Source organism: Anoplopoma fimbria, chromosome 14 (genome assembly GCF_027596085.1).
Source record: "Anoplopoma fimbria isolate UVic2021 breed Golden Eagle Sablefish chromosome 14, Afim_UVic_2022, whole genome shotgun sequence".
Classification (NCBI taxonomy): Eukaryota; Metazoa; Chordata; class Actinopteri; order Perciformes; family Anoplopomatidae; genus Anoplopoma; species Anoplopoma fimbria.
In genome coordinates, this window is record NC_072462.1 from 10,034,753 (window position 1) to 10,178,931 (window position 144,179).

At 39.9% G+C, this 144,179-nt stretch overlaps 6 protein-coding genes across 10 annotated transcripts in view; 2 read left to right on the forward strand and 4 right to left on the reverse strand.

The window, feature by feature from the left end:
• The window catches only part of reep5 (receptor accessory protein 5), an 8,553-nt gene extending 1,080 nt beyond the window's left edge, over window positions 1-7,473 (forward strand). Inside the window, exons 3-5 of the mRNA XM_054612136.1 lie at window positions 3,906-4,044; window positions 6,386-6,554; window positions 7,237-7,473. Of these exons, the coding sequence (XP_054468111.1) occupies window positions 3,906-4,044; window positions 6,386-6,554; window positions 7,237-7,286 (358 nt within the window). The 3' untranslated portion in view covers window positions 7,287-7,473. The remainder of the gene's footprint in view (window positions 1-3,905; window positions 4,045-6,385; window positions 6,555-7,236) is intronic.
• Window positions 7,474-13,425: 5,952 nt separating this feature from the next.
• chd1 (chromodomain helicase DNA binding protein 1) lies at window positions 13,426-35,970 on the reverse strand. Its single transcript, XM_054612119.1, has 36 exons — window positions 35,570-35,970; window positions 33,957-34,071; window positions 33,118-33,325; window positions 32,277-32,402; window positions 31,914-32,110; window positions 30,126-30,400; window positions 29,695-29,920; window positions 28,792-28,892; window positions 28,511-28,689; window positions 28,286-28,410; window positions 27,889-28,105; window positions 27,620-27,709; window positions 27,270-27,460; window positions 26,878-27,066; window positions 25,888-26,050; window positions 24,847-24,999; window positions 24,620-24,691; window positions 24,372-24,521; window positions 23,305-23,453; window positions 22,959-23,055; window positions 22,768-22,863; window positions 22,503-22,679; window positions 22,219-22,379; window positions 22,088-22,129; window positions 21,861-21,994; window positions 20,608-20,746; window positions 20,276-20,426; window positions 19,803-19,925; window positions 19,525-19,668; window positions 19,157-19,438; window positions 18,861-18,992; window positions 18,402-18,580; window positions 18,160-18,259; window positions 18,012-18,063; window positions 17,652-17,922; window positions 13,426-15,028 (listed from the first exon to the last, which is right to left on the reverse strand). Exons 2-36 carry the CDS (start codon window positions 34,007-34,009, stop codon window positions 14,746-14,748), a joined length of 5,427 nt encoding a protein of 1,808 aa, XP_054468094.1. The 5' UTR covers window positions 34,010-34,071; window positions 35,570-35,970; the 3' UTR covers window positions 13,426-14,745.
• A 13,168-nt stretch (window positions 35,971-49,138) lies between these two features.
• Window positions 49,139-68,274, forward strand: syk (spleen tyrosine kinase). The gene is made up of 14 exons (XM_054612442.1): window positions 49,139-49,402; window positions 52,172-52,632; window positions 53,502-53,662; window positions 57,875-58,013; window positions 59,032-59,113; window positions 59,255-59,310; window positions 60,994-61,056; window positions 62,327-62,405; window positions 64,074-64,233; window positions 65,015-65,224; window positions 66,412-66,601; window positions 67,033-67,173; window positions 67,396-67,508; window positions 67,606-68,274. Exons 2-14 carry the CDS (start codon window positions 52,231-52,233, stop codon window positions 67,676-67,678), a joined length of 1,869 nt encoding a protein of 622 aa, XP_054468417.1. The 5' UTR covers window positions 49,139-49,402; window positions 52,172-52,230; the 3' UTR covers window positions 67,679-68,274.
• A 10,000-nt stretch (window positions 68,275-78,274) lies between these two features.
• Window positions 78,275-88,941, reverse strand: auh (AU RNA binding protein/enoyl-CoA hydratase). Its single transcript, XM_054612263.1, has 10 exons — window positions 88,675-88,941; window positions 87,803-87,870; window positions 86,437-86,524; window positions 86,151-86,237; window positions 85,649-85,741; window positions 84,961-85,017; window positions 81,799-81,986; window positions 81,572-81,622; window positions 79,932-79,979; window positions 78,275-78,886 (listed from the first exon to the last, which is right to left on the reverse strand). The coding sequence occupies exons 1-10, from the start codon at window positions 88,898-88,900 to the stop codon at window positions 78,809-78,811; spliced, it is 984 nt and encodes a 327-aa protein (XP_054468238.1). The 5' UTR covers window positions 88,901-88,941; the 3' UTR covers window positions 78,275-78,808.
• A 3,523-nt stretch (window positions 88,942-92,464) lies between these two features.
• Window positions 92,465-97,226, reverse strand: nfil3 (nuclear factor, interleukin 3 regulated). 5 transcript variants are annotated; one of them, XM_054612260.1, is made up of 3 exons: window positions 97,043-97,226; window positions 94,511-94,647; window positions 92,465-94,329 (listed from the first exon to the last, which is right to left on the reverse strand). In XM_054612260.1, the coding sequence occupies exon 3, from the start codon at window positions 94,245-94,247 to the stop codon at window positions 92,871-92,873; it is 1,377 nt and encodes a 458-aa protein (XP_054468235.1). In that variant the 5' UTR covers window positions 94,248-94,329; window positions 94,511-94,647; window positions 97,043-97,226; the 3' UTR covers window positions 92,465-92,870. The 5 variants fall into 5 exon arrangements, with proteins under 5 accessions (XP_054468235.1, XP_054468234.1, XP_054468233.1 ...); XM_054612259.1 differs by having other exon boundaries at window positions 94,464-94,647; XM_054612258.1 differs by lacking the exon at window positions 94,511-94,647 and having other exon boundaries at window positions 97,043-97,225.
• A 10,922-nt stretch (window positions 97,227-108,148) lies between these two features.
• On the reverse strand, window positions 108,149-136,903 carry ror2 (receptor tyrosine kinase-like orphan receptor 2). Its single transcript, XM_054613046.1, has 9 exons — window positions 136,816-136,903; window positions 132,047-132,118; window positions 124,619-124,915; window positions 123,398-123,428; window positions 115,611-115,732; window positions 115,150-115,464; window positions 114,392-114,646; window positions 111,370-111,575; window positions 108,149-110,814 (listed from the first exon to the last, which is right to left on the reverse strand). Exons 1-9 carry the CDS (start codon window positions 136,901-136,903, stop codon window positions 109,357-109,359), a joined length of 2,844 nt encoding a protein of 947 aa, XP_054469021.1. The 3' UTR covers window positions 108,149-109,356.
• Between the last annotated feature and the right edge of the window lie 7,276 nt (window positions 136,904-144,179).

Consider the following 144,179-nt stretch of genomic DNA (forward strand, 5'->3'; position numbering starts at 1 on the left):
CTTCATAACCACTTACCAGTTGAGCTCCTTAACAACAGTTGAGGTATGCTTTATGTTTTTGCTGATCGTTTTTCAAGGAAATGCTGTTTTTGATTTTTGGAGTCTTTGATTGTGTTCCAACCAGTGCAGCTAGCTGTTATAAGGGATATTTCATCAGACCTGACGAAGCTCCTCCAGAGCCACAGTAGACATTCTACATCTGTTTTTACAGGCTCAGTACTTATCGCTGTTAAGCTGAACCTCATCTATAAAATCAGTAGAGTTTCCTTCTGATGTTATTTTATAATGCTCTCATTGTTTTTGTGGTTCTCATTCATTTTAAGACGTATACAGATATATATATATATATATATATATATATATATATATATATATATATACGTATATTTTCCCCACTCTCTTTTTTATTTTTGAAATACTACTTCTACTGATAATAATATTAAAAACTGTATTCAATTAAATTATATGAAAAAATTAATTCTAATAAAACAAAACAAATGTTAATATAAAACAGTTATCATGGTGTTATTGTCTGAGCTGCTGGTGCTCCATGTAGTCAGCACAGTGTCACGTGCAGGCTCTGCCACTCTGGCTCTGTTCTTGGACGCCTCTTTGTCTCATGGCTGCGAGGAATGACTCCATGATGAGACCGATATAGAGTGACCAGGATTATCTACAGCTAACGACACTTAGTTTGATACTGTGAATGTAAAAAATAAAATGTTTGCTATCTTTAGTTAATGTTATAATCAGATCATCAGATCAGGATGTTGGGTTTAAAATGTTAATATGAGCACCATTTTTTGTCTTCAGAAAATGATGGTTGAGTTATGATCAGAAATTAGTGTTGTTTATGTGATCAGTTAGTCACATGACTGGATTGCAGCGCATGTTTCACCGGAGCAGTAGCATTAAGTTCTTAACAACAAAAAATGGTTTCAAATGTTACCTTCTTCACTTTTGTAATACATTTTGAATTGATTAACATGTTTTATCAGTCACGCACAAGGTACTTGCCCTAGACTCATCTCCTACCATGTCCTTTGATAAGTAGGGGGTTGGAAAGAACAGGTTGTATAGCTTTATTTCACCTTATTCCTTGATCTATGCTGAGGTAAAAACTAAAGTCTGTCTCTGAGTAGAGCATATACCACCGCCTGGAAGACACCGACATTTAGATAACATAAGAACAAAATCAAAATAAGTAAGCCGTCTCAAATATAAATAAAGTGGTAGTGGTAGACTGTCTGAAATACATCCAGTTTTTAGTTTGGCTAATATATATAGGACTGTTTGAATCCTCCATGAAGGTTCTAACGTATTTGTTCAAACTATTTTCATTTGGTGTGATGTTGAGCTGTATAGTGTTATACTGAGAGGTGTTTCTAATATTTTATCTACCAATCTGTATCAATGGGCGTATAGTTTGATGGCAGGAAACTCATTGTGAAGGTTGATACTAACTGGTTCCTGTTTTTTTCTTCCTGCAGTCCTGCTGAATAATAAATCACATGCCCTGCAGCCTTCATACTAAATATTTGGCATAATCAATAACAAGTGGTACATTTATGCTTGTAATTTGTACGCACACAGAGCTGGAAGTAGTTACATGATCAACTTAATTAACTGAGACACTGTGTCGTAAACACATTTGCTCATTGTCAGCTGATGAAGCGACGACCTGTCCTCAGAGTTCTGTCCTGGAGGAGAATGTTAGCGGATGGATGTCTGACTGTTAACTTCTGTTAGACTGTGATGAGGTTCATGGTAGATGGCCGGTAGAGGGACGACCTTGTTACCGCCAGCTTTACACTTCCTGCTTCAACCGCCTTGCTGTTAATCTAGAGGCCTTAGTATGTGTTCACTGTTCACATGTTCCAACACTTTTCCAGCTTTATTTACTTTGCTATTTAACCAGCAGCACCCAGACAGCCCAACGTTTCCTCCCAGTAAATTGAGGTGTTTGTCATCACTGGTAGTTGGACTTTTAAAGCTGCTGTACTTAAACAGCAGGGTCACGTGTGACTGAAACACAGAGGAGCTGTTATGTTGAGAGGAAACAGGCCTCAGGGAGAATAAATTCTATTACTGCTCACCGATCCTTTTTTTTCCAAGGCTGTTGCACACCCTTAATGCGTCTGTGTGTTTGACAAGAGCAAAGATTAACCAAGCTGAATGGGAACAAGAGAACAGGCAACCAGCGTGTGTCTCTGTAACCCTACACATTAAGGCAAATAATCTTTGTCTGTGTCTGTCTGTCTGTGTGTCCTTTCAGCCGAGTATCATGGCAGTTTCTGAAATAGTCACAAAATGCAGTCGATCAGCACGAAAATAACGGCAAAGGAAAGTCAATCAGGACCTTTATTCGTGGTGGACACACAAATTAAATACATCCATGTGACTAAACAAAAGTCAGAGCAAGTGACATACTTTATAATATCCAAAAAGACGAATATTAGCGGGCGAGGCTTGATGGGAGGTAGACGTTTCCAACAAACAGGTCTTTCAACCAGCAGACCGATATTCATCCCCTGTTGTGGTTTTCCAAAGTGTTTGTGACAGTTTTCCTAAATATATTTTGTGGTTTTATTGCCTAAACTTAACTAATCGTTGTTTATTTCCTAAACCTAACTGGTAGTGCTTTTGTTGCCTAAATCTAACCTGATTTTAATGTAATGTCGTCCTGAAAAGAAATTGTGACGAGGGACACAAAAAAGCTGACTATTTGTGTCCCTGTATATAAAACCAATAGATTGCATTTCGTGTCTTTTGCATATCTTTAGAACTGTTCATCGGATGCTAGTCAAACTAGGTGGGTGTATTGCTGGGGACCTCATGGAGTACCATGTCTAATCGGTGCAATGTGCACACGAGACACGTTCAATATTAATTCAATTGTAATAAACAAGCAGACAGCGCTCTGTGGCAGCTGGAGCAGAGCTTCGAGGGTCTAGAGACTGAGTCGAGCATTCGAGTTGCAAGCAGCATTTCCGGGGTGGCTAAGGGAAACGGACTGCCCCAAACGGGCAATGCATTAATGTACCATAAAGAGGGAGTGTAGAGAGGCTGGAAGCTGCTCTAGTTGTTTAGAGGATCGGTGTCAAATGCCGCTGTTTGGACCCAGCAGTGACCGTAGTGAGTTGTTTAGGAGGGTAGGTCAATCGGCAGCTGAATGTTCACTGCATGAAAGTCATAGTTTGTCTAGATGTCATTGGCTCGCAGAATCAGTAATCCCTTTTAAATCACTTCTGAAAACCCATATTTACAGATTGGCTTTTATGTGATGTTTTGCTTTACTGCTTTATTTTATTATTTATAATATTATTTTATTTTACTAAATTATTTTATTTTACTAAAATATATTTTTTATTTTATTTTAAGTTTCTTTTTATTGTATCGATTGGTTTAATTGTTTCATCTATTGTTTTATCAGGGTTTACATTTGGCCTTAGATTGTCCTGCTCTGTTGGTCTCACTGTTGAGCTTTCTGTTGATTTATTGCCTTGCTATTGCTGCTTTGTCTTTCGAAGCACTTTGTTTTTAAATGTGCCATATAAAGAAAGTTATTATTTTATTTTTTATTGTGTGCCTGAGTATAGACAGGCAGCTGACTAGAGCCTAATGCTCACTTTATCTGGTATTCAAACCTTTAAAATGGTAGACGGATCAATACAGCCGCATTTTGCAGATGTTGGAAAATCAGTGAAATTTTACCATAATCAACTTGTTGCAGTAGTCAGTGAGGAGAAAGGACAACGATGCAAGGTAAGGCTTAAAGAAGAGAACAAAGGGGGAAAAAGAGAGAAGACGAAAGACGGAAGAGATGGGATGAGTAATGTTAACCAATATATATATCTTTTTTTTTTTTTTTTTTTCTCTTACATGTTGGTCCTCTCTCTTTACAGGATTAAGGCCATTGAAAGTGCCACCAAGGACGATGATACTAAATGGCTCACCTACTGGGTAGTGTATGGACTCTTCAGTGTGGCTGAGTTTTTTGCCGATATCTTCCTCTCCTGGTTCCCATTCTACTATATCGGAAAGGTAATCCAGCTGGGGTCTGTTGTGCTTCTTTGTTTGTTAATCAATGTTTTGTGCTGAAAAATGAATTCACTTATTAAACTAAGAATAAGCTTCTTCTGACGTTTGTGCAGCTTTCCCTTCTTGGTTTTGGTATTTTACCAGTGAGCCAGCACCTCACTAGAGTCAAACAGCACTCACTGCAGTGGGCGATAAAGAGAGTTGTTCAGTCTGGGTCTCTGGACTTTGTCCACATAGAGCAGCTCTCGTCCTGCCCCTTCCTGTCCCAGAGATATTTTTCACCCTACTATGGCGAAGGCATGACCCACCTTACTCTGCCTCCGATCCCCCCTAAACTGCCTTAGATTGGTTTACCCCGATATTCTCAACCCCACCAATCTCACAAAGGGAAAAAAAAATCTGCTGACTGCAGAAGATTTAAAAACGAATCAGCTGGGAACGCTGTGTGTTCAGTTCAGTTTGGTTCTCCATGCTGTCCAGACAGAATGTAACAAGAAGAAAACAAGAAGTAACCTCACCTACTTCTTACAATATGGGAGTCCAGAGTAGTCCCGAACCTCCGGTTCTGAAATGTGAAGCCAATGCAGAAGTGCCTTAAACTTGCAGTCTTTATAATGGCACTTCAGGGGGCGACTCCTTTGGTTTGGAAAAGAAGTCAGATTGTTGATGAGAAAATGACCCTACTTCTAACTTAACTTATTTCCTCAGGAAAACACTGTAAACATGAGTTTATAATGTCATTCACTAGTTTCAAGTCTTCTTCAATTCCAAACCATGGTCCCGTTTAGAGAAAAAGCATTTCAAATAGTACGTAAACCAGGGTATGCTTAAGGGCGGCGCTACCTTGTGATTGACAGGTCCCTACCACAGAGTTTCCATGTTTTTAGAACCCTTTCACAGTGTTTATTAGTACACAGTTATTTGTAACATAATCGTGGCCTTAAAAATGGCTTGTTCAGCACAATTCTGGATCCAAAAAAAACAAGACGTGACAACCAATAACCAGATACCCAGGGCCAAAATGGTGATCTATAGGCCTCAAAACCATAGTCCACAAACCAATGGGTGTCGTCACAGTGACTCTGTCCCCCTCTTATATAGTATACAGTCTATGGCTGGGGGAGCGGCTAAATGTGCAGAGAGTCAAACAATGGACTCTGTCCACATTGAGCAGTGCTTTTCCCTAGAATGGGTGTGTCCTCTCAGCTCTTCTTAGCAGAGTAAACAAATCAACATGTAGAGACCGATGATAAAGACAATCTGATTTCTAACAGCTGTGTCAGCAAGTCCACCAGCAGACAGGACTGATGCAGAGACGGTGTTTGCTTTAAGGGACGTGTCATATATGTGATAATGTTCTCCCTCACACTAGACTGACAGGCAAGGAGAGAGTGAGCGGGAAAAGAAGCTGCCTGAAAGACACAAAATGTGTTTATTTTAATTTAGTCAAATATAGAAAAAACGAGAATATGATATGGTAATCATTTATAATGTAGTACCATGGTTTCTGTAACACAGGTGATAATCTGACTGTAAACCAGCTGCTGGTCCACCACAGGTACACTGTCCCCCAAACAGCTATAACTGGAATCAAGAAAAAAACTATTTGATTGTAGAAGATAAATTGTGATAGCTGATAATGTATGTGCACAAATTCATAGATCATAACATTTAACATACATTTTAGATGTTTTATTGTTATTTGTTCACATTCACATTGTGTTGATAAATTACAGCACATCATATTTTTTCATGTCATCTGTCCCTGCACACGCATCTGTTACTTTTACCAGCTAATTATCTCGACCAGGAGGCAGAAGAGATTTTTTATCTTAGGGTTAGGGTTACGCCTATGAATCCTCTGGCCCTTTATGGGATACCAGGGCACTTTTTGTTCACGATTCAGTCCCATTTTTCTCTGATGCATGCTGTTTGAATTGACGTGGACATGTTGGTGAATTGTCTACTCATCTGTGTAAAGGGGCAACAACAGCAGCTACACAACTTCTGTGGACATATGTGTACTTATGTGTACTTATACATACATTTTAATAAGGGCAGAGATAGAACTAATTACAGTTGCACAAGCTATTAAATAAAAAACCTTCATAAGTAGTTTCATAATAGCAGCTTCATTCAGAATCATTTTTTTTTTTTTATGTTAAAGGTTTTAAATTTTACGATTTGAGGAACGGATGAGATTTGTGGTATATTTTGGGCTATACAAATAAAAATAATAAATAAGACTTAACAGAATTATTTATTTGGAGCTTTTGACCGCTTTAAAATGAGACAGTCTGTGATGTAGCTGTGATGCATGTTCTCTTTTCTTTTTTCCCCCCAGTGTGCCTTCTTGGTGTGGTGCATGGCTCCCACTTCTTCCAACGGATCGATCCAGATTTATAACCGCATCATTCGACCATTTTTCCTCAAGAATCAAACCAGGATCGACGATGCAGTGAAGACAATCCAGGATAAGGCGTCAGAAGCTGCTGACAAGTTCAAAGATGAGGGTGAGTGGATCAACACGTTTGTGTCGTTCACTGCAAATAGAGTGAACGTTTTTAGTAAAAGGGAACAAATATTGATAATCATATATCAGCCTATATTCCTAAATAAACTATATATACTGTAAACCCTTGTACCATTCAAGTAAATTTGTGACTTACTGTACACTTTGCACAGAACCCAGTCTTTGGCTGGTCAGAGGGCCCTAGCTTAACCCGGTTTTGTATTAGAGACAAGACAAGCTTTTATAATAACTACAAAGTTATAATAACTTTTATACATAATTCTATTAAAATATGTTTTATTAAGAAGCTTCCCTGTTTTCTGTTATAATTGGCTATAAAACATACTTCCTCCAAGTGCTGTTCTTATTCACTTAAGACTTCCATTGGCCTCTACTTTGCCTTTCATTTATGCATCTATTCATTTTATTTAGAGTTTAGCTCATGTCTAAGAAACATTTCCAGCCCTGACATTTCACTTGAAAAGTCTCCCAGTGGACAAACGCCATTAACCTCCCTTTTCTAGTGAGCTTTTAATGTCAAACATCTGCAGGAAGTGTTAACATTTCAGAAAGTAACTTAGCATTGAACAAAAAACTCCCTCAAAGTAGAAGATCGGGGAGTTCGTAGCTGTTAGACTCTAGATGAACAAGAGATGTGACGTTTGTGTGTCATTTGTCCACAGCCAAGAGAGCCACAGCAAACATCATGTTTGAGGAGAAGAAGAGCTCTTAAGGAGGCTTACTGTCCACAGCCTCACTCTGGAGATGACTCTGTACTAGAGGAAACTTTGCCTTGAAAATGTTTGTTTTAAAGAGATCCTGTTAAGTCCCTAATCTTCATCCAACCTGTATTAGATGTTACATGTGTCATGCATCAATAAAAGCAGTTATGAACCAAATAAAAAAACAAACCTCCTGAAGTGGATCTCTGACTCTCTTTATTTACGTCTCTTGTGTGCTTAAACTGTTAACTTCAAAAAGAAAAGCAAAATATGTGCTGAATTGCTGAGAATAATAGTGTGATAGACATATTTTCTCCAAAGCCTCTTATGTTAGATGGACTCTTTGTTTCACAGATAATCTGAAGTCTTAATTTAATACAATAAGAAACAGGTAAAGTAGGTTTGTTTAAAGGAACCTTCAGAGGAGCATTTCCCACTGTTAGAGTTGGGTTTGACTGTAAGAAGCCGTTTCAATTGAAAGCCATGTTCGTAAACGATTTCTAGACTTTATCATCATAACACACATTTTAGAGAACAGCCTGTCAACCATATCAAGAGGAATAGAGGTACTGAAACACTATACCCTCTAAGGTGGGTCCTGAATTATTACCTCATCTTGTCACCATGACTTGTTTAGGGGTCCCACTACCAAATCTAGTTTCATCACCATAATTGTGTAAATATTTGTATTGGATTTCCAAAATTAACCCAGGGGGTGAAGATACAGTATAAAAAACACACCACATACACACGTGCATACTGTATATACAACTATATATAGAAATCCATAGGTATATCCCAAGGTATATATGAGTTGATTTACAAGTAAATATTGCATTTAAATATATATATATATATATACACACACAGACACACTCACCAGGTACAGCAAAACTGCTAAGCAAACCTTTCTGTTAATCTCAGTATAATTCTAACCTTTCCGCCAAAAGTTGTTACTTTCCCCATAAATTTAAATTTTCCAGCTTATTAAGTATTTTATGTTTTTACATGTCAGTGCTGTGATCCTGAGGATTTAAAAAAAAATGTAACTACTTTATAAATTTGCATTCAGGTATTCGTTAATCTTTTTCTATGTCATTTTTTTATTTATTGTTTTATGTTGTTTTTATTAACCCTTTTTTGAATTTGTTGTATTTCTCAATTATTTAATACATTCATTTGTAAATTATGTTAATAATACCCCTTTATTGTCCATTTAAATTGAACTTAAATCAGTCAATGCCATACTCATTTGCATTGCGGGTGACTGAATATGATGTTGGAGATGGTTTACCGCCGTCTTAAGTAATAAAGTTTATTTTGAGTGTAAACTCAATTCACTCTCAATACACTTTACACTGTATGCACTTAACATTAAATAAAGAAGGCCTTCTAAATGCGTTGTATCTGAAAATATCTAAAAACATGCAACACTAAACTCAAATAGTCATTATTATTAACTCATCTGCCTTTTCTGCCTTTGATTGCATTTTTGTTAAGAAGCACAGTGATCTAGATTGTGAAAGGTGCTGTATAACTAAGTATGGATTCATAATATAGAATGAAACCCTGCGTCTCTTTGCTTCATGCCGTCCCCTGTCTCTCTCTCTTCACAGTCTAGCTCTGACCGTATAATAAAGGCTAAAAAGTCCCCAAAGATAATCTTGAAAACAAAAACATTGTTGAAGCTCCATGTTAGCTTTGGCTCAGCTGCGTTTCTATGTTTTTGCACAAAAAGAGGACTGTGGATTTTGATGGACCATTTCTTTAGCACATTAGGAACATCTGCATGCACAACCAAGGAATTATTATTACTATTATTATTATCCATCCATGTTTTTGCACAAAAGAGGACTGTGGATTTTGATGGACCATTTCTTTAGCACATTAGGAACATCTGCATGCACAACCAAGGAATTATTATTACTATTATTATTATTATCCATCCATCCATCCATTTTCCGTAACCTGCTTATCCAGTTAAGGGTCGCAGGGGTGCTGGGGCCGATCTCAGATGTCAAGGGGCGAAGGCAGGGTACACCCTGGACAGGTCGCCAGTCTGTCACAGGGCATTATTATTATTATTATTTTTATTATTATTATTGTAGTCCTTCTCCTTCTCTTACCTGACGAAGGAATCCATGAAGCTCTGATCTTCTTCTAGAATATATGAAATCTAATGGCTAACTCTTCTTTATTTTGAAGCCCTAAGAGGGTTATGAAATGTTCAAAGACAATGTGACTGAAAAAGTGCACCACGATTTCATTATTTTACATTCATAACACTTCATAAAAACACATTTTCTGCAGGGTTTCACTTTGCTATAAAAACCAAAGCAAAGAGTCATTAGAACTGATCCCTGATCTTGTTATAGGGGACAGATTCTGCTAATTTTCTACTAGAAAACGTCAACAGGCTGTTCCAAAAACACTTTATTTTCGCACAGCTTCTGTCTGAAACGCTCCGTTCTGTCTGTTTAAGCTCCCCTCCTGAAAGAAGAGGGATCCTTGATGTGTTTTGTGATCGAGGACACAATAAACTGACCGAGTTGTCTTATTTCACAGTTTGTGGGTTCTCTCCAGATAATCAAATGTGCACAAGCACTGAAAAAGTGAGTTATCATTATATATCCCCTTTAATTTGGATGACCATCTGACTCCTCTGAGACACATCATGTATAAAAGTGAGACTGTAGAGTGGGTTACTGAACAGTTATTGAAATGAAACCATCTGAGATGTTTAGAGGGGAAATGTCTGCTAACTTCTCATTAACATCAGAAACGACGCTAAGGGCCCTGAATTCTCTACACTTGAGAATTCCGGCCGTAGAGACTTGAGTCTCGTTGTGATCATGAGGTTGCTGGGCAACTAGCAGGGAGACTTCAGGAATACTGATTCTCTCATCTCACTCTTGATAATAAAGTGATTAAGCATTTTTCCAAAATATCCAACTTTTCCATTATTGATGGCTTTGTTACAGCAGTTACTGCACTGCAATGTAGTTGATAGAGATTTAATGAGATACTCCTGATTTTGTAGTTTGCTTTAAATGTCATGTTTTCTGATTGTAATCTATTCTATTACATGCTCGTAGTAAATCAAACTTAATTCGAATTGGCATCTTAAGTGCAATTTTAATTTTACTTTTATGGTATTTAGCGTTATCAGTCCATTCCCTGCTGCTTATCTGTAGTTAAATGGTTAAAATATTTGTATTTAAAGTGAATTGTTGTAATTTAGATGATTTCTCAAATACCTACTTCTTCTAAAATCATAACTATATCAGTATTTCTGTTGGTGCCTGTGACAAAGGGGGTGAGAACACACCATTTGTCCCCATATTTCACTGCGATGTTACCAATACATCCATTCTTGTCAATTGTTTGTTTAGCCATAATCATCATGATCTGTAATTGCAGACACCAACTATCCCGGGTTTGTTTGTGTTTTGAATTTTATTTAATTACAGATTATATTGCAACATCACTGGTTAAAGTGAGGTGAGGTGAGGTGAGGTGAGGTTTAATTAACCTTTTCTTATGAGTTGAGTTTTATTTGGTTACGCCAAGTTAACTGTTTCTTTGTTTTATTTTTGTAAATATTTTTGGTTACTCGTGTATCAGGGTCACATTGTAAATAAACACTTTTTGTTCTCTGAACAAAGTTTCCCGTGTCTGCCTCCTACCACTTCACTAGCCACTCTGGTCAGGCTTCCTCACAGTGCCTCTTAGGACAGGAAGTTCTGCTTTGACTGTATGAATGAGGTTCACTCTGAAAAGTCTAGTTAACCCAGGAGAGGTTTTAGAAAGCAGCTAGTTTAAGTCTTGAAAAGGTGAAACTACACATGTAAACACTGTTTGGGTCATAAATAGTGAATGGGTTTCTACAAATATGCTAACTGGACCAAAACAGCTTTCAGCTGAGTGACATGATTGGCGATGTTTCTATTCTTTTTAAAGTTCCCTGCCCATCAGAAGCATTGATAAAGACCAATAAATCAGATGACAAATAAGAACACAAGCACATTGTAGTTATTCCTCAGTTGCTATGGCACCCTCTGCAAATGGAATAGTGTTTTCCCCAAAATTTTGAAATTCCCCTATTCCTCATTTTCTCCCAAAACATGCATCTCCTGTCACTTCCACACAGATTTCAAAGGTCTAATACAATTATCTTTCATTTCCGTTTGAACTGCATTAGTCTCAGACACGTTCTTCAACATGCTCCATCTGTGTAAATCCTCGCATGCAAAAATTGCAGCTGTCATAACTTTGCAAACACAAATGTTGAAATCAGCGCAACTTTTCATACATTTTACAATTTAGAACAGAAGTGCAGGTGCAAGTCTTGCAGGTGTTCTAGGCCGGTACTGCATATACTGGAGTGCATCATAGCAGAGAGACAGCAGTGTTGAAAATTACTAATGACCTTCTATTTGCATCAGACTAAGGATTTGATTGGCACCTCACTCTGCAGCTGGATACTGTATTTCCTAACTAACAGACCCCAGTATGTTAGATTAGGCAATCACACCTCCTCTACCCTCACCCTGAACAGTGGCATTCCACAGGGCTGCGTGCTGAGTCCTCTCCTCTTCTCCCTGTTCACCTATGACTGCACGCCTGTACATGGTTCCAATACCATTATCAAATTTGCAGATGACACAACGGTGGTGGGCCTCATCAACAACAACGATGAGTCAGCCTATAGGGAGGAGGTCCGGCACCTGGCGGCGTGGTGCGCCAACAACAACCTGGCCCTCAACACCAAAAAGACCAAGGAGCTTATTGTGGACTTCAGAAAGACCAAAGGCTGCACACACACCCCCATCCATATCAATGGAACGGAGGTTGAGCGTGTCACCAGCTTTAGGTTTCTGGGTGTCCACATCTCAGAGGACCTCTCTTGGACCCTCAACACCTCAACCCTGGTCAAGAAGGCACACCAGCGTCTCTTCTTCCTGAGGAGACTGAAGAAAATACACATCTCATCTGATCCTGGTGAACTTCTACCGCTGCACCATCGAGAGCATCCTTACAAGCTGCATCACAGTTTGGTATGGCAACTGCTCTGTCTCAGACCGGAAAGCACTGCAGAGGGTGGTAAAAACTGCCCAACGCATCACCGGTACTCCACTCCCTGCCATCGAGACGTCCACCTCAAGCGCTGCCTGCGGAGGGCGCGCAGCATCATCAGGGACACCTCACACCCCGGCCATAGTTTGCCCTCCTCCCCTCTGGGAGGCGCTATAGGAGTCTCCGTTCCAGGACCAGCAGGCTCAGGAACAGCTTCTTCCCCTCAGTTGTCACCGTACTAAACTCTGCACCACGGTGATAGCCCATATCCCCGGTTACCCCCCTACAACCCTCCCCTCACACACACACACACACACACACACCAGACACCTTCCTCCAGTGAGTATACATACTTACATCTTACTGTTTAGACTATATATATACTGTATTTTATATCCATTGTTCATACTGTCTATACCATTTATACTGTCTATATTGTTATACTACTCATACTGTTATTTTTCTTTTTTTTTATTATTTATCTGTTATTTATCCAGCACATTGCACTGCACCTTTACTGCTTCTTTTTGCACTTCTGGTTAGATGCTAAAACTGCATTTCGTTGTCCTAGTACTTGTAATCTGTGCAATGACAATAAAGTTGAATCTAATCTAATCTAATTAAAGGAAACACACTAAAGTGGCTTAAGTCCTAATAATCAGATCGATCTCAGTTTGTAAATGAAAACATGTGTAATCCTCCATGCACACCAAAGTTATAGTCACGGAGCTCCACATGTTTTGACCAATTATTTTCACCTTATATATGCTTCCGTTAGGCAATATTCCAAAAACACTCACTAAACTTTCTTTGTTATGCAGATGATGACCTATTAAGTATCAATCAAGCCAGATGAAACCATGCGGTCAGCTTAACTCCAGGCATGTCTTAAGGACATAAAAACCTGGATGACCTGCTACTTCCTGAAGTTATTGTACTCTGCTCTGATCACCTCCATTTGTATCTTCACAGATATTGACTAGGCCTTCGCTTGTGATAATGAAACAAAAATCAACCGAACTGTAGTCCTCCAAACTGGCAGAAGCAAGAACTTGACTCAGTGTTTAACAGAGTTGGTACGAGTGAGTACAGTGATTGATTTTAATGGCTTCATAAACAACTATATAAAACAGTTCATAAAAATTCATGCACTTTCAGTGTAAATTCATTTTGAAATATAGAGGAAATTTATGTACAACAGTGTGAACCATAACAGTGACTTCATTCAGTTGGGTGGTTCACCTCAAATATACTTGGCTGCATAGAAACATTTGACATTATTGCCTACGTAGAAAAGAAAACTGAAAGGTAAAGAAAAAAATATGTAAAAAGTAGAGTTTAAGATCCAACAGGTGCTTCTATTGAAAGACAACCGTCTTTTTTTTCAGACTGTCATTTCAAAAGTCAGTTCCTTCCAACTTGCTGATTTCAACACACTGAGGTCAAAGAGCTAAGCACTACAGGATAAAACCGAGCATCATTAAAGAACTTTCCCTTTACCAAACGTGATATTCTGAAAGCATTATCATGAAAGAACTATTATACAGAAATTCACTCATAGAACGACAAAAAAGCCTGAGTTGATGGGGGAAAGTAGAGTCATAATAAATCCAAAAAAGCCTGAGGAAAAAAGACCACTGATTTACTATTTTACAAAATTTACAACAGTGTAACTTAAGGAAAAAAAGACATGATACACCTCGCTCTCCAAAAAAAACAATCAATCCAGGTTATTTTCTTACAGCTAAGATATGTTATTAAATAATTCACACCTGGTGGAAAATAGAAACCTGCTGAGGAAAATGAGAAACGCTGTAAATGAGGTACTTCAGGTGGTGAGCCTGAGCCCGACTGGATTCAACCAGACACCTTTACGTTGACTCCTAATGCGATTCACGCGACAACCGACTTCTCGTCGAGTCAACACTTAAATAAGGTAGATAATTACATTAAGCATGATAGGGAGACAGAGACAGACGGACAAACATAGAGAACAGTCATTTACAGGATCCAGTGTCATTGGTTGGTGGGAATATGAGGCAGCACTCAGGGTCAATTGAGTTTCCAGAGTTAAAAAAAAAAGTTTATAAAAATAACAGAAAAATTACTGCTCGCTGTTGAACGCAACGATGCAGCTTTAAACTCTTTGATACAAAAATATGCTTTGATTTTTTTTTTTTCATTATTTTCTGCTGCCTGGCTGGAGCCACTCCATGGCATTCATCTCCCGGGTTACGGGATGAGCTGCAGCTGAAGCGAGGAGAGGACAGCCATGCTGAACTGACTGGTACACGGCGCTTCAGACAGCTTCCGGTCCGGAGTCCACGGTCCCTGTAAGGCATCTGCTGTGTCGATGAGTCTATGGCTGCTACTGGCAGACCCGGGCAGCTCCTGTTATGTCTTGCGGCTGCTCCAGATCTGCTCCGGTGTGCTCTTGTGGTCCGACGAGTAGTCGAAAGGCGAGCGGTGGCCCATGGGCGAGCGGGAGTCGTAGGGCGAGCGCTGGTCCCGGGGGGAGCGGGGCCCACTGGCCGACGCCCGCTGCTCGTTCTGCCAGTCGGAGTGGTAGCGGTAGGAAGAGCGGTGCTCCGAGTGGGAGTGGTCCTTGGCGTCCAGCCGGTGGTCTCTGCTGGAGCGGAACTCCTCCAGCTTCCTGTGCTTACTGTCGTTATAGTATCTGCAGACACACACAAAGTACCAGCATGACTCAGCAGTGCGGCAGAGATGACACCCAGGCAACAAATAACGATTTCAATGCTAGTCTACACTGTACTCATATTCTGTACAAACCTCCTGTACAAAGTACTTTTGAGTGGCAGGAAATGGAGAGATGAGTATGTACACTAACCATCACCTTAGCCAAACTTCAAACTACATAACATACCTTAATACTGTTAAATAATTCACAATACGACCTAAAATCTGTATAAAAGACAAATGGCTTTATACTTTGGCACCTTGGTCTGACTACTTTAATTACCATGTGACCATTAAAGATACTGGCCGGTTGGTTTTTGTAGCTCATGTTACTTTAATGTCTTTGCCTGCAAATTGTGATATGAATGATTGAAGTATGTAAGTGATTAATTTAATGTAATACATTTCATTGAGAGAACATCCACTTATGTTACATGATTAGAGATGGAGAGAGAGATGTATCTCTCCATCTCTTCATGTCTCTGTCCATCTCTCCATCTTTACCTTGCTCTCTCATCTTTCCATCCAGATAGATGGATAGATAGAATATCTCGCTTGACCATGCAAGAGGGAGAGCCTCTTGCTCGCTCGCTCACTCACTCACTGAGCGGGAGGGGAGTGGGGATTTTAAATGCTGTTTTTACAAACTGCAACCGATAACGTGGCTTCATCATACCTCTAATCAGCAAGTGGACAGCAACACATGGGAACATGGCTTTGGTCTTGAGGAGTTGAAGCATTTTTACACAAACTACACACATGGAAGCTGAAGCTGGAGATAAATGGTGGATTAAACCTGTTTGTGCATCGGTTATCGTTGCAGCTGGGCTGCTTGTTAGCACTTCAACCACAGCAACCCTGCATGCAAGGCACACATCTTATAGGTTAACGGTTTGATCGTACAACCAGGGTCTGCTATTGGTCAAAAAAAAGAAAGAAATCCCTGCTCACTAGAAGAAAAAAAAATGTTTTCCTCCTGATGAAGTACCACTTGCAAAAAACTACAGTGCCCATCTGCTCCAGGAAATTAATGATCCTTTTGAGAAAAAAAACTTAGCACTCTGGGCATCTGTTCACGCTATACACCCACAACTGCTACCCCAAACATGGAGAACTCTGTTGTCAGTTTGCAGATGACACCACCGTCATCGGCCGGATTTCAAACAACAATGAGACTTCATATAGAGGAAGTCAACAATCTTCAGAGTGGTGCTCAGAGAACAACCTACTGCTCAACGTCAGTAAAACCAAGGAGATGAATGTTGATTTTAGAATAAAGGAGGCGAAGACACACTACGGTCCCTCATAATTATAATTCTACTATAATAATTGCTGCTGTTATTATAAGTAGTCTTATTTTTTTTTTCTTTCTTCGTTACTCTGCTTACTACTCTTATTATATGAATCATTTATGTCATATACATTGAATGTGTTGTATCTCTGTTATGTTGTTCATTCTGTACACATGACATCTATTGCATTCTGTCCATCCTGGGAGAAGGATCCCTCCTCTGTCGTTCTCCCATAGGTTTCTTCCTTTTTTCTCCCTGTTGAAGGTTTTTTTTAGGGGACTTTTTCCTGTGCCGATGTGAGGGAAGGACAGAGGATGTCGCATGTGTACAGATTGTAAAGCCCTCTGAGGCAAATTTGTAATTTGTGATTCTGGGCTATACAAAATAAACTGAATTGAATTGAATTGAATGAATGGAGCTGAGGTGGAGCAAGTTAACAGCTTGAAGTTCCTGGGAATCATCACAAACAACCTGACATGGTCCTCACACATCTCCATCCTGGTGAAGAAAGCTCATAAAGGACTGTATTTCTTAAGGAAACTTAAGAATGCTAAATTCCTCTGCCCAGTTCTTGTAAACTTTTACAGAAGAGCATTAGAAAGCATCCTGACTGGAAACATTACAAACTGGTATGGGATGTGTAAGGCCCAGGACAGGAGGGCTCTACAGTGGGTGATTAAAACCGCCCCAAACCTCGTTGGCACCATCTACTGAGCATCTGTGATATTGTTGACAAGAGGAGCCTGAGAAGCGCTGAAAGGATATAAAAAGACAAAACCCACCCAGCTACTACCTGTTCACCCTGCTGCTATCTGGAAAGAGATACAGACATATCAGCTGCTGAACCACCAGACTTAGCTTCAGATTCTTTCCTCTGGCTGTGAGACTCCTTAGCTCATCCTACACACACTATATTATACATATATAATATAGTTTTTGTGTGTGTTTTTAGTGTTGCAAAATGGGTGTGCAATCTGCATTTTGTTGTGCCACCCTGTTGTACAATGACAACAAAATAACATTGTAACCTTGTAATTAAACTATATATTTGTGAGGTGTTTTTAAATATTAAGGTCTGTGGTAGGAACCAACAGGCTTTTGGCACAGACAGTATTAAGAGAAAGTATAATACATTATTTGAGTCTTTTCATGGGATTTGTTGATAAGAAGATTAATATGAAGTAATACATTTTTTTTCTTTTAAAGGCAATGGTCTTAAAAATCTTGAATTTGGTAGGCTGAAATCAGAGGATATAAAATGTGACAATCACAAAGTCTATTTTGTTTCTAGAAGAGGCACTGGTCCCTCACCTGTCCTGTCTGTCTCTGTCTCTGTCTCTGTCCCTGCTGTCTGGTCTGTAGTGGTCTCGGTCTCTGTCTCTGTGGTCTTTGCCGTTGCTGAAGGATGAGTACGGCCTTTTCCTGGACTCCCCTGCTGTGGTTTTCCGGTGGGACTCGGACCCGTGCCTCTCTTTACTGCTGCTGCTCTCGTGGAATCGACCCGACGGCGGATGCCTGTCTGAGCTGTAGCTGTCCCTGCTGCTGTCGTCCTGGTGTGAGTTGTCCTTCAGCCTTTCTATATCTGAGGACGAAGACCACAAAGCAAATGAGTACACAGTGTAAACTTGCTCATTATATTACCTGTGTACAACAGAGGGAAACGGAGTGTACCTGCATGCTTATAGCCGTGGGCATTTATGCTTCTAGTGTTCTGCTCCATCGCCTGTAGAAAGAATTGTCATCATGATGAATTTCTAATGTCGGTAAAGGATGTCACACTGTAATCCAAATTAAGAATCACTACAGGGCCTTCACATACCTGGGCATTCTCTTGTCGTTTCTTGATTGCGTGCTTATACAGTTTATGTAGTTTCCTGGCGTCAAACTCAGTGAATTTGGAAACGAATATCCACAGGTTTCTGTAAAAGACAAACACCATCGGCTTAACATATGGAACATGTGAACAAAGATGCAAGTCTTACACCGCATTTACTACATTGACTCATGTTTAATCTCCGCTGATGGTCAGGTAACTGTGTGCGTGTGTGTGATTTTACTAACTTTCTCCACTGCTTGATCTGGTCAGGATTGGAGTACTCCTTCAGACACTCCGTGATGTGGTCTCCGATCTTAATGAGGCACTGTCTTGTATGTTCAAGCTGCTCGCGCTCCGACAGCCCTTTCTCCGGTCGGTCGAGCTGCTTCAGGGCCGCTTTCACTGGCCGCATCCTCTCTTTACACTGCAACGTTCACACTAAAGTTAACTCCAGCAACATTGGTGAGCCTGGCTGGATCTTATCTCAGTCAATTAAGTCTGTTTTAATCACGCTGCTAATCCACTAGTCAATGACAAAAATCATACATTGAGACAATTTTAGCCAAGTAAGTCAGTGTATAAATCTACTTTAGAACATACAACACACACATACATACATGCAAGAGGAGGCTGCATTTGCCATAAATTGAATGTTTAACAAAATAGAATTTCTATCTGAAGATTTGGTTATCAATGGAACATACCACACTGAAGGTCCTCTGGTCCAGTTCCTCAGACTCCTCAGATACTGGCACATTCTCCCCACTTGCTGTAATATGGACCTGCACATCGGAGGCTTTCTTCGTTCGTTCTCGTACCTCAGTCTTTACTTCGATCTGATGAAAAGCATAGAGCATAAATTTGGAACCAATCCACTGTCCTTTGTCTTTAACTTATTTAAACTGACAGACTTCCACATAATTATAGCTTACTTAAATGAATTAAGACCATGGTCAATAGTTGTAAAAGGAATATATCACATATAGAATTAATATTTCACCTTTTCCATGCTCTCCTCCTGTTTATGTACCGCTTCCAGAGGCTTTGTTTCTTTTTTCTCTTTTTGCTCCTTTGTCTCTTTAATGTCCCAACTGTCCTCCTTCTTCTCCTTTTTGCTCTCTTTTTTTATTTCTTTTTCTATGACCTCCCTCTCCCCTGATGAAGAAACATCCTCCTGTTCAGGCTCCTCATCCTCGTCGTCCTCGTCCTCTTCCTCCTCCTTCACCACCACCACCCTGTCTGCTCGGCTCCGTCTGCCAGGTGCCTTCAGTGGTACCATCTCCTGAAAAGGTTCGAAATGTATTAGACTACAAACTGAAAACAGGAATTATCCATTAGTGATAAGTGCAAGGTGGTGTGAAAATGTACCTTTTCCTCCTCAATTTCGTCCTCATCGTCTGACCTCTTGTCCGATGGGGGATCTGAGGACGTGCTCTTCAGCACCTCGTCAACCTTACTTGGCTTCAGAGTTTTGTTCTTTTTACTTCTCGGTTTCCTCTTCCGTGAATTAGCCTATGTACATACAGAGCGTTATGGTAGATTCTGGTAGACAAACATTTGAAACTATCCATATTGTATTTGAAAATGAGAATATATCAGCATCCTAGTTTGTTATAACAGATGAATCTTCACTATAATAGACTTACTGTCCCTGCTTGTTTCTGTGCTTCTCTTTTGGCCAGGTCCTTGCTTAGCAACTTGATGAGGTAGTCGGCTCTGGTCTGGAGCTGTTTGGCCTGTGGCTTCTTGTCAGGGTCGTCTGGAAGGAGCTGAGCAATAACGGACACAGTAAAAAAAGAAAAAAATCTGAAAGGGCTGAACGCAAATTCATCACATTCTTAAATTGATTTGCACTTGCTTCTGTACTGACATTTGAAGGGGAAATAATGAATCGGAAAAAATATTAAACAAATATTATTTGGCTGGCCCACCAAAATAAACAGGTGAATATGGGGAAACACTTATAACTCTGAACACAATTTTTTTTTTTAATAAAACTGAAGAAGTTTAGGCCTCACATAAAAGTCATCCACAGTATATGAAATATTAAAAACAAGACAATATACATAACCTCCATGATCACACAAAGAGATTAGATATGTATTGTGCCTGAACTCACCTTGTGTGTGAGATTGAGGTCCGGATCCATCTTGATCATCTCCCAGCTGCCGTAGCCGTACTCATAGATTCCTATGAGGAGGCTGGAGTCGTCCTCCTTCCCCCACTCAATGTCAAAGTGTGCTGCCTTTGAGTGGCATGGAATCATATACCTATTCAAACACACATAATTAAGATTTAGATATTAAAATATATTTGGTCATTTTAGCAACACGGTGGCTTGATATACGAGTATGTGTCATTAACTTATTGAATATTACATTGACCAATAACAATAAGCTGCGGTGACCAATCCCGTCTAACAGAAATCATCTCATTTATCAGGAACCTTACTTCTTTCTCTCCTCGGGGTCAGCAGGAATGGCCTTGTGGAGTGGAGCCAACTCTTCCTCGTGGGAGATAACGAGCTTGGCATTCACCTGGACTCCAGAGATCCTGAATGTAGGGCCCTTCACCTTCCCCCTTCTGCCTCCTGGTGGTCAAACACAATGGACAACAACAAAGCACGTTAAGTGTCATGCCATTTAATCATGTGAAAGACAACGAGTTTAAGGAATGATTCACTGTACCATGCGTATTGAAAGCATGGCCTATAGCCCTATCAGTATTGAGTATTTGCTGTCTGGAAAATTGCAACCCTGCACTGTGATCAGCTGATGATAAAATGGATTCTTATTCACCTAAAGCATAGAAAACTGTGTTAGGGAAGGAATTGTCTTTTCCAAAGCAGTATTTAATCAAGACATTTACATTTAAAAAGCTTCGTCAATGTGACACACTAGAGGCTTTTTGTGTTTTATATCATTGTCAGTTGAATACTTGGGGGTTTCAGACTGTTGATTCAGCAAATTTGAAGAATTCACCTTGGGCTAGGATAAATTATTATTATTATTATGAACATTTTCAGTGAGACGCAGTACAGCACTGTTACATGACCAAAACTCAAATGTACTCAAAGCGCCTACCTCTTGAAAGGTTGCTCCCCAATATGTTAGCAAAATGTAAAAAAAACTAAAGCGATATTAAAAAATGTTATTTCTTTCCTCAAATTCTTATAGTGACAAAGAAGGAGGGAGACATAACAGACTTCAATACAATCAGAATTCTTGCTGCGACCAGAGACGCCCCCTGATGGCCAGTAGAGAGAATGCAAGTTTAAGGCACTTGCGCACTGGCTTCACTTTTTCAGAACCTGATAGTAATTCAGAACAACATGACAGGCTTTTATTTTTACATGATGGGTCTTGTCTCAAAACTACCTAACTACAGAACTGTGACCGAAACTGAGCGGCAGAACAGTTTTTTGTTGGCAGCTTCCAACGCTCTACTTTTGAGCAGGATGCTGGTACAACCTCCATTACTGTTAAGTGTGATTGACTCTTCAGCTAACAAAGGTTTCAGAAATCTATTTTCATAGGTAATGAACAAAGGCATTAAAACACATTACACTGATGATAAATTCACTAATTGTTGCAGCTCTGATGTTTATCAGAGCTGCAACAATTAGTGAATTTATCATCAGTGCAATGTATACAAAACCTTCCTATCATGGGTTGATTAATCAGAAAAATGATCTGCTATGTTACCTGAAGTCTTCTCTGGTCCACATGGGTTTTCTCGCAGCGTTCTCACACAGCCATTGTGAACGGTCTCTGCTAAGCGTTTCAGATCATGTTCAGACTTATCCACAAGTTCAGCATCACGAGCAATAGCATCCAACCTGAGGGACCAACACACTTGTTGAGCAGACTGTGTGGGATGTTGCTTTTTAATTGTTAAAACATTATTTCTTTTTTAATCTGACGCAGCTTACCTTTCCAGTGGTCCTCCAAATTTTTTGTAACTCTTGACAAACCTGTAAGAAGTCACAGAGATGTAAATAGGGGTGTGTGAGGAGGAGTGGATTAATAGCCACACAGAGAACTGTGGAGTTAACATAATCACCTCCGGATCTCAGCATCGCTGAAGCCCTTGATATTTTCTCGTGGAATGGTCCGAGGTCGCCCTCGTTTCTTTGGCCTTTTCCGGTCTGAGGGGGAGTCACTGTCAGACCCAGAGTACCGCCTGTTCCTGCTCTGCCGGCCTGAACTGGCGTTAAAGCTTATCTGTTAATACAAACCAAGAAAAACACCTGGAAGTTTAATAGGAACCCAAAACGCACAATACCACTGAGTAGCACTCAAATTATCATAAGTTCTTATTATTTTTTAGCAAGACTGCTTGTGTACCTGTTTGGCACAATTCCTCATGCGTGGCAGCAAGTAGATCTCCTCTAGTTCCTTCTGTCTCTCCTCCTCCTCCATCCTCCTCCTTTGTTCCTCAGGAATGATGTCGTCCCAACTCCGGTGACTACGCTCAGAGTCTATGTCTATTTCCTCCTCGTCCATCATGGAGAAGTTGGCCACCTGAGCAGGTCAAGTCACAACTGTAAATGTTAAATTGCTGAAGAACAAAACATAACAATGTAATGCATTACCATTTTTTTTTCCAAACCTTGAACTGAGACAGCAGTTCTTCTCCCACAGTGGAGGGTCCAGGATCATTTTCCCTGGTCTCAGCTCTTTTGAGGATCTCGTCGATGTCCATTTCCTACACAGCAGAAAAGGCCATGACGTGCAACTCCAATATATTTCAGAGAAAAGCTGGGATTATGCATATACATCATTCAGTATATAACTACATACCTGAGGTTCCTGCTCCTCACCCTCTGGCTCTTTGAAAAGCTCTTCAGCACCAAACTTCAGGATGGAAGACAGCTCCTCCTTGTTGAATGGTGCTGAACTGTATGTAATAAAACAAACTAAAGTCAGATAACAGCAAAGTGTAGCAGTAACTTTTGAGAGGCTTACAAACACTACAGATGAAATCAATTGACTTGATTTTCTGGGTGAAAAAAAAGGCTGAACTCGTTAATGACATGCCTTCTCGATAAAAAGTTTGTCAAAAAGCAAAGAAATTTGAGTTCAAGAGGGAATGTGGGCAAAAGAAGGAAAGGCAGTCGAGCAGCAGAATGTGATATGCGTTGCTTGCCTGGAGGGAGCAGCACCGGTATGCAGGACAGTTTTCCCTGTAGTGTCCATCCTCTGGATGACAAGGTGATCCAGAACCATTTTCTTCTTCGCCCTCTCAATGATTTCCTCCTCCACTGAGCTCTTCGTCACCAGACGGTAGATATTCACCTGCCAGTCCACAAGCAGACAAAAAGCAAAAACAAAATAAAAAAAAAAATATATATATTTAAACACATTGTAGCAGAGAATTTGGTAAAGGTAGATAATTAATGTCTATGTATACCAGGGATTGTCGGAGTAGGGCCAGACAGGTCAATTATAGTGATGAATGTAAATAAAAACATTTACTGAAATACTGTTCATAAAACTACTATGAGGAACTTTCAATTTTTCGTGTGGATTTTGGCAGGTCCTTGTGTAAATATTTGGGTACTTGTGTTATGGCTACTTTATACTCCAATACATTTGGAAATACTGTACATTATATTCTACTAGTTACTAAAGGTTTTATTTTCAAATAAAACATAAATGTGATGCATTATTATAGAATAAAAATGCCCATCAAGTAGGGATGATATAATATGTGTCTAATAAAATATACCTCTCAAATCTGCCATTTCTGCATAATGAGTACTTTTTATGCTAGTACATTTTGTACTCGGGCATGTGTGTGATTTGGGGTTTACAAACAAAAGGAATTCAATCGAATTGAATTAAAAAGGCAGAAATTGTAAATAAGTATTTTTAAATTGTGTCATTGCTACTTTTGCTTTATTAAGCATCTAAAGACTTCTTCCAACCCTGGATTTTTCTTATTGCTGCCATTAACACGTTTTTCGCTGTAATCTTGACCAAACATTACCTTCCATCAGTTAAGAAGTAACACTAGTTATCTTGATCTCATTCGTTTTCGAGCTGTAGTTTTTGTTGATGCCAACATAACATTTCCTTTCGGTGTTCCTCTGGCATGAGGCTTTGACTGTGAAGCAGCTACAGCTTCCTGAAGCCACAGTGAACGTAGTGTTACTGTGACTACCAACTGCACGGTCTGTAAATGTAGGCGAGTTTATGGCAGCTGTTACTTACCTGTCTTTTCTGTCCAATCCTGTGGGCTCTGGCCTGGGCCTGGAGATCATTCTGGGGGTTCCAGTCCGAGTCAAAGATGACTACTGTGTCAGCTGATGCCAGATTGATACCCAGACCACCGGCACGCGTTGATAACAAGAAGCAAAAATCCTGGGCACACAAATGGAGGTTCATTATACATGTTACGGTCCTGGTTTATTCAAATGAAGCACAAAGTACACTTACTGGATACAGTACATAGAACTTACCTCTGAGCCCTCAGCATTAAAATGATCCAACGCCTGCTTCCTCATCTCCCCTTTGATGGAACCATCCAATCTCTACACAAATTTACAACATTGAACATTCAGAAATCTCTTACAGAAATATGTAGATGGCATCTCATATTTCTGCTTAGCTGGTCTGCTTTTGTGTAGCATATCTGTGTATGTATGCACACTATGTCTGATTGTTATGTGCCAGGGTAAGTAATTACCTGAAAGAGGAACTGTCGGCTCTTCAGGTAATCAGCCAGGATATCCAGCATCCGTACCATCTGGGAGAAGATGAGGACTCTGTGGCCTCGCTCCTTCAAACGCACCAGCAGTTTGTCCAACAGAACCAGCTTCCCACTGCTGCGGATCAGTTGCTGTCGGAGGAAGAGGGGGCAAAAAATGACTGGTCTATCCTCTTCAATTAATATTAGAAATCAATTCACCTTCAACTGTGTTCATTTGGTATGAAATCTGCGCAAGCAACAATACAACAGAGTATAAGCATAAAGCTTGAGCAGGAACAGAGCCAATCCGAGCGCAAGCAGTGGTTATTTGAGTGGGAGGACAGGGATTTGGGCGAAAGCATTACAAAATCAGAAAGTTAAACACCTGATCAAAAAGCTGATTGGCGCTTAGTTTTGACCATACACCACCTTTTGCAGAAAACCTTAATTTTCGGTGCAATTTTGATACTTAATGCTCGATTATAGGCTATTATTCTCATGTTGTGCAACAAAGTATTAAATCCGTTAAACAGCTAATGTGGTTACTAACAAAAATACATTTTATAGAACTTTAAAATCAATTTAAATGATTTAATTGAACTTCATTTAATTCAATTATAAATTGCTTTACAAAGCAGACAAACATAATATAGGATAGAATACAATGCTTAATACACACACATTTCTACAAATATATATAAATATTTTGGTCTACAAACAGGTAGCCTAGAGATGGATCTTACAGTACATTATAATTTCTTTAACTTCCTGTATATTATTGAAGGGGGCTGAAAGCTGTCTGACTTGATGGCAGCTTTTTTGTCCCCGCCCCCTGCTGCTGCTGCCTGATCTATTCCACATTCCAGCTGAGGAGCAGTTCATCTTGAACAAGCTCATGTTTAAATTTGAAAAACACTGTTCATATTCTTTTTTAAATAAAACCTATTTCCTTCAATAAAACATTTTTTTTTTTTTTTTATTATGGCAGAACTTACAGAAACCCTGATGTTGCAACTAAGTAAGATCAAATAAACAGACCTGTAGGGCTTCAGCTCTGGTGAGGAACTCGTTGTCCTCTGGAGGCTTGATAAGGTAACAGTGGTTACAACACTTCTTCAGCTCCATCATGATGTTCAGGAAGCCCGACGTGCTGCCTTTGGTACCTTTGCTCAGAGCCTTATAGTTCCTGGTCAGGATCCATCTGATCACAAACACATACAGTACTATACTATAAATGATAGTGATGCACTGATTGGTCAGCAGCCAATCAAAACCAGCCTCATATTTTTGACAGTCACATTTACATACATAAGCCACATGATAGTTCGGTCAAAGCTACACACACTCAACATCACGTTGTTGGTGTGGAAGTTCTTCAGCGCGAGTAAAAAAGACATAAACCTTGCAATTTAGTCCAAAATAAGCGATGGAGGATCAACTAAAATCATTGGAGAGTTATTATATTGTAATTATTTCCCATGCATGCTGCACAGAGTTACTGCAGTGACTTGGCTCTTACAGCCAAACAGCTAATTTAAACTGAGATTGCATTGACTTGCTAAAAATTTGTATTGGGTGAAGGTAACTTATAACGCTATCACGATGTGTTCAAATGTAGTCTTGTAAAATATCAATTCTGGTGAGAAACTTAAATAAAACTGTTCTTTGAGGCAGATGTTTTCACATCAGGATAAAATAGATTTCAGATAGAGAATAGATTAGAGGAGGAACTATGACCTGTTTACCTTCCAACACTAGCTCTAAGCAACTTATAATATACAATTAGAATTTCTAATGCCAAGATTTTTTTAATGCAAATTAACTGTAGATGACTCACATAGTACAAATCGGAATCGGCCAAGAAAATTGCAAACAGTGCATCTCTATCTAGCAGCAAAATTAAATTTACTAGAAATCATAATCCTTAATGACTAACTCTTCTCTGAATCACTCCAGCAGGAGGTGAACACAGATCAATTGAATTTAAGCAGATGTAGTCATATCTACATCTTTTAGTCCAGCTCTTACTTGTAATACTGTTTCTGGATAGCACTCATCTCCACTCGGAGGATCTGTTCCACTTTGGCAGGAAGAGATTTCTCCACATCCTTCTTGACTCGGCGCAGTAAAAATGGTTCGAGCTCTTTGTGCAGACTGGCGTAGCCCGAATCCCTGCCTTTACCGTGCGCCTCCTCAAACAGCTCCCAAGAGTGAAACCTTGAGAAACAAGACATATAACACACATCAGTGGTGGTGTGGCAAGTCAACTCAGCGACAAGATAGAGAATCAAATTGATTTGATGGATTCAGTCCTCCAGAGAACTGCAGGGGAAAACGAAATATGGACAAAGTACCTGGTTCTAAAAGCGAGGTTAGTCTAATTCGGTTAGTATCTAAGCATAACAATTGACGTGGCCTACTTCTCGGGCATAATGAAGTGCAGCAGGGACCAGAGCTCTTTCAGGGAGTTCTGCAGTGGCGTTCCTGTGATCAGAAGCCTGTGATTGGACTTGAAGTCCATCATGGTTTTGTAGAGGAGGGAGTCGTCATTCTTCAGTCGGTGCGCCTCATCCACACCAATGAAGGCCCAGTTAACATTGCCCAAAAATGACTGGGGAAGCACAAATGTTACAGGTTTTACATAAACTAATATCATGCTGCACAGCTTTAGAACTGACCTTTACCATTTAAGGGGTTTCATAAATAAAGGCAATTAAGTGATAAACAACAGCTAGCCCATATTCCATGATTAAGTAAAGTAGCTGCTGACCTTGTCTTTGAGAAGAATCTCATATGTTGTGAGAAGGATGTTAAATTTCAGCCTCTTGCTATGGACATGGATCCACTCATGTGTCCTGATCTATTAAATGAAAACACAAGGAAACATGAAAAACGTGAAGACAGTCATTAACAAACAGATGCCTTTGCTCCTTGTATCAATTTATCTTAACCTTCAATTCCTGGAGAGTGGGATTAGAAAACTGTATAAATACAGATGAAGAAAGTGTGTTTGTGTAACAGGCGTTTGAACCATCATACCATATTCCTGCTGCTGATGTCTCCCAGATAGACCACAACATTTATCTGAGGGGCCCAGAGCAGGATTTCTCTCTGCCAGGAGGTAAGTGTAGAGAGAGGCACAACCAGCAAGAAGGGTCCATACAGTTGGTGATCGTTTAACATGTAGTTGAGGAAGGAGATTGTCTGGATGGTCTTCCCTAAACCCATCTCATCAGCAAGGATGCAACTATTGCCTCTATGAATGAAGACACAGCAGAGGAGAGAAACAGTATAAGCTCGTATTGTGGACCTGCTACACACTGCTGAGGGATAGTGCATAGGACTGTGGGATATATTATATGTATAGGTCCCCCCCCATAATTACAGAATGGACATTCAGATGATGCAGTGAGAACTAAGGATCTTAAAATCTTACTTGCACCAGGAGTGGGCCATCCAGTTCAAACTGTCCAACTGGTAGTCTCGGAGCTCCAGTCCATCACCTCCTATGTAAAGTGGCTGCTTCTTCATAGGTATAAACCTGGGTCTCTGTTTGAGCACCTACAGGAAAGAACAACAGTTAGCGATAGTCAGAGTTTCGCAATCTCAACATGTAATGCTTTAACAATATACTGCCAATGGAGACTTGGCAGTGCATTACCTTGCAATCTCTGGATGGAATGGACTTGGACTGGTTTCTGGTCATGTAGTCGTCAATACATTTCTGGAACTTTCTGCCGATCAGAGCGCCGTCTTCCCAGCTACACTCGGAGTACGGTAAACCCTGCCACTTGCACAGGTAGTCTGGGTAACCAGCCGCTGACTTCTGGTTTGAATGTCCTGCTCAAAAGGAATTTAGAGACCTATTTAGTTTACAAATCCAATGGCATCAAATGTATTCAGAGGAAATGTTTCAAGCAACAAGTGAGGCAGAAAGTGCACCTATGATTCGCTCTACAATCTGGTACTGAGAGTGAAGGTCATCCATCAATTCCTCCTGACAATTGAAGTACTCTATATCCTCTGGCGAAGCTGCCTTTAGCCTGGGGAGAGGACAAAAAGCATTAGAAAAATAAGCAATGGCCGTGTATTCCATTTCTTGTCTGCTCCAAACCAACAATTTTTTCAGAGGGTACTAAATAAAATTCTAATTTTCATCAGCAAAAATGGACAAGCTTGTAACCAAAAGATGACACTTTGAATCCCCCAAAGAGACTAGGAAATTGAAGAAGCTGACAGCGCAGCATCAAAAGACGAACCAAGGTGACCCACTAATGTTTCTATATCAACAAAATTGTGTCCGTTTTTTTAAATCCTTCAGGAGATACTACAGGTACAAATGTGGAGATGGCCAAAATGGTCACGTGGAGCAGATAGTGTCATGGGGTCTTGTGGCATTACAGACATGTCAGTAGATTATATGTCAGTCACACTGAACATGGGTTCAACGGCATAAAATGAGATTTTATGTACCGTTGGCCATTTTGAGACATTGCTTTAAGAATTGTTATGATGATCATGTTTAGGTTTAAATGAACACATTTTTCAAGAACAGTTAGATAGGACAAAGCTAGAGATGGTGACATTTGTTTTAATGCCTTGTTTCTTTTATTTAAAATGTATGCATTAAGATGGAAATGGTTAAGTTGGCCACTGAGACTTTGATTACTTTTGTCATGTGGTTGTCATCATATTTATCCTAGTAGTCTTTCCTGCTGCTCAGTGGGTAGTAGAAGATTGTTCAGCTTTCCCTGGTGGTGTGTAAAACTGTTTACTGTTTGTAAGATTGTACTAAAGTTGAATGGTGTGTGATGCTCTTGGTTTATCAAATAAATAGACTCTCACCATCTCTTTTTCTCCTGGTCCTTCTTCTTGAAATTTTCCAGTTTCTTCATGCCCTTGACGTTCTGTAACTTGAGTGTCTCTTCTGTCTCCCAAGTGTTGTGGATGTGGGCCCAGTTCTTCCACTTTATCAAGTACTGGATCTCACCAGGCTCTTTGTTGGCATTGAAGTTGGTATTGGGGTCCCCGTCTGCTTCTACAGCGTATACAGTGGTTACACTTCCTGTTGCTGTTAAAAAAGAAAAAGAAAAAAAGAATACTGTGAAACATATTTCTATATTCATCTTTAGAACTGGGCTAAACGCTTTTTTTTCTTTTTCTTTACAGAGAAAAGGTTCAAGCTGTTTTGTCACACTGAAGCTGTTTTCCTGTTATCTCCTAAATTCCTCTAAATAAAATGTCAAATTTACTCCATACAACTCCGTGTCCTTTACCTCTTTTCCTTCCTATCCTGCTTTCCATCACTTTTTCCAGTGTTTCAAACTCGTCTTCCTCAGGTTGCGGGACATCTTCACCCAGAACTTCCACCAGGTCGTCTGAATCAGTCTTCAGCTCCTCGTCCTCTTTGTAGCTGACGTTGACTGTGGCTTGCCGCCGTTGCCCCGCAGACGCTGCCTTCTTGTAGTTATCATCCTCGTCCTCAGAGGAAGAACACTTCCCGGATTTCTTCTTCTGGTTGCTGCTTTTTTTCCCATTCCGATAATTCATCCTTAGACGTAAGGAAAGATGAAAAAAATACATGTGCATATGTTAAACTCAAACAACTCCTGAGTTGAGTGACTACTACAAAGGGAAAGAGTTAAGAGAATATGTAACCCTGTGTACAAGACAGTCGGGTTGTACCTGAATGAGATTTTCACAGTACAATAACCATCACATAAAATATCACGGTTTCATAGTATTGTTATTATTATAATCATTATTATTATCAGTTACAATGATGCTTAAAGGAACAGTGTGTGAGATTTAGTGGCATTGAGTGGTGTGTTGCATATTGCAACCAACTAAATAACCCTACACTCACCACTCCCTTTCCAGGCGTGTTGGAGAACTACGGTGGCCTACAGGTAGTGAGAGTTATCTTTAGGATGTTATTACTACTAGGAAAAACTCTTATTGATACTGGACTAATTCTTTTCATTTAGGGAATAATTGCTTTTAAAAACATATTTATAATTTTAAAAACAAATAACAGGATTAGTTTAGTTTATATTTAAAATATAACTTAATATTGTTTCTAGAGCAGCAATAGTAATGTTTACAACAGCAAAGTCACTATAGAAAGTCATTAATATCTCACTGGAAACAAATGTAAAACATTTATGAGTTAAGTGTATAAAGAATGAAGAACACAGAAGTTTACAAGAACAAAATAAGCTTAACAGTTCGACTACAGACAGACAGCTTCCGTTTTAGCTTGTTAATAAAAAAGAAAAAGGAATGCTTTTGGCTGACCGTACGTGCGGACAGAGGCGATTAGATGCGTTTTCGCTTTTGTTCACAAAGTAATGCTTGATAACAGATTTGTGTTGCTCGTACATTACAATTTTGTCGTCAACTCGAGTAAACTTCACTTCACCTGGTCCACTTCAGTGTCTACACCACAGCCTCTCTGAATTCACTCTGTGTGTGTTTGTGTAGTTGGAGGAGCTCAGCCCAGAGATAGAGAGTGGACCAGATGTGTGCTGCAGTTTGATATTAAATTACACCAAAACATTCAAACTTACAGACAAAAAAGCACCACTATCGTCGGGGCTTATTAGTACACTGGTCTTCGATAATTTAGCACTTGGGACCATTTGATACGGAAAATCGCAAAAAGCTCTCATAAAGAACAAGTGTGTGGTTTGTCCATTCTGGGCTGCTGTAGAAACATGCCGGGGCAAGATGGCATACTCCATGGAAGAGGCCCTGCTCCTTATGTAAATATAAACGGCCGTTTCTAAGCTAACATAAAACACAGCGATTCTTAGTGTCAGATACACTGCTGAAAATATAATTAGGAATATAATATTCCATTTCTGCCAATAAATCCCCCTAAATCTTCCTTTAAAGGATAGAAAACAGAGCCTGTTCAATATTTTTTACATTTCAGCCGCACTACAGCATGTAAAATAAAACACTAAATAAGATAATGTACAAAGTATTATAATTGCCAATTAAAATACCAGTATAGTGTTACAACCCTACCGGAAGCCATTAAAGGGCAAATGTCCACTTACTTTGTTGGAGGCTTTCTGCTTTTGATTTTGTGACTGGGCTCATAGTCTGATGCCGTTTCTTCACTCTTGTCCTCCGCTGATGAGTCTGATCCAGAACCACTCCCAGATCCAGAACCCGACCCAGAGACAGAGGAGGCTGAATTTCTTCTCCTCTTGGATCCACTTGAAGAGTCAGATCCATCGCTACTTGACGAGTCCTAGAAGAGATAATCATTTAAAAGACAGAAAGTTCATGTAAATGTATTGTGCACCTCCAGTTACAGGAATCCAAGCTAAGCAAACGAATGATACCTCCAAATGATGTTAGTTAGTTCCCAGTCGAGCAGCACAGAAAAAGTGGATTGGTGATAGATGTAAACAAACCTCATCAGATCCACTATTCGAGGAGCTTTGTCTCTTCTGCTGCTGCTGCTGCTGCTGCTGCTGCTGCTGTTTTCTGAGCATTGCAGATCTTTGCACTGCTAGGATACTTGGGTTGGACTTCCAGAACTGCAATCAATGAGTTTAGTGTAAAGTTACCAAATATATGTGAACAGGTTAACAAGTTTCGACATGACATGAACCAAGCACTGTGTTAAACACCCAAAAAGGAAATGGTGCTCTGAAAATGTGTCATGTGACTAGAGCTCCTTTCACACAGCCTGTTGAAGGCGGGACTGTTGCGCCGTTATTCTGCCTCGCCTTCTGTGTGAAATATAAGAGGACAGAATTGTTCCACCGCTGAGCCAGGCAGCCGAGGAAGTCATAGAGCCATCCGGCAGCTCTGTGAAAAAAGGGACAGTGACAGCGCAAGCCGCAGACACTGTTTTGTTAGACTTCACGCCTCTTTTGCTCCTGTGACGTCGGCTTGCTACCTGAAATTGCACGCTGAGCAGTATTATGCTGCCGTTGCTTGGTTCCGTGTGAAAAAGCAAAGCCAGCGTAACAGCAGAGCATTTTTATGGCAGTAATGCGGATTCTCTGTGTGAAAGGGGCTTAGGTCGAAGGTCAAACCATCTAAATTCTTGAGTATTGTAACTCTGCATGATTTAAGCTATTCCCTGCATAAGACGTAATGTTTCAAAAGAGATGCAAGAAAATGCTACGACCATTTGACAAAAAGTTATTACGTAATGATCAATTCATTACATTTTGTCCACATGTCCAGTTGAGTAAGAAATAGGAGTCCATCTTTGCTCATTTCATTGCAATCACATATATTTACCTCAGCTCCATCAATGTTTGACTTATTTGGCGGTTCCATCTTCTCCTTGGATTTCTCTGTGTCAGAATCTGACTGGCTGCCGGAGCCTGAGCCACTCCCTGAGCCACTGCTCCCTGATCGGCTGCTGCTGCTGGAGGAGCTGGAACTGGAGCCTGAGACAGAGCCTGACGCCGAGCCCGATCCAGAACCGGATTCATCATCAGAATTACTGTCACATTTAAAGATAAAACAATTCAACACGTGTGTGCATTAGTAATTAGTAGTAAAAGATGAATCATTCACAAGGAAATCGGTTTCTCATGCTGGACCTATGAAAAATATTTTAATAACGGTGTAAATCTAATACCTGGTACAACAAAATAATACTTTCCATACCCGTTTGACCTTGTTAAACGTGATTGCCATAAATTCTGGGCACTGATTAACGTTTCAAGCTTGCAGCTTATTTATTTTGACAATGACTTTAATTTGTTAAAGTTTCAATCCTTAAGATCAGGAGCTACTTATTGGTATAAACAACAGACTTGTGCCAAACAACAATACTGTTAACAATAGTGGCATTCTATTAGCCCTTCAGTCTATAACTTTATAAAAGACACAATCCAATGGAAACAAACTAAAGAGGGCAGTGTCTCAGACAGAGAAATGGGAGACAAGAGGTATGAAAGTATTCTGATCCAGTCTAATGTGCAAAAATAAGAGACAGATACACAGTTAATAAAGTTAATGTGTTATCAGCTGTGTCATCTGAGATGACACTGCCATTAAAACAAAATATTTGTATCACTATTGTCAAACTACTCTGATGTCCTTTCGTGAAATTTGTCCAGTTCATTTACCTTGATTCTCCACTGCTGTTGCTTACACTTTCATCCTCACTGCGTCCAGCCATGTTGAAGTCCAAAATATAGACTCCCCCTGACGACCTGTAGTATTGTGTTCCACGTGTTTAACCTGTAAGTGAAGATAGCATGAACAACGTTAGAAATACTGTCTTGGAAAGGCAATGACTGTGCCTTCATCAAAACTGACTAATTTCAGTAACGTTATGCTTTCCCTGCCTTGTGTTTTAACAATCTGAGGAAGCTGTCAGTGTGCGTGTTCATAACACACTGCACGAGTCACCTATGCTTACACAGTCAAATGCATCTGCGGCTCAGTACACCATCTCTGAGCAGCTATTTGCCCCGTCCTACTGGAGCTGTCAATACACTTGCGCACGAGATATTTAAAACAATTTGAGAAGTAGTGCATGTTTTCCGCTTGAGTTCCGATAGACGCCAAATGTCTCCGTAGCTCACAAAACACTAGTTTTTTGTTTTTTTAAATAAAGTTAATAGCAGAGGATGCGCGAATTGCAGCAGCTTCATGTTAAGTTAACTTAACGTTAGCTTTATTGGTTTCCTCACTGCAGAGGCCTATCAGGCCTACGCAGCAGCAGCGTGTTTTCACATCCACACGAAGCTCCATGGGCACTCTAAACACTAAATAACAACATAAACCTTAGAGAAGCCCAGAACATATCACAGCAAACGAGCTTATGCCAGCCGGTGTGGCACTAGTCATAGTGTGGCTACAACTTAGCTTGTGGCTAACTAGCTAATACCGGCTAATGACGCCAGTACTAGCTATTGGCGGGTACGTTGGCAGTAATGTATGCAGACACCACCAACGCGCCTTACACTATTTTATCGAAGAAGACCAGTATCCCGCAAAAACCCGAGACTATCGTGTTTCTACCAGCGGTTTAGTTAATAAGGGTCACTGTATTGCTGCATGATTGTGACTCTCCCGTCTGTATAACGACCACTAGTTACTGTTTGCTAACGCTAGCTCGTAGGGGTTGTGCTTGTACGGTGAGTCTCTGCGTTACACAATCATAACACTTGTAAAACCAGAAAAGCAACAGTTGGCGTTTTAATTCCACAACATGTGCCGCCACCACGAGGGTCTCGTGATAAACGGGGTGCAGTCTGTTTATACGTAACTCTAACGTGGGTTCAGTGAACGTGAAGTGAGAGGGACGATAGCCCAGCGTTTACTGAGGTTGCCAAGGAAAGTAGCGTGAGCTAACGTTGTGAAGCACGAGGCTAGCACGGAAGCTAACAAAATGACAAAACTTTGCGCTAGTTCATTTTAGCAGGGACCCGCTGCCAGGTTCACCCTCCGGGTACAGCCCAAACCCAGCGTTTAGCAGCAAACGCTGTTTAACTATGCAAATGTCTGGGCAAGTACTGGACCAGAGGGGAGTACTGCACTTATTTAGTATTCATTATTAAGACCACAAACCCAAATGAGCTAACCTAACTTCATCCTCTTCCATCTTGTTTTCATTCGCCGCTCACTTCTCGCGGCTTTTACCACATCAACATGCAACGTTAGCTTACTTTCTCACTGAACTAGGGGATAAGTAACTCCACCTGTGTGCTACCTGCTGTTGTTTTTATGTTACCTGGCAAACTCCAATGAAAGTGTTGTTTAAAACCGTCTTTCCACTTCAGAGGTCCTTTCTTCTCTTATTTAACAAGCGAGCTAGCAGCTGCGATAGCTACCGCTACCTTACGCTAGCTAGCTATCCCCCAGTCAGGGAGATCAGCCCCGAACGATTCAGTCCGTAAGAACCGGTGCAGTGTTGTTTTTCCTCTCCTTCCAAAAAAACGAATAAGTCCCCCTTCCCGATTTGGATGTAAGCAAAGTCTAGTGCTCGCTGGTCAACCGCGATTGTAGAAAGCTGGCATTTCAATCCAGGGTCCTCCGACAACCGGCCTCCGCCATGACGCCGTAGGGTTCACTTCACTAGGAAACCCCGGATAGTGACGTAACGACTGTGCGCCTCGCTACAATGCATCAGCAGCGAACATCTGGCAGAGAATGTTTTTAGACAAGAAATACTTCTACAGAACAAATGGAACTAACTGATATGTGAGCCGAAATGGCTGCGAATGCGGGTATTGCATGAGGCAGGTGAATGGTGAATGGCGTCTTTGAGTCCCGGAGCGGTGAATATTGAAAATGTTTAAAAGTGAATCTGAAAAAAAACAAAAACGTAACTGACTGAAGTTATTTCCAAGAATGCATGAAAGAAAAAGTCAGTATAAAGTGACAGTGAGACCAAATATGAATTTAAAAAGCAAAGGAAGTGAATGAGAGAGAAGAGTGGAAAGGCATCATACTTTAAATGTCAAAGGATAGAGCATATGGCAGATAAGTCCAAGGTGTGGTGAATGTGCTGGGCAACATAAACAGGTAGGTGTGCAGCAGATGCAAAGTTTAAATGATGTAATTACAAAAAAGCAAAAGAAAATTGAAAGACAGGCTGAAGAAGGACTCTGTGTTTACATTATGATGCTTGGTACTCAAACACAGTCAAAGTTGATGGACAATGTTTTCCTCATGTTACATTTTTTATGTGAAGATGTCAGCCATATTATCTGATCCATGAACGTACTCAACAATTTGTTTTATTTGTCATGTGTTTGTTGTGTTGAAAGTGGGCAACTACAAAAATTCGTTGTGCATCCCTGGGTCGCATAATGACAATTAATGATCCTTGAATGATCTGCATTAATCTACCTCAACATTGATTCTAGAGGAGATTACCCTACATTAGGTCTACTGCATTAGCAGAATTTCAGTTAAAGTAAATGTAAATTAATTTAAATTGATAAATTATTATGTTTTAAATACAACTATGCAACAGACTTAAAAGGTCAAGGCTTGGTTGAAGCAGCAGATGAGCAGGCCTTCTTAGGTAGATAGGATTCGACTGTAGAAATGTTACATGAGCTGTTTAGACAATGATGGCGTATGTCAGTGTAGTGATAAGTTGGCTATCATGGTTTTTCTTATTCTACAATGGAGTTCCATAAGCCAATTAACAATGGTCAAACATTTCAGAATTATAAACAACAGTTAAATGATGAACCAGGTATTATTGCATCCAATAGGCCTGGCCGAAACCACATTTTGACTTTAAAATATTAGGGCCAACAAGACAAGATAGAGATGGTGGTCAGAGAGGGGGTATGCCAATACAAGAGTGAATATCTCATGGTGGGGTATATATTAATCACTATATGATCTATAAGAAGTAGCTGTTGAGATTTGGGTGAATAAAATAAAGGTTATTGGCTTCAACAAGGAAATAAGTAACATGTTGTGGTGATTTTAATACTCACAATACATTATGGGGAGGAAGGACTACAGGCTCCAATGGGCAAACTGTAGAGGACATAATGGAGTTAAATGGATTCTTTTGTTTTCAATAAAATGTTTAAGTTAACTTAGACTTGCACCTCAAAGTCTTGGACTTGCGAAAAAGTTATTACATAAAAAATGCTTATTATTGTGAATCATGGTTTGGTTAGATAGACATGTCAGGACAAATAGCCTATGAAAACACTACTGCAGCTTTAATAAAGGGGGAATGCCAAACAAATGGGAGACATTTTTTTTAGAGAGTTTGAAAGAAGTAATTTGCTCCAGAATTTATTAGATTGTAAAAGACTCAAGCAGAATTAAGCAGAACAATCCAAACAGCAAAAAGGTCATGTTGGACAGAATTCTGCTCAAGTATCAATATCATTAGGTAAAGTATGGGGAATGATGAGCACAATCAATCAGGAAATGAATCTTCCGGTGTTACCAAAAGGGGGAGAACTTGCTTTTGAGAAGCCGTTACTGTTATAAATGAACCTGTATATATTATTATAGGCTTATTCTTATCGTATCAGAGTAAAATAAGTTATTTGTAGCAGTAAGAAGTGGGAATGCAGGGAAGAACATTGTTGGATTAGTACGGTTAGACTGGAACATACTTCACTAAATTAATCTCTACCCAGGTTTCAAGAAAGTACAATGAATGAGACCTAAATTAAATATCCTCAGTATACTCATGATTAATGTACTAAAAGTGTGCTATTTTTGATGTACTAACAATGTATACCTAGTATACTAATTATATAACATAAGTGCTACTAAAAATACACATAAGTACATTCAAGTGTACTTGAATGTGCTATTTGGAGATACCATTAAAATGCACTAAAATATACTTATCAACATTAAAAAGAGATACACTTTATTCCAATTTTGTTTCAACTTGAAGTGTATTTTAATTATATTTTAGGTGAAACTGAAAGTGATTCCAGATATTAATATTGATTTAGGATGATTATCTTCACATTCTGATTACTATGTGTATCTTAATGGTGTCTCAAAATAGTAAAGTCAGGTACACTTGTGTATTTCAATATATCTTTTGTAGCACTTATGATAAAATAATAAGTATACTAAGTACATTGTTAGTACATCTAAAATAAGAGTATACTAAGTATACTTAGTAAGTGAACTTCAGTGTCCTTTTTCTTTACCTGGGCACACCTTATTGTTAAGCATCCAGGCACAAAGTGTTGTGCCTGGATCAAATGGAGACTGTGCATCATGTTTTATTACTGTAAGTAACAAACTGGAGTGTAGCAGATTAAACACATGGACAATACAACATTCTTTTTAAACAGTCCTACCTACTGACACAGGACTGAAAACAAGGGTATAATTATGCTGTAACACCACAGTTAGCAGCGATAATGTTCCACCCGGTTGCAGTTCGCCCGAAGAAGAAGCAGAACAACAGGTATATAACATTGGAGACCCTGCTTTTTAAATTTTATTTAGGATGATTGTCTGATTTAGACGGAAACAGACCATCTATTGATGTTTTATAAAGGCGATCACTAATATCAAATTATAATATTACAAACATAAGTTTTTTCCACTACCAATGTGTTTCCTAAGGCCTTGTATGACCCCAGTCCTGCCTGTTATGTGATGTTCACTCGCATGTTTGGGTGGTGATCATGAATAGTATTGTATATTTGTATTGTCTGCTGATGATTTAGTACTGTATGGCATCAGTATTAATCTTGTTTTGCAAAACAAAATGAAGGAACTATTGATATGTATAACCACACTCATACACACCTCATTTAACACAAAATCACACGTATAAAGTCACCAAACCTCAGCACTTTCAGTAGCAATATATAGGTTTTTGTTGTAATTATTATCTTACTCAGGACAATGTGCACTTTGTCGAATTCAAATTTTAAGTAAAGACAGTTCACTCAAAAGTCAAACTTTTTTTCCCCCTCTTACCTGTAGTGCTATTTATCAATCTAGATAGTTTTGGTTTGAGTTGCCTAGTTTTGGAGATATTCATCGCAGAGATGTCAGCCTTCTCTCCAATATAGTGGGACTATATGGCACTTGGCTTGTGGTCAAAGCACCAAACGATTTTTTTAAACTAAACTGCATGGCTCTTTCCAGATATCATGACCCGGATACTAAAGATAATCCTCAGAACTTGTCAGTATTTGCATGGAACAATTTTCTTACAACCAAAGTTCCTACAAAACTGTTCACAACAGGTCCTGTTGTATTGGAGAGAAGGCATACATCTCCAGCGCCGATAGCTCCAAAACGAAAGGTAACACACAAAAAGATTCTATTTGATAAATAGCACTACAGGTAAGAGGAAAAGTATGTTTTTTTCATGATTTACAACCAAAGAGAGAGAACTATCCCTTTTAAAGCTTTTATTGCCCTCAGTTTTGATGGACCTTTTAATGTTTGCATGTTTTTTTTGTGCCCTGATCCTGAAAAAATAAAGTTACATCTCAGCTGTTATTCATGGTTGAATGGGCATTTAAATTAAACTCGAAAGGTTACAATGTGTGTGGAGATTTGTGGTCGGTTTGACGTGTGCGATCTGGAACGAAGTGAAGGAAAATCAAAGCCTACAGCAGGGGTCTCAAACTCGCGGCCCGCGGGCCAATTGCGGCCCGCTAGACGATATTTTGTGGCCCCCACCTTAATATGAAAGTTTAATGTTAGTGCGGCCCGCGAGTTTTATATGAATGGCACTTTACAGTGTTGTGTGCGGAGCTGAACGAACCTACCAATCACGGTGGGGTATATGGCTCTCGGGGGCGGGACATCGACCGGGCTTGATGCAAGCAGAGAAACATTCTCAATGAGTGACAGTTACAGCAGCGTTGCCATGGAGAGTTACAGCAGCGTTGCCATGGAGAGTTCTCTCCGTGCTGCCTGGCTGCCTCGTTTCTATTAAACGCGGACATTCGTCCCAGCGCTGCGTTCACAAGACCTCCAAAAAAAAGTTTTTTAAGTTGCTGCCCAGCGGGACATTATACGTGTATTTATATGTCTCTCTCTGACAAAATACATCAAAGTGATGCGTACGCGGCGAGATAAAAGAAAAGTAAGAAAATAATGTAGCCTAATGTGGTCTGCAGTCACATACCGACACCTGTCCGTCGGCAGTAACAGTCCCCGATAAAGCAGAAGAGCTGCTGAGTTTGTGTCCAATGCACGGCCGCACCACAGACAGGATATATTTCAGGAGCTGTGAACAGACTGGTGGGCATTACCACGGATGGAGCCCCGTCTATGACCGACTGGTAGCGCTGGTTCAGAGACAGTTAGAGGAAAATGCAGATCCAGCAGTCGTTCTGCACTGCATCGTACACCAACAGGCACTGTGCAGCAGGTCATGTCTGCTGTCCTGAGATGTATCAGTTACATCAGGTCCAGGAGTTTACAGCACCGCCAGTTCAGGGCCTTTTTACAACATATGGTGATGTACTTTACTTTAGTAAAAGTACATCATTTAGTAGTGTCCTGAAGAGATTTTTTGACTTAAGAGCAGAAGTGAAGAAATTCATGGAAGATGACAGAATGGATGTTCCTGAACCTGATGATCCAGGGTGGGTTATGGACCTTGCATTCCTAGTGGACTTAACACAGGAGCTGAACATCCTTAACCTGAAGCTCCAGGGCCCTGGTCAGCTTATCACTGCAGCTTATGAAAATGTGAAAGCCTTCTCCGCTAAACTGAAATTGTGGAAAACTCAGCTTTCTGTAAAATATCTCAGCCATTTCACAACATGCAGGTCTCTTGTGGAGGAGGGCACAGCCTTCAGTGGTGGTGAATATGCCTGTGCTAGTGAAAACCTTCTGCAGGAGTTTGATCAACGTTTTGCTGACTTCAAGGCATGCTGTGACACTTTCCAGCTGTTTGCTGACCCCTTCTCAGCTGATGTGGAGAGTGTCCCAAGTATGTTGCAAATGGAACTTATTGACTTGCAGTGCAACAGCGATCTAAAAGCTAAATTCAGAGAGGCACAGGGAAAAGCAGACATGACTGGACAATTCATGAGAGAATTACTTCCATCCTTCCCTGAGCTGTCAAAAATGTTCAGTCGGGTAATGTGCCTTTTTGGAAGCACGTATCTGTGTGAAAAACTTTTCTTGACTATGAACTTTAATAAATGCAAGTACTTAGTGATGCCCATGTTGAAGCTGTACTCAGAGTTTCTACTGTAACCTTGATCAGGGCAAATGTTGCTCAGCTGTGTGAGCAGAAGCGCTGCCAGGTCTCTGGCAAGAAATAGAATAAAGCACAAATGTATTCAGGGATTGTATGTGTTGGTTCAGTGCAATGTTTCAATAAGTTATTAAAAACATGGAAATAAAAAAGTAAATTTTCAAAAATATTGCGCTTTCTTGTAGTGCTTGAACGTTGAAGTGGCCCTCCTATGAGACGACAATACCAGCAGTGGCCCCAAGCCAAATTGAGTTTGAGACCCCTGGCCTACAGAGTGGAGCCCAGCTGCCTCTGTTTGTAGGAATTAACTGCTTAAGTAGCAGCAGCACCACCTGCTGGTGATATGTGTTTAATGCATAATGAATTAGGCTACGTTCATGTTCAATTTGATATTTTATAATACGTTTGCTACTTATCTTTTTTGACCAAGTTATAATTAATGCATAATCACAATTTTTTTTAATATAATAATGAAAAGAGACAGTACTTGGGCCTAATTTAAAATTGAAACCATTGATGATATATTTCAAAGAGCTGCAACATATTACATTACCATGACAACGTCAAAAATTATTATGGAACATTGTGGGAATTTATTTTATAATTTTTTCTCCCTGATTTGAACGTCTTCCAGGCTCTTTCCTCACAAGATGAGAGAACCTCGTTTTTTACTCTAATATTTACTTATTACGTTTGTTACGGTTATGGAGCAATAGGAAGTGACCCAAGGATCCAGCAGCTATGGAACGGAAGCACCCACTCTCTGTTCTGTGTAAACATGTCACCTGAGAGATGATGGGACGCTACTGCTGAGCCGATTAGAAGACCACAGTTAGACTCTTAAATGCTGTTCAAGTTCTGAGGCGACAGGATACCAACAATGGGATGACAGACAGCGACTGGCTGGAATAAATAGACCCGCAGTGAAGAGGGTGAGTGTATGACCGAGTCATTTAACCACGGCATGCTGACAGAGTCATTCTGACAACATCCACCAGATCTCATTTATTTAACAGTGACGGCGGAGATGGAGAGTAGAAACGAGTCCACCTCTGCTCTGCAGTTGGGCCAATGCGGTGGAGGAATTAAAAGGAAGGCGGGGGTAATGCGGCGGAAATAATGAGTATATAGCCGGACATCCGTGTCCACAATGATCATCACCTGAAGGGAGACCTGCAAACGCATGTCGCACAAACAAGCTATATATATATATATATATATATATATATATATATATATATATATATATATATATATATATATATATATATATATATATATATATATATATATATATATATATAGCACATGGGAGGTTCTTCTTATTATTCTCTATTAGAGACAATTTGCGTGTTTTTTTTTTTTTTTTTTTTTTTTTTTTTATCATTTTACCCTTTTAATTCTTTACTCACTTGTGTTCTCTTTTTTTTGCTTTTTCACATTAATCACCCTAATTATATATATATATAAATTGACCTTGGTGTGTCAACATTTAAGAGGGCTTCAACAAAGAGGATAAATGGTGCTTTTAATCAGAGGTACATGTTTAGCATTTTTAATTGTGAAACCATTCAGTGCAATGTATGGTCATTAATATCAGCCATCCTGTAGGTATTTACTACATTCATTGATCCTTTTGCACATGCCCGATGACATCAGTGCAGTTATTGTCAAGAACTGTCTGTAAAACGAAAGAGTGAATGCAATAAAATATTAAAAGTCAAACTGATCTTTTTTGTCATTTGTCCATTTTAATTTTCTCATACATATTACCATTTTGTTTGAGTCTCTTTTCATTCAAATGTTTTATAAGCCCCAGCAGGGGGGGCAACTTGTCAACTTTTATGTTCTCTGCTTCATGTTTTATGATTACATGGAAATTAATTGGTAAACTGACTTTTTAAGTTTTAGAGTGAAAGTGTTAAAGTCAGATTATGAAATAAAAAATGGGTTGAGAATAAACGACCCTGTCCTCAAAATGACGTTCCCATACGACTAAACTGCACTCTAAATTATGTTTTGAGGGAAACGTAATTTCTTCTGGATGGAAAGTTCACAGTTTTAAACAGTTTGAAAACATGCTTGGTTATGTTTAGGCAACATGAGTACGTGGTTCAAACGGTACATGCAGTCTCTGTGGTAAAAGTCCTGTGTGCCCTGTGTTCTTTAAACCCATCCACCACATGACCTCTTCCCTTTGCAGACTCATCAGAAACTCCTTTTTTCAAAGCAAAAGTAATCCCCAATGAACTATGTTTACCTCTTATCATAATCCACAATGCAGTTTTGCCATTTTTTTTAATGGTCATTTTTTGGAATGACTTAAAAAGTTTTTCTCTTCTTATTTATTTATTTATATATATATTTTTGTAACATTAAAGTCACACGACTTTGACGACATAGAAAACAGGAACTTGGAAGAAAAGAAATAGAGAACTGGGACTCGCACAGACGGATATAGTTTGAACCTAATTGAAAGAACAAATGTTCTCTTTGCATAACCGTTCTGCTCTAGCTAAACTCTGTTAAGCATGCTTATATCTGTTTTATCAAATTAAAATATTTCACTACAAATTGGCTGCATGGTTATTTATTTTTTTCTTTATAGCAGCACAAGACTGGCTCTGGCTCACAACACAAGTATCCATAACGTTTTTTTTCCATACCAGGTTGATTGATTGAAGATAGTTTTCCTATTGAATGAGAAAGTTGTGTTGTTCCATTAGGTGGAGCCATATGGATTAAAAGTTAAGGGTTAATCTTCCAGCAGAATAATTTCTCTTAATACAATTCTAACAAAAATTACATCTGAACAAAAACTCATCAGTCCAACTTTTGCTAAGTAAAACTAGCCAAGATGGATTTTGCATGTGATGGGGATCCAATGTTCATCATATTATACTATACTCTCTATGCTGCTGTAATCCTGTAAATTTCCCGGCTGTGGGACTAATAAAGGATTATCTTATTTTATCTTATCTTATCTTATTTAACATACGTATAAACTGCAGGTCTAAACAAGTTTTTTTGACCCCTTATATATATATATATATATATATATATATATATATATATATATATATATATATATATATAATATATATATTATATATATAAATACCACAAATTTTTTTCAAAAGACACTCATGAAGGTGTCATTTCAATTGACAACAGGCGAGGAAGTGAACCTTCATTGTGAAGACATGCGTGAGGGGAACCTAGAGTGTCAAAATGTGAAGCTCAGTATCACTGACCAAGTGTCAGGGCTGGAAGTGAGAATGTGTCGGTGTGTGTGCCTAAGTAAGTATACATGAGTATATGAGCGTGTATACACATTCATGCATATAGAATGTACTTGAATGTGTCTGTATATAGTAAATACTGTCCATATATATATATATATATATATATATATATAAAATACTACAAATTTTTTTTCAAAAGACACTCATGAAGGTGTCATTTCAATTGACAACAGGCGAGGAAGTGAACCTTCATTGTGAAGACATGCATGAGCAGTGAGGTTTCAGTACAGAGACCACAAAGTGTAAAGTACACATATGGTGAGATTTTCCATTCCTCAGTGCATCAACTCCAAAAAAACCTGAACCGCCTCACCTTGAAGATGAGCTACAATCTCTACGTCGCCTGTTTAACTCCAAATGTCACAACATTGCACAATCTGTGCCATGCTGTGTTGTAGACGGGCTGCTGTCTCTCTTTCCACTTTGACTCTGACACTGTGATGCAGATCGCTGACGTAAGCTCAAGGAAATGATACTTGATCAATTTTTTTAAATAATTCTTTACGTTATGTTTTATTATTTTCTTTAAATATAATAGTAGAGATGATTAAAATACTAAAACATGGAGGTTTTGCTGTCAGATAAAAAAAATTCTGAAGCATTTGAAAACTACAAAGCCTTTTTGTAATTTGAACGGGCTTTGTATTGTATACAATATCTGAGTCAATTACAGTGTCTCAGCCATTATGTATGGGATTGTTTTTATAACTTTAAAGACAATACCAAACCCATTCACAGCCTGTTTCCCCTGCACATAGATATACATATATACAGTGGGTACGGAAAGTATTCAGACCCCTTTAAATTTTTCACCCTTTGTTTCATTGCAGCCATTTGCTAAAATTGACGAATTTCATTTTTTTTTCTCATTAATGTACACTCAGCAACCCATCTTGACAGAAAAAAACAGAAATGTAGAAATTTTTGCAAATTTATAAAAAAAACAAAAAACTGAAATATCACATGGTCATAAGTATTCAGACCCTTTGCTCAGTATTGAGTAGAAGCACCCTTTTGAGCTAGTACAGCCATGAGTCTTCTTGGGAATGATGCAACAAGTTTCTCACACCTGGATTTGGGGATCCTCTGCCATTCTTCCTTGCAGATCCTCTCCAGTTCTGTCAGGTTGGATGGTGAACGTTGGTGGACAGCCATTTTCAGGTCTCTCCAGAGATGCTCAATTGGGTTTAGGTCAGGGCTCTGGCTGGGCCAGTCAAGAATGGTCATAGACTTGTTCCGAAGCCACTCCTTTGTTATTTTAGCTGTGTGCTTCGGGTCATTGTCTTGTTGGAAGGTGAACCTTCGGCCCAGTCTGAGGTCCTGAGCACTCTGGAGGAGGTTTTCTTCCAGGATATCTCTGTACTTGGCCGCATTCATCTTTCCTTCAATTGCAACCAGTCGTCCTGTCCCTGCAGCTGAAAAACACCCCCATAGCATGATGCTGCCACCACCATGTTTCACTGTTGGGATTGTATTGGGCAGTGCCTGGTTTTCTCCACACATACCGCTTAGAATTAACGCCAAAAAGTTCAATCTTGGTCTCACCAGACCAGAGAATCTTATTTCTCATAGTTTGGGAGTCCTCCATGTGTTTTTTGGCAAACTCTATGCGGGCTTTCATATGTCTTGCACTGAGGAGAGGCTTCCGTCGGGCCACTCTGCCATAAAGCCCCGACTGGTGGAGGGATGCAGTGATAGTTGACTTTGTGGAACTTTCTCCCATCTCCCTACTGCATCTCTGGAGCTCAGCCACAGTGATCTTTGGGTTCTTCTTTACCTCTCTCACCAAGGCTCTTCTCCCACGATTGCTCAGTTTGGCTGGACGGCCAGGTCTAGGAAGAGTTCTGGTCATCCCATACTTCTTCCATTTAAGGATTATGGAGGCCACTGTGCTCTTAGGAACCTTGAGTGCTGCAGACATTCTTTTGTAACCTTGGCCAGATCTGTGCCTTGCCACAATTCTGTCTCTGAGCTCCTTGGGCAGTTCCTTCGACCTCATGATTCTCGTTTGTTCACTGTGAGCTGTAAGGTCTTATATAGACAGGTGTGTGCCTTTCCTAATCAAGTCCAATCAGTTTAATTAAACACAGCTGGACTCCAATGAAGGAGTAGAACCATCTCAAGGAGGATCAGAAGAAATGGACAGCATGTGAGTTAAATATGAGTGTCACAGCAAAGGGTCTGAATACTTATGACCATGTGATATTTCAGTTTTTCTTTTTTAATAAATTAATAATTTTTTTCTGTCAAGATGGGTTGCTGAGTGTACATTAATGCGAAAAAAAATGAACTTTTTCGATTTTAGCAAATGGCTGCAATGAAACAAAGAGTGAAAAATTTAAAGGGGTCTGAATACTTTCCGTACCCACTGTACATGTGTGTGTATATATATATATATATATATATATATATATATATATATATATATATATATATATATACATACATACATACATACATAAACCCCTAAATGACCAGTGGATGAATGAAAAACTATGGTGTGTCTTGCCTCAAACAGCCCTTGAAGAAGCGACCAGATGAAATGCCCTCACTTCCCTAAAACTAATTTGTCCTCATAAAGTAACACATTCACATGTCATCTCTCCCATTTCATATTCAATATTGCATTTAGAAAAACACTTTTTAAAATGTAATGAAAGTATATTTTGGGACATGACTGCCAATAAGCAAAAGGCTGTGGTGGTGTGTGCGTTTTACTGAAAGGGTGTTGTGGTGTGAAAAGCATGCAAGCCAGCTGGCACTTCCTGATTGGTGAACACGCACACACAAGTGAAAGTGGGATGACAGAGTGCTGGACTATAAAGAAGCATTATTAAATGCAGAAACAAAAAAGAAAAAATACTTTTTTGTTATAAATCAATTGAATTCATTATTATATCCATAATTTAAAAAACAAATTAAGTCAAAGCAAATAAATGCTTTTGTATAGCCTTGTCACTCAACATTTGACCAGCAGCAGCCAAAAATACATAATTTCATAATTTATCACATCATTTCCCTGTGTCTGTTCAAGATGACAGATCTGTTCCTCCTCCAGAAAACACTCAAGCACAACTTTGAGGTTTCTTAAATGTAACTCCAGTATATACTCTTTATACTTATACTCTACCTCATTTTTGAGGTAACTCTTGTACTTTTACGGCACTACATTTGCACAACAGGTTCTTATTGATTCTGAACATATGCCAATAAAGCTTATGATGTATGCAGATAACCCCACAGTATATATACAAAATTAATATTACCACCACCTGTAACGTAGCATTGCTGCTTATTGATGCATCAGTAAGAAAGATAATCATTTACAAAGTAAAATATAATACTATGTATATGAACACATTGAAAGTACTTTAGTTTTTTATACATGAACATATTTTGCTGATAATACTTTTACTTAAGATCTCGATCCAAGCACCTATTTTCATCACTGAACAAAATAAGGTTACAGCAGAGCAGAAAGTAGAGCAACACAAAGAAATGGTACTTTCATTTTGTTGTTGGTGTAAATTAAAATAAATTGCCACATCTATGTACATTATTATTATTACACTATTTGTCACTAAAATATAAATTTTATGTTGCAACATTTAAATGTTAATCTTTTTAATAACGTAATAAATTGCTTAATTCATGTAGCAATAACTGAAAGTTGTAATGTTGTAATTTATAATTACACTATTGCATGATGGAGTACAAAACAGACAAACCTAATCATGATCCCCATGGATAGACCAGCGCCTTGCATGACAACTCTGTATTATTATTATTAGTATTGTACTATGTCAATGTGTGTGTGAATGGGTGATGAGACAAAATATAATGAAACAGAAAAAGCTACAAACACACTGAACATTGAAAAGCTGCTTTTAAGGTTTCAACTGCATCTCACAGTCTTCCTCACCAGATGAAGTTACTTTTTGTTAAGATACAGTACCACTGCGAAGGTCAACAATGAAGTTTCTCTCTTAGTTTAGGGGAGTTTTTCCTGTGCCGATGTGAGGGAAGGACAGAGGATGTCGCATGTGCACAGATTGTAAAGCCCTCTGAGGCAAATTTGTAATTTGTGATTCTGGGCTATACAAAATAAACTGAATTGAATTGAATTGAATTAGTAAAAATACATTTTATAAAATAAAACACAAGAAACGCATCTAAATTAAGTTATTTGTGCTTCAGTTATCACATCATTTCCTGGGTGCAGCTGACGTGTTGGTCAGTGTTGATAAAAAAAAGGAAGTAAAATAAATAAATTGGCAAGGAAGTCGTTGAAATGAGGAAGCATCAGCTTCAGCGCTCCACCACCTCAGCATGTATAAGTACACAGACTGACTGTGAATGTGGTGCAGCTGGAAAACACAGTGGATAAACTGTGAGTGACTGTTTTCATGTGGTTTTGACAGCATGTTTTTATTTTTTGTTGGTCAGGAGCTGGCTGAATTTAGGATGATCTATTCACATCTTGCTCAGACTGCTGGCAGCTGATATGCTAAAGGAGTGAAAGAACCATACAAGGGAGGGATTCACACTCTGGAACTACTTCTCCACATCGTGTACAGTAAGTGCAGTATTTGTGTTTCCTTAAGATAGGCTTTTTGGACTTCACTACACAGTTCCTTATTTCCAAATGTTCAATGTTTTTGTGTAGTCCAAGAATTACCCCTCTGACAGAGTTTTCTTTCAAATTAAATTGATGTATTGGGACTCAGCAAACGATTTGTAACATGCTGGGTGTGGACTTCAAAAAAAGACAGGTTGTCCAGGTCTTTAGATGTGCTGGCAAGTAATAGATAACTGTACTTAAGACCAATTTGAGGAACTTTACTTTAGTATTTCCTTCCATGTCACTGCATTTCAGACGGAAGTATTTTACCTTTATCTTTTGTAACAGCTGTCGTTACTTTGCAGATTACAATCTAAGATGAAAAACACATGAGAAGCTTATGAAATAAACTGTTAAAGAACCAGGGGTTTAACCGCTTACAAAAAAGTGTCGACATTTGATATGCTCTTGAGTTCTAAGCAGTTCCCCTTCTAAACATATCAGATGGTTTCATTTAAATAAATGTTTGAAACCAAAGGGAATAAAGGTATGCATTATTTCACAAAAAAATATTATATAATGATGTGTGTAAAACAACTTTGTCTTATCTTCTTGCCAACCACATTAATCATTTTACAACCCCCCAGATTTCTGTTTCGACAATTCAGAGGGTTCCAAGCCTGATTGGGGAACAATTAATTAAGCTACTTAACTGTAATGGATGAAATTGAATAGATAGAACCAATATTTGCCTAGGGTCCTAGTTAAAAGTATCACACACCATCAGGGGGGTAGGGCATTCTGTCATTTGATCACGATCATCATCATGTTCTCTGTCTATTTTAATTGAACACAATATGCAAATTAACTGTGACTACCATGGCCGTTTCGTACAGTAGTTTATTCTTGGGATCCCAAGGGATGTTAAATATGTTGATAGGATGAGGGTAAGTAAAGCAACAAAATAGACATTTAATACAGTATATAATGTAGTAGGACATTATAGCATCAACATAATATACTATGTTATAGTACAGCATGGTACAGTGTGGGATATCAGATAAGATATTAGTATAAGCTGCAATAATAATAATAATAATAATAATAATAATAATAATAATAATAATAATAATAATAATAATAATAATAGAAGTGTAACATAGAATATCTATTGTAATGTGGTATAGTAAGGTCCAGTATAGTAATCAAATATGATATGGTAATGCTTTTTATTAAGATAATTGTAATAAGCATTAGTCAATAGATAATGAGGGCCTTATAAGTCCCAATAAGACACATATTAACATGATTATACATTAATCAGACTATAAAAGTGTAAATAATAGCATCATAAATACTTTTATTGTTTTTATGTTTGATTATAAGGCATTTATAGGCACTTGTTAACAGTTCTTTCTGCTTTATAAAATTGATAAAAGCCTTGTGAGTTTATTATACATGTTTATAATAGCATTATGAACACATTTATAGAGTTTAACTAAGTTATCTATTATGGCATTTTAAAACCTTTGCTGAATTTCTTGTTGCTAAACTAAGATTAATACATATTCAAATTATGCATGTATTAAAAGTTAACTATGCTTTTTGCAGCTACCAGATTTTAAGATTGAACAATGCCTTGTTATAAATCCTTTATTATGCACTTATTAACAGTTAACTTTGCTGTTTACAGCTTCCCCATCTGGAGTGAGAAATGTGTATTGTCAAGGTCGTTAAAATGTGAATACATAATTATATACAGATGTGTTTAGAAGTGTTTAGAAGTGTCAGAAGTGTTTTTGTTGTGAAGCACCAAAACAAACTCTTTAATTATTGTTGTTTAAACTTTCCATAATTTGTGTGGGGCACACGCTTAAAAAAGAAAATGTTCTAAAAAAACTAGGCCTCTGAAAAAAGTTGTACAATTATTAGTAAAATTACAGTATCTTTCAAAATTTAGGTAAGTCTGGCATCAAGGTCGTCTGTGTTACTTGACCGTTTTGCCCTGCTAGTAGTCTGCCCAACAGTTGCTAATAAACCAGAATATCTGACCATCTAGTGGCCACAATGTCTTGAAATTTGGTCTTGACATCCATGGTCTGTAGAAAATGAAACCAAATGATTTTAGTAACCATGCCTGCGACGTGACTTTATGGATGGCAATGTCAGTCTGTCGGTCGACCACTTTGCTCCTGGCTGAAATATCTCAGCAACTATTGGATGGAATTCTATAAAGTGATGGACAAACATCCATGTTCCCCAAAGGATGAAGCCTTTTAACTACCTTTACCTGGTCATTATCAGAGCCTTATACCACAGAACAAAAAACACCGGAAACATAAATAGAAGCACACAACATTTTGATTTGATGCAAATGAAGAAAACCTTAACCCGGTGTTTGGGAAGAATTTCTGACCAACTTGACTTCTTAAAAATGGAACAGCAGTAATGTGTCCAAAAAAAAACAAGAAGGCGACGGCAAAAAAGAAAATGGTGTGGTCTGAATGCCAAACTAATGGCTTCAAATCCGTAACCCACAAAACAATGGGTGATGGCAGGGTGACCAAGTCCACTTCTTATCTATTGACTCATTTGAAGTTGATCAACTGATGATCATTTGGTCTGGGCCATTTTCATCGTACACTGGGGAGCATACAAGTTAAACATCACTCATGCAGAAATACTGTACTCTGCTCACCAATTTTTATTCATTAGACTACATATTACATATTTCTGATTTCAGAGTAAATTAATCTAGATTGTTATTCTACTTTTTGTTTTTAGAGTTAATTGCATCCTTTGCAAGAGGACTTCCGTAAGGGAGCCACCATCCAGAAGACAATATGGCTGACACGGTTAACACATTGCCATTCTTCTATGGCAACATCACCAGGGAGGAGGCGGAGGACTATCTGCAGCATGTGGGCATGGGTAACGGCATATACCTGCTAAGACAGAGCCGAAACTATCTCGGAGGCTTTGCACTGTCTGTGTTGCATTCAGGCCGCTGCTACCACTACACCATTGAAAGAGAACCCAATGAAACGTTTGCTATTGCTGGTGGGAAGAGCCACAGGACCCCCGTGGATGTGATTGACTACCACTCGCAGGAGAAGGATGGCCTTGTGTGTCTGCTGAAGAAGCCCTGCAACAGGCCCAAGAACATGCAGCCAAAAGTTGGGCCGTTTGAGGACCTGAAGGAAAAACTAATCCGGGAATATGTAAAGCAGACATGGAATTTGCAGGTGAGTTTCAACTCTATCCTGTAAGTAGGCTGGAAGGTCATGGAGAACTGTGGTGGACAACGGTTTTCATGTCAAAGACCCCTCAATTTATAGACATTAGGTCACAGAACCACATTTGATAAGATTTAATTTTAGGGACCTCCATCTTAAAGTATTTGTCTGTTAGATATGATTAAGACCAGGATTATATAGTTGTCAACTACAGCTGAGGAGATTACCATGGAACAAGTAAAACCTGTGATCCAAATAGTCACTTTTGTGTCTCTTTCTCCCATTGGGCTCACTTCTGTAGTGAATTAAATAGTGAAGATAGTCTATTTATGATATTCCTTGAGACCCCCGGACCCCTGGTTTAGATGCGCTGATTTAGAATATGTACAATGTGAAGATGGATGTTTACTACAATTTGGGTAAATGTTTAATTGTTGTGTTTCTTGACCCATCTCATTTCTTTCCAGTAAAGCCACTGTGCTCCCAGGTGTCACTAATTACTTGAATACAATGTTATCATCGCAACAGATCGATTAGAAGATTTCCACAAAATTCTAAAATAGCTTGCTATGTAAACAATTTGCTAGATCACCTCTAAGGATAGTGAAATACTTTTTTTTAACAACACGTGTGCAAAGACAAGTGACTACAACGCGTTTACATAACTGCCTCATACTTACCATGAACCTGGAGGATTTCAAAAGTGTATCCCCTAGGAAGCAGATTGTTCACTGATAACTTCCATTTTGCAAACCTAAGTAAAGACGGACAGATTTCTCGAGGTTCCTATAATATTATTCTTGGGAACACATCAGAAAAAGCTTACCCTGCATATTCTTCTTATTAAGCGCCTACTCATAGCTCATGTGTGTGTACAGGGAGCAGCTCTGGAGCAGGCCATCATCAGCCAGAGGCCTCAGCTGGAAAAGCTCATTTCCACCACTGCACACGAAAAAATGCCCTGGTTCCATGGATCAATAACACGAGAAGACTCTGAGCCCAGGCTTCAAAATGGCCCCCGTACAAATGGAAAATTCCTGTAAGTATTTTACATGTGTCTTTGTACAGCTGTTTGCTGTGTTTATAGTGAATGGTGAAGAATGTATAATATCATATCCATCCAAATTTGACAATTTTGACACTATTTGTGAAAATATTCAAATTTCTCCAGATCTCACAATATCCTAAACACCACCATTCTTTAGCTTTATTAGTTTTATGGAGATGAGAACAAGACATGGCTTCTGACTGGATTGTTATACTTTGCAGAGAGGAGGAAGTCTTTTTTTGTGGTTCATCCCCCAAATGTTACCGGATGAATTGAATCACTGGTTATTTGAAAAGAACATCTGTGGTTGGGAAACCTGCCACTTAATGAGATTAACGCAGCTGTATAGGGAGTATCTCAACAGAAACCAATTTATTGTATTTTTTTATTGTCCTAGCAACTGTTACCGCAGCTTCCATGTCGACTGAAAAAGATATTGGCAGGAGAAATAAGTCTCCCATTTCTAATTGGTCAGGGCGGACTAAGACAAAATAGATCCACCTCTTAAACCAATGTGACCGGGCCCAGCCTTTTGCATAGTATCTTACTGCTGACGGTTCTCATTTTGTTAACATTGTGCAACGGTCATGTTTAGTGTTGCGTGGTGTGTTTAACGTCAAATGGTGACGGTTTGGTTCAGGCAACAAAACAACTTAGTTGGGGTTAAAAAACATCATGGTTTGGCTTAAAATAAGTACGTTTGTAAAATAACCTAATCTTGTTATAATGTCATGTGGCTCAATGGTGTAGCATCATGGGACATAACAACGTCAAAAAAACACTCAACAATGCTTGGTAGATTGTTGTTATTCATTTATTTTCAAATTGACCTGGAATATGCGTTTTAAAGCAGAGTGAGAGAACAGTGGAAGATAGGCAGAACCCACGGCAATGGAAACACTTTATGATATGTTTTGTCACAATCAGCCCAGCTCTAATTGTTTTTTTCTTTTAAATTGTGATACATTTTGTCAGATTTCAACTGACGTAGAGTTTACAAGTACACAGTCAGAGTGACGGTTCCACAAGCAAGTCACCTAAACATCTGTTTTTTAGTTTTATTGAGCTTGTAGTTAATTAATCCTTATTGGCAGACTTTATTGTTGGTCTTGACTGTTTCAGCTTCTGCCGTATTTCACGGAAGCATCTGAGAAATGTGAAATAATGTGTCTATAGGAAAACATCTTAGTAAAACGTCATTTTGTACTGTTTGCTGAGGGCAGCAATACCCTGTCTAGGGCTACAACAACTAGTTATCTTATCATTATCGCTATAATGATTTACTGTAGTGACTCGCTGAAGTCCAATGGAGACAGTACACTTAAAGATACAACACTACCAGTGCAGTGTACCAGTGCTGTTATATACTGTAGTTGAAATGAAAATGAATGCTGCAAAATCCAACATCCTAAATCAACAACTACAACAATCGCTTCACATTCTATTAAATTCATTACTCTGTCAGTGGTTCAATAGTGAATAGTGAAAAATAATAATAGTGAAAAAGTAAACAGTAAACAGTAAAGAGTATCTGAACAAGTAAAGAGTATCTGTCAGCTGAAACTTTGGTTGAGACACAGTGGTCTGGGCTGAAGAAACAGAAGACACACACGCACACACACACACACACACACACACACACACACACACACACACACACACACACACACACACACACACACACACACACACACACACACACACACACACACACACACACAGTGTGGTTTCCGCTCTGGCAGTTTGCAAAGGACTTCCTGAAGTAGCCAAACAAGAGGAAGAATGACAGCAGGGCCAAATGTGACTGTTCTGTCCCTTTTCTAAACATAGACAGAAACTGTGTTTCCACTGAAACACAGCCTGACGTTATGAGCTTAGCTTTCAATACATTTTTTACGAGAGTGCTCCAAATACTGAACCCATGGCTAGAATATTCTGGAGTTACTTGCAAGGTTTTGGCTCCGGCCTCAAAGAGGGGCCAACAAAAGCAAGCAAAACCACTATTATAATTAAAAAGTTATAGTTCAATTTCTATAATATTTTAGCATTTTCTCTCGTTTTAGATTATAATTCAGTCCACAAAAGAGACCAGCGTAGTTATAAAAATGGCACACAGGCCATCTATTTAAGTTCCTGTTTAGTGTGTGAAACTGGGCTCTTTTTTATAACTTTTCTGTTGGTGCGGCTGTTTCTTCTGATCCTTATGTTTGAACAAACTTACACCCATTTATCAACCAGCAAGGTGCAGCTGATGTACTATGTGGTACCAGGTGGGGTTAAATACTATTAAAACTTTACCTGGTGGCAAATATCAAAAAGTAGCATAGAATAATATGATTAAGATGTGTTTCAAAACGAGGTTTCAAGGTGCTCTAAAGGATAATTATGAAGATTAAAATATTTTAAGACTAAAACCCAAATAGCATAAAAGTTTTGAATCGTTACATTGTACTCTATTACTATTTCAGAAACAAACACATGCACATTTAGTCTTTCCCTAAAAATATCCTTTAAAAAAAGCACTTGTAAAATTCCCTTTTTAACATTTCAAATATAAATAAATAATAAATATGATATGTCACATGTGAAATGTCTGGAAACCACATTACAGTATGTTACATCTTAGTGTGTGATAAACCACTTGTACTGGATTTGTTTCGTGTAGTATGTATTTGTACATGTCATGTCTTTTTTTTTTTACGTGTGCTTATAAAGTGAATGTATCAAATGAGTATTATTATTATTACTTAGAATCAATTTTTTTCTGTAAACTCCTTTCTGCTTTATAATTTCCCTCTTGGTAAAGCTGCAATATGAGTAAATTTTATTTTAAGCTTAAAATCTGCTCTTGCAGCAGGTTCAGGCCAATCATGTCAACAAATGAGAGTAATCCATAACAATATGAGAAATAACTTTTTTTGAAAGCTGTCATTCAAAGTTTAACATTTTTAAAGAGGTGCATCCACAAAACTCTAAAACCATGAACTTTGATGCCTATCAAACAGAGGTAGTTTAGTCACAAAGAGGAAGTATAAATAGTCTTCAACATTTCTACCCGACAGACCCCGCTATTCATGTCAAGCTTTTCTTGTAACCTCATTGCATTTCCTGTATGCTTTATTCTTGATCTTTGTACTGATAGAATTGTCGTGATGAAGGACTGTCTATTTTTGAGGCATTTGTTGCCATGGATAGATGGATAGATTGATAGACCTGATCACTATAAATGCTGCATGAGTCAGTGCTTTCAATGATTGTACCATCATTTACCACACACAGTAGCTGTAACTCAGTGGATGGCGTAAGACTGTTGAAACCTCGCTGTGGGCTGGCTCTGTTGCTATGATTCAGTAAGAACTGTGGATGTGAGTTGGTGTTGAGCATCACTCTTGAAATACAGTGACCTAGAACTCATGGTGATGTGAGTATGAAGACAACTACATCATGAGTGGAGGCCCGTCCATGCTCATTTCTTTGAAACTTTGAAAGTTTGACTTCCGAGTAAAAGATTTGGATGTTATTACTTTGATCCTCTTCGCTCTTCAGCATCCATGGTCCCATAGAGCGAGCTCATTAGTGCTTTCTTTACCCCGGCCTCCCTACCCTCGGTCCAGCCTCGGTATTGTGCTCTTTCTCATGAATGGAGCAAGGAAATAACTGTGGATTCGGCTATTAGGGCATTTTACAATTTTTAGGACCTAATGATGTAAATAAAGGCTTTTAAAGTAGGCCACTTGTACTGGGAAGTTAATTTACCTTGAAAAAAACCCAACCACTGATACAGACATCTCTTTCCCAGTGTAAGGCTGTGGGGAAAAAACTCTTTTGGCCCAATGGAGTCATGTGACGGACCCAGAAATTGTAATTCCACTATTTGGCCACTATGTAAAGTTTGCTTCAAAGTCTGGTGCTCTTCCTGGGCGCTTGGTATGACTGCACTGGCTCTGTGTGCTACTGACACAACCTACTGTGTTATGGACGGACTCCAGGTACCATTAACCTGTTCGAGGGCCACAAAAATGTACTGTTCAGAAGAAACACAAATCTCTCACTCATAGTTTGCATTTCTGATTATTGTGAGACACAAATGGCACTTTTTGCATCTATAAAGGAAGTATATGAATGATATTTGTATACTATATTCACTCAAGAGAAGGAATTTCACACCTACTTGAATTAATTTTCTTCTTCTTGTGAGTGCAGGATCCGACAGAGAGATTCGAACGGGTCCTATGCTCTGTGTTTACTCCACGAAGGACAAGTCATGCATTATCGCATTGACAGGGACAGGACTGCCAAGCTCTCCATCCCAGACGGCAAGAAGTTTGACACCCTGTGGCAGGTAAACCAATGGATTTCATCTTTCTGGTTATTTTCATGTGGATATTTAACTACCACGCCCTGGTTTAGGTTTACGGTTCCCCCAGCAGCTGTCTGAAGTGTTGCTCAGTGTTCTGTCGGAAATTAAACGGTTTACTTCATGCTTGTTGCAGTTTTGTTATAGTTCATAATTTCTCCAGATTGCCAGGAATATGCAGTATATCTTCTGGAGAAATACCAACTACATTATTTCATTAACCTATACCTATCCCAGCTATGCAAAACATTATATGTTGTGTGTAATTGTAGAACAAGAAACAAAAGGAAGAAACCTATGTGAGAGTGACAGAGGAGGGATCCTTCTCCCAGGATGGACAGAAATGTGATGTCATGTGTACAGAATGAACAACATTACAGAGTTAAAAACATTCAATGCATATGACATAAATTATTCATATAATAAGAGTAGTAAGCAGATTAATGATGTAAAAATTACGACTAATAATAATTACAGCAGCAATGAATGTAGCAGAATAATATGATAAGAGCAGTAATGGTATCGCTAATAGTCATATTAATATGACTAATTATAATAATAATAGTAGCAGTGGGTGTCAGGACCACGGCAGGAGGTATGACTAATGTCGAGCTGTAACCACGATCCATGGAGACCTGCAACATGAGGTTGATATCCATCTTAACATCTCACTCTTAGAAAGAAACAAATAGGTGCATAGACCAAACCAAACGATTTCTTTAGAACCCCCACATTCCTCGAAACAATACCGACAACAGTGAATTGACCGGACAACCAGAGGAGGCGTCCTGTAGCTTTTCCCTCAGGACAAAGGTTTTCATGTTAGCCTAGCTACGAGGACGTCTCTCAGGGTAACAATGCTGTCTACGCTTGTCTTCTGGGGTATAATGAACATTTTGATTTCTGAAGAATGTAACTTTTGCAGACTTTTCGTCTTGTTTCGTTTTTGATGCATGTATTGAGTCCAGTGTCTGATACATAAACTTCTCTCTCTCTGCCACAGCTGGTGGAGCACTACTCATACAAACCAGACGGTCTGCTGCGAGTTCTAACAGAGCCCTGTCCAAGACCCGACGGAGACATTGGTAAGAATACTCACCACCAAACAAACGTGTCTACAGTAAGACTGTCATACAAACAGAAGTGTGTTGCATATGAATTCATATCTGACAACTGAAAGGGTAGCAATACATCCAGTTCTCATTTAAGACATGCTGTGTTCATAGGGAGGATAGGACGGCCTCTACTCCCACGGGACCATCCTGGGTTATCTTCTGCCTTGGTAAGTTGTGTTTGTGTGCTGTCATTAATGCATTTACATATTCTCATGTTTCTGTATGTCTAAAAAACAGGAAGTAAGGTTATCCACTCCTTTATTTGTCTCACATAGGACTCTCAGGACTAAGAGAATGTTGACATAAATATAGATATTGACTATTGAATAACAATTTAATAGTTAGATTGAAAAATGTCTGTTCACCCTATTTGCATGTGGACGGCGAGTTGGTTCACCAAATCACAAAAAAACCCTAAACTTTCTCACTTCCCCTTTCGTGTTTTTGGTTCATGCAGATAGTTTTGGTTTTGTTTGTAGGCATCGTGTTTTTAGAGTTCATTAGCCTCACCCCAACACCACATACTAATATACTAACCTACAATCACAGGTTGTACAAACAGAGGACTAATTTGAGCTCTAAAAATACTTAATTTGACCTTTTACCCATAGGCTACGTTTGAAATATTTGTTTATACAAATCAACAGAATGTAATGTTTAACAATAGTTTAGCATTTTAACACACATTTAATATCACAGCGAAAGTAGGGAGTTATTAAAGTTACTGTGAGGAACTTTTAACTTGTTATGAAACAGTTTCAAACGAATACACAAATAATGATGTATTCATGACTTATGACCTTCACATGTAGATTGGCTATTTCTCTATAAGCATTTTTAATGCTTGTCATCGATGGCACCTGCTGAGGTAAAATGAGAGGTTGTCTGTAGGGACTCTGATGCTTGAAAACACCTCAACATTCGTCCACGTGGCCGCAAAAATCAACACAAGATGAAAGTTTCTTGTATAAACTTTAAATAATGAAATAAAATAAAATAAAATCTATTGATAAAATCTATTGATTTGTCTACAGCTACTTAAGAGCATGTGCCATAGACAGTTTTAACTCAATGTAACACAGAGATGATCATCAATAACTAATATAAGTTTTGATGTTATGGTGTTTTAATTTTGTCTAACTTTAGCAATTATGGGCTACTTGTAATTAGGCTACAGTGTAAATCCATCAAGATTGAAGATATTTACTGTCAGTCTGGTTATACAAGTACAAATGTGTGAAATGCTTTTTTTCTTCAAAGAAATAAAAGAAATAGGGAATATAAAGGCACATAAAAAACAATACAATAAATATAATAACAAGAAATAGTTGTAAAGAGGTTGCATTTTGCCCAGGGGTGGGGTTACAACTTGAACTTGAACTTAAACGTGTACACTTCCCTGAACTGGTAAACAATTTCTGCAAAGAATTTCCAATATATTTGTGTAATAGTGAGTACCCACTTATTTCCACTTATTTGGATCGGGGCACAAATCTCAAATAAAAAAAGATACTTCCAAACCTGGGCCAATAATCTGTCTACATTGATAGACACCACTATAGGGGATCGAAAAATGTTTTGTTGTTTTAAATTTGGGTGAACCAACTCCTCACATGAATACTGTACAGTAAAATTAACATGGGCATGTTGCATACTGTATGACCAGAGTCTCTGTTCTTTTTATAGTTTGCAATAGAATGAGTCAGTGAGCTGAGACATAACGTTGACACATCCCTGTTTGGAGCTAACCTTTCCCCAGAATCTGTGTCCACTGTAATGATCACATGCCTTGATGACCTTAACATCACCAGGTCGCCCTCTGATAACCTCTCTGACATTTTGGTTTTTAGCAAAGTGCGGCAGGTGGAATTCTCTCCAAACTCAGAACTGTTCCTATACCCGGCATAACAAAGGTGCACTAATACTCCTCATCAACGTATTGATCACAGCAACCCCCTCCCCCTTAACCCTCCCCGTGTGTTGTTTGGCTTTAGTGTGGATTGCTTCTTACTAACTAACATGTCATGTTTTCCTTTCGCTCTTTGGGCTTTTCTTTTTCAGAGCAGATAGTTTCACAACTGCAGCGGACCACAATTCAATTTGCCCTCGTAATAGTTGGCCTACTTATGATTACAATCTAACACCATCCAGAGGTCATTCACTGCAATTACATTCTGAGCAGCCTTGTGCTGTTTCCTACTCAATAGTCCCTCCTTCTGTATGAGTATGTCATAATGGGTCAACATGTCCTATTCCAAAAATTTAAGAGACGCAATGTCCTTTTAAGAATCATACATCCCAATATTCACTATACACTAGGTTTAGTTAAGATTGTTGGGAAATCATTATTTTATGGCTTTTGAACAGCTTTGTCAGCCTTTTATGATCTATTGGATCTTGAAGTATGGAACTGAAGGAAAGGGCCCCTGCCATGAATTCTCCTTGACACTTTTCCTGCCTTGCTTTGTTTTTTGAGTTGCAATTGCAGAAATGTACAATAGATTCATCTTTTATATATTTTTCAACCTAGTCACTGATGCTAGAGATTCAAAAATACTTTGTTGGATGTCAACATGCTTTGGTATGTTCACATATTTTTTAAAGCAGGGGTGTGGGACCTACTGTATGTTTCAAAGTGAACAGATCATTGACATCAAGCTGTTATCACGTGGTCCCAGGGAACATTTGGACAGTAAATCAATAATATAACTTCCACACCCCTTCTTCTGAATGCATATTAATGCAGATGTTAATCCCATGCATTTATTCTCTTCCACTAAACCCTTTTGTATGAACAATCATACAATGCTCCATTTTATTGACACAATGTATTACAGTGATACTGACTGATGGTTGAAAGACTGCTGAAGAATGAAAACATATTCCACAAACTGTTTGCCAATGTGTAGACTTTTTCAGATTCAGAAAATAAACTTTTTCTTCCCTTAAGTCATGGATGAATGAATTCTGAACTTTACATCAACTTCTAATGTTTATAAGAATCCCTCTTTATTGAACCTAATCATTCAATATCACTATAATACAAGTTCCATATAAGGCGTGGTACCCTGCTAAATTCATTCGTTGCATATTGCATTTCAGCAGTGCACCATGTAAATGCCATATGTGTTTTGACTCTGTGTGGTCTCTAAAACATTGTCTTCTCTGATAAATTGATACCAGAACCGGGGATCTCGCCATAACACCACAGATCTCAATCCTTATGAAACCAGGGTGCCCAATAATCAAGCAGGCGGCAAAGGTAAATTGTTTAAAACATACACTTTACATTCAAAGTTATATGCTGTTGTTCAGTTGAAATTGCTAACTTGCTAATATATTAGTACTAGCACCCCTGAAACTCTTTTGATTGTCTGCCTGCTGTTACTTAAATTCAGTAGAAATGTACAAATACAAACAATTAGGCTACACTTAATCTGCCATCCAGCATATTTAACAGTGAATGAGTCAGGGAAGACTCAGATACATCTTCATTCCTCTGAGGATGGGGATAAAGCTCTTGTGGAGGGCGCCTTGACGCTCTGTGATGGCTGCACTCCTGCTGCACTATAGGTTTGCATGACTGCTTCAAACTGGCAGTGAGACAAACGCTGTTTTGACAGATTCAAGTCTTGTGAGTGCCCTCTGTAATGAACGAATGGCTGCTGACCGCCTTTTGTTTATCCCACTGTGGTGCTAGAGAACACAAGACATTCTGAAACCCTTCAAAAAGCGCTTCACAAAAAGATGTGCATAAAAACTATCTCTCTTCATAGCCTTTGTGGCAGGACAATGGCTACATCGTGTAGACAGGGTCAAATTGTTATCTACCAGCATTCTAGGTTAACACAAGAGGCATGGGACATGTCGTGGGATCTGGGCCTCTGGGCCATGGTTGGTGAGAGAATGCATCCCCTCCTAATGGAGGGTGTACGTGAGTAAGTTCTTTCGTGCAGCCAGCTTGTAGCCTTCTCTGTCGCGTTGTGAGACGAGTGTTCGTTCCCTACAGCACATGGGAAGACTGCCTCGGAAAGTCTGATGCTGACTGTGGTGCTGAAAACACATAACAGCTTCAGATTTCAACTCTGTGTGACTGAAACCTGAGTCTGACACAGGTGGTGCTGGGATACCTCTACTAACTGGCCCTGATGAGTGGGAGGTGTTTGATAATTATTTAAGGTCAGTGATGCACATTTTAAAAGAGGATTTGTTTCTCATGGAAAAGTGACTGGGCTGTGAATGCTGCACTGCTTCGTGCAGTTGAGCCCTGGTGCTCTGGAGAAGTGGTCCAAACAGGCAATCGGGGTATATGGGACCTTTCAGCAACTCCCGTCTGATCTGGGGGGGAAACTCCACATGTGGAGCCACATGTTAAGCTCGGCATTGTATGCCATAATTCTGGACACCACCACACTCGTAGAAGCCGTGGGGAGATTCAGCACAGCCGTCAGAGCCTTCACGATGTCCATGGCTAGCTCTGGGTAGACCTGGGCTTAGTGGCCATGGCAAAGACAATGGACAGCAGCGAGCTATTCTGAGCTGCCAGACACCTGAGAGGCACACTGGTGAGAGCGGTCAGTGAGGTGAGCATAAACCTGGTCCTGAGGACATGGCGGTGTGGGTTTAAGCCTTCTGCAGAACGTGGTGGTCGGTAGCAGGATGGATGCCAGCAGAAGAGAGTAAGAGTCCAGCTCCTCATAACTGGCGAGCCACCTGCGGGGTAAGGAGCATGTACTAAAAAACCATGCTGTCCTGCCAGTAGGGGCACCACATCAGAAAGTTTCAGGTTTGAAAACCTGTTAGAAATAAACATCTACCGATATTTATGTCTCAATTTCACTTCACATATATGTTTGCATACTCTACATGACTGATGTGTCAATCACTCCGTCACCATTCCTCTAATGGGACTTTGTCATTTATCCATCAGAGGCCATGCCAATGGACACAGCGGTATATGAGAGTCCATACGCAGACCCAGATGAACTGAGGACCTCTACAGTGAATCGCGACCAGCTGATCTTGGAGGATGGAGAACTGGGCTCTGGGAACTTTGGTACAGTCATGAGGGGCATCTACAAGATGAAAAAGTATGCTTTATCACATAAAATCAAATTACATCTATGCATACAATCCAACACCTCCACTTTAATCGCCAAATATGTCGTGTTACCATGATTATGGAATGTCAGACCTAAGCAGCCTTTACTATTCTTATGAAGATGCAACTGTCAAAGTCTCCTGAGATCCTAAAATAAATCCCATTTCAAGCTATCCAAAGACAAATCTCAAAATGCATGACAAATGTTGTGTGGAGATGCTGAAGGTGCAAAACAAAAAGAAGGTGATGCAGGGTGGATATCAGCTATAGGAGGGGAGAGCCTGAGTTACCACATAAGAGAGGTTTCAGAGGCTGGAAGGCCCAGGTGAGCTTACCGACAGTTCTCTTTGGTCGGCTGATCGCCTACTGAGGTTGTGGGGGACAGCATTGAAGACAGTGGACAGTACCTACCTAGACTCTAATATTTATTATCCTGATAGCTGATTTCTCTTCCTGTTGCATCTATCGTATCGCTCACGTTTCACTCTTAAGTACTCCAAAATGTAAAGGCTGTAAATGACTCCAAAATATAAATCTGTTTGAATCTTGGCCCAACCTTTATGATTAATAGACTCAGTCTGTGTACTTGTCTTATTCTATTCTAAACTTTATGTTTTTATATATTATATGTTGGTGATCATTTTTTGTGTTGTCTAAAATATTAGATTTACTGGGCTAGAGCCAAGGTTTCTTGAAAGTGCATATGTGGTCAGTGTCAATACAAACCAAGAGCCACAGTCATCCTAACACTCACCCTCCCTATTTATTAGGACACAGAAGCAAGTTGCAGTCAAAATCCTGAAGAATGATGATAACAACCAGTCGGTACATGAGGAAATGCTGCGAGAAGCCAATGTTATGCAGCAGCTGGACAACCCTTACATCGTCCGGATGATCGGTATCTGTGATGCAGAGAGCCTCATGCTGGTCATGGAGCTGGCCGAGCTGGGACCACTCAACAAGTTCCTGCAGAAAAACAAGTATGAACTCCATCTGGATCTCCATCATTCTCTGTAACGAGATATTGTACTGACATTGCTTACCTCAGAGCGAGAGAGAGAGAGAGCACAGTGGGGGTTGAGTGAGCTAGAAAGTAAATTAAATGATAGTTTGGTTACATTCTAAAGCACAAATAAACACACCCACGCCTCCTCATAAAACCTGGGCCCGGATGCAGAAAGCAGGTTTAACAAACTCTGAGCCTAACCCTGAACTCTGAGTTTGCTCACTCTGAGACCAGCTTGTGCGTGGTTAAATGAAAATAGAGCTCTGATACCACAATTCACCATGGCAACAGGTAAATAAAAGCCAGAGCCTCCATTTAAATCAAGTGGACAAAGAGATATTAATGCATATAGGCTACGACTGTCATCATATAGGCTACGACTGTCATCTTTAAAAAAGACCCTGAGGGGAGGAAGATGTCAGTTGTTTAACACAATTAAGTTAAATTCAGTTCCTTAATGAATGATAAAGTGGACAAATTTGACAGTGTATTAGACTGTAGCCTACGTCACATTTTAAATATTTGTTCAGCTTTAATTTGACCAACTGAAGATGGAATCTATATTTTAAGATTTAACTAAACCAATCAATAGACATAAGAGACATAATTGTAAGCTGGCAATCTGATTGAGTAATAATGTGTTTGGTGATTTAAAGGTTAAAATACAGAGGATTTTAAATGTTAGACATCTATTTGGATCTTGGATAAACATCATGTGGTGGCTTTATTTCAGCTACTTCAACAAATGCAGTACATTTAAACACAAGTAACACCGCTGACATCAACTGTGTGCACAGAGTCACAGGTTTTATATTTTAAAGAACTTCCATTAGCAAAAAGAGGAGCATGCAGAGGTTTATTCTGAGCTGGGCACGCTAACATGCACGAGCGTGTTATGAAAGCACAGAGAAGCTCGGATATCAACAAACACACAGGTAGAGTGACGTTATTCTCTGCCCAGGTAGACATTACTCCTCTAGATCTTTACATTTCAAATTATTTTTAGCAGCTATATTAATGCTTACTTAGATTGAACCTTTTAATTCTATTTTCCTTATGCTCAGAATTTAAAGCATCTCAAAAGTGAACGTTCTATATATCATTTTGAGGTTTACAGTGGAAATAATTTGAGTAACAGTCTGTGTTATTGATCATCTACAGGCAAACCAACATAAAGAACATCACTGAGCTGGTCCACCAGGTGTCCATGGGGATGAAGTACCTGGAGGAGCATAACTTCGTCCACAGGGACCTCGCTGCCAGGAACGTGCTGCTGGTCACGCAGCACTACGCCAAGATCAGCGACTTCGGCCTCTCCAAAGCTGTGGCTGAGGAGCAGAACTACTACAAGGTAACTGCAAACAGTGATGCTTCAGTGACTTTGCTGTTGCTTTTCCTTTTGCTTATTTGGAGGTTTTTTTGTTTGTTTTTTCTCAAATGGTAGAGTGGGGCAATATGGCTTAAGCTATCCCCATAGCCTTGATGAAATGTTTTTTAAAGTATTTTATTTATTTAATTAATGTGAACCAGTTTTTAGTGTTTTAAAGATGTCTGTGTACCACTGCGACATACTGCTCTTTGTGACCAAAACTGAAATCATCAAAGCATATTGCTGCAAAATTAGCAATAAAACATAAATTCATAGCCTGTGTGTGTGTGTGTGTGTGTGTGTGTGTGTGTGTGTGTGTGTGTGTGTGTGTGTGTGTGTGTGTGTGTGTGTGTGTGTGTGTGTGTGTGTGTGTGTGTGTGTGTGTGTGTGTGTGCGCGCATCTCCTCCTCCAGGCCAAGGGTCATGGGAAGTGGCCAGTGAAATGGTACGCTCCTGAGTGTATAAACTACTTCAAGTTTTCATCCAAAAGCGATGTGTGGAGCTTCGGGGTGCTCATGTGGGAAGCCTTCTCATATGGACAGAAGCCATACAAGGTATTATTATATATTATGCTAATCTAATTAACCTATTGTGTTGCAATGCTGTAACTTTAAGGTATTCTAATAAGCACTATAATTACTAGTTTTCTCAAAGAGCAATAAAAAATAAAAATAAAAATCAGTAGTTATATAACTGATACTTTTTTAGTATCAGCTCAACCGTTTTGCATTCCTTAAAGAGGTCCCCTTCTAATCAGAATGTTTGACTCTCCACAGGGATTGAAGGGAAATGATGTCATGCAGATGATTGAAGGTGGGAAACGTATGGATGCACCAGTGAACTGTCCACCAGAGATGTATGACCTCATGAGGACGTGCTGGACGTACAAGTAAGTCTTCTCACCGTGATGGTTGGATTAAAAACACACTCTTACACCAGATGGGAGTAATGGTTTGGTAACTACTTTCTGTTTCCATGTGTTACAGGCTGGATGAAAGGCCTGGATTCAAAGTTGTTGAGCCGAGACTACGAGAGTATTATTACGACATTGCACAGTGATTCTTCCCATGGCTGTTATGAGGTTGTTGAAATAACCATTGGTTGATGAGGAACAACTGCATTTAATCATGTATGAATGACTGGAAATGGTTATGAATTATAAATGCTGTTGTAAAATATTTACTTCAACTGGAGGATGACTTTTAAACATTGACCAAAATTATGCAAATGCCATATATTTTATTACTTTTTACTTTTCTTGTTCCATCCTGAATGTAAACAATATGGAAGTTGTAATAAACATACAAGTCTAGCTTATTTTATGAACAAACATTCATGTCACAGCTTACAAACTACACAGCTGATTGAGTTGGTAGATGTGTTTTCCACCATTGAAACGTCATTATAGATCAACCTACAATCCTGGAATCCCTGAATGATGGTGATAAGAAAAGAGGATGTTTCTGTACTCACAAATGAATAAATTCCATCACTGTGACTGATCATTTATGCTCAACCTGCCAGTTACAATATATGGATAAAGGTGTGGACAAAATCCATTGATATTTAAAACATATAGAGTTACTCCAAAAAAGGACAGAGGCATTGTAACACTTTAAAGCTTTTGGTTTTACTTCACAACCTTTGTCAGTAGCAGATAGATGTGTCAGGAAACATCAGTTTATAAAATGGATTAAAGAAAAATTCACGATAAAAGTGTGTTCAGAACAAGCTTCTAGAAATACCAAGATGGAGCGTTGTCCTAATAATAAGGAGAAAGTGGGGAAAACTGCCCAACAAAACCCTAAAAAGATCTCTGTAAAAAATGTGGTCTTCAAAAGTGATCTTCAAAAATATTCAAACAGTTTTCCCAATACTGTTGTATATAACTTCATGGTGGTCTCTAAGGACGAAACACATACAAATGCAAAATAAAAAGCAACAAAGGAGTAAAACACAGAAGTGAAAACAAGAAATAATGTATTTCTCTTAATTTTGTTTGACATCAAATTAGTGTAGTACCCCTTTAACAGCTTTTTATCATCAAACGTTAAACCCCGCTATATAGAACTGAAACAGGATATAAAAAAATATTTTTACCCCAAGAACTCCTAAATCTAAAAAGTATTGGAATAGATGTTTCTTGGCTCTTAAAATAGTGTTTGCTGATAGAACTGAATCAGTTTGCTAAGTAAACCAGAACTGCATTTTATATTTGAGACCGTAGCTTAATGTGAATATTTCAGAAGTTTTTGATGAGTTGTGAAAAACTGCAGGTGGCAGCAGAGTCAAAGAGATGATAGTTGCACTAACAGAGGGGCTGCTTAAACCAAAGGTTTAGTCTTTTTTTCTGGGTGCTTTCAGTTCCCCTGGCTCAATTCTGGATATTTTCTCTGCTTGACGCAATACACCCCAAAGTTTTCACAAAATGAATGGAAAGGGAAAGTTAAATAACAGATATAACATTCAGGTTTAATCGTCAACATAAAGATAAAGTTCACACCAGCAGACAGGTATTAGATGATATTATAAAAATAATAATGTCCCAGCACCACAAGTTGTGCATTGAGGACTATCTAATGTTCCATTGACATCCCTTTTTTTAATCTACTGAAACCAATAGCTACAGCGAAATGCCATGATGAGTGTGACATGTGTTTTTAGAGATCCAACATGAAAAGCCACAGAGCTTTCCTGCATCAACCTTCTTCCTGGTGTGGTCGGTTAGATACCTAAAGCAGTTTCTGCTGAAGAGGGAAATTCTAACCTAACTGTTATGGCTAAATTGACACTTGGCTTTTGTCTCCATTGTCCAATTTGTTGCCTTTATTTTTGATAGAGGAATAATTGGAGCTCTCTTTAATCGATTTGGGAATCTAAAAATCTCTGAGGAACCAGGCTGGACTATTGTCTTATAAGTAAAGAAGCCATTTGAATTCTATAGGCAATGATTCTCTGCACTGGACTTTCATTATAAAACCAGGCATTACGAGGAGGTTGTTCAACCACAGTATTGCCAACTGTGATAATAATGGAATTGCAGTATTCCCGTAAATACCTGCTGTATATCACAAAGTACAGGAGACCAAAACATTTTTGCTACTCGAAATGTGACAAAACAAATTCAGATGTTTTTGTTTCTGTATTGTTTATTATGAATATCGCTATCTGCAATAACAATGCTGGTAGAGTCAACCCATTCGTTTTCATGATCGTGAGATTCAATTCCTTAAGGGGCTGTATTTAATATTCTGAACATTAATATAGCAAGAAACAACTGTGTACTATGTAAAGATATAGAGGAGTGATGTCTTCCTAGGTAAAGAATGAAGTTGTGAGTTAGCTGTGAGATGCCAGCTCACCTTCGCCATGTTGAGAGCCGTTGAGAAACAATCGAAACGCTCCCAATCTTGTATCTTCCACCTTTAAAAACTGAAAAGAGGGAGCTGCATCAGAGGTAGTCAATTATTATTATGTAACTGCAGCCTACATTTTTTTAAGGTATTCTGAATATGACAATAATGTCACCAGATGACTTCCCAACAAAATTCTTCCTTCAAACTATGAGCGGTAACAGTGGTGTTTGCTTTTGAATATCCTTGTTATTCCAGATGTGCAGATTGCAATTATATTCATAAACTAATTTCTAACTAACCTCAAATTTATGAAGAAGACCAATTTGCAAATTTCCCCGCTGCGGGACTAATAAAGGATTATCTTATCTTAATTTGGAATCTTAACTCAATGCCCGCATGCTTTTTTTTCTGGAGCTTTCAACTGTATCTTACTGTCTTCCTCAGTGGATAGAGTTTGTTCAGCTTCGTTAAGATTTGTTGTCTTTTGTTAAATCATTTATAAATTTCAACTTTTTATTTTGTCATGTCAGGAGACATCCCTTTTCAAGAATATTCAAGGATTCAAGGATCAGTTATTGTCATTATGCAACACAGGGATGCATAATGGAATTCAGTTGTAGCTCATTTGTAACACAAACAACAAACACACGACAAACAACAAAAACAACAGTACATTCCTTTGTGCACAGTGCATTTTTGGAATTTGCATCTCTCTGAGCAGATAATAGGGCTGACATCTTCTTCACAACATGAGGAAAACATTGTCCATCAACTTTGACTGTGTTTGAGCACCAAGCATCATGGTGTAAACACAGAGTCCACCTCCTCTGGTCCCACCGGAGTCCTGCTCTCTGTCCTGCTGTCTGTCCGTCAAGTGCAGCTTGATCCGGGATGAACTATGGATCCAGGTCTCTGTGAGGATGTGGACTCAACAGTCACTGACCTCCCTCTGCTTTCATCCATCAGACAGCCAGGAGCATGCTGGGTAGTGGAGTAGCCTCAGGTCCTAGCTGGGTTAGCTTAGCTTCCATCTCGGCTCTCCTCCCTCTCCTCTCTGGGGCAGTTTGGGGGCGTTTGGTTCGGCTGGTCTGGCTGGTTGGTCGGCCGTGGACGGTGATCGTCTCAGAGTCTACACTTAATCCAATCCCCATGTTTCATTTTTAGATGTTATAGATGTTGATGAATGTATTCTGTCATAGGCAATTAGTGATAAACAACAAATAAACAACAAATAAAGACAAAACTGTAGCGAAATTCATGGGAGCTGCAGCATTTGTACATGCGTTGATGCAAACAATGTTCACTTGTTATTGGAATGATGGCTTGGCATGTTTCTTTATTTTTGCCTTTGATAATGTAAAAGTTAGCTAATTGAGAAAGGAGAAAAGAGGTGCTTTTGTTATAGGATATATGTACCTATGTTTGTATGGGAAACCACCAACATTAGAACTGCTAGACATGTTTGTTGACCTGTTGTTGACAGTGAAAAGAGGGTTCTGCTGAAGGACCAGGATGGGAAGGAGGCCCTTGTATAAGGCAGCAGTTGCTGATGCTATTTTCTTAATATTTCACTAAACAGAATTTGTCTGATTACCACAACAAGGTGCTATGCCCTGACAAATGATTCTTAGATGCGCTGATACAATGAGAGACACAGGCTAAATATAATTTTTGCCATAACTGACCAAACGATCAAATGTTAGTTGATAAAGCCTATGAAGTGCCAATTGGATCACTGTCCCATTCACTGTGTTTACCTTCATTTCATCAGCTGGAAATGACACAGGATTACCATGCAGACCTTTACACATCAGACTGGTCGGTTATAACACATTAAGAAGTGTCAGTCTGGGATGCCCCGGTCCCTCTGAGCTGGTCACTGCCTTGCTACTCCGTATCCTTGTGGAAATTCCACTTTAATACCATACACAGCCTGCCTGAGCTCGTTGGGAGATAGCTTTAGATAAAACAGTCATAACTTACAGTTCTAAGGGTCACTAATATTAACACTATATTGGTGACCAACTCACATCTCTTACTGCCCTCCCGGTCAAAGCAGTGTAGAACCGAGCCCCATTCTTTGATTACATAGACCGGCCTTGAATGCTTCCAGTGCAAGTGAGTACCTCTGTTGTGACACACTGGCTAGCTAACGGCCAACACCACTGCTTTATACGATGGTTATAGGTGCCGTCCTGACCGTTAATGTCACCGCGGAAGAGTAGCGTCCAGTTTCTGGTTACCCCTCAGGTTAACTCTGTTAGCACCATTAGCTGCTAGCAGCTGGCTCAGCTGTCACCATGAGAGTTTCCCGCTAACGGTATCTATCAATACAGATGGTTTTATTTGTCCAATTTTTTACATACTTGTCTCTGATATTTCGGCCTCCAACCGAAAGGCATTTCGACTTGTCACAGTTGAAAAAAATATATATCATAAAATGCATGACGGCTGAATTTTATTCAGCTACTTCAGTTTCAGGGTCCTGGTATTGTGCACGTTGACACACTATCCCGACTTTCTTGGACACTTGAATAGAGCAAAGCCATCGTTAATGATATTAGTGACATCTGTGAAAGAATGTTTGTGGTATTGATTGTGGCATCTAAACAGTATGTATATATATGAAATACTGTGAAACTGGTAAAACAGAAACAGCCCATCTGCACAGGCGGAGCTGCCCTGCGGTAACATAAACCGTTCCTAAAAACAACACCTGTAAAAAGATGAACTGAACGCTGTAAAGGATGCCGTTACAGTTACAGCCTCGACGTTTCCCATGAGAAGCGGCTGGGCTGCAGGCCTCCAGTATTGAGGAACGGGTCTTTCTTGACGCAACCTTGACTTGTGGTGGGATTCCCCCCGGCTCATTGCTGGGACATCTGCCGGAAGGAGGCCAGCCACAGTGGGGATGTCAGGCTCTGTGCAGCAGCAGTATGAAGCCACAGGGCATGTCTGCACGCAACTGCTGGCCAGGGCCTCAACAGTCTGTTCATAGGCCTCGCACACGCACCTCTTATTTCTCTTATATCCTTATGATAACCCTGACCCTACCATCAGCACTGCATGTCTAACTTCAGCCCGACAGTAGCCAGATCCTACTCTGAACGATAAATCCTAATCAGAGTGTAGGAGAACATGGCTGCAGCCTCTGCAATCTCCCCGACAGGTAGACTGGTGATTGGGTTTACCACTCAACGCCATCTTTCATCCTATATGCGATGGACTAGTCAACAGATTTTTATTTCAACCTTGAGGTTAAAATAAACAATAGGAAAAATTATAAATAGTACCTTACACAGAGGCAAAAATATGAATCGATGTAAAAACGAAAGCAGTAACTGTGAAGGTGTAGGCTAAAGCCAGAAGATATTACTCTAACTCACAATACAAACATCACATCAATCCTTACAATGAAGAACTGTTAGATATGCATATACATACGTAGTACACAAATACATAAATCACATATATATATATATATATATATATATATATATATATATATATATATATATATATATATATATATATATATATATATATATATATATATATATATATATATATATATATATATATATATATATATATATATATATATATATATATATATGGACAGTATTTACTATATACAGACACATTCAAGTACATTCTATATGCATGAATGTGTCTACACGCTCATATACTCATGTATACTTACTTAGGCACACACACCGACACATTCTCACTTCCAGCCCTGACACTTGGTCAGTGATACTGAGCTTCACATTTTGACACTCTAGGTTCCCCTAGCGTCAAAGTTTGAAGCAGATGTATGGCCAGCTAACAGTGCTAGCGTATAAGAAATTAATTTCTGAATGTTTTTGGAAGCTGTGAGAAACGTAAACTGGGCTGATGTGTATGCTACACAGGAGCCTGAGGCTTCTTTACATATTTTTTATGAACATCTTTATGAGGATTGTTGGTAAATACTCTCCCATGAAGAAGTGTACTACCAAATACAGACCAGCTCCATGTGTGCACAAAGAGTCTTTAATAGACCTTATGAAAAAGACAGAAGAAGCAACAAGTGACAAAATGGAATAAAAGAATGAAAAGTGATATTATTAAAAAAAGGAATAAATACTGTGAAACAAGATGGTAAAGAGGTCTGGAGAAGTCAAATGCAATAATGGGGAGATGGCAGGTTTTTAACCAAACCATTTGATATAGCCAATTATTTCCTGCGTTGAATGCAACAATATAATGCTTTGTAAAAGTTGAACAATTCAATTTATCATTGTTGCGATGCTATCGCGAGGACAAAATCTGTCCACAGAACTACAAACACCTGGGCCCTTTTCAGAAAGCAGGTTTAGAGAAGACTCTGAGTTAGTTAACTCTGAGATGAAGGAAACTCTGGGTTTTCAGTTCCAGAAAAAAAAAAAAAAATTCTCCTACGGCCATATCTAATATTTAATATTGTTACAACTGTGTTTTACTATATTTTAATTCATTATCTCTTTATACAGAAGCCTCCACTTCTGGGAGTCCACAGGACGAGTTCTAGTAAACAAATACACCAATAACACCTAAATTGGCTTTTAGTAAATTATAAACTATTTATTACATATTTAAACTGCTTGTACAAGCTACATAGGGGTCTTAACGTAAAGTGTTACCACTTTGTTTGTTTGTTCACTGTTCCCCAATTGGTTCCCAACCTTTTTTGTACTGCAGAGTTTTTATATATTGACGTCATTGCAGGCATGACCTAAAAAAAGCTTTTCATAAAATCACTTTGGGAGTGATGAGGAACGATGCAGCACAGACTTCAAGATAACTGCTGCAGAGATAAACTTGTATCCTATGTATAAAGTTGTCTAATTATTATGGAGCATTTTATAGACTGAATGGAATAGTTTCCTCAACACCCGGTAGCAATATGTGCTACACTAATCCTTAGCCCGAGGTTTTGGAACCCATTGGTTTAAGGGGTCAAGCTGTTGTTACCATGAGTTTTAATCTCTGATGCATGAGTGAAAACTGAAAGAACAGTTTCTATTTCAGACAGAGATGGTACAGACATTGGTGAGGATCAGACACACACTCGTTCTGTTTACAGGTTGATTACAGAGTAGGACTGAAGAACATGTCACATTCCCCGAGTAAGTTAAAATATTGTACTCTGTCTCTATTACATCATCTAATGGCTGTAGTTTATTAGTGGTTAACCCAGAATTGGCTCATGACATACTGCTACTGACTAAATTAACCGAGAGTTCAGTAACCATGAATGTACGTATTTTACGTGGACCAGATAGTATTGAAATACTTCTTACAAATAACCATTTACTTGTGATGATGCCTTTTTACACTCTCTATATATTTATACATAACAGTGGTTATGACTAAAATCCAAGAGACTAAAAATATACATTAATATGCAAAAAGGTTCACAGTATAGTTTTCCCTATTTCACAGGGAAAATCAAACAAATATATCACCATTACACTTGTTGGTTACTTTCATTAAGGTAATTATCATTTGCAATACAAGTTTTCTGATAATGTATGTTTAAACATGCAAATGATGCATTATCTCATAAAAAAAAAGCTAATTTGCATACATTTCCACAACAAAAATCTGAACATTGAGTAAAGCCAGGTTCAAAAACTTGTTTCATTATGTTGACCTATTAGAGTTGAAGGTTTGTACTGATCTCTGGATATGTCTTTATCACCCCATGAATTGGAAAATACCATCATTCATAATAAGAATACATTTTCCCAATATTTTTAGGATTAAAAGGTTTTATAAATCAGGCTATGAGTTTATGAAAATTCCTCAGTAAAACTTTCAGAATATAAAAAGGAATGAAACTGGAATATTTAGCAGTTTTTTTAAGCCTTATTAAAAAAATCTTTTTTAACTAATATAAATCCCTATGGGCTAATAACCCAGTTGATATCTAAGATTAGGACAGTTCGTTTTAATTTCGCAAGTTTTTTTTAAATGATATGTTTAAATATGCAAATTAGGCATTATCTAACACCAACTAAGAGCCCAATTACTATTCCATCGTTTAGTGTCTTAAGTGAATAAAGAGAAGTAAAAAATGGAGACCATATGAGTTTTACTTAAATGTTTAACGGAAAGTCAAAAAAGAAGCCAAACTGAGGCTGAAGGTGTACAATTAAATCGTTTTTAACTGCATGTTCACAGACCATGTTCAAACCGCTGACTAAGCAGATACCATAGTATCAGACCGTTAGATACCTCGTTAAATCGACAGAGCTGCTCCTTGGGTCCTGCGTACATGTTGTATGCACTGTCTGCCAATCCAAGCAAAGGTCAGCATACACACTCAGAATGAATGGTGGTTTGTGTGTGTGTCCTGATCTCAGGTTGATGATGGTGTTGTGAACCGGTGAAAGATTTACATTTTGTGTTTGGGACATTTTTAATCAGTGTTTAGGAAACGTCAGTTGTGGTTTCAAGCATACAAAAATAATACTTTTTCTTCTGACCTACGTGTTCAGAATTGTGTTTGTTATTCCATTTCGTGACGGCCACCACCACTGTGTTTCTTTTCGTGATACACTTAGATCTGATGAAGGGGGAGCGATAATGTTTGCAGTCTGAGCCGACAGACAATTCCAGTATTCTTAAGTTTGAATTTAGAACCGCTTTAATAAAATTTCTTTAGTAATTTTCATTACTCAAAAAAAGTTACTTTTGTTACACCTCAATATTTAATTTCACAGAATGTCACTATAGAGCGCTGTAGCCCATTTCCAGCAATGCGAGCACAGTGCTGTTTCCACCAGTGTTGAGCTTACTGCATGTGAGGGATTCCAATCCCATTTATGAATGTGATATAGTATCCTGTGATATAGCATCATGCACTGGGGACTGTCCCACTTTGAAGGAGACTCACAGGCTCACAGCACTTACTAAACAACATATAATCTTCAAGTCATTCATTCATCAAACAGTTTCATGAAAGCAGTTGTCTTTAAAAAAAATAATTAAAGTCCTCTTACACCCTTTTTTCCAGAACTTTCAACTAAATGTAATGTTCTCTACCAGCAGATGAAGTTCTGTTATTATGAACAAACACCCTCAACTAATTTAAACTGTGAGATAGTAAGTGAATCTGAAGTTTTCTTGTTTGACTACTTTTTCCAAAGTTGATCAAAATCTTCAATCAGGAGCTAGAGCGGGTCTTCCCTCAGACTCGCTGGAGTTCGGCAGTTCGATCCCCAACTCCTCTATTCCATGTTGATGTGGCAAGACACTGAACCATAAAGTTCTCCTGAAGGCTGTGCCATCAGTGTGTGAATGGGTGTGAATGCTAGATAGTCCTGATGGGTGGCCCCTGTCAATCAGTGTATGAATGGATGTGAATGGGTGTGAATGACGACATGCAGTGTTAAAGCGCTTTGAGTGGTGTAAAGACTAGAAAGACTACAAGTACAAGTCCATTATCCATTTACTCTACACGACTTCAGCCCCAAATTTTCACTTGCAACGTTGGCAGTGCCCCCGTAAATGTTCACTCCAGTGCTATGTGAGATCTGTTCAAAGATTTGAGCCAAGAAGCTGGTTGAGGCATTGCAGACACACTACAGGCTAAATATGTGGACCTGTCAGGAGTCTGTCAGGGAGCTACAGCCCAACACCAGAGTGATACATGGGTGGAGGGGGAAACTGGAGGAGGGCTCGCATGTACCCGTGTGTTACGTGTTGCATTTGTGTTCTGATGACAAAACGTAAGTTTGAAGACCAGACATACTCCTGGTGATCGATCATGTAGTGTGTGAACCCCTGTTGTCGGTCAGCCATGTCGTGGGAAGACCAAGACTTCAAGACTGTAGAGAACAAGACAGCAAGATGTGTGGTGTAAACACTGAAGCCATCCGACCCCTTTGACAGTCACAGAGTGTGAACTTGCCTTGAGGCAGCCCTCACACCAAAGCAGGCGTTGTGCTGCGTTGGTGAAGTGACACTTTTGAACGGCTCATTTATACCAGGCGACTGTGATCGTCTTTCGTTCTCTCGAGGCTGGGTTTTCCAGCTCTGGATCGTCGGTGAAATGATTGGCCATCGCAGCGCGATGTTGGGGTGATGTTCCTCAAAAAGTTGATTCTGATTTGAATTTTTCGCCGCAGGCTGCGTTATGTTTTATTTTTTCCCCAACATTCCCTTTGTGCATGCCGCCGCTTAATCGCACTACCATAACCAAATGAATGGGAAGACTGGCATGTACACCAAACGCCTGATTTGGTGTACATAAGTCTCAAATTCAAAATTCCATCCTGTGGACATTGTTCAAGTGAGAGAAAATCTAGTCTTTATTTTATTTCATGCAGACACCTCTGCTGGTATTGTAGTGTTACACAGTGGCACATTTCTACCAAAGTAAAAAAAGCAATAAACCTTCTCATGAATCATTCATGTGAAGCTTTCACTGAAATGTTTATGGCTCTAGGTTCATTAGTCAAAAAGGTTAGTAACTAACTGCCAATCATACAGCAAAGAGCAATAACGATTTGAAGAAAGTCATGTCTAAGATTTTAACTTAGTTTAGTAAGTTTTGAGTATTGTAGGAGCGTCCAATGACTGGTTAGTTTGCTTGGTGGTGGTTGTTTTACCCAGCAAGTGCATTACACCTGAACATTCCAGTCACTGGTAAAACACCAGCCAGGAGCGACCCTGATGTTCTGCAGTCAAACAGACGTCCTCTGGGTGCTGTATAGGTTTTCACCCATAAAAATGTTGGAAGCAGTGGAGTGGTAGGAGAGCTGGAGGCAGAACCCTGTGTTTGGTTTCTGGAAGGAGTGTGGCTTCACTCCCCCTTGAATTGAGGACGCCTCTTCTCCTTGAAGGCAGACAAACCCTCCAATCGATCCTTTGTTGGTATCACCTGAAAAACAACACAAAAGTCTCAGTATGAAAAAAAGGGAGATCCTGCACTCCGATGTGTTCCCAATATTTTGTCCAGTCATTTTATACTGATAAGTAGAAACTTAGTAGAAAAAGGACACGCGTGAGCAGGGGCAGGGGCAGCAGCAGCCTCAGTCCTCCATGTCTACACAGGATGCATTCAGGTACAGCATTGAGTGTAGGTCACCTCTTTTATATCTTTTCTAACTTATTTGATGCCTCCACTCCGTTCTACCGAGCACACATTGTTACTTTGTGAAATAAAAAAGTCTTCACCCAACTCCCTGCATATCAGCACCAGAGAATCTGGTTTCAATAATCTGGTTTCATGCAGCGTTATCAGCCCTACGGAGCAGACGTCTGAAGTCACCGTTTGCGGCTTTGAGGAGGTCGATGGACCCAGATAGGAGGACTCTCCTTTCCTTATCAGTGCTAATTGTGTTCTACACAACTATTGTGAATGAATATTGTAAATGCTCTCCAGTGGGACAGTAAACTAAATAAAACCCTTCTGAGTATATAGATGAAGGTTATTATTATAATATTCATACCAAAGATATGAAGATGACACTCAGCTGATTCTGTCTTTTCCCTGGTCTGAAACCCAGGTGGCAGCACAAATCTCTGCGTATCTGGCTGACATCTCTCAGTAGATTTCTGCAAACCACCTCATGCTAAACTTTGATAAGTCCGAGCTTCTGTCCCTCCAGCATAATTGTTTAAGTTGATGTACTTACATGATTTCTTGCAATTTTGGGGGTTGTTTCCACATGGTTGAATGCGGTAACTGTAATTTGCTTTGGATTAGAGCATCAGCTAAATAAACGTGTTCAATCTAAATCATGTGACTAAGACTTCAACACTCTGGAAATAATATATGTTAACATTCAAAAGTTGGAATCATTTGGATCATCTCTTTCCATTCTTCTGACATGTCAGGAATGCAGCACAAGTCTTAGCTAGGCTGACCTGATAAACTGCCAACCGTACCATAGAGCGGGGGACATTATTTTCTAATTACTCACCTGGGCATAACATGCTTCTTCTATTGCCAGACCTGTAGATAAATCCACCTGAAAGACAATGTGGCATCTCTTAGTGAATCATCACACTGCAGCTGAAAATGTCTTATTTTCTTCCCATGTGACTCAAGTCCTGATGCTTTCTAGTTAGCAACCATGAGATATGTGCTGCTGCAGTTTATTGTTTCTCTGCCACACAACATGACGGATATCCAGCCTGAATGCAACTGGATTGATATGCTCCGATAAGAAGTTCTCACCATTGCCATCTCTAACCTGAGACAGCTCTCTTCATCATCAACATACGTTTCTTACTCTATTTTTTCCTCATTCCGTTTAACTTTTGACATTTATATTCGTTATGATAACACAATCTAACTGCTCGTGATTATTGAACAGTAGGACTTCCAGATCCAAGCTATTAACTTTGTGTGTACAATGTTATCAGAGTTATGGATGAAACTACAAAATAAGAGCAAAGGTGTGATAAACTGGAATGATCATTTAACTGTCAGCCAAAAGTTTCTGTACTCCCGGCCCTGACTTTTTTCTCTTTAATTCATGTTTTAATCCTGACTCCAGGTTAAAAAAAGACATTCTAAGGAATATTGAATGCAAAAAAAAAAGTAATTTCAGTTGGAATAAAAATAAATCCATAAAGACTGGAGGTGTTTCATAGGGTGGGGCAACAGTGTTGTAGGAGTAAGTGATCTGATTATCTGCAGGGGAAAGTGGGAGTAACATGGAACATCTGTGGGAGAAGGTAGGGAAGGTCCAAACTCCTGCTGGATTTACAGTAATTTCCAAGTTTTCACAACAAGAGCTTCACTTTGCATAACTGTCCAGCCAAACTGCCTCCCTCTTACCTTTAATCACAAAGGGATATACTTAAATAAGTGCTTAGCCATTGATCACATGCTCAACTCACTTAATACAGCCACATTTTAGCACTGTGTTTCATTATACAGAACGCAAGCAGGGGGCTCCATCTCTCCCTGCAGGGAGAGAGGGCACAGTGGCGAGGACCAAGCAAGGCTACTGTGGCCACCTTCACCCCCAGGACTCCAAGCCAACCAAGCCAACCTAGAGCTGATCATGGCGGACCACCAGGGAGGAAATACGCCTGGGGAGGGCCAGCCAGCCCCAGGGGAGTTATCGCAAAGGGGGATCCTCCCAAACCAGGCGGCCGTCCCTGACCTGCCCGAGCACTGTGAAAGTTAACTAATGTGAAGGACAGGGGTGCGCTGGATAAAATAGAGCGTCATTGCAAAATTAAATTATGCGAAATTATCTTTTTATGTTGATTATCTTTTTCTATTAGTTTTTCACTCTAGAAAAAAAAGTAGGTTTCCATCGTGCTTTGGCTATGCTCAACTGGTTTGCAGTTCATACAGAATTAAATAACCAATCAAATAAATCTTTTCAGCATGGAGGTGGAAGGTGAATGACAGTAGTCCGTGTGAAAGAGCAACCCTGGAGGACGCATGTGATGACTGACCAGCAGTGCCAGGGGTGAAGAAGACACTCACAAAAGACTCAACATATGTTAAGAAATTTGCCAATTGAAACACTGTTGTGAAAACTGAGCCAAAGCAAACATAAAATACAGTAAAAGCAATCCTGCTGTGACCAACAACACTCACCTCTATGCCCTGGTTGATAGCCAGTTTTGCCATCCTTATTGCAATTGGACCCTGTGGAGCCAAAAATCAAAGACTGTTGGCCTTTTTAAAATGTTACAAGGTTAAACTTTGCTTTTGTGAATTGCTTTGAATTAGTAAAATATTATATTATTATAATATTTTCCCTCAGTGTTTAAATTTATATCATTCATAAAGACGTCTGCTTGTCAGGGAAAGGATCTTGTTACCTGAGGGTTGATTTCACGAGCGAGCTCCAGAGCCCGCAGGTAGGCAGCATCTCCACTCTTATTCTGCTCAACGGAATGACTGGCAAGACCCAGGCGACACGCCTCTGTTCCATCTATCACCCGGGCAGCAAAGATGAGCTCCTTAGCAAGAGAGACACCAATCACCCTGGGGAGACGCTGTGTACCACCTGCACAGAAGTGAAGAGAAACCAGGATGGAACATGGCTTCTACAGAAGACACTGGGTTCTTCTCAATGTGAAGGATGCTTTCTTGTTAGGACAGGTCCTTCCAAGCCAGGTCCTACAGAGGCAACAAGACTTCTTCCTAGCATGCAGTCTAGCGAGTGTCACGGTGTGCAGAAGTAATAGACGTGTTAACTTATTTAGAATAATAAACAATATACACAGATTCAAAAGATACAAAAATGTCCTCTGACAGAGATTGCAGTCCACTGTACAGCCTGGACTGAGTGTGTTTGAACACCTGCATGGCCAAAGGTAATGGTAACTTTATTACCTCTGACATTGTATGTAATGAGCTATGTAAGGAGGAACACGCCTCCTGTAGCTGAGGTACGGTTTTCAGATGGTGGTTTAACTGCCAACCGTTGGGATTAGTTCAACTCTTTTTTTCACATTGCGCCCACTCTGATATTAAGGACGGCCGCTGATAACTTGAGTCGGTGAATAGTTCCAGCCCTCAGTGGTGTCACTCTGGCTTTACCGAGCAGAAAGGAGACCTGGATGTGTTTTTCCTGATTTAACATCCTGATGTATGTTACAACTCCATACCCACCTTTGCTGGCATCCGCATAGGGATGTAGTTGGCCTGTCTGACCTCTCCAAAGTCAACTGGCTTGATGCAACTGTCCACTTTGAATGCAGATCCAAGTCTTCCAACCACTTTTTCCATTAGTGTAAGATGTCTTGTGGCAAAGCATCATCCCATGTGAAACCTCCTTCTTACACAGAGCGCTGAGATATTTTATCATCTGGATAGCTTCTCCTTCAAAGGCTGAGCTCATCATCCAAATAAAAATTCTGCTTCAGAGATTGTGAAACTTCAGCCGTAAATCTCTGTCCTCCTCAGCCTGGTGGAACATGGCTTAAATGTCCCCCATGAATCCACAGGTGCCTGTCTGAAGCGCAGAAGAATGAGGAACGTGAGGTTAGGACCTTGCAAGAGTTCGCTGTTCAACCCTGCTCCTTGAAATGTGGCTCCACAGTCGAACACCACACGAAATGACCCCATCCTTGGATGGTGGATACAATGGTGATGGATGTACCACACCTTCCAATTCCCACAATGCAGTTGTTGCTGAGGTACTTGCTTTGCGTAGGCCTTACTAATGAGCTTGTTCGTGTACTCTGCATACTCCTGGTGCAAACAATTGTTGCTAAGGAACCTTTTCCTCAAACCCTAATTCCTTTGTCTAGCCAAAGCAAAGTTATTGGATAGTCAGACCTCTTGGTTCCTGACGGGAACTTCTCACAATACTTCCCATCCCGAAGTACTGCTGAGCCCTCAATGGCTTCCAGAAACTTAAGGTTTTCTCTGGATATTGAATTCATGATTGTACTGATTGGTCAGTATTTCTTCCAGTTTGCTCACAGAGATCCTGTTCACCATAGCAGAGAGAATCTCTGCCCCTAGAGCAGTCTGTTAACGACCTATCCCAGCAATGTCCTTAAAGTATAAGGGCCATTCCCACAGCGGTTGATGACCAACCAAGGTTCCAATATCTTGGGAGCGTCGGTTACGATCAACAGGTCGACGCAAGAATAAAGCGTATGCTTGGAGTGCTTCATTGCTTGCAATACCAAAGCCCTTTACACGTAAGCAGTTGCAATCTTTTTTCCTGTAGAAGACCTTTAGCCACTGCATTGCAACATTCCGGAGCCACATGTTTACAGCTAAGCACTTGTTCTCGCGGTGGTCCTCTAGTGAACTGTTCCAGATAGCACAAACAATCTGCTCTTCCTGCCCTCTTCTCCACTCCTTGGTAAAAGGCTTTGATAAATGCTCTATACTGGAGAGGATCCCCTTCAAATGTGGGACTATCTTGTGGTGGCAGAGATGATGAATGCTGCTGGTGCACCACAGCAGCTGTCATTTCATTTTGCCCATGCATGACTAGTGGATTCAGACTGATTTGATGGTGTGTAGAATTACTTTCTTCATCCTATAACTGGGCAGTTTTTAAATATGAATTGAAAATGACACATTCCCAATATATTGTTTTCCTGATGTTGTTCATTGGGGCTGCATTGATGTTTTGATGCAGTTTTGAACCATTGCTCAGTTTCCTTTGGTCACACATCTGTTGACAGTGGTTTATCAGGTGGTAATGACCATTTTGTCAGGTCTATTTTCATGATTCCTTTTTTTCTTTTTCCCCCGTTCAAAATAGGATGCCAAGCCATCTGAGGAACCTTGAGAAGAACTTTTCAGATCAGAGAACTGTAATTATGCCAGCATAGCAGTGGACACAGCTATTTCGGCTTCCAAATCAAGCTGCTCTGTTGTAACTCTGTTATGTTGTTTATTCTGTAGACAAGACATCTATTGCACTTCTGTCCATCCTGGGAGAAGGATCCCTCCTCTGTTGATCTCCCGGAAGATTCTTCCTTTTTGTTTGCCCTCTGAGCCAAATTTGTGATTTGTTATATTGGGCTATTGAAATAAATTGAATTGAAATTTAATCTCCGTTTCAAGTCTGACGAGAAACAGAGTCTGGACTGTAACTTTGAAATAAAAGCAAAAGTGCCAGAAAAATACTTTTCAAAGAAACACCGCAGTCGGTCTAGATGAACAAATGAAGAACAAGAGTTTCTATAAGTTTGTAAATGAGTCTGCTCTCAGGATTACTGTAGAACAGATCAGTGTATGGAGCCGAGTGACTTTCTCTATAAATATAAATGGTTTACCTTCATGTGACTCTAAAGTAGCCATCCTCTTTAAAATGACCAAATCACACTGTAGCTGTTGGCAGGAAGTTTTTAAAAAAGACATCCAAACTTTTTTAAAAGAGTATCAAAATACCTCAGCATATTAAATTACCTATTAACCTGCTGCAGTCCCTTGAAGTGTAGATGTGTGAAGAAAACAAAAATATTCTCACTGGAAGATATGAAATAATAATAATAAGAATCCAGGCTTACCTGCTCCAGGAATAATCGCAAGTTTGGTCTCAACTAGTCCCATTTTTGCAGTATTGGCTGGAGAGAACAAAGGAGCAGTATTACTACTTACACATAAATACTACTGTTACCACCACTATTATGAGTATAGCTGTATAAGATACAAAAAATAAAATAAAAACATTACTATACTGTAACTACTCAGCTACCAAGACACTTCATACCTACTTTCTGCATCAATAAGGCCATTTCCAGGCGTAGAGAGAGCTTTTATGGCTTTCACAACTTACAATTAAAGGGCTACCTGCTATATTTCTGAGCCACAGCAACAAATGACTTTAAGTACAACAGTTTGAAGTTGTATTAACTTTTATAAAGTCGAGATATTTCCTTATTTTAAAAAAAACATTAAACCCAGTGGCTCTGTTCTGATTGTTGTTCTAGAGTTCTAGATCTCTCTGAAGGCTGCTAGACCTCATCAGGCTTTACTGATCTGACAGGAATTCTACAGCATGCTCAGCTGTGATGAAGACTAATAATACCAGTTGTGTATTAGCTTAGGTGGAACACAGACTACCCGCTTATGGCATTATTTTTAAATAGCCTCATCATTTTAGACTGTTAGCTTTAGCTGCTGCTGCTGATTCTATTGCTCTACTGTCAGACAACTGAACGTTTGTGCCATACACCAGAGTCCACTGAGTCTTACAGGCAATTCTGATGTCACAAGCAAGGGCCATTTCCAAGCCTCCTCCTAAGGCGGCTCCATCAATTGCAGCGATTGTTGGTATCGGTAGGTTACCTGTATAAAAAAAAAAAAAAAAAAAAAAAAAAAAAAAAAAAAAGACAACAAGGTACCCATCAAGAGACATGAAATGGACTCATTAAACCAACGACATCAGACATCTACAAATACTCAATTGCAAATCCAACTTCGCCTACATCAGACAGAACTCGTTAGACAGTTTCCATCTTCGTCTGACATTGCCTCCATTCTTATTGGTTTCCATGGGTCAATTTTAGCTAACCAATCACTAGAGACCCACGTATCTGCCTGGCAACAACAATAGTTCAAGTCAAGACTTCTATAAATAAGAAAGAGAGGCAAAAACATGCATCGTCGTGTATTTTGAAGAACACATTCAAGTCAACAAATTTTCAATGAATTCATAAACTGTCACTGAATTTCATCATATTTTTACACTCTTTACCCAGCTCTGTGATGAGTGCTCTGGCTTTGGACACAAACGGTCCCACTTCACTCTGATGCATCTTGGCCCTTTCCTTCAGGTCGGCCCCTGCACAAAGAGACAAAGCAAGGGCATGAAGCCAGAGGCCTGTGACTAAGTGAAGTATGAGATGAAAAAGACCTCAATATGAAATATTACACACAAAATGATGACTGAAGATTGGATTGGCAAAATGTCTACCACTGATAGACATACCAAACAGCAGATTCCACAGTCAAAAATCCCTCTGAATGCAATAAGAGAGTACCTGCACAGAAGATCCCCGGAACCAAACTGCATATAATGACACTGCGCACTTTGTTATCCCTCTTGATATCTTCCACAGCCTCAAGCATCTGAAAGACATTTATTTTGTTTTTATTAAGAAAAATAAATTTTAAAAAATCTCAAAATGTCCAATGATTAAATGTAAAACTCACTTTGTATTAACAAACACAAATATGAATAAACATGGGCATATTTCAAGCAAAACTTAGAAATTACACAAGATCAAAAAATAAATAAATTGGAGTGCATGAGGCCAGTGAAGAGGCACAGGAACGTCAGTGTTTTTAAAGCAGGAAGGAGGTTTGGTAGGCAGTAGTGCCAATAGATGAAAAAAAAGTCCATCACACTCGTTTGTAAGGTATTTTAGTTCACTAGGAATAATAAATATAATCATAAGTGTCTCCTGTTTATTAACTTTTTTCCCCCCTGATTCATCCCCATTTGATTTATGGTAATATTTTTGGGGCAAATACATACACCTCCAATCTTCATTAACAATTTTTGATGCAACGACAAGACTAGAATTTTTTTCCAAACCTAACTAGGCCTATTTTTTAAATTATATTCAGGAAACTGAACATATTCTCAGTATATGATATACTCAGTATGATAAATGTCAGATGTGTTGAATATATATATATTAATTTGTCACCATTTGTCAATGATATGTGACAAATTAATATATATATTCAACACATCTGATCATCATTGTTTAGCAACTTCATTAAACAGCATTATCAAATTCATTCATATATACAAGAGGGTTGATCATCTTCACCTTCCATTTTTCAAAAAAACACTGTCAGTCGTCCCTCAGATATCGTGGTTTACGGATATAGAAAGAATATGGTCTTCAAAATTAATGTCCAATAATTTCTATGACGCATGTATATATCATGTTATATAATTATTGTCTATTGACTGGAGAGTCCTGCTGCTACGATGTTGCTGCTTGAACTATCCTGTCACATTTCTTATTTTTTTCATTTTCAGGATTTTATGAAGTCTTATGTGTGTGCAAATAATAAAAAAAAACCAACATAATAATAATAAAAAAAGATCTATCGATCACTCTGTTTCCATTCACTGTTATCATAGTTAAGCTGGAATGACGGTTCTCCAAGGACACACAAGCACATCTCTGCAAACGTATGAGTAGGTAACAATAGGTCACCGGGACAGGGTTAGGAGGGAGGAACCAACGCACACACCTCCCAAAATCTTAACAGTGCAATCAACCAAGTTTTTTTAAACTTCCCAGCTTTACCTGTATTACAAATGATTGGCAAAGTCATTTTGTAATATAGATATGTTCAAATAAATACAAGGTAAATAGCAATACATACCATATTGACAAGATTTTTGCTTATGGCATTTTTTGCTTTTGCTCGATTTATCCCAACAACGACAATACCTGAAAGACAGAGTCACATCATGCTGATTAACAATGACACATACGCACATTACAGTAGAGCTCATAACATGATATAATACAATAAATCCTTATTGTCCACCAGGGGGGGAAAGTATCTTGTGACGATGTCACAAATGGAAAACACAAGCATCTTCTGCAAAGATCACATCATGAAAACTGAAATGTTGTGTCCCACCTCCATGCTGCATGCAGTAGACTACAGTACAGCATACAAGGTGCTAGTAAGATGATAATACTAGAATATATATTGTTTTGGCAGTTAGTGTAGAACAACAAACCTAAACGTTTTCATACTACAACATTACTACAATAAATACAATACTGATAACAGCCGTCCAACATCAATACAGCTGGAATTATAGAAAGTTACTGCCAATTAAAGAGAGCTAAATGATTCCCCCAGAATGGAAGATTTTTCTGGGTCGTTTCTGGATCTGTCTCACTACTCACTACGCACAACTAGTTCATATTCAGGGAAACTGGCTGATTTATCATGTAGGCTGTTCTCAGGTCTGCAGCAGTACAGAACAACAGAGAAATATGCTCTACTGTTATTACTTGGGGTTTGTTTGTGTCACTTTGTAGTCAGTATGGTCGGTATCACGTCAGAAGGTGAAGTCAACGCGTACACTCTGACGTTAGGCCGGGGCTCCTGACCTGGGAGTCCCTGCACCGTTTCATATTACATTCACGTTTTAACGGACTGCTGTACGGACTTGTGGTTTTAAGATACCAACCGCTTCTCCATCGACAAAACTCGCCCGGACTGTGGTCGGGACTTACCGGCGTCCTCTCCGTCCAGGTGTCTGACGCGCAGGTCCTCTTTCGGGTCCGAGCTGTAGTGTCGGGCTCCGTGACCGTTAAGGAGAGAGGAAGGCGAGCCGTTACCGAAACCGACATACCGTCTCGAGCCGGACAGGGCCGCCGCCACGATACGCGCACTCTCCCGGCCCGTGGCCTGCAGGCGGACGGCGTGAAACAGGGCTCTGTGTCCTACCTGTGACGCCATGCTGAGGACGCCGGAGCAGTACTGTCACTTGACTTTCAACTTTCAACCCAGCAGTCACGTGGTGGTGGCATCACGTGACTTATTTGCAGACTGTACGGGTCGGGAGGCGCAAGACAAATATCATTACCGTCACCGCAGTCATGTATTCCGTAACCAGTGGTGGTGGAAGTACTCAGATCTTTTACTTATGTAAAAATAGTATTACAAATATTATGGTACGGTAGTGTTTAAAGTCCTGCATTCAAAACCTTACCCAAGTGTAAGTACAATAGTATTATCATCAAAATATACTTGAAAGTACCAAAGGTCAAAGTGCAGAACGACCCATTTCAGAATATTGTATACTATTTGATAATAGTTATTGATGTATTAATGTGGTCATGTTTATTGTTGCACCTGGTAAAGTTGGAGCTTATTTTAATAACTGTCTACACTGTTGGGAAGCTTAATATATAATAATACATCCTAATTTATTAGTTGATTTCTATTCTATATTAATAATCTTAATCAGCAGGCTTACTAGTAAAAACTTTCCAAATAAATGTAGTGGAGTAAAAAATTAACAATTTCCCTCTGAGAGGCAGTAGAAAAGTACAAAGTACCATAAAATGAAAATACTCAAGTAAAGTACCTCAAAATTGTACTAAAGTACAGTGCTTGAGTTGAAGTATTTCGTTCAGTCAGCCACCGATTATAACAGGTTTGTTGAAAAATATATGAATGGCTTGAAGAAGATCAATGTCGCCGCAAAAGTATTTAATAAAATAAAATACCGATTGAAACCAGGAGTTCATGCCCCATGTCTCCCACAGTGAGATAAATAACACCAGCCAGACTAAACTCCCTCCAATTAAGGGAAAAGTTAAGTGTTTTCTGTTATTTTGTACTTAATCATATGTTTTGTAGAAATAATGTGTTAGATTTGGAACCCCCCCCCAAAAAAACAAAACTAAAAAATACACAGAAAGAAACATTTTTGATTCAGTGACAAGACATTTATTGTAAACAAAAACTCACCATTACATAAAATCTTAAGAGAAGTGTTCAGATACAGATAGCTGGACTTCAGGCTGCTGGAAAAATGGAGTCATCACCATCATCAGTGAGATATTCCTAACTATGACAACTAATGCACACAGCATTCTTTAGAAATGAACATGGGAATGCACTGGAATATGAACTAGGGATGTCTGAAGTCAGCCATTGTAAACTGACTGCAGAGACAGTGGAGGTATGATGTAATCCCCTGGCAGCTCTGTATCCATAACGGTTAATAACACAATTTAAAATAACTGTTTGGGTATGATTCTGAATCTCTGGAGACTTTTTGTTTCTACAAATGTTCATTTTCTATAAATGGCTAACATTTGAGGATTAAATGTGTTCAGAATATATGTCAGAGCTTTATACAAATCCAGTTACACTGTTGTCAGCTCCATCAGATGGTAATCACAATCCTCCAGCCAGAGTCACGCACATTCTCAGTTTAAACATGTGGCCTTGAAGGCTTCAATAATCAACACAAATCAAATGAAAACATAACAAAAGAGAAGCTATGGCTATTTGGCAAATAGTGAACCAGTGCAGCAGAGTGTGTTTAAAAGTGACGCTAAACTTCAGTTAAAGCCAAAATGTGTAACTTTCTACATTTTACAACTACAGCAGAGACAATGAAGCGTGTGTGAGGTTGTTCCAGCTCACTGCTGGAATGCAGTGACTCACTGAGTGCATGTCCAAGAACACAGTATTGTTTACTGAAGTGATGAAGATACGCAGCATTAAAATAATCAACCAGGACCATTGAGAACAGTAATGCTGTGTTTCTCGGTCTCTATTCTTTATCGTTTTCTCAAAAAGAACTGTAATTTGATATTAAATATGGGGTAACTAGGGTGTCGATCAAGAAAATTAGGAAATTATTTATTAATTTCATATTGAAAACGTATGAGTGCAATTCCATAGTTTGACATGTTCAGCTGACCTGCTGTGCACACACTAAGTAATCTCTAGGTTACATGAGCAGTTCATTTGAATAATAATTGAATGTGTAAAGATGTATTTCCCCCCCATAGTTCATATCAATTCACACTGTTCTTTCCAGGTAATGTATCGCAAATGATTCAGAAATTACAATCCCATGAAATAACTATCCTTTTAAAGCAGAGGTACGGACAAAACCACACCAACATACAAACAGTTAAAATAACAAAATGACATTTTAAAAGATAAAAACTGATTTCTGCTTTAAAGCAAGGAATGGCCAGACTGTAAATCTCTGGCAACATTTTCCCCCAGAATAAACGTGTGAAGATGGCGGCAGCTGGTAATGACTGGGGCTCCACAGAATTAAAGCAAAGCGGTGTTCAGTGAGGCCCGTGACAGCAGTCATTAATTATTTGGTAAAAATAAAAACTTCACACATATTAATATCCTACACATTAAGGATGCCTCTCACACATCATCAATTAACAACTAAGTTCTCAAATAGTGCCCATAAATGCCATCTACCTCCCCTGCATATGTGTGTGTGTGTGTGTGTGTGTGTATATATATATATATATATATATATATATATATATATACACATATATATATACACACACACACACACACATATATTTGTGTATGTATATACTACGGTTCAAAAGTTTGTAAAATGCTTGCCACAAAAACTTGATTGGGTACAGTCAGATGGCTGAGAGGACTAGTCTTTATTTTTGAATGATCTTTCATGCTTTTAGTTAAAGAAAGTCCTCTTTACAAATATATATCATTTTGTAAGAAGGGTTTCCACGAAAAAGCAATGTTTTGTACACGGAGAACAAAACGCTGTGCAATGGTTCAACTACACTGAATGTTAACTGCACAATAATGCCTTTAACAAGCAGAAATTAACAGGAGAGTTGCTTCAAAATACTTTTCTTAAACTTGAAAAACATGGTTTCAACAATATCCACCCCACCGTGTGGACATCTACTAAAGGAAAGTTTGAATCATTTCATTATTCTTCTTCTTGGGCGAAAAGTATTTCAGATTTGTCTAAATTATAGTGTTTTTATATCCGTTAAAATAGCCATTATTGAAGGAATGACAAAACATCAATATAACAGGTGACTCCAAACTTTTGAACAGTAGTGTGTGTGTGTGTGTGTGTGTGTGTGTGTGTGTGTGTATAAACATACACACATAAACATTTCCCCTGGTTTTATAACTGATCATAATTAAAGCCTCCCCGTTTTCTTCTCTGCCGTTTGTATTTGCGGTGAATGCATTTGAACCTGTTAAACATGGAAGCACATTACACTGAATGGATTCAGTATAATCTATATTCCAGCACTAACATGATCAGTAAAAGAGAGTCATGTCATACTCACCACTCTACTGCTCTCCCTAAGAGAAATGTGGTTTCCAAACACTAATTTATTCCAGTCACTCTAACTCCTAAAGTTTTGTCCTATCCTTGATCAAGTTACAATAATGAAACTTTTCCTGCATAGATTTTTCACATTCAAAACCTTTACGCTTTCTTAAGATAAAACATTTTTAAATGAAAATGGAGGAAAATTTAATTTATTAAAAGGATATCATCCATGGTAGGCTTTTAATATTTAAAAAAAATGACAGAAGCAAATGGAATCAAATAGTGAATGAAAACAGTATGTGTGTTAGAGAGGAAAAACTCTGAGGAGCAGAGTGGTGAGTGTGACATCACTGTGTTGTACTGATGGAATGAGTGCTGTGGCATTGTATATGAAACTTAATTAACCATATCAACCATTACAGTACAGTTAATTCCTTTTTAATCAGCCTATATTAGTGAACAGCCTTTGTTTGTGATCTAACAGCTATTATTTGAACACCATTAATTTGATATTTTGCGGTAATCTAAACATTGTTTAACCCCAATATCAACCACACAGTGCAACAACAAATACAGTGGAAATGCAACAAAAAAAATAATACAAAAAGGTCATGCAAAGGAACCTCCTTTTGATAAAGGCTCATGTTGATGCGTGGGGGTTTTGGTTGACTCTATCACGGACCCTTGCAGTGCAGCGATGGGTCTTTTCAGGGAGAACCCTTTAGCAGACGGGTCGGCGAGGCCCTGTGGTAGAAACAAGTCGCCGGCGTACGACAGTTCTTTAACATCAACGAGGGTTTTATGTGAGACGGGGCTCGTGCTACTCTGGTAGCCGTTCTGCTGTGTCTCTGTGCTGCTTTTATGCCACTGCTCAGACTGATGGGTCCAGTCTTGCATGTTGGTGACCTGTAAGGACAAAGGGCACGGGGAGGACTGGTTGTAAGAGTCCAGAGCGGTCTGGCAGCGTCCTCCCTCTGAACCCCTGAAGGGAGAGGAGGACTTCCTAGGGGACTCGTATTCAGGGTCTACGGCTTCCACTTTGATTTGAACGGTTCTGGCTTTGATCCGCAGTTTATGGGGCAAAGCTGAAGAACCGGCGTCCGGCACTTTGTGTGTGGAGACGATGACGCTTCTTGGATCGGCCGAGGACGGCGTCGGCCCTTTGGGGACCTGTTGCTCGTCCTCGCCGTCTGACGATTTGCTTACGGCGCTGTCGTCCGAGCTCCTGGGGGAGTTACTGGACGACCTGGTGAGCTGCAGGAATGAAGCCTGCTGGGAGAAGACTCCAGACGAAGGATTCGCCATGTAGTTCCTATAGAGTTCGTAGGGACTGCTTCTCTCTTGTGCATAGCTGGCGTTCTCCGTTGGTTCCTGCTTGACATCTGCAGTGCCACAGATGCTAAAGCTGCCCTGAGTTGCGGTACAAGTCTCGGGCATGTGAGGCGAATGCTTGATGACTGATATGCAGCTGCTGCGCGAGTGATGAGGCTCCAAAACCCTGCTGGAAGAACTTTGGGCGGCCCTGGGTGGAACATACTCTTGGTAGAGGTCGATGTTGGCAGAGCTGGATAAATTCTTGACTTCTTGTGCGTACGCCGCCAAGCTCACCAGGCCAAACTTCAGCTTCAGTGACAGCAGCTCTGCCTTGAGGGAGGCGTTTTCCTCTCCGAGGGCCATCAGCTTGTTCTCAAGGACCATGTCGTTTATGCGGCGCTTCTCCCGGGAGCGCTTGGCCGCCTCGTTGTTCTTGCGACGCCTCTCCCAGTAAAGGTTGTCTTTCTTCTCCTCCGGGATGAACTCTCTTTTCCTGCGACAGGAGGTTTTAGCCTTGAACGGATTTGCAGAGATTTTTTGGCCCATCATGTCTCTGCTAGCCCCTTGTAAAGCCAGGACCAGGGCATCCTCTCCACTGTAGGGCTCAATGGAGTCCACCTCTTGCTTGATTGATTGCATATTATCACTGTTGGCTACTGTCAATGTGTTCATAGGTCTTTAGCTGTGCACCATAATGCTGAAATGCAGCAATAGTAACTGCCACATTGGATTAATCCACTTGAGTGGAGCCAATCTGTGTAATAATAGACAAGGAGAGAGGTTTAGATAACAGTGTCAAGTTTAAACCAAGTTTCAACTTCAAGATAAGTAGTGCACTTCAGATTGTATCACAGTTCAGAATCACTAATCTCCTTCACTTCTCCTCACCTCTCCTGTACACTTTCCTCTGCCTTCTCCTCTCCTGTTTTCCTCACCTCTCCTCTCCTGTTTTCTCCCCCTCCCCTCCTGCTCTCGCTCTCCTGCTCTCGCTCTCCTCTCCCCTCGTCTCCACTCCTCCCTGAGGTCTCCTTTCCTCCTCCATCCCTATGTTCGATCCATGTCCCTTCTCTGTCTATCAAGGTGAACAAACAAGCATACGATAGATCTATTTTTCAGCGACAAAACTAAATCACATTTTTTAACAAACTAAGACTTACACAAACACTGAACTGCAGGTAGACTAACACACATGTTGCACAGCAACAACAACAATGTATGTGCTGAGGAATCAGAATATGATGATTGATCGCTGAGTGTTTGATTGTTACAGATGGGAGGAAGTGAATTGAAGCAAGATCATAGAAATTAAATGTGAAAGGTACTTTATTTCATTTAAAGTGCTAGTCTGTAAGATCGCTGCAGTGAACATGATCGTATTTATTTATCTTAATTTATATTCACCTCATGATGACAACAGCAAAATTAAATCTAAGCACCCGTTAACAAGCTCTCGCAAATCTTTTGCAAAATAATCCAAGACTCATTAATCCAGTCGTATGCTCACTACTTCCAAAACACATGCATCTTCATCAAAATCGTACAATTCAAAAAGTTTCTGCCATGACTGTCTCACGCTGTTGCAAGCACGCTACAAGTCTGTGCGAGTATTGAACCTGCACAGTTTTTGGTGAAGACGCATGTATTTGTGAAGTAGTGAACATACCACTGGATAAATGAGTTGTGAAAAAGCTTGTGGGTGAAGTATTCCTTTAAAGTTACAGTTATCACCTTAAAGATTACAATTTTATAAAGTTTGAAATTGATCTCTTCCCTTAAGTTTGAAAATAATTGATCAAGTGGAATGTTACTTAAAAACAGCAATGGAGCCCGTTTTGGGCTTCCAAAGCTCCCATACATCCAGAGTGGAAGAAGTAACAAAGGACTACAGACAGCTGTAATGGTAACACGTGGGCCCGGCAGAAGCTCTAACACAGAAACACAAAGCCTGTAACCTGAGGCCTACGTGACACACAGCCACCCTAACACACTCCCAAAGAACTAAACATGAATTAGGACAGCTGAAGAAAGATGTCTGTTTATAGGAATAAAGTTCAGAATAGAAATAAAGGTTAGGGGTGTGTGTGGTAAAACGTCCCAAATACATAACCCCCCGACTTTGTGTCCTCATTTGTCCTCGGTGTGGGTCTACATTGGAGGTAGTTGATTAAGGGAGAAACGTGACTTCTAAACATCACATGGACTGATGTATAGCCTGGTACGTTTCCTTGTGGCTTGATGTCATTTAATATGATGCCAGATTAAGCCCCATGTCATATCTTTTGGTTTCTTTGCAAGTCTGTGAAATTGCTCATGCATCAATTTTACCACTTGAGAATAAAAATAAATCCCCCGGGCGGTTGATCCACTCTGATTGATTGATTTCTGGGTGAATTTTCTGAGATCACGGGGACGACGACGACGACGAGATTTTGCATAACACGGCTGTTATGCACGGATGCCAGGATCGTTTCTTATGAGGCAACGTTTGAGAGACGGCAAGACTAAATTTGGATCACACGTGATAATGTTACCTCAATGTGAGCTCGATTTGGGGGGGGGGGGGGGGGTACCGGGGGAGGTCACAGTCGGTTCAGCTGTTACCGTACGGCGGGATCGGCCCGGGGAGCGAGCGGAACGTCAACGCGTCCCATTGTCCCGGCGGATTCCTTCATTGTGTCCGTACAACAACATGGAAACTCAGCCGCCTCCGGCAAACGACTGCCAGCAGGTTCTATGATCAGTGTTTACGTGTGCGGCAGTCAGAGCGCGGTCTGTTCGGATATCTCGTAATGAACACTATGTAGGTGTCAGAATGTGTGTACCAGGCTGTGCTGAGACAATGTGGGCCATTCACTCTGTTGACATCATTGCCTCCGTGCTCACTCATCACGCTGGCGGTTGACGCGTGAGGTCCATCTACGCCCTAAAAAAAAATAAAGTAAGCGATCATAATGCGAGGTGGGACACACAACAGCGCAAAAGACGCTGCTGTGTGAGCGTCACTTTGGTGAATAACTCACGGACTCGTAACAACCCCGATACCGTCACGGTGCCTACAGATTCTGGGTTTGTAACAGTGTCGCAATCCTTAAACTCCTGGAATCCAGAGGGCCTGAAGATAACGTTCCACAGCCCGGTACACGTCTTCTTTACCGGCCACCGTCCTGCTCGCGTCAGCTAACGCTCATCACGTATCGTTACGTGACAATAACAGCCAAAGGAGACGACTGCACATTCACCTCGAACTTGAGCTTTGTTTTCTGCATTTGACGTGAACCTCAACGTGGCTGTTCTAAACGTAAGGTGGGTTTTGGTGACGTTACGCGAGGAAACACAGAGGTTAACGTTAGTTCCCAGCTAACGCTAGCTGTGCGCCGCTGTGGTTCTGGGACGCAAACAGCCTCATCTTCTAAGAAGTGAGAACAAGGTTAGCTTCATTTAACCTGAAATACAAACTGTAACGTTACCTTTTCCACCACTAGGCAGGGGGGTTCGCTCTGCGTTTTCCTCCGCGTATGTAGCACAGAAAAGAAGTGAAGTTTTCCATCAGCTAACGAGGAAATAACTCGATGAAATCCTACAAGTTGCGAAGTACCTGGCTCTCCTCCCTTGGCTTTTTTCCTCTCAAGGTGGCTACTGAGTCATGGATCTGTGTTAGTAGGTCAGCGGTTAAGTGTATTGGCAGCTTGAAATTGAATGACAGCTACCGCAGCCAATCGGGACGCGGCATTTTCTATTTTTTTAGCCAATGACTGTTGGCTTCAAAAGAGATCTCAAATCTCATAGAATAATGCATGTGGTCATAATCAACGCGCGTGGTGCTTTTATGTACGTTGGTTCATAACACAGTAGGTGGATTTTCAGGATTTTTACGGCATTTAACAGACTCATATTTAATGTTTAGCTACTGCTAACACACAAACAAGCACCTTCACAATAGGCAATGTTTAACTCATGTACAGTAAATTGGTAGTACTGGAAGTATGTGTACTAAAGTATTTTAAATGAAGGCGTGTAATATATAATCAGATATGTAGTCAGCCGAACTTGATTGTTTCGTTTATATCTAGCATATCAAATGTTGTTTGATCACTGCGTTACATTAATAGATTGAACTTTACCAGCCAACTTTTTTTAATTGAATATGATTTAATGTATAAACTTAAGCAACTTGCTGCACTACTACTTATATTACTAATAAGGACAATCATAAAAGGGATTTTTTTTTTCAAGTAAAGTTTAAATCCAGAAGAATAAAAACATGTTAAAATATGTTTATATTATTCAAAGAATTTGGATAAAATGAGACAATACGAAAAATGTAAAACAGGCCAGTGGGAAATCAGTAGGCTGTGTCTTAACAGAGCAAGAAAAATAATTACAAAGACATAACAAAGACAAAATAATAATTTGTGAAAGCAACACAATACCATAAATGGTAAAAGAATTTCACTTCGATCCATTACAATATACTCTGCAGTATACGATGCATCATCCTTTTAAAAATATTTTTTGTACATGTGTGCAGCCCAGATCGAGTCATCTAATCCAAGTGGCTGGGAGGGGGACCCTTTCCATCTAATTCTGTCTTGTGTTGCATCATTTCATTTGCTCATACTTCAAAACACCTCTAGGGTTCACTGTTGGATAGCTGGTGTGATTTTAAATGCCACTTGTATCTGGAGTTCAGAGTTAAGATGGCTGCTGCAAATGTGTCCTTTCTTAAGCCTGTTTGAGTGTGAGCCCCGCTTCTGAAGCCAGCCATTGTAGCATATCACTGTTCCACATTACATTCACACAAAGGTGGATCAAGTCATCATTACATGAACCCACAGTAGAGGATTAACAGTGGAGTATTTCCTATCTAACAATCTTTTTTCCCTCAACGTTTCTTAACAAAACATAACAACAACATACAATGAAAAAAACCCCGGTATAAGCAGAAATAAACTGGAAAGGGATCAGGTATGGACCGCAACTGGACCGCAAAGTTTAGCCCACATTTTCTAACCTTATTATTGGAATAAGGCATTAAAGATTTTTTCATTGAGTATGGAGATTTACTACTCAAAATTTCTAAATAATAAATATCTAAAATGCAGGATTGGGAGGGTAACTTTAGAAATGTAATCCGGTAAAATTACTAATTTCCTGTTAGAAAATCAGTAACCTAATCCAAGTATCACAATGAGAAGTAAGATAATATCTGATTACTAACATTTTTGTGATGATCTCAATACCAAATATACAATTGAAAACAAAAGAAAAGGAAAATGCTGACACTGCGACATTATTTTGTATGTAAAGCAGAAAAAGGGAAATGACAGCACAGTCCAACCAAGCAGGTCGAATGACACAGAATTTTAATTTAGGGCAAAAAAACTGAAATTGAGGTTGATATTTTGTTTTGTTCTTTACTTTTTGAAAAATAAAAATACAAATGTATTTATGTATTTATGTATTATCTTATTAAAAACAGCAACAGATGGCAACAGACAAGAATTGGTAAAATTGTTGTGAGATCAGATCTTATCCATGTTGCCTAGCCGGGACTGTTTGAGGTGCATTATTTAGGCAATGGTATCCCCAATCAACTGGCTCTGGGTTGATGCCTTAATAAACTCCCAGCAGATCTTTTTCCAGAGGCTGCAGACTGCTTTGTCTCAGAAGTGGCCGCCTCTTTTACAGTGTCACTCTTTGGCATAAAACCATTTTCCACAGTGGAGCACCAGGCAGCAGCCTGTGTATACAGAGGTGGCTGCACTGTCTGCCGTCCTGGCCTTTAATTTAAGGGTTTAATTTAAAATACTTCAGGTATGTCTTTCTTTGTTTAACTAGAATTCATGTTTGTTTAACTAGAAAAAGTTCAGGTTCTTTCTTTCTGTTTTTAACAAGAGAGACTTCATGTAATGTCTATGGCTACCATGGCACAGTCTACAGATGTGTTTGATGTTCACTTTTGAATGAATTAAAATGACTGTCTGTACCTTATGTCAGTTGCATATTCAATACATGTTTTAACACAGACAAACATACAGATATTCAGTTTTTTTTTACAAACATAAAAGTTTTATTTATTTGCTGAATTTCTAAGCTATAGATATAACTGTGCTTAATGAAATTATAAGGGCTACGGAGGTCCAATGCCACCTGTTCTTTCAATTCAATTCAATTCAGTTTATTTTGTATAGCCCAGAATTACAAATTACAAATTTGCCTCAGAGGGCTTTACAATCTGTGCACATGCGACATCCTCTGTCCTTCCCATATCGCTCAGCCATTCCTCACATCGGCACAGGAAAAACTCCCCTAAAAAACCCCTTTAACAGGGAGAAAAAAGGAAGAAACCTATGGGAGAACGACAGAGGAGGGATCCTTCTCCCAGGATGGACAGAATGCAATAGATGTCATGTGTACAGAATGAGCAGCATAACAGAGATACAACACATTCAATGTATATGACATAAATGATTCATATAATAAGACTACTTATAATAACAGCAGCAATTATTACAGTAGAATTATAGTTATGAAAATAGGGATAGTAATGTGATTAATAATAATAATCGAAGTAGCAGTGGGTGTCAGTCGGCTCACAGCAGGAGGCACGACTACGGTCCAGGTACCACAACGATTCATGGAAACCTGCAGAATGAGAAAGCAAAAGGGCTTCAGGGTGGAAGTAAAGCTAAAATGCTTAATGGTACAGGTAATAGTAATAGTAATGTGACTAGTAATAATAATGGTGGTAGCAGTCGGTGTCAGCAGGGCCGTAGCAGGATGCACGACCACGGTCCAGGTACAGCCACGATTTATAGAAGCCTGCGAAGCGAGAAAGCACAAAGACTCCAGGGTACAAGCAAGTCAATAAGCGTAATAGTACAGGCAATAATCATAGTAATGTGACTAATAATGATAGTGGTAGTAGTAGTGGGTGTCAGCAGGGCCTCAGTAGGTGGCACGATGACAGTCCAAATATAACCCCGATTCCTGGGAACCTGCGAGGCGAGAAAAAGCACAAGAACTCCGGGGAAGAAGCAAAATCAGTAATGTGCATAAATAGGGGATTAATACATAAAGATGGAGGGAGAGAAGAGGAGAGAGGAGCTCAGCGTATCCTAGGTAGTCCCCGGCTGTCTAGGCATATAGCAGCATATCTAGGGGCTGGACCAAGGCGAACCTGAACCAGCCCTAACTATAAGCGCTATCAAAAAGGAAGGTCTTAAGCCTGCTCTTGAAAGTGGTGAGTGTGTCTGCCCCCGGACTGAAACTGGAACCTGGTTCCACAGAAGAGGAGCCTGATAACTGAAGGCTCTGGCTCCCATCCTACTTTTATATACTCTAGGAACCACAAGTAACCCTGCATTGATTGAGCGCAGCTCTCTAGTTGGGTAATATGGAACTATAAGTTCCTTAAGATAAGACGGTGCCTGGCCAGTTAGAGCTTTGTAGGTAAGTAAAATAATTTTTAATTCTATTCTTGATTTAACAGGGAGCCAGTGCAGAGAAGCTAATACTGGAGTAATATGATCTCTTTTCTTAGTTTTTGTTAGAACACGTGCTGCAGCATTCTGGATCAACTGTAAAGATCTAAGAGACCTATTAGAGCAGCCTGATAATAAGGAGTTACAGTAATCTAGTCTAGAGGTAACAAATGCATGAACTAGTTTTTCTGCATCACTTTGAGACAGGATTTGCCTGATTTTCGCAATGTTACGTAAATGAAAAAAGGCTGTCCTTGAGATCTGTTTTATATAAGAGTTAAAAGACAGATCCTGATCAAAGATAACTCCAAGGTTCTTAACGGTAGTGCTGGATGCTAGAGCAATGCCATCTAGAGAAACTATATCGTTAGATAATTGATTTCGAAGGTGATCTGGGCCTAGTAGGATAACTTCTGTTTTTTCAGAGTTTAACATTAAAAAGTTACAGGTCATCCAGGTTTTTATGTCCGTAAGACATGCTTGAAATTTAGAGAACTGGTTAGTTTCGTCTGGCTTAATTGATAGATATAACTGGGTATCATCTGCATAACAATGAAAGTTTACTGAGTGTTTTCTGATAATATTCCCCAAGGGAAGCATATATAAGGTAAATAAAATAGGTCCAAGAACAGACCCCTGTGGAACTCCGTGACTGACCCTGGTTTTCATCGAGCTTTCATTGTTTACATATACAAACTGAGATCGGTCTGATAAATACGACTTAAACCAGCTAAGTGCGGTTCCTTTAATGCATATAAGATGCTCCAATCTCTGTAATAGGATTTGGTGATCAATGGTATCAAATGCAGCACTAAGGTCTAACAATACAAGTACAGAGACAAGTCCTTTGTCTGAAGCTATTAGAAGGTCATTGGTAATTTTCACCAGTGCCGTCTCTGTGCTATGATTCACTCTAAATCTTGACTGAAAATCCTCAAATAAACTATTGTTATGCATAAAGTCACAGAGCTGATTTGCTACTGCTTTCTCAAGGATCTTAGAGAGGAACGGAAGGTTAGATATGGGTCTATAGTTAGCCAACACCTCTGGATCAAGAGTAGGTTTCTTAAGAAGAGGTTTAATTACAGCTAGTTTGAAGGCCTGTGGTACATGGCCCGTTAGTAAAGACAGATTGATAATTTCTAATAAAGAATTGCTAATTAAAGGTAAAACTTCCTTAAGCAGCCTAGTCGGAATCGTGTCTAAGAGACAGGTGGAAGGTTTAGACTTAGAAATAGTTAAAGTCAATTGTTGAAGGTCGATGGGAGAAAAGCCATCTAAATATATTTCAGGTTCTACAGCTGTGGATCGATCGGTACTGGTTGAGGGCAGTAGATTATAATTTTTTTCTCTAATAGTTAGAATCTTATCATTAAAGAAGTTCATGAAGTCACTACTACTGAGGTTTATAGGAATACACGGCTCAACAGAGCTGTGACTCTCTGTCAGCCTGGCTACAGTGCTGAAGAGAACCCTAGGGTTGTTCTTATTTTCTCTATTAATGCTGAGTAATAGGCTGCTCTAGCATTACGGAGTGCCTTCTTATATATTTTAAGACTGTCTCTCCAGACTAACCGCGCTTCATCCACATTGGTGGAACGCCATATCCTTTCAAGTTTTCACGATATTTGCTTTAAATCGCGGGTTTGAGGATTATACCATGGAGCAAACCTCCTTTCTTTTATTAGCTTCTTTTTTAGAGGAGCTATAGAGTCCAGTGTCATTCGCAGTGAACATGCAGCACTATCAACAAGATGGTCAATCTGAGACGGACTAAAGCTAGCGTAGGAGTCCTCTGTTATATTGAGCAATGGTACTGAATAAAACCCTGAAGAAATCGCTTCTTTAAATTTAGCTACAGCATTATCAGATAGACATCTAGTGTAGAAACTTTTGCCTAATGGCGTACACTCTGGTAGAACAAATTCAAAGGTTATTAGAAAATGGTCCGATAAAAGAGAGTTCTGTTGAGAGACAATTACATTTTCTACTTCAATACCATAAACCAGAACAAGGTCGAGGGTATGGTTAAAAGAGTGAGTCGGTTTATGTACACACTGACAGAAGCCAATAGAATCTAGTAATGAACTAAACGCAGTACTAAGGCTATCATTATACACATCCACATGAATATTAAAATCCCCTACAATAATAACTTTATCTGTCTTAAGGACTAAACTAGATAAAAACTCTGAGAATTCAGATAGGAATTCAGAATACGCACCTGGTGCACGATACACTATAACAAATAAAATTGACTTTAATGCTTTCCCGCTCGGGTTTGAAAGACTAAGAACAAGGCTTTCAAATGAGTTGTAATTTAATTTAGGTTTAGGGTTTATTAATAGGCTTGAGTCAAAGATAGCTGCTACTCCACCTCCTCGGCCTGTGCCTCGAGGAATATGAGTATTAATATAACTTGGAGGAGTTGATTCATTAAGGCTAACGTACTCTTCATGACACAGCCAGGTTTCAGTAAGACAAAATAAATCAATATGATTATCTGATATTAAATCATTTACAAGTACACCCTTAGATGACAGAGATCTAATATTTAAGAGTCCACATTTAATTGTCCTGTTTTGATGCACTGTTGCATTGGTTGCCTTAACTTTTATTAAGTTATTTTGTATAACTCCTCTTCTGTTGACTTTAAATAATTGAAGTGGCCGTGGGGCAGACACAGTCTCTATAGGGTTTTGGGTGGGTAAGTGGGTGGGTAACTGCTCCAAAGGAAGCGCAGAGAGGTGTGAAAGACTGCGACTCTGCTTCTGCTTCCTGGTCTGAACTCTGGGTCATGGATTAGGTCCACTAATGAACTGGGTCAGATTTCTAGAGATGAGATCCGCTCCATCCAAAGTAGGATGGATGCCGTCTCTCCTAATCAGACCAGGTTTTCCCCAGAAAGTATGCCAATTGTCTACGAAGCCCACATTGTTTGCAGGACACCACCTCGACAGCCAGCGGCGGAATGATGACATGCGGCTATACATCTCATCATTCAACTCAGATTAAGCTAAATTGGAATGTAGTCTGCTTGAGTAGACATGAGAACTAGGGGGTTATTTCAACTAGACCATTATTAGGTAGGGTGAATGTCTAACCCATCTCCAGATTAACACTGTGTTTTGCCAGTTATAAATTAAATTCACATAATCACAGGGACAGCTTGATTCTTACTGATACTCCCAAACACATTTACTGTAGACTGCTAGACGTTACATATGACACTCACTGTTTCTGTAGATTACTCACTGCATAAACGCCTTGTGTTCGTTCAGCTGTCAACATATCCACATTTCCATTTATTTTTGAGACCTTGAGTGTACAAAGCTGTTAATATGGAGGTTCACACAGTGTGACACCTGCTGGTCTTTTTTTGTAAATACTTTTGTCATGCTATACCCAGTTATATCTATCAATTAAGCCAGACGAAACTAACCAGTTCTCTAAACTTCAAGCATGTCTTACGGACATAAAAACCTGGATGACCTGTAACTTCTTAATGTTAAACTCTGAAAAAACAGAAGTTATCCTACTAGGCCCAGATCACCTTCGAATTCAATTATCTAACGATATAGTTTCTCTAGATGGCATTGCTCTAGCATCCAGCACTACCGTTAAGAACCTTGGAGTTATCTTTGACCAGGTCTTTTAACTCTTATATAAAGGGTTTTTTTAGGGGAGTTTTTCCTGTGCCGATGTGAGGGAAGGACAGAGGATGTCGCATGTGCACAGATTGTAAAGCCCTCTGAGGCAAATTTGTAATTTGTGATTCTGGGCTATACAAAATAAACTGAATTGAATTGAATATAAAACAGATCTCAAGGACAGCCTTTTTTCATTTACGTAACATTGCGAAAATCAGGCAAATCCTGTCTCAAAGCGATGCAGAAAAACTAGTTCATGCATTTGTTACCTCTAGACTAGATTACTGTAACTCCTTATTATCAGGCTGCTCTAATAGGTCTCTTAGATCTTTACAGTTGATCCAGAATGCTGCAGCACGTGTTCTAACAAAAACTAAGAAAAGAGATCATATTACTCCAGTATTAGCTTCTCTGCACTGGCTCCCTGTTAAATCAAGAATAGAATTAAAAATTATTTTACTTACCTACAAAGCTCTAACTGGCCAGGCACCGTCTTATCTTAAGGAACTTATAGTTCCATATTACCCAACTAGAGAGCTGTGCTCAATCAATGCAGGGTTACTTGTGGTTCCTAGAGTATATAAAAGTAGGATGGGAGCCAGAGCCTTCAGTTATCAGGCTCCTCTTCTGTGGAACCAGGTTCCAGTTTCAGTCCGGGGGGCAGACACACTCACCACTTTCAAGAGCAGGCTTAAGACCTTCCTTTTTGATAGCGCTTATAGTTAGGGCTGGTTCAGGTTCGCCTTGGTCCAGCCCCTAGATATGCTGCTATATGCCTAGACAGCCGGGGGACTACCTAGGATACGCTGAGCTCCTCTCTCCTCTTCTCTCCCTCCGGGCGGCTGTGGCTCTGTGGCTCAGTGGAGAGGGGTCGTCCCCCAATCAGAGGATCGGCGGTTCGATCCCTGGCTCCGGCAGTCCATGTCGATGTGTCCTTGGGCAAGACACTTAACCCCAAATTGCTCCTGCAGGCTGTTCCTGCGGTGTATGTATGTGTATGAATGTTAGTTAGGGTCCTGATGTTCAGGTGGCACCTTGCATGGTAGCTCCTGTCATCAGTGTATGAATGGGTGTGAATGGGTGAATGATTAGTAATGTAAAAGCGCTTTGAGTGGTCGGAAGACTAGAAAAGCGCTATACAAGTACAGTCCATTTACCATTTACCTCCATCTTTATGTATTAATCTCCTATTTATGCACATTACTGATTTTGCTTCTTCCCCGGAGTTCTTGTGCTTTCTCGCCTCGCAGGTTCCCAGGAATCGGGGTTATATTTGGACTGTCATCGTGCCACCTACTGAGGCCCTGCTGACACCCACTACTACTACCACTATCATTATTAGTCACATTACTATTATTATTGCCTGTACTATTACGCTTATGGACTTGCTTGTACCCTGGAGTCTTTGTGCTTTCTCGCTTCGCAGGCTTCTTTAAATCGTGACTGTACCTGGACCGTGGTCGTGCATCCTGCTACGGCCCTGCTGACACCGACTGCTACCACCATTATTATTACTAGTCACATTACTATCACTATTACCTGTACCATTAAGCATTTTAGCTTTACTTCCACCCTGAAGCCCTTTTGCTTTCTCATTCTGCAGGTTTCCATGAATCGTTGTGGTACCTGGACCGTAGTCGTGCCTCCTGCTGTGAGCCGACTGACACCCACTGCTACTTCGATTATTATTATTAATCACATTACTATCCCTATTTTCATAACTATAATTCTACTGTAATAATTGCTGCTGTTATTATAAGTAGTCTTATTATATGAATCATTTATGTCATATACATTGAATGTGTTGTATCTCTGTTATGCTGCTCATTCTGTACACGTGACATCTATTGCATTCTGTCCATCCTGGGAGAAGGATCCCTCCTCTGTCGTTCTCCCATAGGTTTCTTCCTTTTTTCTCCCTGTTAAAGGGGTTTTTTAGGGGAGTTTTTCCTGTGCCGATGTGAGGGAAGGACAGAGGATGTCGCATGTGCACAGATTGTAAAGCCCTCTGAGGCAAATTTGTAATTTGTGATTCTGGGCTATACAAAATAAACTGAATTGAATTGAATGCTTGCTTTGGGATCTGTGCCATTTCTACACACTGTACATCCTGAACAAAGTGCTTTATGATAGACACGATACGTTATAGTCACTGCACTCGGACAGGCAATACAATAAAACGCTGTTGCATTTCCTAATAATTCATGCACCATTGGAAAATTTGAAAAGCAATTTGCGAAAAGCATTTTTTGTTGTCATTGTAGGTTATAAAACTAAATTATGTGCGACACCTCACGGGGCATGACAATTCATTATTATTTGATTATAATCATAAAGGCAAAAAGGCATCATTAGCACCAGCTAATCAAGCTGGGTTAATTTTTTTACCCAACCATATTGTTTCTTGAGTTGGGTCAGTTTTATGCATGGTTTTCTGGTGTGAATGGTTAAATAGGTCAGGACAGTTTAAATGTGTTTGGCCCTGGAGTCTGTTCTTACACATTGCAAATGTTTGAATAGACTGGTTTAGTTACAGGCGGCTTCCCCAGATTGAATGGTTTGTTTTTCAGTTGTTTGTGAGTTCCTGCCTTCTTTTGCTTCTGGCAAACATTTTGTGGTCTTTCAAGTCAAAGAGGACATCCACTGTCTGCCATTCTTAGTTCCTGTTTATTGTGCAGTCTGACTTATAGCTGCAATTTTGCAAACCTGTATAACAAGTGAGTTTTATTAGTTCTGTCTATATTGTACCATTGTACTTTTGCATTGTTGCTGACTAGGTGCATCCCTTCTTTACTTGTTGTACATTTATTTCTTGTTTTTGTATCACACTTGCTTGCTGCTTTAGTTGGAAAACTCCAGGTTGCCTTTTTAAGTCTGGGCCATGGATGTATAAAGATAACTGCATACAGCAGACTATATAGAGTATATTACAACTTTCAGGACCTAATCATTTAAATAAGGGCTATTCATGTGTCTATGCCGGAAAGTTGATTTACTTCAAAAATAATCTGCTGAGTTACAGACAGCTCATTCCCAAGTCCATGGGAAAACCGTTTCAACGTTTTCAACCGTTTGGCCACTATGTAAAGTTGTCTTCAAAACCCAGCACTTTTACTGGGGGCTTGATCTGGTGATCCCAGTGTACGTAAATGGTTACGTCATCAGTGCTTTCAAGCGTGGTAGTATGGGAAGGGAATATTTCTGAAACTGTACTAAAACGCTTGTCAAAACGCTTGTCTGTTGTTTTTTTTAAACACTGTTTTAAAACAAAATCATTGTAGTGTGATAAAGCCAGGTCCGTCTTTAAACAGAATAAAGGGTTACAATCTCGGCATCACGTGGACAGAATTCCACACTTCCATAAGCCAACAACCACATTCAAGGATGAGATGCAAAAAGGTACAGTATGTGTTGTTTACATTCTTTTATTGGTATCAGCAATACAAGTATTTCTTCACTACAAAGTATATTTTTTGGCCTAATTTAAATTGACTGCACAGTGTACCATATATTTGACTATCTGCACATGCAACGACAAGTGAAAATACATCAATTTCTTCTCTAATTGAGGGAAATACACCATTTTATTTATATGACTTTATTGCATATGCCATAGATGGATGTTTACATTACATGGTCAGCAAAAAATCTACTTAAACAAAGCAAACATGTGTTAGAAAGGACATTGTACTAAGACCAGGCTTAGGAATCATCACAGATAAAGAAAAACTATAAACAAATAAAATCTTCAAACCAAAGTACATAATAACAAATCCACACAATTTGTTTATCAAATTTGATGTTAAAAGTATCAACCTCGTGGGGAATAAGTCAATGGTGTGAAAAAAAGAGATTCTCGGTTCTCATTCTTTGTTTCTTAACAAAGTTACAAATAGACTGTTTTTAAAACTCCTACAGAATATCTATTTATCATACATTCTATTGATCTATGATTGTGGCTTTCACAATCCATAGAATAATAACCTCAAAAACAAAACAGAAATGTCATTAAGCAGTGCACAAGTTATGCACAAGCAAAATGCCACTACAGACAGCTGGGTTAAGTTCTGGGTTCTGGTAGAAATACCCCTGCCTTGGTTGTGTCTTCCCATAAACACAACTAGCACTGCAAGTGGGTGGGAAGAGGGTGAGGGACCATCTGACCTTTGGCTGGAATAGCGAAAAGGTTGTGATGCCTCTATAGAGGGGTGTGGTATCCGAGGTGGGAGAGTGGGCGATGGGGGCATGAATCCCATCCTTATGTCCTCCCAGTGAATGGCCTTGCTGGCAGGTGAAAATATCTTCCATCAAGGCAAGGCAACCTAAAGTACTTGTGGATAAGAAAATGTTTTGTGTTGCACAGCAACGGCAAGAACATAAATCCCTCTAAATGGCAACATCACAAAAAGGTTTATAAACGATTGCATGATTAATTATGCTTAATCATTGATGCAGGAGTTTGAGAGGTACAAACATGAGACACACTTGACATTCAAGTCTGTGTCAGCACTATCTAAGAAACTTCTAGAAAACATTCAGTCACTGTTCCACAAAGTGTCTAAATTCACTTTATGCTGCTCATTAGATTTTGGCAAGCACAGCTCACAGAAAAATTTCAGCTCTAGTGTTCTTCAAACAGAACCACAATTATGTGTCCGACAAGTGTATCACCAGTTCGTCAGTCTGTGGAGGGTCAATGTCGCCCAGCAATTCTGTTTCAGGCACTAACAAGTCCTTGTTTTGGTCTAGCTCATCCTGGGATGGCCTGTCAGCCAAGTCCTCATTATTGGCCTTGGAGTCCTCATTTAGCAAAGCCGCTCGCTCTGTGACAGAAGTGTTGGAAGGGGCAGTGGTGATATAGCCTGTAGATGTGGATCCACTGCCACTATGGTGAGAACCAGCTTTGGCAACAATTTGTGGTGGGTGGTGCATCTGCTGGTGGGGAATTGGCATGGGTATTTGCATGGGGTAAAAGTTCTGCAGGTATGGGTAAGCTGGCATGTGGTGGTATCCGTTGACGGGAATGTAAAGCTGCTGGGGCACCATCGGCCGATGCATTTGGCCCTTCATGGGCATGAACTGGGGCTGATGGAAAGGCAAGCTCTTTTTAGGGCTGGTGTAACGAGATGCATTCGCCGTGCTCATGCTGATGTTGCTAACTGGGCTGGTGCTCAGAGAGCTGGTCTGGGTGGTGTTGCTGGTGCCAGAAGTCTGAGCAGAGCTGTTATAGTTGGACAGGCTTTCCCAAGAACGCAGACGTGTGTGGATGTCCTTGAAGCGAGGCCTTCTCGCTTGGAATTCACTCCAACACTCCAGCATAAGGGTGTAAATCCAGGCTGGGCAGTCATCTGGACAAGGCAGTAGCTGGTGGCTGCGCAACATCTCGATCACGTCCTGGTTGGAGTAGCCACAATACGGCTGCAGACCGTAACTGAAAGTCTCCCACAGCAAAACACCATAAGACCAGATGTCAGAGTCGGTGGAGAACTTGCCATACATAACAGCTTCTGGGGACATCCAACGAATGGGGAAAGGGCTTGTGCTCATGAGATTGTAGTAATCAGCAGAGTAGACGTCTCTGAACAGGCCCAGATCCAGGATCTTGATGCTGAGTTTGTCAAAGACAAGAATGTTTCGGGCAGCAAGGTCTTTATGGACTACTTGCTGGCTGGAAAGGTACTCCATTCCAGCAGCAATCTGGGTGATGATATGAAGAAAATCAGCCTGCTCAAGTGTGGATTTGACTGTCTTGTCATCATCTGAGCTGCCAACATCCGAGTTGGGGGAGCGCATCACCAGATACTCATGGAGGTCACCAAGGCTGGAGAAGGTGAATATCATGCTCATTGGCTGCTCTTTGGTGACCACACCCAGCAAACAAACTATGTTTTGGTGTTGTATGTGAACACGGAGCATGGCTTCATGGCGAAATTCCTCACAGAGAGAGACATCAACCTTGTCCTTTAAAGTTTTAATGGCCACCACCTGGCCCTGCTCACCAGGTGCGGTTCCATACATGTGACCCTTGTAGACTTTGCCAAAACGATCCTCGCCAAGCTCCTCCATAAACCGCACTGCTGACATGTTGATCTCCCGCAGCTTGCCCTGCAGCCACAAAAGCAATAAATACATTTTAATGTTATCAAAGTGTATGGCCAACAATAAAACTTAAGGGAATACTTTAGCACCCGAATGCAACTGTTAATAATTCAGGTGTACGGAGGTCACTGTCTTTTTCATTACTGGGTGTGCAGACCAAAACAGGCACTGCCTTAAAAAAAACAAAAGCATCTGCGTTGGTGGGGATGTGCTGCTTCGGGTACCAATTCGTTGATGAAATAAGATCAACGGATCTGAGTTTGAGTAATTGATCTATAATTTTTAGGGTTTATCAGACACCTGCGCAGTGCTTTATAATACTATGATAATACTATGTGAAAGGCCTTAAATTGACACCATTGTCAAATAATCTTTTAGCCCCATTTTGAAGAGGGGCTCTGAGTTTAAATCTAGCTTTAAAGCCTTTATTATTTGGACATATAATGGTGCAAATTCCTCAATGTGTTTGTGTGGTTAATCCTTTATTTTGCATTTAAAAATAGAATGGAGGGGCTGTGTTTTCTAATACAGTGCTAATGTGTGTGTGTGTGTGTGTATTACCTGGTGTTTTTGCTGATTTAGCAGAGACAGCTCCATGTCTTGGCTAGGTGAGCTGCTTAGTTGGGAGCGTATGGGTGTGTCAGTCGGTTCCTTTTGCTTATTGCGACACATGCAGACCAGAAAGAAGAGGCAAGCGATGACCAAAGGGATGGCAATGGCAGGGATTAGAATGAACAGGATCTCCTTCCTGGGGTTCTCTGGGGGCTCTGGGGTTAATAAAACAACAGAGAAAGTAGCAAATTTAGTCCTCTGATTATGTAATGCATTAAGAGTGCTCATTAGATTTCTCTTTGAATACATAATCTGTAGTGTATAGTTTTTTCCCTATGACAATTAAAAGAACAGCTATCACTTGTCTAATAGACACTTAATGTGCCTTTAACTGAGGCTTCAGTTGGACATCAGTCTACTGGAATCAGTCAACTGATAATGACATCACCATGGATAATCCAAAAGCAACATCCACCCTCATGGTGCAAGAATATGATTCTAATTAGTTACAGCTGGTGTGGTCTTACTGGAACACATGTGTCCTGTCCCCTGAAAAGCAAATCTAAGAATGAACCGGATCTATTGAGACTTAAATATCTTTAGCTAAAAGTAAAACAAAGAGACAAACTGTATTTCCACACATCTAAAAACTGTGAAGTGAAAGGCTTTTTGTCATTACAGACAAATCCACTATAGCTGTCAATAACCTTAAAGCATCTGGCTGACTGTTAAGCTGAGAGGAAATCCATGGAAACTGGTGGCAGTATACTGTTCACTATAGCAGTAAGGCACATTCCTGATTCACCAGAACCTGAGCACTGAATATTTTCCATCTAAAACTGGTATGGTAACTAGACTGGTATTGAATCTGAGGCTTCAGCTGCACATTTACAATATTGTGTTAATTGGGAGAGCCCTCCTTGTGGATGACATCCTTCATGACATTGCTGACTGAACACTTACAGTGCTGTCCTACAGACCACATATGCAGCTACCCAGAGTCTCTAATTACAGCTCCTTTCCAGTCTGAAGTCTAATCATGACAAAAGATGATGTCCAAGTGGTCTTTCACACATTCATTTGCTGAAAATGATGAAACATGAAAGGTAGCAGCATCAGTTGTTCACACACCGCAATGTGACACACTCTGTTGGACGTCCATGTTGACAAAAGATCATCATACATCACAACATCCTGGGGTTGTGATACATTTTTTCGCACTACACCACCCTGATTTTTCACACTACACCACCTTGATCATGGACCAGGATGGCTAGAAGTTAATCTGTCAATTAATCTGTTTTGTAGTACTGAAAGATTGCAATGTGGAGATAGAAAAGTAGTTAATGTTTGGTCAGTCTTGGTTCAATGCTGATTTTCAGTCAATTGCCCCTGCCTTTTGACACTTAGAAAACAGCATGTCATTCATTTTAGCCCTGGCAGATACGTATGCCCCACTGGCATACGCTGATTCTTACTTATGTTTGCCACTGCTGCCTTGTGCGATTGATACATGAAATCTCATTCAATGGCAGATGCTACATTCTACCGACATACTGATGGCATATTGCTCTTGTGTTGTAAGCCGATTCTTAGTGGTAAGCTCTTTGACTACTGCTATGTCTACTGGCGGAATGGAAAAATGGCTTGTCATCTGTGTTCCACTGGTGTTCCACTGGCTGATATCTCTTCCCACTGACAGATAACATTTGTTGCTGGTATTTAAAAAACAGCTGTGGACATTTGGCATAATAGCCAATAAATCTGGCCAGCATTAATGCTCAAATCAGAGGTTCTTTATAGCTAGGTAATGTAATGTGCCAACAAACGCGTTAAAAACAAATAAAGTACAGTTTCCAAATGTTATGGTTTTGTCATGTAAACTTTGTCCAACAGGCAAAGTTTACATGACAAAGCTATGGCTTGGCCCGCTAGCGTAAGTCCCACAATGCTCAGTGATATTTGTCATGGCTGAGAACTTACAAGATTTTTCATCAATTCCTTATTTATTAGAGAATTTTGGCTTTCTGAAGTCAGACAAAGCACAAGCATAAATTGGCAAGACGTTAATTTGGGACTCTTTGATTCCTGTTTTCCATTGTAAAGCAATTTGATGGATATTCATTATTTCATATACGTGGCTGGCATCTATGAAATGTAAAAATAGTAATGGGAGTGCTGGAAATATTGTTATTGTGACTGTTTAAGCTTGTTGTTTCTTTAATGGCGTGGCTATGAATGGCAATGTCTGTGTGTCTCTGTGACTTTATTTCTAGCGTCACAACAAGTTTCACATTTGTGGTTCAGAGTGAGACATCACTGTTGGATGAATTGCCTCAACATTTTAGCAAACTATGTCTACCTGTGCACATTCAATTTAGTTGATAATGAGTGCATCCCACCACACAGCTTTTATGCATTTTTTGGTTACTATAGAGTATCTGTTGCTACTGTAACGGACAACGTGACAATGAGGCTCCTTGACGCAATACAAAATCAATGGAGATCAATGAATTGTGTTCCCTCTGTTTCTGTTGTGTTATGTTATATATAAGTTTGTTTTGAATTTTTGTGTATAATCACATGACAATAAGAACGGTTTGCAAGCTGACTGCTGAATGCCGCCAAATCTTTCACACTGCACCTTAAACAATTCACTAAGTTGTTGCTGTGACGTCACACAGGTGCCTACTTAGAAATGAAGACTAACATTTAACATTGCCATTACATTGACATAAGAGGTTCATCTCTGAAAAAAGCTTAATTGCCACCACAACAATACACTGAAATGTCTGCATATGATACGAAAAGAGTGTCACATCAGCATATGCCAGTAAAGGGTGGTATCTGCCAGTGGAAAAAGGTAGAATTGTCTAACATCACACAAATCTCGATCACATTCTCTGGTTTGTCTTTTATTCACAGTGTTTCACAAAAAACATTGTCAAAAAACTCATTATGTTAGAGTAACCTCAAATGTAAACACTCAAACTTACTCTTAACGGTACAATTGTTGAAGTATGGTACTTACTGCAGGGATGGATGTCACACAGGTCCACCCTGACATGAGGGTCCAGCGTAAAACACCAGGGGGCCTGCATCTGGCCCCCTGGGTTGCGACAGAAGTTGTGACTTCCCCAAAGCTTGGGGTATTCTTTGGACAGGTGGTGACTGTGAGGGTACTGAGAACTCCACGGCTGGCAGTGATGACCCGATATAGTGATGCTGACTGTGCCCCTGTAGTCAGCCCCACTTCCGTTGTAGCAGCTGTGGTCTGTGGGCGAATCTGTAGGGGAGACAGCGACTCAGTGTGGATGTTCCTTCTACACACTATAAGAGATGCGACTTACATTTTGTGGGATGACATTATTGTTTTTCAGCTGGTTCAGTGAGTGTCAGTCCTGTGGTGGGTAACATGGTAACCCATTCTAAGTGGACTATTAAATGTGTCCAGTTAAAATGTTCACTTCTGTTGCCAACATGTGCAGGCATATTTTGATGACATCATCTGTAAAATGGTCTATTACACCACTTAAAACTGGGAGTTGGAACAATGCCAACTGAAACAGCCTCACACAAAAGTGATTGGTTGTATTTTGGGTTTGTTGTGAATCTTTTGATATAATGACTGAATGAATTTCGCGGAATCTGTAGATTTTTGTAAATGGATCAGCCCACTTAGTATAACAGTGTAAGACTGGCTGAAAATTGTTGTGAAAAATGTGATTATTCAGCAAGGTGCTTTTCCATCATTATGTGTTATGTGTGCATGCCATAGCATCCACCTACATGGACCCAGTTCCTCCGGTGGCACTCCTATCCTCATACAGGAAGCAGCATCGGGCGTGCCCGGCCGTGGCAGCAGGTGGCAGCTGGGGAGTTCCAGCTGCATGAGGATCATGGGATTGGACCGGGCAATGGTGTACTCGGCGTGGCACAGGTCGTTCTCCAGGGCCTCGCACTCATCTCGACACAGCTGGCGCCGCCGTGGGGCCCGACTGCTGTCGTCGCACAGAGGGAAGACATAGTAGCAGAAGGACGGGATGGCAAACTTGGAGCACTGATCCGATAGGTGGGTGGAGGTGCCAATCATGGTGAAGGCGGCTTGGAGGGAGGAAACAGAGACACATTTGAACTGTGCCCCGCATGTTATTTTGTAACCCCAGTATCTTTAGTAGTTAGAATTAAACCCAGCTGTTTATTGATAACAGTGCGGTTCGTCAACTAAAAGAGTCCGGTGATTCTCTTACCTGTGATGCGGTTCTCACTTTCCCCCTGCATCTGTAGAGACTCAACATAAATGCTCTGGTTGCCAATGAAGCGAGCACAGGCAATGCCTCGGTAGGGCTGGCAGAAACCTTTTTCACGCGACCTGAAGAAAAAAATGAAATAATGCTTCAGGCACTTTCTTTTACAAAGCAGAGAAAAAAGAGAGAAAACTAAAAACGTTATTGATCCCAGGAGGTAAATAAGTTTTACAGCAGCCACTTATACCTATGTCTATATACCATAACCCTGACATGTTCACCAGAGCTAATATATAATTGGCTAATTTTAGCTTATTATAGAAAAATTGGGATCGCCGTATGTTGACAGATTGATCTTTTTAGGGGGTCACTGTACAAAAACCAGCTGTTTATAACGAGTACACTAGTGCTGCTAAAAATGACATTTCAGGATCAAAATTTGCTCTAATGTTGTACCCAGAATATACCAATAATACACACACACACACACACACACACACACACACACACACACACACGCGCACACACACACACACACACACACACACACACACACACACACACACACACACACACACACACACACACACACACACACACACACACACACACACTTCTTTTTCTCCCCATACCTCGTTATGAGGACTTTAAAACATTATGTAAAGGAAAAGTCATTAGCATGTCCCCTGGAAGTGTTGGGCTAACTGTAGAGCTCTAAGTTTACTTCTGGAAAAAAGTCTGCAGGCTTGCTATGTGTACACACAGGGCAGTTACACATATTGGGCTGCAAGCAGAGGACAGACCCTGTGTGGACAACATCAATGTCACACGAATACACCGACACGCAGAAAGTATGACTTTGCATTCAGTCCAATTGCAATTACTGAGGTAATAAGTCCAGTGAGCGGTAGGGTCATTTTCTCATTGACTTCTATACAGTTGGACTTATTTTTGCCACTAGAGGCATTCACTGACTTCACTTTTCATTACAAATACTAATACCACATGGGTGCATCATCCAAAACAGCCCTGCAGGGCTCCAACAAGACTAAAAGGCTAAGTCAGTGCTGGTGCAACTATTCGACAAAATGAACTATGTTAATTCAAATAATTTTACTATTCGGTAGTGGCTCTTACAATGAAAAGTTTTTTTTACTGCAGGTTCCACTAGGGGTCATATGGTTATTAAAATTGAAATGATTGATGAAAGTGAATGTGAATGTGCTGAATGAAGCTAGAATGTGATATTTCATGTAAGCGGTTGGATGGAGATCTGATCTGGCACACGAAAACAGATCAGAGGGTCACAGAAAAAATGAATGTCCATGAACATGTTTGGCAACTGTCAAGGCAATATGAGAAAAGAAAGTGGAATGAACTGAGCAATACTGTTATCTACCTGCTAACAGAGCAAAGACAAAAAATTAAGATCTATAATGTGATGAATACATGAAAACAAGAGACATACAAGCACCATACTCAAACTGGAAACACCCAACCTGAGTACGGTGGCTTTCAAATACACTACAACAGTTGGTCCACAACTGAATCAATGTTGGCCCTGCTGGGACACACAGTGGGTGAATTGTAAAGTCTGATGGCGGCTGGTAGAAAATGACTTCCTGTAGCACTCTTTGCAGACGCTGACTCCCATCATTAGCTCCTCGGGTGTCCCAGTACTAAAACCATGCATTGTGCAGTCACAACACACTCTGAGTCACCTTTTTTTAAACGTAAAATCTATGTGTATATTAGTTCCATTAATTGTTGCTTGATATTATAATAAAACCTGTCACACTAATCGATAACACCAGACAAATGAAGTTCTGGCCTAAGTTAAGTAAGAAGACTATACTTTTACATGCTTAGGCCTCATTTGGCAGCTGTCAATCTTGATATCAGCTGCCCACATCTATCCATGAACACAGTGACACACCTATACTGTTGGCCTATCATCTTGCTGAGGTCTCTTTTAAAAAAATGCCATTTAGTACGTTTATGCTGCCATTACACGCGTCCCTCCACCTCCCTTCACCTCCCAGTCTGAATCAGCTTCATCAGCCTACCAGTCTCAGCAGAGTCATCAGCCTCAACAACCAGTGTCTGGACCCCACAGGGGGATTTACTGTATGTTGCTGCTGCTCAGGGCGGACAGCCCTCCAATACAAAACTCCCTGTAGAGTCTGAGCGCCTAAGACTAAACTTTATCTTCACATATCATCTGTTTATAATAAAAGATAATATTTTCTTCATTTACTTGTCTCTCCTGATTGAACTGGCTATGCTGTATACTGAAAAGTAATAAATTACATTATAGGACCAGTTCTGGCCTCAAGCTTACTTTATCCTTCATCCTTCAGAGAATGCTAATAAACACTGGAGGAAAGACCTGCTCCGTGAATAAAATAAGCTAAAAAGTCATAACAAGATACTCTGGCTGCATGCCAGCATGTTTAGCTGCTGGGTCAGTGATGGTTGCTCTACGGGAAGTTATGTCGGTTAAACCAACTGATCTGAACGTGTTTTCAAACTTGGCTCTTTGCTGAGGTCATTCTTATGTTATGTTTGTGCTTGGTTTAGTCTCCCAGGCCTGACTTGAGTCTTAATCCACAAAACAAACATGCTGACTCCAAAGCTGGGACATACACAAACAGAACAGGCCTGCCTGCTTACAGTACTAAAATGAAGCGCTCACTCAGAGCTCGGCTGACAGCGAACGATGTGATGGCTGCTCTGTCCTTTTCTGTGAACACAGGCTGGGAGTCTGTTTGCTTTTGATTACCTTCAGTCAGATTTACACGGCACAGGTAATTGAATCGAGCCGGTAAGAAATACTGACAAGGCCTCTTTGTGGTAAATGGTCTGTACTAGTATAGCTCTTTTTCTAGTTTTCTGACCACTCAAAGCTCTTTAACACTAAATGTCATTCACCCATTAACACCCATTCATACACGGATGACAGGGGCTACCATGCAAGGTGCCATCTGCCCATCAGGACTAACTAACCATTCATACATAGCTGGCACAGACTGCTTAAGCAATTTGGGTTTAAGTGTCTTGTCCAAGGACACATTAACATGGACTACCGGAGCCTGGGATCGAATCGCAGATTCTCAGATTGGAGGACAACTCTGATCTACCACTGAGCCACAGTCGCCCGTCAGTTGTAATTCTATTCATATCAGCAACACTTGAATTTGGACCTCACTGATACAAAGAAAGCTTTTTGTGCTTTTTATTTTGACCCACCACAGTGGCAAGGATACATTGCATTGACAAAACTCTCCAATGCCATGTATCCTCATACAGTGCTTTGTATGATTTCTTAAAAACAATTTCTCTTTTATTTTGCATTCTCCTACATACCTGTTTATGCAACACAACGTTCTGGTTAGGTTTAGGAAAGGATCATGGTTTGGTTTAAAACAAGTATGTTTGTTATGTAAAATAACTACATTTGTTGCACAACTTACACATGTGGCGTTATTAAAGTATTAAAGTTACGTAACACAAGTACAGTAAAATAAATCAATGTTGACTTCTGGTTTGACATAGGACACAAACAGCGGTCTCCTAGGTGATTGCCCTCTGTTTGCCGTCCACCCTGACCTCATTGCTACCAGGACCTCACTTCCCTGTGGGTCCTGGTTCACGATTACATGGGTTTACTGTGCCGGTGTGTCACTTTGCCAAAATATCTTTCCATGAACATAAACAAATCTTTAACACCTTCACATTTGCAGCTAAGGATGAAGTGAAGCACTGTCATGACTGTTAGGAAGCTCTCTGTTCATGTAAAGTGACCAACAGGCCTGCCCATGAATCCCTTTAGAAGCATGTGTGTAGTATTTAGTATTATGTGTTTTTGGTTTGATTTTGGACACTGAAAATTCAATCTATCGATATAATGAAACAAATGAATGTACCAATAATAATGCCAACAAGCATTAAAAGTATTTAATCTGTGAAATCACACTCTTTGGATAACTGACTGAGTATAACTACTGCATTTTCTCTATGGCCATCAGTTGCGTGCATCTTGTCCATAAACTACCATTTGAACTTTAATGTGATACTGAACATAACTTGGCCCTTTCCGATGGCAACGCTATCTGTTTTGGGGAGCTAGACTAGCAGTTCATCCTCAAAGGAAGGAAAATAGGAGAATGTTTTCCAGGGCATTTGGCTTAGCTCTTTTAACTTTTAATGTTTATATTTATACTTATACTATTAAGTTTTACTCTATAAAAAAATTATAATTGAGGCTGATCATTGAGGCTGATAATTGCGGCTTTTTATTTTCCCAGCACCTCATAATTTTAGTTTGACCCACCGACAAGGCAGCAGCAGAGCCGAATCAACATCTCCTTTAAAGGGACAGCCGGCATGGTAGGACTACACACACACACTAGTTGCTTTTGTGTTACACATCACACCTCTTTTGCTTCTGGAATGCGGGCATGCTATCTAAAATCACACACTGATGAAACAACATGCTGCCAGTGTTTAAGTCATTGCAAAAAAAAGCAGAGCAGGTGAAATGGTGGATCTTTTATACAGAATCTCTGCGGTTACTGTGACATTATAGTGTGACTGTGACATAGTACGTCTAACACACGTCTAAAGTCAGCCTACAGCATATTACTATAGTCATACAACTGGAGATGGAACTCTTAGTTTGATAATCGATTTAATGAGTGTCTGAAAATGTTGAAGTTTTGAATGCCGAACATTTGCCAGTTCCAGCCAATCAAATGTGAGGATATGTTGCTTCTCTTTTTCATTTACGGAAACAGAAAACTTTGGATTTGGACTGTTGGCCAGGCAAAAATATTGCAGGGCAGTTGTATTGCATTATATTAGATTGTTCTATTGTTCTTGTATTTTTGTTTTGACAATATTATAATGGCTAATATTATGGAAAATTCATTCTCTGTGCAGTTCTGCAATGCAAATGTGGATGTACTTACTGATATGATTGTTTTTTTTGGGAATAATACTGAATGATGTCTCAGATAATTCAGTTTTATGTGAAAGGGGAACTTGCAATCTTCTAAAGCATATGGATGGAAGCAATGTGCAGTAATTAAGATGCCATGAGGGCATTTTTATTTATTTTTATTTTACAGATAAAACAATGAATCAATTAATTGAGAAGATCATTGGCATATCCGAGCCTTAAACACAGAAGGACTACCTCTCATATAACAGGGACACAGAAGGTCTACCTCGTGATACACTCTTACAAAGGACATCTCTGACTTCATTCTGATAATGTGACAATTACCTAACTGTTACTTTTCTGATGAACGTTGCAGGAAATTGTTAATGTGAAATATTGCTTAAAGGGGACATATATTGCTAAATTTCAGACAAAGACTTGTATTTTAGGTTTCTACTAGAACATGTTTACATGCTTTTATGTTCAAAAAACATAGTATTTTTCTCAGACTGTCCCGCTTTGTTTTAGCGCCTGTCTCTTTAAGCCGGATTCCCAAAAAAGGCCGGCCTCCTCTTGTTGGCTTGCAAGAAAACTACGATGCACCTTTGCAAAGGTAGTTCTCAATCTGCGGGCGGTTCTCAAGAACTTGCATGTGATCTAGGCAGCCCACAAAAAAACTGACTAGGGTGTCTTATATAACAGGATGTGGGTTGGGAGGCACTCCAGATACCCACATGGATGTGCACAAGCACTGAAAAGTGAGTTTTTCATCAAGTGTTAAAATAGACAAAAAGGTATTGTAGAATGAATATCCCCCTTCTTCGAGCTCTAGATTAGGTACATTAAATGAGTCATATATTTGGCTGATGAGATAAGCCTCCTGGTAGAGGCATTTAGAAACAGTTGGTCTGACTGAGGACATGAATCAGCATTCTTTCCCGTTCAGATCAGGCCCGTCCAAACCACCGGCTAGTGTCTGACTGCTGGTCGGGGAATCTATTCTGAGCCCCATCCCAGTGAGTCAAAGCCATGAGAGAGGGAGAAAGAGAGAAGGCTGCGTGTCCCGCTGCCCTCATAGTTTGGTTTCATCAATCAGTGCAGCATAGCACAATATCTTCACCATAAAAGTCAGTCACAGCAGTGGAGGTATGAGTGTTGGCTGACATGTCGTTGCATGCCCATTTCAGCTTTTGGGAAGGCACTTTAAACACCCAAAACACACTTCTGCACTTCTAAAAGTCGGATATATATATATATCCTCAGACATTTCCTTTCTTTGAATCCATCTGCACCAATACAAACGTTAAGGTTGTGGTCATCTCTAAATTAAACGTGAATTCTAAAACAGGCTCCATACCACAGGATACAATTTAAAACCTAATTGTAATCCAAAAAAATATATAACTCAATGAGTTGACCATACATTTTACATAATTTCCAAACTTAAATCCTCAATAGGTAACTCCATAAGCCACATGGTACTTTCACTTTCAAATAATGTACTGTATTATATCAAAAGTTGGTCAAACAGCAGGCCAAACAAATGAGCAAAACGCTTAACAATCAACAGATGAAGCAACTTATTGAGAACTGAGCTTTCTGGTATGGAAAAAACAGAAAATTAGTCCATGTTCTTAATTTGGTGTCAAAAAACTCTGTGAAACCAGTTTAAAAAAGCTCTGCGATGTATCTCTGATCTAAGATGTAAACAGGCCAGTTAGATGTGGACTGTAGCCCGGAACTGAGCAACCAATCAGAGACTGGATCAACCCAGCAGGCGGCCAATCACACATAGTTCTGTTATGTTAAATAATAGCAAACAAATCAGTCGAGAACCATGCAGTCAATCTAACCGGCATCACATTTTTCATTTTTTGAACAATAAAGAACATCTACTATTATTTCACAGACATCTTTGCAATTTAAAGGAAATTCCTTGCAATTAATTAGCTATGTTAAGCTGAAGTTAAATTAAATTTAAAACAAATGGTTAATTGCTAATCAAAATATACTGTGCAGTTTGTAAAAGAAGCTCTGCGCATTTAATACTGGAAACACCGTCATAGTTGGACAGAAATATAGCAGGGCAGTACTATTGCATTTCATTAGATTGTCGCATTGTTTTTGTATTTATTGCATTTTCACTGTTAATACAATTTTGAAGTGATAATATTGTAATGGCTAATATTATTCAAATTAATTATCTGTGCAGTTCTTTAATGCAAGTGTGGATGTACTTACATATGATATTTTGCTGTTTTTTTCCTTAAGTGTCCTTTGACCTTGAAATGTTTTTGTTGAGCTTTATAGAGCTTCCAATTAAGTGTTTTCTACGATCAAAACGTCTATAGAACTTTCTCAAATCACACCTGCAATGCACCCATATTCTCTACTGTTCACTTTTGGCTCAGAGTGTTTTGAACAGTCATGGTATTGTCAAGATGTGGCTACATACACTGCTTCTGTGTTGTGCTGCCACATTCTGATGGTTTTCCTTTCTGCCTTGATTCTGATGGAAGTAGTGTGTTTAGTCATATTTTTGCTAAAGAAGTATACCAGAAAAATGGTTTGAGGGGTTTCTAGGGAAGCTTTCCTGCTGTGAAAACCTAATTAAATTGTAATGCATATTAACTGCCATGGAGCTGTCTACACAGACGCTGTTCTCTGTCAGCGGGCAACAAACATGACTCTTCAAACTTTTTATAGCCACATTCTAGGGTCACATGGTTGGATGACCGCCACTGATGAAAATGTGCTTCATTTGGCCGTCTTCTCCTCTTGTAGCAGTAGGACATTTATTCACACACACTCTGACAAACACGTCAATGTATAAAAGGTGTTCACTTACGTTTCATCTGGGCTGTGTGTGGGCATCTGTCCTAAGAGTCCAAAATAAAAACATAAATAAAACATTAAAAACTAAAGAGAGACCCATTTAGCTTCATGACTCTGCGAGCAAAAGACCACAATGTCTCCTTGGTTACTGAAAAAAGATCCTATAAATATGTTAGACCTTTTTTTAACTGTGCGAGACACATGTAAAGGTATAATATGCATCATTTATAGACTGATACAAAAATAATCACTCTCATTCATGACTTTTTATAGTTGTGTTCAGGACGTTTCTGGGTCAACAAAGGCCCTTTGGTCTGCAGTTGTGTGTGTTGAGTGTGCAGAATCAATGTCCGGCAATGTTGCGTCTTCATCCAGGAAAAGTTCTGCAGAGTTGTGGGTGTGTTTATTTGTGCTTAAGAACGTAACTGCTGGGAAACAATCTGAAAATAATGTTTTATTGTTCATGCTATCGGCGCGCCATCTCTTTGTTCACAGCTCTCTCTCTCTCTCTCTCTCTATACCCGTTGAGCTGGGGAGAAAGGGCCAACATTGAATGCTGTGTGTTTAAATACATTAACCGACAAAAGGCTGCATATTATATCTTTTAGGTTCATTACCATAGACTGTACATAAGAAGTGGACGTAGTCTCTGTGACGTTACCCATTGGTTTGAGGACTTATGTTTTGAAGCCTTCCTCGCGTTTTTGACCTTCGCCATCCTGGCGTTTTGCAACCAGTGAACGATAGTGACCACAGTTGGACTGTGAATGAGTGATGTGGAGACACCGTATACGGGCTATGGTAACGGTAGAGACCTGTCACAAGGTAGCCCCGCCCTATAGCATACCCTGCTTTATGGACCACAATTTACTACATCATGCTGTATTGAGACTTGAAACTAGAGATTGAGACCATAAACTCATGTTTACAATGTTTAATGAAGGAATAAATCAAGAGAGAAGTAGAGTCATTTTCTCATAGACTTCTATACAACCAGAGGAGTCGCCCCCTAAAGGACAGTACTGAGAATGCAGCTTTAATACATGAAGCATTAGCTTCACTTTTCAGGACCAGAGATTTTCACTTGGCCATTACCGACACCAGCATTTAAAGAATTAAGCGTTCTCTCTGCATAAGCTATTAATCTCCTTGGGACCTTGGGTAAACTGATTAAGATCACAAAACAGGCAATCAAGAGGAGTGTTTCCCTTTGAATCATTAATGTGAACCATACCTAGTTTGACGTACAGGACGCCTGTGGCAGAGATGACCTTGAGAGAGTTGGAGGCGACGCACTGATAATAGCCAGTGTCTGTTGTGTCCAAGTCTTGGATGCGGAGCTTGGATCCCGCCTCTATTTTACGGATGGTTATGCGACCCTGCTCCTGGACTACGGGTGCATCGTTTTTCAGCCAGCGGATGGACGGCCGTGGGTTCCCCGTCACCTTGCAGTGTAGCGTGGCCGTCTGGCCCTGGAAGTGGGTGATGTTGTTGACCGGCTCCTGGAACTCCAGGAAATAACCTGGAGGAACTGAAACAAAATGTGAAGCATTAAAACCTACAGAAACCTGACATTCATGGAGCTCAGCATTGTTCCAGGCAGCACATCAACATCAGCTATTTCAATCGGGCTTCACAATCATGTTCATTCTTCATCAAAAGTCCAATCTGATCCATGCAGGTGTACAGCACAGCCATTATAACCTGGCATTTCTCAACATCACTTTGCTGATGTGCTCATGCCAACACCACCTTTAACTGTTGATGCTCTTAAAAAAATTGCATATTTCTGCCAGTGACAGTTTATATTTTAAGATGTTTTCAATTGCGTTGGCGGGGTTCAGTAAAGTTCTTTGAATATCATTGAAATTAAACTATTTGTGATATATGATTTGTAACCTGTGTACACCACAGACAGGGGTTTGTCGATAGTTACAAAATTGAACAATGTTTAACCGCGCAGTTGATCACTGTCGCTCTCCAACAAACCATAAGGTTCCAGGTTCATGGACACAAACCTGTGTGAGCTGAAAACAGCATGGCAGCTTTTGATGTCCTGTCCAGACTGACTGCGCCAGCACATTGGGCTCAGCGGAAAGAAGCAGGCCTATTCACTTAATATGGAAGGCTGTGCAGTGGCAGCCTAGTGCCCAGTGATTAATCAAACACATGCATCACATACTTTAAAAGGCAGCGTCAATAAAATATCTGCTGTTGTGTCTGCTGTCGTATGTCACATCATATTTGGATGTGTATGATAGGCCGACTTGTAGGTATCTCTTAGCAAAAAATAAATAAAGGCCCAGACATCCTCCAATATAAACACAGATTGTGGGCAGCAGACAAGCATGCAGCTCTGTTTATACCACACAGGGCGTCTGTGTGTGCAGACCTGTTCACTCAGTGTGTGTGGTCAGTGCAGTCATAAATGCTGTAGATATGCACAGACGTCCCTGTTAACCTTAAGGGACATGGACAGAAGACAAAACGCCATATAGACTCACAGCTTTATTGAGAGGGAAGATGTCTTGATACAAGAAATTGATATCAGTGACACTGGAATTCCATAATTCTTGATACCAAATTCAATACCAGGGGAAAATGCCTAAACTATCCCACGTTTTTCACAAATGTATTATTAATAACTGATGATCCACCTAAAAGTTCTTGCCAAAAATGAAATTGTACACCATAACATTGAACATGTTGATAATGATTATAATTGACCTTCACCTAATAGTCATTGTCATTGAACAGAGCATGAACACATCATAATGTAACTTAATTCAACCTCTGTACGTTAGCTGTTAGCTCCGTTATTTAGCCAAACAAGACTCTTCTGCCCATCAGCAGCTAAAAGCTAACATTAACTAGCTCTCCTTCGGTCGATTTAAACACTTAATTGTTGTTCACATGTTGCATTATCAAGGAAATGTTCTATTGTCCCCAGGGTGACGGACCCCCATTAGTCTGGAGCCCTGATCCCAGGTACCTACGGTACTGCAGAAAAAAGAATACCATCACGTTTTCTAAATTTTGGCATTGACTTGGTAAACATCGGTTCTGGTGTCATCCTTTGCAGAGCTTAAAGTTAGCTCCTTTTGTAGCAAGCTGTGATTGCAAGGGATTGGGGTGACGCATTGCTGAACAGAAAATCTCTCCTCAATACTTGCAATTGACCACAGGTTTCATCAGATCCTCCTAAAGCTCAAAGAAAGCCAATTTGTACTTTTCACCAACTCCAAAGAGCACTGTGTAGTATTCACTGAATGTCGCTCATGTTCACCGAAAACAGAGAACACGACAGCTGTGAGGCTCAGGAAGTGCCAACGTTTCTGACCATTCTGTATCCTCCTGTACAAACATATCATACACAATGTGATCACTACACGAGTAAAACACTGTCGATTTAAATCACAGCCCAACTGAGACACACAGGCCGGGGATAATCTGAGTTTCACTCAGTCACTGAGAAACAGACCTAACAACAGGAGCTACAGGACAACTGTGTGAACACAGTAGAGTATGATGGGAGGGGTAGTGTTCCTATGACCTGGACTGTCAATGAAGCCTGCTTGTGAAAACTTCAGACTTAACTCAGACCCTAAGAAACTGTGAAACAAAAGACTTAAAGCAGCCCTAACATTAGCCAAACATAATATCAGAGTTCCCAGTGGTGACTAACAAAAAGTAATCTAATGCAGGAGTCTCAGATTCAGTCTTGCTCTTCAGTCAAGAGTGTTTTGATAGGACTTTGGCACAGCGGGGCTGACGCCGGGATGGATTTGGAGATTTGGATTTTGGAGGTTTTTGGCCAGCCCTATTCAGAGAAAGGTCTGTCCCTGATTTACTGAGTGGGTGAGTGAGTGAGAGAGTGAGAGAGTGGCCAAATGCCCGTGTCCCCCCCCCAAGGCCTTAAACCCTAGACCCTCGGAGATTTAACTGACATCACCTGGTAACTGAGTGAGGCTGTAAAGGTTTGAAATGGTGAAAATACGAATGGGACAGCATTTTATCACGTCACCATGACAACGTCATATCATGTAATGTAACGGTGGATATTTATTTTATATACTTAAAATGTCTGTGGAGAGCCCTCGAACACTTTGACAGTGGAACAGAACTAAACCCTCGAGGATTCTGAGGGAACGCACCTCAAAGTCTGTGATTCCGTGAGTCTGTAGGTTAGGTTTGGCCAGTGAGTGAGTGAGCTACACCATTGGTCGGTCGAGTCTTTCCCAATTGGCCGATGCTCTTTCAAAAAAGAAATGTAATGGATCAAACACTGGGATGGAAGAGAAAAGGAGACCTCAGGGAGGGACAGAAAAATACCCAAATTGACCTGACATACCAAGAGGAAAGCTTGATACTAGAATAAAAAAACAAATATTACCGGGACCACAACAGAAAATTAATAAAATATTCTGGAATTCATAGTATGGACACTACCGCGGAGTGTCCATGTAACGATTTAGCCACAATTTAGCACATTGACCATACATGTCTCAGTCATATAGTAGGTTTCAACCTGGTGTTCTTCCAGTACTCTTGCTCCTCTGCTAGGCTCTGTCATGCAGATTACTGTATAAGGAAACAAAAAGGAATGGTTTGGGTGCAGAGACATTGAGAACACACACACACACAAACACACACACACTCAGAAGTCCTCTGGCTCTTGATACCATCTGCATTTTCGAGCAGCAGCCAGGCTCTGGAGTTTACGCAATGGAAAACCGAGATGCGTGCGCAGCTTCCCATCCTGGCGACAACAGAGCTCCAGATGCCACCACGCAGCTCTTTAATTATAACGTCCTCATCTTCACCCTTCATTTAAGGATGAACTGCTTCTCTCAACTCTGCAGTAAAGGAAAGATGAAGCGTGCAGATCCAAAACGGCTTGAATGTTTCTATCAGTTAAAGGACTCAGAACAAATACTGAGGAGTATTCTGACCCTATTGGAATAATGTTGCTCTGCACGCATATATCTGGACGTTAATATGAGGGTCTAAGGATTAAAGTGCATCATATGCTGCACAGATTGTAATACCCTTTGGGGCAAATTTTAAATATAAATATAATTGACTTGACAGATATGTAGCAATGTGATATGAATGGCAGAGTAAGCTGCATGATGTTACATAACCTCACATTCCAGAGCCCTATAGAACTCAGCCGTACCTCTTTCAGGCGTATGTTAAATTTGTCCTCCACATAAAAAATGGAGGTTTAAGCACTGATTAGGAAGAATACAATTACTTATTATTTATATATAGATACTAAAAGCAATGGACCAACAATAGAATAGAAAAATGACTTGTTTAAGAAAATTCCCTTAAAGAAATACAGTATTTTGTACCTTAAAATGGATATAGACTAACGTTACTTGGCGTAAAAGGAAATATTGCTAACATTGTTAGGCATGAAATCATGAAAATGATCTTCAACCAGGTGTAAAATGGAACCCAGTTCACATTGGAATCTTATACTTAGATTTATTACCACAGCAATCCATGTTTGTCGCCAAACTGTGGCTGTTTTATTGTGGATCGGCACTTCCAATTCCCCTATCAAACACCAGTCATTCATAGAAATGTAATGCAATCCTGCAGGGGTATGCCTGCATGCACGATGGGCCCACTTTCAATAATCCACTGGGAGATTCTAAAACCGTCGTTCCTGCTCAAAAGCAACTTTGTGACTAGTAAGGTAGTTTCAAATATCGAGGCCGAAGTGCTTGATTGATCAGTCCTCTCCCCTGAGAGATAGAGGCAATGAAAAGCTGCTTTCTCTAAAATCCAGCTCTCTGGCAAGCTTTTCCAAAGCCTGGTCCTCTTGGACTCCTAGTCTGTTTATCTAACAAATGACTACTCAGGGCACCAAACGACACCAAACGTGGTCGTGTCAGAGTTAACCTAAATTCATATAGGGGGAAATCCTGAATCAAACAAGTTATTTGGGGGGGGGAAGCATCTAGTCTAAGACAGCTGCTGATTAATGGCGCTGATGAGATGTGGTGTAATCTGAGATCTGAGAGCTGTATAAGCTACGTTGTAGGAAAATGAAACCCACAAAAACACACAGCTAAGTCAGAGGAAGCAGATCATGTGAACGCCAACAGAATCAGCGAGCTCATCGGGAGGGCTGGCTCTGAGCTGGGAGCCGAGCTGAATTCCTTGGTGGTGGTGTCAGAGAGGAGGATGCTGCCGAGCTGCAGAGCATCAAACTCTCAACCTCTCCACCATGTGACGGTAACGTGGAGGAGCTCATTCAGCAGAACACTGATACCAACACAACCACCACAGAACGCCAAAGGAAATCCTTCTTCCTATCAGATCCTTCAACATATCCACCACAAGTTTAAAGTATTTTATCTCATCTTGTTTTATATACTCGTATAAATAATACATCTTCTTATGTTTAACAAACATTTGACATTTGAGAACTTTAGCTCATTTTGCTATAACAAAAACAAATGAAGGTTTAGTAGAAAAATGTGTTTATATTACCCAGAGTAAGGTGTGTTTGGAATAGGAACCATCACGTTGTACATATTCTATATTCTCATAATAATCTGTTGAATGAGAGCTGTCTGACTGAATTACAATCAGTGACCTCTGTGTACTCTCTTACTACCTTTACATCCTAAACAACTGGAACTTGTTCTTTCTAAACTAAATCTAAATCAATGATTAAAACAAGGAAAGAATAAGTACATAGACGCTCTGCAGAGTTTCCTTTCTGTTCTAAACACTGACTCCAAACCGTTCATGAAAACTATTACTGCTCACTTCAGTCCCTGGAGAACTGACAGTCTGTGTAAACAGTCCTCACATTGTGCCATTCCATTTCCCTACCCTGGTATTAAACAGACCCTGCTGCAGCAGTATTGAAGCTTCCCCTTAAATTACAACATGATTGATGGTCTCAGGCCAGAAGGCCGGACTGAACACCCACCATGCTGCATGAGCTAAACTGAGGGGACGGGGATTAAACCCCAGAGGGCATAAATGTTAACATACCTGTTTCAAGTCATTAATGAACTCTTAAATGTAGCTCATCATTGCCATGAATTCACTCACACTGACTTGGAGGAAATATTGTCCACTGGTGCTGTGATTAGCACCGCACAGTAAGAGGGTTCTGGGTTCAAACCCAGGGCTTGGGCCCTTCTGTGTGGAGTATTGCATTTAGAGTTTGTTTGTTGCAAATGTTACATGTTTTCCCTGTGTTAATGTGGATTTCCTCCTGTAGTCCAAGGACATGCAGGTTAGGTTAATCAGATAACTTGTTGACTCTAAACTGTAGGTGCATGAATGGTCTATATGTGTGTCCCCTGTGATTGCCTAGCGACCTTTCCATGGTGCTAAAATTACGAATCCTACTATGACCCGCCCTACACTGCCTCTGATTGGCTCGTACTCATCAGAGAAACTCAGACTGAACTAGATGTTCATCACAGTGGAAGAACAGAGCTCCTGGGCGAGTACCAATTATTGATTTTTAAATGGCAGCGCATAAATAAACACATTATTAACAATAAAAAAATGTCACATTGCAGTAAAACAGTTAAAGTGCAAGTTTAAAGCTTTTTTTTACACCACAATGTGTTTTATTCCTTCCAGACCAGAAGCCCATGTTTGAACTCATGTAAACTGAAGTACCGTTGATATAATATATGTGTAACTGCCCCCCTTAATGACAATCATCAATCATTTATTCAGATCAAGAGGAGAAACCATACAGCAGCAGACACTATAAACATGTCTGACATCTCACAGACACTTTGTGGGAATTACAAAGGTAACAATTGGGCATATGATCTGCACAATACTAGAAACACATCATATTTAACAACAACATACATGTGGAAATGAGGGCACAACCCTAAGCAAAGGTTCATTAATGAGGTGTCTGAGGTTTATACCACAGACAGCTTGTTAAAACTGTGTTAAACATCCACAGCCAGGTTAAGCACAATCATCCCTGACCTGGCTCTGGCTGCCATGGCTAAATAGTCACAATACACAGTATATTGACACCTAGTGGGCAACCTTGATTTAATGACCAGAAACTACAAAGATTTAAATAATGTCACACAACTGTTCACACCGTTAACTGTGGGCAGTATTTTTCTGGGGAGATTGGAAAAGACCCAAATGGGCAAATGTCAACTTCTTGCCCAATCGGCACCAATGTGTGAACATTGTAAACATACTAAACATGTGTTTCAGGCGAATTCATTTCTGACCAAACCAGCAAAATGGTGGTTCATTAAATGGAGGATGAAGCCCAAGATTATCAAGACGCCCCCCACCCTCTGTCTCACTCCCTGGGTTCCTCGAGGCCTCCAGAACCATTCCCTCGTGCTTGACCCCATCAACCCACACCATGACCCCCTTCGCCACACTGAACCTGATCCTCATCAATCCCTACAAACACTCCTCAGTCCTTCACGGGGGCGATATAGAGCTAATCAGAACATTCCCATGACCATGACACATTTTCAATTGCACTCCTGTCTGAAGCAAGAGGTGAGGATGTGTCACAAATATGCCCAAAAGATTTTTCAGGTGGGCTGTGTATGGATTACACATATGAGATACAACATATAGATTATTGGGCTTCAACCACTCAGAAAAAAAAGAGAAATATTGATCTTACCTTCAGCTGTGGGTGCAGCTCCACTCTGAGCTTCAGCCAGACCATCTGTATCCACTGACTGACCTGGATCAGCTGCAGAAATAACCATAGAGAGGATACAGAAGTTAGAAATAAAGCCCACATAAAACAAGTCCAACTCGATGGTGGTCCCGAGAGGCTGCAAAGTTTATTCTAAAAGTACTAAAGTGTTGGACAAGAGGAACCACATAAGGAATCATTTCTAGAGGCTTGGCAGTAGTTGAGAGACAAATATGAGGTTTGTTCTGAGGGTGGAGCTTGAAAAGGTCATGGGGCCATTAATATATGAGTTCATCCTCTTGGTAGAAAAAAATGCAATCAGTAACATTCTCTCTAATTGGATAAATACAGATAATTCTAAGATAACGAAAACACAACAATTCTTAGGTTCAAGTGATTATACATGAAAAAAACATATTGGGAATAAACAATATTACATTTCATTTCTACCAATAAATCCTCCTACGCAATAAGGGATTGTTGGATTATCAAACGGTGTATAAAAACCCCATCCCCCAACCGCTCCAATATTGCAAATAGGGGATGCATCTAGGGGTACAATTGGGCCCACCAGAGCAAAATGTACCTCCTAATGTCCAAACTGCACCATGCCAAAGCACAGCTCCACCCCCTCCATCGAGGCAAAGCATAAAATCAAGCAACTATGCCACTCCTTGATGAAAATATAGTTTTAATGGGATTTAAGGCAAAGTTTAACTTTTACCAATAGCTTATATTGTGATTCATGCCATGTAAAGGTCTCAATACGAATTCTGTTTGATGGGTGAGATACCCACAATCACTCTAAGAAGTTATGCTCCTTTCCTTTCAGTCTCAGCACAGCAGCAAGATTGATTGATGTGTCTCCAAATTAAGAGAGGTGCGTGCATATTTAACGCACATTGCTCAGCATTGTTAACTTTATTGATTGTTTAAATATCCCAATGCAGCGACAGACAACGGTGAAGCTGTGACACAGATTCTGAGTGTGAGGGTGAATTCATTCCGAGCCGTCCTCGGGATGAGTCCTGAGAGAGAATAGAAACATTTATTTTTCTGCAATAATATTTATATTCATATGTCCGCCAAGAAGGTTATGTTTTAGGTTTGGTATGCTTGTCAATTTTTCAGCAGTATTACGGAAAAAAACTACTGGCTGATTTTTAAGAAACTTGGGGGAAGTGTGCAGCATGGGAAAAAGGAAGAACCTTTTCAATTTTGGACTGGATCCAATTGACGGGGCGGATACACCAATTATCTTTCACTTTCATTAACATTGCGAGGTTTGCGCTCTCCTTGTGGTCTTCTAGTTAAATATCTGTAGTAGTAGACATTGCTAAAAAATTCAATCAAATTTTTTTGTACTACATCAAGATATGTCGTTCCACTGAGAACATATTTGGGGACATGTATATTAACATTTTGTATGTTGTATTATGGTGTTTTGATCATACAGGTTGCTTCATGGTGAACTCTCCCTTCCTAAACTCCTAAATGTCCTATGTTTTTAAAGGGTTAAATTACCAGATTAACTTAGTTTGTTTAATTTAAGCATACTGAGACCTTTAAGCCTGGCCACTTCTCTCAGTTCGGCTGCGAGTCAAACTAAATTTTTGCTCTGATATACACAATACATATATATTTTTTTCATGAGCAATATGTGTAATGGATACTCTGGCCACTCTGTTTGATTGCTCCTGGCTCTCCCTTGGAGAGGATCTAATCAGGATCAGGCCCATGTGAGGCGACGCGACGTATGGCTCGGCTATTGGCTCCACTCCACTTGGCTTTGGCTCCTGCCTCCACTGTGATACAGAGCATGTGCTTGACAGATGTGGCCGGTTGGAGGAAATTGGTGGTGCTGAGGACTTGCAGTGAACAAAACCATACAGCATTCCTTTTCAGGAGCCTCCCTTCCCGCTAAAGATTGGAGTTTAATCCAGCCCATAGACGAAGGCAGACACGGCCTCTTTCATTATGAGAGGGACGGATTATTTCGCTTCATATCTCTGCATCAGATGCAAATGCTGGATTTGTATTCACCCAAGACATGTCCTCTGAGATATTAAGCTCTCAGGCTCTAACTTTTAAACATCCTACCAGTTATGATCACACTGCAAGGATGAAGTATGTGAGCATCAGAACAAAACCCTCGTCTTTGTTTGATCTCTCCCCACTCAGCCCACTGCTCACATCTGTTACTGATCTAAAAACTTAATGGAAACAACAGAATGTGATCTTTTCCTGAAAGAACATGTGAGAACAGCTAAATGTTCTCAATAAACGGGCTGTCTGATTGATTAGGTGATTTGGTATCATTTCCATGAAGTTGGGGGATCACCAGAGACAGGATTTGTTTTGGATCCGGTTCCAGGTTCATAAAAGACTCGGATTTGCTAAGCTCCAAGGCTAAAGAGCCTCTCCCCAGATCTAAAGTTTCTCCTTAGATTTTTGTTATCAGCATTTGCAGATCATTCTGGAGAGCTGAATTATTCTTAAACTTTGGTGCAAATTATGAGAGCCAAATCCAAAGAGATATCGGAAAAGAGTGATCTTAAATAAGTGAGTTTGAAACTAGATTTAGATTCAATACAATGCTATCAGGCACCAACCCGGCTAATAGCATCCTGAAAACACTTCTCCAAGGACAAAAACTGTGCAACTGTGTTCAGTAATCATCATGACCAGACGGCAACCTGAAAAGTGAAGCCACCAAAAACTAATTCCTCATCATCTGTAGCCTCGAGGACAACTTCCTGTCCGGAGCTGTTGTAATCAAATGCCTCCAATGACAAAGGAAATGCTGCTCTGTAATGTCCAGGTGCTGCAAAATCCTGTTAATGTGACAGATAAGATAAGATAAGATAATCCTTTATTAGTCCCGCAGCGGGGAAATTTGCAGTAGGCTCACATAAACAATGTTTTCTAACACTGTCTGTATCTATTCATAGTAACATTGGGACAACAGCCTAACCACTAGGCCAAACAGGAAAACACAACCCGCTATCACTTGCATCCAGCATAGTGTGAATAAAAAATGTAAAATGCACATTATCTATCTAACCCTATACACTTCTTAGGGAAAAACTATGCTTCAAATCATTTTAGAAGTTGTGACTCACTAACATTGGTATTTTCAAATGGTTTGAGGGACACCAGGGAGTTGATGCCTTAATTGCATGATAAATGATTTAGACAAAGTGTAATATAGTCCCTGGGGCGCTGAAAATAAATATTACACCTAACTTTACTTTGGTGCCACACACAATTTAAATATGTTTCCTCTAACACTCTACTGCTACCATGCCATTGAGCCCACCTATATACCAAGCACCCCACAACACAGTAAAGTAGTTTTTTTTGTCAGACAGTACACTATAAGAAAACGCAGACACACAAGAACTGAGCTGAGCTTCCTACAGCCTGGTAACAGTGGCTGTGATTGATCAAATGTATCCACAGCCTCGGAAAATGAGGGATTGGGGGCTCTAGGATGCTTTTCCATCCGAGGCTGAATACGACCGCTGGCTGCCGCATTCCTCCAGCCTGCTGCCTCCACCATGAAAGAGCCCTTTGAGAGCTGAGAGGCCAGGCCACGACTCCATCTACTGGGGTTTTGACAGAGGGCCCTCTGGCACAGCTCAACACTTTCCTTCCCTCTCCTGTTCAAACTGCTTGTATGTGTGTGTGTGTGTGTGTGTGTGTGTGTGTGTGTGTGTGTGTGTGTGTGTGTGTGTGTGTGTGTGTGTGTGTGTGTGTGTGTGTTTTCTTGCCTCTCAGTCCTCTAACCTTTGTCTCTATTACTCCCCATCCTCCCCCCTCTACATTTCTTCGCCAACCTTTCCTTGAGTTTTCTGCAAGTGTTGTTTTAAAAGCTCACAGAGAGCAGACTGGAGTTTTACAAACATTTCTGTAAGGAAGAGCTACTTTAGGGGCAGACATGATGTTGCTGGCTGAGCTAAACCTCAATGCGCGGAAGCAAAGAACCACACGAGTGTCAAAAAAACTTGACTGAAAACTAAACCACTGCTTTTCCTCTCTCCAAGAATGTGAGTGGTTAATGAAGTGTTATAAAGCTGCAACCAGCCATTCTTTTTTTTTTTAAAGTCAATGTGGAGGATGTGGTTAAGTGTGGTTAATGAAGCACATCCTGCTGAGCAACTGCATTGTTGATGAACTTGTATGGAGCCTTCCCTCCGGGGTGATGGTGCCAATGCATATTCATGTTGGGGTTACCTCTGTCAGACGGCTGGTTGTTAATGGTAACGAGGTGACACTAGGGCCATGTATAGGCAAGAATTTAGTGATACCTGACAAATCATGATCAGGGCTAGGTATCTGTTAAAAAATGACAATCCAGTATAAAAGTTAAATGGACTGTACCGATCTTTTCTAGTCTTCCGACATCTCAAAGCACTTTAAAACTACATGTCTTCATTCACCCATTCACATCCATTCATAAACTGATGTTAGGGGCCACCATGCAAGATGCCACCTGCCCATCAGGACTATCTAACATTCACACCCATTCATACAAGCAATTTTGAGGTTAAGTGTCTTGCCAAAGGACACATCAACATGGACTAAAGGAGCCGGGGATTGAACCACCGATCCTCTGAGTGAAGGACGACTCTGCTCTACCACTGAGCCACAGTCCCCCAATTCCCTTAAAGTGATATCGATAGAGGACTTCATTCGATACCCATCATGTGGACTGTAGCTGTGTGTGAGTCCCACCGCACAGCAGTTACTGCTGACGGAGCGGTCCCCCCCGACCCACAGCGGTGAGACTGTGTTGTCGTTGTTAGCGCTGTTCGCACTGTTAACAATGTTAGCCATCTTCTCAGAAACTCTGTGTAGAAAGCAGTGTGCAGGTGATCAGCAGTCACACAGATGGTAGTTGTAGTGGGCCAATCCCACTACATGATTGTCCCACAACAACTACTAGCAAAACCATGAATATAAGCCTTTTTGTTTTAGATCTGGGTACAAAAATTACAAAAAAGTAGTACAGTGGGATCTGCATTTGCATTTAACATCCAACATTGTGGGAATACTTTTTGACCCTGTGTGCCACCAATCTTTGCATGTAAACTATAAATAAAAAATCAATAGTGTTTTTCAGAATCCATACAGTATCACAAAACATAAATATATGATACTCAAGTGTATCAATATTTTCTTACACCTCATGGTGACACCATGTACTAAGTGCTGGCAAATAGTTGTTGGCGAAGCAAATGTGTGACATCATATCACAACAAGGATGACTAAGAAAAAAGCAACAAAAGTAATCAACATTTTACTACTGCATATTTAAGGAGACAAGCTAAACTTGAGTGGAGGATGCTTGTTGGACAAGCCAACATGTCCAGGCCCCCATTAGTAATTGATGAATGGAGGCCATTCAGAAGGAGCAGCAGTCAGTCAATACAAACCAAAAGGTGGACCAGAACATATTTCAGTGTCTGAAAGAAGTGGGAATACAACACAGCCAAACAGTGCAGGGGATAAAAGTAGATGCATGCAGTGGATATGACAGAAAATAGTCCCCGTGCAGCCGGTAAAATACAGTGGAGACACAGGGAGTGACATTGTATTAAGTCCTCAAAACGTTATGGATAGGACATAGCTTGTTAAATACCTGCAGTGGAAACAAACCATTTGAGTGAATGGAGGCCAACACTCAGGGAAAGCTGACTTGTCACCTTAAACCACATTAAAGTGGTCATGCTTTGTGACAGACAAATCCTATTTGCTTAGATGTTTAGCAGCACAAACTTAGTATACTTATTCAGCCTCTACAGCACTCGCTGGTATTGTGAAAGACTGTCTTCATTCAGTTTTAAGTGCCTTCATTTGCTTCCTGCTCTGAAAGTATCGACACAATCAACTGCATTCTATCTGCTGATCTGGCTCTTGACCTGATGCCGTTCAGACTCCGTATATATTGCTCTGGTCTCAGTGTAGCTGTGGGGGGGGGCACACATTATCTCCCCAGTCCAAACAAGTCAAGTCCTAGTCAACCTCCCTCCTCTAGATATCCAATTCAGACTGCACTGTGTGCCTCCTCTGTCTCTTTGGCCCTTGTCTGCCTCTCAGTTTTCTACCATGGGAGTTATTCAGGGGCTCCTCTGTAACACGGATACGTGCTGTCTTAGAAAGGAAGAAACGCACCACTGTTTTGAAGTTTTATAATGATGCTAACGTTACCAACGGACGTCCCTGGAATCTTCTCAAAGTAGTTATTTTCATACATGTTTTGTTTCACACAGGTATGTTTCAGATTTGTTCTAAAATACAAAATGTCATTTTTCTAAGGAATCATGTCTGTCACTGTCTGTGAGATCTTCATTTTTTAAGGATATCACAGTGTTCATTACCGTGGAAGAGTACCGACATGAAACTGACATCAAAACCAGGTGGCATTACCACCTGACCTCTATATGACTTTGTATCTTAGTTACCTATTCAATGAGAAGGCAAACTGATCACATAGAGGTTTTCTCACATATAGCAAACATAATTATATGTATTCAATCTTCACAGAGTGAAGGAACCGAACACCAACAACATTATCACAAGCTGCTTGGTGAACATACCATCTAAACTACTGGTCACCAGTAACTTCTCTACTATATTGTCATTGGGTCTGAGTAATCCAGGGACTATTCATTGAGGATGCATGCTCTGGAAACAGTTTGAATCTGTTCTTCAAAGTGGATTGAAAACTTTAGTTTCATGTTCTAGTGTGGACGGATGTATGGTGAAGTACTTCTGCCCATGAGTAATATTAGGAAAAGTGTAACTAAGACCTTAGACTTATCGTATTTGTATATCAATGAAACTTTTAATCACTGAAAATATGTTATAGATTCGTTTTTTTTACATTCAACTATAAATATGATGAAATGAATGCAGTGATTCTGACTCGGATAAACTGATGCAGCATGTTGGCTAGAGGAAGTCCTAAGTGGCTGAAAACTTTAAAAGCATACTAACATTTGACTAATGATCCAAAAAGATAATATCAAGCTATCACTTTATACATTGCATTTATGCACAAATGTGTTTTTGTCCCATGCATCTATAAAGCATAATGTAAAGTTCTTATTTTTAAAATCTCACCAGCATAGAAACTAAAGTTTGTCCTGAGGGTTAGAGGAGAGGCATTCAAATGAAATGACATCACATAAAGACAGAGGTTCCACCACCAGGCAAAAATGTTCTCTGCAAAGGCTGTGTGCTCATGAGAGTACATAGAATGGAAGGGATTCATCCTACATGAATGTGTTCAGTAAATACAACAGCAATATGTTAGATACACTACATTTTGGCCCAAGAAGGCACTACATGGGTCCTCTCCTGAGCCGGTTCAGAGGAGGATGGGTAGTCTGAATGTAACGTGCTGGAAAGTGTCTCTGGTCGTTCAAAGGACACTTAACCCGTCCTATCCAACACACAGCATCTCTTAAATGTGAAAGAAGAGAAGGCCGGGTCCCTGAAATTATGACCCCTCATAAAAGCTAGGGGTCAGGGTATCTGATGGAAGTTACTTGGGTGAAAAGAAGCCAGACTGCCCTGAAGCTACATACCATGCACTCATTCACTTTATGGCTCCAACATAAAACAGGTCAAATAAAGGAATACTTCATAAATGAACTCCTTCTTTGAGTATGAATTAATCTTTCGGATACTCCTTTACTATACCATATAACTATAACTATACTGTTAATGAATCTAATAGACATTATCTGCTTTTAAGCATATGTGGGACTGATATTCTGAAGTGACTTTCCATAAAAACTATAAAGCTGAAAACACAAGCTAACAGATAAACGGCCTTCATCATTCCCCAACACATTTCACCCCAATGCATCAAATAGCGCAGCTTGGTCGGTGCTCCGAAGCTTCAAACTATGATGCTCTAGATCCCCTCTAGCATCACTTTAGTACTGTCAAGGTTAGCTGTCCCCATCCACTAGTAGGCAACCAAACCACTTAGTAAGGTTTAGGAGAGGAGCATGGTTGATGTCAACCTCGCTCACTAAAAGCTCACATGACCTTTTACTAACGACTCATGTGACGACTCACAAGAAAAAAATGTCATCTGGTTAGAGTGGTGATATGTTGTTGAGATATAATTGTCACAGGAAAAAAAGGCGATTGGAGCAGTTTTTGATGAAACGCTGTGATGAAGTCTGTCAGTAGAGGACGCTCTGTGGACAAAAGCCCCAAGACCTAATATTAAATGCTACTTTCCGATGGTAAATGGTAAATAGACTGTACTTGTATAGCTCTTTTCTAATCTTCCGACCACTCAAAGTACTTATGTAGCAGGTATTAAAACTAATATTGCATTCCACCAAAAACACACTTTTGTTAATTATTGCCATTTATTGTATTGTATTATTTTGGTATTATTGTATTGGGTGTTTTACATGGGTCTGGCACCCTCTATTGGTTGCTTTGCGGACATTGTGTTTGTTTTTCCGGCTCTCGCCAGAATGCACTGGAGCTGGCCGAGAGCGGTATGTATTTAGTGTAGCGCGACACTAATGTGTACATTTCTAAGCTGAAGGTATGTATGAAGGTATTCCGTGCATGTGCGTTGGCGTTCGCCATTTTGTGTCCTGAAGTACGCCTGTTGAACCGTATATTTTTTATATTAGGCATGTACTGAAGACGAATGACCAACGCTGTTTCTTTTCCTCTGCTAAAACACTGAACAGGTATGTTTTGTTGCATAGGACTCTTGTTGTAAATTGAAAATGTGAATCTTTTTATGAGGTGTGACTGTGGTATGAGTGAATGTGATACATTCAAAGCCAATTGCAAATCATAGTTTAGTTATTTATTTTTTATAAAACCTCAAGTATTTTTGCATTTATTATTTCTTATATAGGCCATTTTATTTTTATTAGGCAAGATTTGTAATTGTACTGAGAAGGCACTGGAGCTGGCCGAGAGCGGCATGTACTGAAGACGAATGACCAACGCTGTTTCTTTTCTTCTGCTAAAACAATGAACAGAGCACATTTGGCAGCAATAAAAGTCCTGTGCCGAAAATCAAGTCCCTTTGCTTCACAAACTGACACACAACGCAGGTAACCGGCACAAAGGACAGACCGGTTACACTTACACACAATATGTCATCATTCACCCATTCACACCCATTACACTGCTGGTATGTTAGCCAACAGCTATCATACGGACGGTCTGTGGAGTTACATTGTTATAAAAATGGGTATTTGGCCAAGGTAAATTATAACGTTATCATGACAAGAAACTTGAGTGAATCCAGTTGTTTGAAGGAGAAGTTTTCACAGCAATGTAAGATATAAGAGAGGGAATTATGACCTGTTACACTTTCTAACACTAGCTGTAAGCGGCTTTTGATAATATTAAAATCATTAAGACTACAAATCCCAAGATTTTATTTATCAATAAAAATACAAATGTATGCCCAAATTGTGTGTTTTCATGGAATTAACGACTATAGATGACTAAAACAAAGTAAAAGGACAACATTTAGCATTTTTGACTGTTGACAATGACTTCGAGAAGGTTGAGATTAATATTTGGGATGGTGGTAATAAAAAATATAATCTGGAGCCTTGAACACCAGCTGATATAACAAAACTAAATAACAACATAAACTAGCTGTATCTGCCGATATATATACATTTCTTTATACCACTATCTGCAGCCAAAACACATGAGGAGTTCTGTGACCCGTCTGCTCATAACACTGACAATACCGTTCCCTCTAGAAAACTGGAGCTTGTTTTTCCGTTGAGTGTTTGTCACTCTGATCTGATTGGAAACGGTCAGTGCTTTAGCTATACTGCATCATTGGGTTAACAATGTAGCGGTTAACAGTGCTGACCTTCTGGGACTTCAGAAGTCAGAAATGCTCCTTATATATCCTGACCCATATAAAGTCTTTGGTTCAGTCTTAGCGCTCCTCTTTTTAGCAGCAAGCAGCTGTTTTAAGTGAACAAGCTGTGGTTAAATCTCTGTTCACTAGCTGCTGAGCACAGTGACTGAAGAGAGCCTTCTTTTTCCCTGTAAGTTTTTCATATATTTCTTTATAATTACCGTTCTTCATCTTCCTTTGTTTAAAACATCCAATGGTCAGGTTTTAGATCACATATGGTGGAGTTATCTTGTGGAATGAAATGTATATTCAATGCTTTCCTCTATGTCATTGTCTTTTTTAAAAAAAGAGAGAAATGATCTGCTGAACAAAAATTTTTTGGAGAAGAAGCTATCACTCTCAGAAACTGTTGTTAATACTGTAAATACTCCTGCTTTTGCATCAATTTAGGACCATTTAAGGACGAGGGGAGAGCATTTCTCTTTGTTTTATGACATAAAAAGTATAGTTGGGCTGTTCTGCCACTTTCTGACTGGTTTAAAACAAGATCGAGAGAAAAAGAGAGAGAGATTGCGCAAGCAAGCTGAGAGGGAGAGCTGTGGCAGACATAGAGAGAGCCGGCATGGCAATGCTGTGAATCAGAGAAAGAGGTTATTTAGTTATGTTCATGTTGCTTTTTACTTACTTCAACAGACTAATTTGACTGATGTTGCAGATCTTTGGACCAGAATTGCAAATTTCCCCGCTGCGGGACTAATAAAGGATTATCTTATCTTACACTGAAACCTCCTCCCTCCACACCTTTCCACCATCGGAGGGACACGCCCACATTCTTCTTAAGCATGCCCTTATCTTAAATTCTCTGTTATTCTCCATGTTGAATGTGAATCTAAGAAAATGCGAACTCTTACCAAACACTCACAAGACTTTTTTTCTGCCCTGCTTTACTGGAAGCATTCTTGAGACTGCAACACAGAGTTCCATACATGAAATGTGATGAAACCACATCCAGATGGGACTACTTTTGTCACAGAGGCTCCATCGCTTCTATCATCTAGACATAAACACGGGCGTGTACAGTCTTTCAGACATAATGACTGTATCGTAGCACTCTAGATAATATCACGTCCTGCCTGCAATAGAATTTCCCCTTTTACTGGCTCTGATGCTGTTTTCCCACCTCGCTGGCCCTCATCACGGCGGGCACTTACACAGGAGTAACTCCATCCCCGTGACTGAGCTACAACAACAATAGCTATCTCGTAAAAAGTGAGGGCACTTCCCCTCAAATATTTGGCCATTTGGAGGCTCAAAGACAAGACAGTAAAGGGACTTAAGGTTGTGATGGGGGAAGAGCTGAGTCATTTGCATTTTATTGGCTCTCTGATAAGCCTGTGCATACCAAGCTAGGTCCTGTGGAATACTGGGGTCAGCCATGAAGAAAGAAAGCTTTTGGATGCATGTCAAACAAAGCTCTAGAGTCAATTGTTTATCTTTGTCCAAAACTAGCGCTTAGTCATTGTTTCCTTCGCCCAAACAGTCCCAGGGAAGAGGAGGAATGTGGAGCTAATGCAGGTCTACCACACAGCAGAATATTACATTTAGAGATGTAGTTGTGAACAAACTCTGCCCCATTTTCTTCCTCTCTGGCCCCCGTGTCTGAGCTATGATTAACAAAGCATCTGCTGTAGGAGGGACAGGCTATTAGTTTGACAACCCTGCTGTTAACATATTTCTACAAACCAATGGCAGACTGCGAAGGCCAACCACCTCTTACAGGGAGCATGTTTTACTCATCTGTATCCTTGAAAAAAATATGCTTTAATTTCAACGGACGAATCAATCAACACAAAGTCACAAAACATGACCCTCCTCTTTCGTCTACACCACTTTGGATTGTTAGTCTTCCCTCCGGCCAACCGATGTGTAAAGTCCACAGCAGTCCATCAAATCACAGACCCATCCTTCATTCTGTATATGATATGAACTTGAGAACAGTGAACAAGGTTCCCCAGTTTCACTATGGCCACATGTAAAATGAATAGAGTAATTAAAAAAAACTGCCCACTGGTGAACTCTTTTGGTCCATTGAACAGACTGAAGTTTAATGTTTTCCTGGTATTTCTGGTCATGGTCGCTGTCCTTTCAGCTCATTATATGTCACGAACCTCGGTGCACAACCATGACAGGGACCCGGCCAAGACAATAAGATGCACACAACCATGTGAATCAACA

What these genes read in the sequence shown, in the direction of transcription:
- ror2 (XM_054613046.1), bottom strand. Translation starts at nt 136,903, where the DNA reads ATGGCTAACATTGTTAACAGTGCGAACAGCGCTAACAACGACAACACA. An exon ending in ACCGGAGGAACTGGGTCCAT is followed by an intron (nt 114,647 to 115,149) that starts GTAGGTGGATGC and finishes TCTCCCCTACAG; the next exon opens with ATTCGCCCACAGACCACAGC. An exon ending in GTGTGACATCCATCCCTGCA is followed by an intron (nt 111,576 to 114,391) that starts GTAAGTACCATA and finishes TATTAACCCCAG; the next exon opens with AGCCCCCAGAGAACCCCAGG.
- chd1 (XM_054612119.1), bottom strand. Translation starts at nt 34,009, where the DNA reads ATGGCTGGACGCAGTGAGGATGAAAGTGTAAGCAACAGCAGTGGAGAA. An exon ending in CAAACATTGATGGAGCTGAG is followed by an intron (nt 32,403 to 33,117) that starts GTAAATATATGT and finishes CATTGATTGCAG; the next exon opens with TTCTGGAAGTCCAACCCAAG. An exon ending in TGAGGAATTGTGCCAAACAG is followed by an intron (nt 22,380 to 22,502) that starts GTACACAAGCAG and finishes TTGTATTAACAG; the next exon opens with ATAAGCTTTAACGCCAGTTC.
- syk (XM_054612442.1), top strand. Translation starts at nt 52,231, where the DNA reads ATGGCTGACACGGTTAACACATTGCCATTCTTCTATGGCAACATCACC. An exon ending in CTGGGTTATCTTCTGCCTTG is followed by an intron (nt 59,311 to 60,993) that starts GTAAGTTGTGTT and finishes TTTGGTTTTTAG; the next exon opens with CAAAGTGCGGCAGGTGGAAT. An exon ending in AGGACGTGCTGGACGTACAA is followed by an intron (nt 67,509 to 67,605) that starts GTAAGTCTTCTC and finishes CATGTGTTACAG; the next exon opens with GCTGGATGAAAGGCCTGGAT.
- auh (XM_054612263.1), bottom strand. Translation starts at nt 88,900, where the DNA reads ATGGCGTCACAGGTAGGACACAGAGCCCTGTTTCACGCCGTCCGCCTG. An exon ending in TCCGGGGATCTTCTGTGCAG is followed by an intron (nt 86,238 to 86,436) that starts GTACTCTCTTAT and finishes CTCTTTGTGCAG; the next exon opens with GGGCCGACCTGAAGGAAAGG. An exon ending in AAGAAGCATGTTATGCCCAG is followed by an intron (nt 78,887 to 79,931) that starts GTGAGTAATTAG and finishes GTTGTTTTTCAG; the next exon opens with GTGATACCAACAAAGGATCG.
- nfil3 (XM_054612260.1), bottom strand. Translation starts at nt 94,247, where the DNA reads ATGAACACATTGACAGTAGCCAACAGTGATAATATGCAATCAATCAAG.